The following is a 144179-nucleotide window of genomic DNA, read 5'->3' as shown; positions in this document are numbered from 1 at the left end:
CAATTATACCTGCAAATTATGTAACAAGATTCAGATTATTAGCAGGTTCCATGCCAAACTAGTTCATTGGTTTTTACCTTGTGTCTAAACTTCCTTTTACATGTAAAAAGCTTTTAAGCAGGGCATGAAGCTTGTGCTGATATTGCATATCAAGAAATAGATACTTTGGACCCATTTGGTTGAGAGTCAATATCACTAAGATGGGTTGATATTGAATATGGGAAGAACTCTTCTCATATGAATGTGGAAGAAGTACAATATTCTCAAGACTGTTGTGTCCACTTGGTTTTAGTGCCTTGGGTTGTAATCATAGAACAGAGTTAAAAGTAAAACACCAATTTTTTTACTCTGAAATTCTCATGAGATTCTCAAATAATTAATTTAATTTTTCTCAAGATTTTGTGGAGAGGATCTTGACAAAAAATTTTACATGACAAAATAGAATAAAAGCAAAAAAACATGGTTGAAAGATAATGTAGAAATTCCATAGTATTATTGTGTTTTCATTTAAAAAGGAATGATATTATTTACATGTTCAATATATCATGACATGATAGACATTTTAAACACATGACAAAGTACCATATTTTTATTTTTTTTAAGATTGTGATATTTGTCACTATGTTTTTAAACTTTCCAAACCCTTGGAGAAGGAATGAACAGTTTGCCTTGATGGGTTTGATGGCATTTGTGTATTTTAGATTTTTCTAAAAAAATATAGGAGCATACATGATCAACTTACACCTACCCATGCAAATTCGGTTTACCGTCTACCTCCAAACCTCACCCTAACCAGAGTCATTCAATTGCACGCACAATATGAGAATTTTATCCAACCACCAAACGTTACCCTCTCTCTCCCATAGCGTAACACTAATAATAAACCAGTAGAATGTGGATGGGTGAAGGGTGAAGGGTGAAGTGCATGCCATGAATTGTAGCTAGGAAGTAGAGGAAACAAAAAGGGCAGATATTTCATGCATGAAATTGCACTCTACTTCCTTCCCTATAATCAAAGACTACTGCAAAAGAATCCTCACTTTTGTCTTGGGACTTAGTAGCTCAATTCAGCTTGATCTGGTTGGCTCCATAATGAACTAAGGCAACCTTAGAGGAAAAAGGAATTGAAATTTACACATCACTTTACTGGCTTGGCTAACATGATTGTTCCATGCAACTTCAAACTTGAGACTCTGCTATGGTTTTTCATGACTTGGTCTAGTTTGATGAGGTCAACCTTCAACACATTTTGAAACAGGAACCGTTGAGATCTGGGTACATCAAGTCCATGAAGAGCTAGATTACCCAAATCGTCCCTGTTTTTAACAGTCATTGCAAGCGTGTCATGTTAGCCAATGACTGTTTCAGGAAATCGGTATTTTTGGTTACTTTGAGCAAACCAGAGGGTAAATGCAACGTGAAATTTGGAACATTTACGTACAAATGCAACACATATCTATCTTACAGGAGGACATTTACGTACAACGTGAAATTTGGAACATTTACGTGCAGAAATTTCTAACTAAAACCTATTTTTGTTGTAGGAGAACTTAAAGGGAGGGTGTTGTGTGTTCTCCCCTAAACACAAATTGTGTGCTCTGGTGTGCACGGAGGAATATTTTGGGACCCGCGATAATTCATATGCCAATGTTGCCCACAATGCAATGACTTTATAATAAAATAACATATAAAAAAGGTAGATATGCTTTTGACGGAAATGTCCTCCCGTAAGATAGATATGCGTTGGACGAAAATATCCTCTCACTCCCCGTAAATAGATTTGCATGTTCCGCCTTTGTTTTTAGCTTGTGTTACAACACATGGCTGCATTCTCGTTCCTGCCTTGTGTTAGATAGAAAACTTTTTCGGGTTCGTTCCTACCTCATGGAGATAACTATAAATCAAACGACTGGTTCGATCATTGGTAGGCGTCATAGGAGGATTTGTCGGCCATCTTTTTTTACAGTCTTCTCTTTTTCTTCGTTTTTGTTAGGCAGTATGAAAAAAAGTAATAATGCACAAACATTCCAACAAGTGCCATTAAGGTCACATCGTGAGTATCTTTCCATGTCATCCTGTTATTGTTGAAGAACGTATGTCGTCGTGAGTGTCATTAAGGCGTTGTTTTGTTATTGCAGGTAGATTTTATGGTTTTAACGGTTGAAAACTTGAAGACATTTGTAAGACGCTGGGACCTGTTGACAAGAATGCTTGGTTACAGATGTGAGCAAGGGCCTTTACCCCATCCGGTATTGTCCATTCACTCAGTATATTCAATGTAATGCAAATCACGATTGTAGTAACACGTATATCGATTTGTGAGATATTTTTTTATTTATTAATATTGATTTGTAATATATTATGTTGAAATGTTGTATATCGATTTATAATATATTATGTATTTTCTAGTGTCGATTTGTGAGATATTTTTTTGCTTGATAATATCGATTTGTAATATATTATGCTGAATTGCTGTATATGGATTTGTAAGCTATTATGTATTTTTTAGATTCAATTATGAGATATTGTTTCAGTTGAAAATCTCGATTTGTAATATATTTTATTGAATTTCTGTATATTGATTTGTAAGATGTTATGTATTTTCTAGTGTTGGTTTGTGAAATATTGTTTTGTTTGTTAATGTCGATTTGTAATATATTATGTTGAATTGTCGTATATCGATTTGTAAGATATTATGTGTTTTCTAGTGTCAATTTGTGAGATATTGTTTTTTTTGTTAATCTCGATTTGTAATATATTATGTTGAATTTCTGTAAATCGATTTGTAAGATGTCATTTGTTTTTCAGTGTTGATTTTTGAGATATTTTTTTATTGTTGTTATTAATTTATAATATATTTTGCTGAATTGTTGCTAATGTATGCACTGGCTAACGCAAATTGATGTTTTTCTCATGACAGTGTTGAGCATATCAACTGGTTGCAGTGAAGATGATGTGTCTCAACCATTGAAAAGTCATGGAGCAACGAACATCCATACTATCGTCGCACCTGAAGAAGTGAATATGTGCACTATTGATGCACATGATAATAAGGGTGCCGACATTAGATTTACTCTACACTTGAATATTTCAGCAGACGAAATACAATTCGATAATGATATTTCATCAGACGAAATGCAATTCGATAATGAGGTAGACGATCATGACAATGTACTTGACAAAGGTGCAGGCACCTCAAGTCTACATGATATTACACTTAACTTTGTTCTCGTAGAGGGAATGCAGTTTAATAATGAGGAAGTTGCATACAAATTTTATAATGATTATGCCTTAAAACTCAGATTTAGTGTTAGAAGGTATTTTTGGGCAAAAAATGCACAGGGTGTCGTGGTGAGAAAGACATATGTTTATTCTAAGCAAGGTTGAAAGAAGTCAAGTGGAAATCCAACAAGGAGTAAGCCAGATTCAAGATGTGGTTGTCCAGTGAGAATGGTGTTAAGAAGACTTTTGAATGGAAAATATTTAGTTCATACTTTAATCAATGATCATAACTATGAATTAGCCCCTTCTTTTATGACTCCTATGTTAAGGTCACATCATAAAGTAACCGACGTGCATGCTGCAGTTGCTGAAATAGCTGATAGTGCAGGTATTGCACCAAGAAAGACATACAATTTGTGTGTGCGCATAGATGGTGGTCGGGAGAATGTACTATTCATACCTATGGATCTAAGAAACCATTTGAGAAGGAAGAGGTCAGACAACATAAAGAATGAAGGAATATGTTCTTTGGTTGATTACCTACAGAAGAATTCAAGCAATGACTCTGGTTTTGTTAGTGCAATGCAACTGGATGAAGATGGGTATGTTGTGAATATGTTTTGGGCAGATTCAAAGTCAAGAGTAGATTATGAATGCTTTAATGATGTGCTTGTTTTTTATATGACAGTGAAGATTAACACGGAACAGTAGCCATTTGCACAGTTTATTGGAGTGAACCATCACTCACGGAGTTGCATATTAGGCGGCGCTTTTTTGTATGACCAGACCAAGGAAACCTTTGAGTGGTTGTTCAGAGTATTTACATAGGCAATGAATGAGAAGCACCCTGGAGCTGTACTTACAAATGGTGATCATGCAATTGCAGTTGCAGTGTCTCATGTATGGCCATATGCACATTATCGCTTATGTTTGTGGCATATCTTTCAAAATGTAGCAAAGACCATAAGACACATTTTTAATCAGAAGACAGGATTTGATAAAAAGTTTAGACAATGTGTACTGGAGAGCATAGACAAGATCACCTTTATGTCTGATTGGGAGCAAATGATTCAGATGTACAACCTTGAAGACTGTGTGGTTACAATATTTATATGCAGACAAAGAGAAATGGGCATTGGCATATGAAAGACAATACTTTTGTGTAGGTATGATAAACACACAAAGAGCTGAATCTATTTATGCCACATTGAAAAAAACCTTGTATTCATGTTTAATAAGGTTTCGCTTCATGGAACAATATAACACTACAACAAAGCAGTAGATTAGCGACGACCATATTCCGTCGCTAATCCGTCGCTAATCCGTTGCTAACATGGTTAGCGACGGATTAGCGACAACGAGGAGACAGTATGCTTACGTCGCGAATATTTCGACGCTAACTGGCGACGGAATTATTCCGTCGCCAGGTCCATCGCTAATTGCGACGGAATAACGAGCGCTATATTCCGTCGCCAATCCGCCGGTACTAAACGGCGACCACGGCTTGGCGACGGATTTAATTCCGTCGCTAAGCCGTCGCTAGATTAATATGTATAGCGACGGAATAATCCGTCGCAAACACGAAAAAAAATAAAAAAAAAATTTATTTAAAAATTTATATTTCCTGTACAATTTCTATTTCCTGTACAATTTATATTTCCTGTAAATAAAAAACAAACCACACAAAAAAATTCATATAACAAGTATCTACAATAATTAATCATTCCACCTTAAAATTAAGAAGTTTAATTATTTACAATTCAACAATTACATTTAGGAAAAATAAAAAAAATAGAACTTCTTCAACACAGTCCTCTAATCATCGCCAAGATTTTGTGCGTCTTCTTGTTCATTGTCTTTATCTGTCCCTTCAGCTCCACTATCCTGATTATCGCTAGCAGCCTACACAAGAAAAGAACAGTCAGTATTGATAAACAAAATATAATGAAATAAATTACACATTATATGTGATTCTATCATGTGCTCATGTGTGATCTAAGGCAATAAAAAAACTCTATATGTGATTCTATCATGCTCATATGTGTGCTAAGGCAGTCAAAAAATTGAATATGTGATTATAGCATGTTCATATGTGTTCTAAGGCATCTAAAAAAACTCTATATGTGATTCTACCATGCTCAGATGTGCTTTAAGGCAGGCAAAAAACTATATATGTGATTCGATCATGCTCGTATGTGTGCTAAGGCAGTAAAAAAATTGAATATGTGAATATAGCATGCTCATATGTGCTCTAAGGCAGGCAAAGCCAAAAATTTTATATGTGATTCTATCATAAATGATATATAACATGTTCATATGTGTTCTAAGGCAGTTAAAAAACTCTATATGTTATTATAGCATGCTCATATGTGTGCTAAGGCAGTCAAAAAACAGAATATGTGATTATAATATACTCATATGTGTTCTTAGGCAGTCAAAAACTGAATATGTGATTATAGCATGCTCATATGTGTTCTAATGCAGTCAAAAAAACTTTATATGTAATTCTATCATGCTCATATGTGCTCTAAGGCAGACAAAAAGTTAAATATATATATATGTGATTCTATCATGCTCATATGTGTGCTAAGGCAGTCAAAAAATTGAATATGTGATTATAACATGTTCATATGTGTTCTAAGGCATATAAAAAAACTCTATATGTGATTCTACCATGCTCAGATGTGCTTTAAGGCAGGCAAAAAACTATATATGTGATTCGATCATGCTCGTATGTGTGCTAAGGCAGTAAAAAAATTGAATATGTGAATATAGCATGCTCATATGTGCTCTAAGGCAGGCAAAGCAACTTTATATGTGATTCTATCATGCTCATATGTGTGCTAAGGCAGTAAAAAAATTGAATATGTGATTATAGCATGTTCATATGTGTTTTAAGGCATCTAGAAAAACTCTATATGTAATTCTACCATGCTCAGATGTGCTTTAAGACAGTCAAAAACTATATATGTGATTATACCTGAGAGGGACCTGGAATCGAAGATCCCCTATCCTGAACAGCGGCCTTGATCTCATTTCGAAGAAAGGGGGCGACGGTGTATTGGAAGTAGTTATTCAGTGATTCATTAATGATCTCGCGTACATTATCACCGGAAAGAATAGTCGGCTGCTTGGAGCTTATGTCGGCGCAAGAAGTCGGTGAGTCGTAACTGGAAGAACCAATAACTGGTGAAGTGTTCATATTACTCCCAAACCCGAACACGCGACCTTTTTTGGGTTCACCTGCTGCAGTCACCCATGCTGTAGGATCAAATGATGGATGCTGAGTAGCGTCTTCGCCATATCGCTCTACCATCTATTGCTCATATGCCTCCTACAAAATAATGTTTAAAGTATTCATTAATAATTAATGATAACATTATGATAACTTGCATATATATTGCAATGATTATTAATAGAATTAATACATACCGTTGTCGTTCTCGCCTTCTCTGATACGAAGACTTCCGTGGTCTTCCGTTTATGTGTTTCTACAAACACATCCTTATATGGTACACTGCCTCCTTTTTCTGCTTCCTGCGAAGTTAAATGACAAAAGATTTAGTACACAAGTTTGCAACAATACTTATAAAATTAATATTATATATTGATGAGTTACCATTTTCTTTAGGTGGCTCCCAAATGTCTTAGATCCACCTGTGTGTAGATGGGCTTCGGGCATCTTCGATCGATTTTGTGAAGCCTTCGCAGAGCGATTTTTAAATACATCTCCCGCCCACTTATCGCACATTTCATCCAAGTAATCTCTCCTGATAGTAATAGGACCATGGCCCTTCCACAGTAATGGACCATCTATTACGCCAGATGCTTTTTTTGCCGCAGTCTTCATAGTGTGCAGCATGTCTGCAAATCGATTGGCAGCCACCTTCTGCCACACCTTCCTTGCATCATTTTCTTCCACCGTAGTTGCAAAGCGATTCGAAGCCTACAAATATTTTCAGAAAGTTAGTAGACATTGCTTAAATAAATTAAATATGAAACACATTAACTATGAGGAACAACTGTATACCATGAATGAGGACCACAATCTGTCTAGCACCTCCTTTGGGTACTCTTTCCATTGAGCAACTGGTCCTGGTAGATGTTGAAGAAGTGAATTCCTAATCTCCCGTACTATTTCTTGTGGCTCAAACCTCGTGCTGCACATGAATTGTTACACAGTAAATATCAATATAAAATATTTAAAAGATATGCAATAATTGAAAACAAAATACTTACGGTCGATTATCGATATACACTATTCGAATGAGTCTTCTTGTGCCAGCCTGAGAAGACCCTGTTTCCTGTGTTGGCTGTTGACTTGTGCAATCAACTGGTGTAGGTGGGTCGTGTACAGGCGTAACATCATCTGTAAAAAAATACATTAGAAATTCTCAGAATGTGCATTTGAACTAATCAAGCATCTAATTAGTTATATGATATACCTATCACAGGAGCCCGTGAAGATGAAGGTTGAGCCTGACTACTACTGGATGAGCGACCACTATAACCTCCACGAACCATATTCTAACAAATAACATATGTCATACAATACATTCAAATAATTCACATCAAGTATTACAATGCATTCAAGTCATTCACATCAAGCATTGCAATGCATTCAAATAATTCAAATCATTGACATCAAGTATTGCACTAATTCAAATCATTCGTTAATTGCATAAATTATAATACATTCAGATAATTGAAATCATTCACATCAAGTATTACAATGCATTCGAATCATTCGTATCAAGTATTACAATACATTCAAATAAAATTTTTAATCATTCACACCAAGTATTGCAATACAACTCACATCAAGTATTACAATGCATTTAAATAGAGGTTTGTAGTATAAGATTTTGCTCACTAGCTTGAGAATTCTTCCTCGTCACTAGTTTGACTTTCTTCTTCTTCTTCTTCTTCTTCTTCTTCTTCTTCTTCTTCTTCATTGTTTGCCCATCCACTTGGTACATCATTTGGATCACATTCCTCTATGAATGTTTCATCAGCCAATGGAGATATGACATGCATATCATGCGCAACATCGTGACCATAAGCGAAGTCACAGACATCATCTGATTGATAGTAATCACTGTCTTCAGCTAACTCATCTTCCTGTAACTGATCATACTCGGGATATAGTTTGGATTTCACCTTGCAAACTGCCCACCATTCATTTCTATCTGACTTTTTTATACTCGGATATGAAGTATAATAAACTTGTTGAGCTTGCGAGGCTAATATGAATGGTTCATATGTTCCAAACCTGGATTTATGATTCACCTCCACAATGCTTGAAGCTTTGTCGAGTCTTGTTGCAGTTGGATCAAACCAATGACACTTAAATACCGTAACCCTGTTATTCATGCCTAAGTAAGTCAACTCCATTATTTCCTCTATAACACCGTAGTAATCATGTTCATTTTCACCGTAGCTGCTACCCTTGACACACATGCCACTATTTATCGTTGATTTGTTTATACCATAATCTTTTGTATGGAATCGATAACCATTTACGATATACCCGTTGTAGCATTGCACAACTTTGGTCGGACCATTTTCTAAATCACATATTCCTTGATCTTTAACATCACCATTGCGAACCTACGCACAAACATAAACAATGATTGTGATCACGATCAATTAAGTAACTTAGTGTTGTTTATAAGTACAAAATTTATGTTAGCTTCTTTACCAACTGTTTCAACCACTCCACAAACTTAGTTTCACGTTCTTTTTGTACTTCTGCATCAGTGAGATGTGAAACTTCGTTTCGCAACTTCAGATCAAATCGTCTGCAAACCACAAATACTTATATTACCGAGTCATGTATCCACATATAGAACATAAAAGGATTTATAATTGAGTTGCATATACATATACTTACTCAATGTATGGGTCGATCGCTGAGCAATTAAAAAGAATATAGATGTGTGCTGCATCTTGCTCTCGATCTGTCAATAGCCTTGATCGGCAACTACCAAATGCATGCCCAAGTGGTTGAAATATCGACAGCTTGTCAACTACAGTTACTTGTTCTCCATCATCATTACAGGGCGGGCATGTGTAACGTGTTGGAATATGAGGTTCGAAGTACATAGATGAGAAATTTGAAATCTCTTCTAAAGTGTACGCCTCACAAATAGAGCCTTCTACTCTTGCTTTATTACGAACCTTTTTTTTTAGGTCGAACATGCATCTGACAAGAATATACATTTCAAATTTTAAATATCTGTCATTAAAGAGACAAATATAAAAAAACATATACCTTTCAAATGGGTACATCCATCGATATTGCATAGGGCCACCAACCCTTAGTTCATATGGCAGATGTATGATCAAATGTTCCATAACATCGAAAAATGCTGGCGGAAATATCTTTTCTAACAGACAAACAGTGGTGATGACAGAGTCCTCGAGATTCTTTACATCTGATACAATGACCTCCGATGCGCACAATGTTCTGAAAAATCCGCTCAACTCAGACAATACCCCCCATATAGGTTTGTCTAACATATCATGGAATGCTAAGGGTATCAATCGTTGCATAAATATATGACAATCATGGCTCTTCAACCCATATAACTGTCCATCGTCAATCTTCACAGCCCGAGCAATGTTAGAGACATATCCATCTGGAAATCTCAGTTGTCTCAACCATTGACATACATGTTTTATTTGATCAGGTCCGAGCACGTACTTCGCCTTTGGTTTCAGTACTTTGCCATTATACTCTTTGAGTTCCAATTCTGGTCTTTTACATATTAATTTTAAATCCATACGGGCCTTCGGATTATCCTTCGTTTTTCCTTTAATATTCATTACTGTATTGAACACATTATCAAACACATTTTTCTCTACATGCATCACATCCAAATTATGTCGTATCAATAGGGTCGGCCAATATGGTAGTTCCCAAAAAAAAGATTTTTTCGTCCAATTGTTTTCCTTCCCAAATCCACGGAAGGGTGTAGGACTGCGGGCATCTGTTAATACATCTGGAAAGTATCGCAATCTTCTTAAAATCTCTATGCCAGACAATCTTGAGGATGGACCTTTCGTTTCAGTTGTGCCTGCTGTAAATGCATTCTTTTGACGTCGGAACGAATGATCGCTGGGTAGAAATCGACGATGGCAATCAAACCAGCAAGGCTTCCTTCCATGCCTCAATCTAAAAGCTTTGGAATCCTCCATGCAGTACGGACAAGCCAACCTCCCATGTGTGCTCCAACCAGATAACATACCATATGCAGGGAAGTCACTGATTGTCCATAGAACAGTGGCCTTCATGTTGAAATTTTGTTTTTTGTGGGCATCATACGTGGTAACACCGTCATCCCATAGTACTTTTAATTCATCAATCAATGGCCTTAGATATACATCAAGATTTTGGCCAGGTGAGGTCGGACCAGGGATCAACAGAGACAAGAAAAGATTTGGACGTTTCATACACAAGCTTGGTGGAACGTTGTATGGAGTTACAAATACTGGCCAGCATGAGTATGGAGTTGATCTACCCCCAAATGGATTAAATCCATCTGTACATAGACCGAGTCTAACATTTCGCACTTCCATTGCGAAGTTCTGATGAGTACGATCAAAGTGCTTCCAAGCTTCAGCGTCAACAGGATGCGTGATCTTGTTTTCATCGTGTCGAACTTTATTTACATGCCATCTCATGTGTTTAGCTGTCTTTGAAGACATATACAATCGCTGCAATCTAGGAGTGATAGGAAAGTAGCGGAGCGACTTGTATGAAACTTCCTTTGATCTTGTGCTACCATTGCCTCTTGTCTTTGGCTTGAACCGAGGATGCCCACATGACGGGCATGATATGTCGTTTTCCTGCTCCTTGAAATACAACATGTAGTGATTTGGACAAGCATCAATCTTCTTGTAACCCATACCTAGAGCGTTGACCATAACTTTCGCACGATAGAAATTTTGTGGCAATTTCTCATCATTAGGCAACATACTCTTCACAATCATGCACAAACGGTCAAAACATGATTGACTCAAATTATACTCGGACTTCAAATTCATTAGTTGAAGAACTGCAGACAAGATAGTGTGACTCTCACAACCGTTCCAAAGTGGCTCATTAGCATCTTTAAGTAAATCATAAAATCTACTAGCTGCATCGTTTGGTGATTCTTCATCTACGGCAGTTCTTACATCACTAGAACTCATAGCAGAACCCAGTTCTGTTCCTGCAGCATCAAATATCAAATTCGTATATGGATTATCGTGCACCACATTCACCCGTGCATCAAAATCGTTTCTAAATTCTTCTCCATGAAACGTCCAGTTCTGATAATCACTCACAAAACCCTTCCTGTATAGGTGATGTCTAACTCCATGAGCTTCTACAAATCGATTATTCTTACAAATCTTGCAGGGACACCTAATCCGACCTGTGGGATCTACCGTACTGACACTCGCCGTTGCAAATTCAATAAAACTATCGACACCATCCATATATTCATGCGATAACTCATTGTCCACTATCCTACGGTACATCCATTCACGGTTTGCAGTCATTCTGTCGTATGATGTTACGAATAGTATCCTAACGAATTAAGAAAAAAACAATCAGAATGATACGATGAAGAAAATATCAAATTTATCATGCAATATACTATGTCAAACAATAACAAGAATTTTGATGCATGCATTGATAACTTAATATTTTCATGTGCAAACTATTAATGACACGATACAATCATTTGAAGCATGCTTTTATTATAAAATTTCACATGGAAGTCAAAATCAAATTGAAAGTAACTACATGCAAGCATGGATACAATTACATCAAACATTGCAATACATCATAATCATTCATATCAAATAAATGGCAAACATGTACCTGCAGCAAACACACTTCAATATCTCACTAACTACTACCATGCTTAGCATGGACTCCGTACTCCAAAAATAAGAACACTTCCATATTTCTACATTAAAATCATGCTCAGCATGATCTCCGAACTCCAACAAAGCAGTCCTAGATATCAACAACTAAGTGAGTGTGTGAACAATAAAGTGCTGCATTCAATAAATTAAATAACATGTGATACGTTTGCATCACTTACTCACCACGGGTATTTACCCGATTTGCATTGTTTTTGTCATTTACTTACCACAGGTGACCGAGCACGAGTTGAGTCCGTTGAAAAATCTGCACAAAAACAAAACAAATTAAGTAACAAACTAACTAATCATGAAACAAGATGAAACACTAACTAAAAAAATTAAAATAAATTAAAACAACTCTAACTAATTGAAAGAAGAGAAAAGAAAAATAGTATATATGTTAAGCCAAATCTAACTAGAAGATGCTAATGTTTCAAATAGTCTATTATATTTTAGCAGTGTGGTTCTTCATAACTACAGTGTGGTTCTTCATGTAACATAATTTTGCAGGCAACAGAACTTAATGCAAATGAAGAGATCAATGGAATTAGTCATTTAAGCAGTTACATAACTTACATTCTTTTTTCCCATAAATAGAAGTTAAAAACCAACTGGGCCGTTGTAGCTGAACAGAAAGCACTTCTAAATATATGCCCAATCTGTGGAGTTGATTTTTTGGTAATAGAAGAAAAAAAAAGACTTCCTTACATAAAAAAAGAAGAACACCAATTAGCGAAAGAGAAAACCAATAGAGCTCGGTGAGCCCAGGTGAACCTTCATGTTCCTAAATGCAACTGCTTGTTTGTTACACATCGGTTTCTCCTCATCTGGACAATGTGCTGAAGTGTGATACAATTTACACTTCCAGCATAAACTAAAGAGCAGGCCTCTAAGAAACACAATGGATCATCAAGTTGCTTGGCATACTAGATACTCCATTTATTGAAGAAAGAGGCCAAATACAAGGTGAGAGAAGCTCAACAAACGCTAGGAGTTAGTCAAATTATATGTGCAAAATCTTGTCAACTTTTGTGACTCCGGATGAGTCAAGGAGTCTGATATGGGAAGTAACATAATTCAAGGACAAATTACTCTAAGAGCATTCTGCTAGATCAAGCGAAAAAACCTCACAATTTCAAAACCAAAGGGAAATTTGTGTCTATGTTCAATGGATCGCACCTGTCAAGACAAAATGTTTTGAACAACAAAGACGCAATTTAAAAGCTCACTGCAAATCTAATGTACAACTTTTCCAAGCTAACTAAGATTATCGATTGAAATTAAGTAAAGCATGAACTGTGTTAGAATTCAGAAACCCGCTGACTCTTTACAATGGCTACCATGGGATCAGATTAAGCAATTACTATGCCACAATGTCCTCATTAATAAATAATAAGAAGAAGATACGACCAAAAGATGTTAAATTTTAAGTATTGAAAAAAAAAACTTTTGAATAAAAAGACAATGGGCAACAGAAAAAAAAAACACATTTTCAACCATCTACGTGAATTTCAATACTAACGAATGACGCTTTTGATGTTAAATTTCAACAAAAAAATGAAGGAAAATAAAATGGGAAAACATTGATCCAGAGTATTCTATAGATGAATAAGATACAAAAGAGAACAAAATCCAAATTTGAAAATCAAATCAGTCCCGAAATCGTACGCAAAAAACGATCATCGGTAAAGCGCTAACAAAAGAGCGCCTAGAGCACGAATCGTAGAATTATACACAACAATGAGCGAGAAAAATCAGGAATCTGAGCTCGAAACACAAATCTCATGGACAAGTGAAAACGAAAACAGAGTCCTAAACACGCATTGCCGAATTATACACGATAACGATCTACAACAAGCATAAATCCGAGCACTAAACGCAGATTCCACCAAATCTTCCACAAAAAGCCTGAAATCTAAGCCGAAACCACGAGATCTGAGCAATCTAGATAAAAAAAACATGGGAAAGCCCTGACAGCAGAGAGGGGGAGACCTGGAGCGAAGCTCGGGGGCCACTAGGTCGCCGGAACTCAGAGCGGAGGCGAAGAGGTGGCTGCAGGGAGGATCGTCAGTCGTCGGCGGCTGAGGACGCTGGTTGCGAGTCGCCGGTTGCGAGTCGCCGGCGAAGGGGAGACAACACCTCCCGGCAGCAGCCACAGGGAGGAACAGCAGGGAGGAGGAAGAGGTCGGCGGCGGGTCGCCGGTGCTCGGGGTCCCTGGCGCAGCCGCTAGCCAAGCAGGGAGGTCGGCAGCGAGGATCGTCGGCGAGGCGGCGGCGGCCGGACGGTGGCGAGAGCCGACGGGCGGCGGGAGGGAGAGGGCGGCAGGCAGGAGCAATACAGCGAAACAGGAAAAAGAGAAAGAGGGATGGGATTAGGGATTTACGCGACATTTAGCGACGGAAAAATTCCGTCGCTAAGCCGTCGCTAAATCAAAATACCAAAATACAAAAAACGCGACGGAATATATTTTGTCGCTACGCCGTCGCTAATTAGCGACGGATTAGCGACGACAGAGTTCCCTCTCTAAATCCATCGCTAAAATGGTGTTCTTGTAATAAAAAGTAGCGACAAACAATTTAGTCGCTAATCCGTCGCTAAGTAGCGACAAATTAGCGATAAAATTTGTTTCCTCGCTAATCCGTCGCAAATTAGCGATAGATTCTATCTCTAGCTAATCTGTCGCTAATTAGCGACGGATTTTTTCCGTCGCTAATTTTCGTTGCTAATTAACAATTTTCTTGTAGTGTAAATTATTTATAGACGGTCTTAGACAGAATGAGCTTGAACAAGATGTGAAATGCTTCAACACCCACCCTATAACTTTGGGCATGAAAATATTGACGTTATCTACAAATCTGTATACATTAACTATATTTGAATGGACTAAGAAGGAGGTTATACAGGTCATGAATTGCAACATAGAAGGACGTGTGTATTATGAGAATATGCACAAATACCATGTTGTATGAAAGGGTGAAGAGCATCCAAAAAGGCAAAAAACACATGTTACGTATAATGTTGACAACAGAACAGTTGAATGTATATATAAAATGTTTGAATTTAATGAGATTTTATGTCGTCATCATTAAAGGCACTTAATCAAGAGAAGATACAAGAAATACCTGAGTCATATATAATGCAAAGATGGACGAAACAAGCAAAGATTGAACTGCTGGATAGAAATAATGTCAGTCCATCTGGTGTTGATGAGAAGTGTCACATAGCCTCCCGTTACCAACAACTATGTAGGTCACTTATGCATATTGCAGATTTGGCATCAAAAAATGAATAAGCCTATATATGTATGAGAAAAGTGTCAAGGAAATTGCTTGAAAAAGTGCAGTTAATTCACCATGAGTCTGTTGCAGCTCGTGAAGAGCAATCTAAGATAACGGGATCGAACAACATAGGTGAAAATTACACTTTTCCTAACCCTTGTGAGAAGTTGCGCCGAAGCGTAAACATCATCTTTGACAAGTCAGGAGTAAACCTTATAGATTATAATAAAAATATTCACCTAGCGAAGGGTATTAAAAGGAAATCTGCCTCTAATCGCAGTCGTCGGAGGTCAAAGGATTCATTAGAATTGGTTTGCAAGAAAATGTCTAAGAAACAACCAACCCTTAAGCAACCAAGCCCTTCACATGAACAAGTATGTTATACAATATATTATTTTCCATGTAAATTATATTACGTGCAACCTATCAATATCTAACTTATATAATTCTCAACATGCTGCAATACCCTACAGACGTGCATTACATGTTGGAACCTGCAATCCACCCGACCTGTTTGAGTCGAACGATGGCATGAGTTTGACAAGTCTTTTGGTATATAACAATTTTGGGATGATGTTTGCATTTCTTGTTGAACTTATTGTAGTGCCTGATATTGTTCTGTTTAATGACAGACTCAGTTCAATTCAAAAGTGAGCAACACAACACATGAATCACGTATGGATTCTTCAGCTACAAAATAGTTATAGCATTTAACTTTCATTAGTGTAAATCATTGTAATGTTTAGCATTATGTAATTCTTTATTATAATTCTATAATTCTTTATTGTAAATCGATAATTCGTTCTTGTAATTCTATAATTCTTTGTTGTAAATCTATAATTCTTTGTTATAATGTTATAATTCTTTGTTGTAATTCTATAATAGAAATCATATTATAAATATCATAAAACTCGTCCCTAGAAAACACATAATATCTCACAAATTGATATACAGCAATTGTGTATAATATCTTACAAATCGATATACAACAATTCATCATAATAGCCTACTAATCAATATTAACAAACAAAACAATATCTCAACAATCGATACTAGAAAACACATAACATCCTACAAATTGATATACGGCAATTCAGTATAATATTGCAAATTGATATTAACAAATAGAACAATATCAACAAATCGACACTATATCAGAAAGCTTCATTCTAAAAAAGGCGTATTGTGGATGCGGTTTTGCCTCATTAATTTCCTCGAGAGAAGAGAGGGTGTGCTGACAAAAATAGTAATCAGACCGACATTAAAAAGCCAAATATTGAACCTGCTGATGAACATTTCCCTATTTCATCAATTAATGACCTAAAAGTGACCATTTTTAAGAAAGCTCGTAATTCTCTTTGGCTTGATATCTTACAAATCGATTTACGTCAATTCAGCATAATATCTTCTAAATTGATATACGGTAAATCAGCATAATATATTACAAATCGATATTTACAAGCAAAACAATATCACCAAATCGACATTCAAAAACGCAATATCTTACAAATCGATATACCGAAATTTAGTGTAATAGCTTACAAATCGATATTAACAAACAGAATAATATCTCACAAATCGACACTAGAAAATACATAATAGCTTACAAATCAATATACAATAATTCAACATAATAGCCTACTAATCGATATTAACAAACAAAACAATATCTCAACAATCGACACTAGAAAACACATAACATCTTATAAATCAATATACGGTAATTCAGCATAATATTACAAATTGATATTAGCAAACAAAATAATATCAACAAATCGAGACTATATCCGAAAGCTTCATTTTAAAAAATGCATGTTGTGGATGCAGTTTTGCCTCATTAATTTTCTTGAGAGAAGAGAGGGTGTGCTGACAAAAACAATAATCAGACTGACATTAAGAAGCCAAAGATTGAACCCACTGACGAACCTTTCCCTATTTCATCAATTAATGACCTAAAAGTGATCATTTCTAAGAAAGCTCGTAATTCTCTTTGGCTTGATATCTTACAAATCGATTTACGCCAATTCAGCATAATATCTTTCAAATCAATATACGGCAAATCAACATAATATATTATAAATTGATATTCACAAACATAACAATATCACCAAATCAATATTCAAAAACACATAATATCTTACAAATCGATATACCGCAATTCAGCGTAATAGCTTACAAGTCGATATTAACAAACAGAATAATATCTCACAAATCGATACTAGAAAATACATAATAACTTACAAATCGATATACGACAATTCAGCATAATAGCCAACTAATCGATATTAACAAACAAAACAATATCTCACAAATCGATACTAGAAAACACATAATATCCTACAAATCGATATACGATAATTCAACATAATATTACAAATCGATATTAACAAACAAAACAATATCAACAAATCAACACTATATCGAAAAGCTTCATTCTAAAAAAGGCGTGTTGCGGATGCGGTTTCGCCTCATTAATTTTCTCGAGAGAAGAGAGGGTGTGCTGACAAAAACAGTAATCAGACTAACATTAAGAAGTCAAAGATTGAACCTGTTGATGAACCTTTTTCTATTTCATCAATTAATGACCTAAAAGTGACCATTTCTAAGAAAGCTCGTAATTCTCTTTGGCTTGATATCTTATAAATCAATTTACGGCAATTCAGCATAATATCTTCCAAATCGATATACGGCAAATCAGCATAATATATTACAAATCAATATTCACAAACAAAACAATATCACCAAATGGACATTCAAAAACACATAATATCTTACAAATTGATGAAATAGGGAAAGGTTCATCAGCGTGTTCAAGCAAACCAAGAAAGTGATAGCCTCGGAACATAGGAGTGATGATCTTTATGTTTTGGAACCAAGCAATAAAAGGGTGTTCTTCTCAAATAGGCAGTGCATCGTGAGCGGAGCAGATTGGCATTGACGTTGGGACATCCAAACATGGAGTTAGTTGATTTTCTGAAAAATAAAAAACTGATTTCTTTTTCTAGCAGCAAGAATAAAGATCTTTGTGATAATTTTCTTATGGCTAAGTCCATTCGTCTTCTATTTAATATTTCTGGATCTACATGTAATGAACCATTTGATAAAGTTTATTGCGATCTTTGGGGTCCTGAGATCTCATATCAAGGGTTTAAGCATTATGTTATCATGGTTGATGATTATTCTCGATATGTGATATATTGCTAAAGCTTAAATATGAATTTCTCGAATAATTTTACGAGTTCCACAAGATGGTATCAAATAGATTTAAAAGTAACATCAAAATTTTTAATCAGATGGTTGGGGAGAATTTATGAGTCATGAATTTCAAAAATATTTAAAGAACCATGGCATTCCTTATTGTATTTTGTGCCCTCATACTCCCGATCAAAATGGACAGATGGAAAGAAAGCATCGCAGTATAGTTGAACTTGGACTTGTCATGATTTTTAGACCTAATCTACCAATCAAGTATTGGGTTGAGGCATTTTTCACTGTTGTTTGGCTTCTCAACAAGCTTCCAAGTATGGTTTTAAAAATGAGGTCTCCTTATGGGAAGCTCTTTAAAAAAAAATCGACCTATGACTATCTTTGTATATTTAGAACTCAACACTTTGCTCATTTGAGAGATTATGCCAAGAACAAACTCTCTGATAGGTCGTTACCCTGCATTTTTTTGGGATACAGTAACCATTATAAAGGTTATAAAGGGTACCATTGTTTGCATGTCAATACTGGTCATGTTTATATTAGCCGCCATGTGAGTTTTTATGAGAACTGTTACCCTTTCAAGGACAGGTGTGAAGACAATTCCATTGTTGTTCCCTCTCAGTGGCTTCGAGATGTCGTTCCCATAAACATTCCTCAACCACAGGAAATGTCTCAACATTCAACCACCATTGACCCTCATAATCTCACTGATTATGGCATTCAAACCGAACAACAAAGTGATGAACAAATCAGCCATGTGACAGCTAATATTGCCGCACTTGTGGATCCAGATTCAGTCCACAATCCACTGTAAGCAGAGCCTTCTCATACCTAAGGCAGTCCAATGTATGCTATGGTCCACGACCCAAATGGTCAAGTGAGTAATAGCCATAGCATGGTGACTCATGCCAAACTCAGAATTATTAAGCCTAATCCTGAATACTTTCTAGCCGAACTTGATGTCATATTGAGCCTAACATCATTAAAGTAGTGTTAGTTCACCCTGTTTGGTTACAAGACATGAAAGAAGAAATGGCTGTCCTATCTCAAACTAATACCTGGGAGCTTGTTTCGAAACAACCCAATATGAACATCGTAGGGTGCAAATGAATTTTTAAAACCAAGTTAAAGTTGATGGTACTCTAGACAGGCTTAAGGCCCACTTGATGACAAAAGGTTTTACCCAATTACCCGGCGTTGATTTCATTGAAACCTTCTCCCCAATCATAAATCCCATTACCATCTGGATCATTTTATTGATTGCCCTTGCTTGCAAATGGTCCATACGATAACTTGATATTAAAAGTGTCCTCCTTCATGGATCCCTGGATAAACCTGTTTACATGGACCAACCGCCTGATTTTCGGTACTCATCTACGCCTAATCATGTTTGTAAGCTTCAATGTGCCCTATATGGCCTAAGACAGTCTTCCCAAACTTGGTTTGATTGGTTCAGTACCTTCCTGCTTGCTATGGGTTTTATTGCAGCGTAGCTGATTCCTCTCTCTTCATTAATTTGTTGTAATACGCATGGTTGCATTTTTCTCCTTTACATTGATGATATTATCATCACCGATAGTAACTCTAAATTTTTATTTGATGTCATACATACATCAGCTAAGTAACGAGTTCACCATGAAGGACCATGGTGATCTGCATCATTTTTTAACCGTTTAAGTAAAAAAAATTAATGGTGGCCTATTCTTAGACCAAGCCAGATACACCTTTGACATTTTGGAAAAAGCCCAGATAAAAAAAATACCGGCCCATTTCTACACCTATGGTCGGTTGTCCCCACCCTTCCACAGTTTTTGTTGGAATTATAAGCTAGACTCTTCGTATTTCTCCCTCATTTTGGGAACTCGTTTTACATTAAGGCTATTTGCAGTTTTCTATGCAACTCTTTGGGTTCCTCTCCCATTTATTTCTTTTCCTTGAAAATGTAATAGTCTTTTAGTTTTTCTATGGTAGGAATAGTCTTTTCCTTGAAAATGTAATAGTCTTTTAGTTTTTCTATGGTAGGAATTTATTATGTAATTAAATTCTGGTTGGGCTTGAATGCTATATATATAACAGCCATGTATCCTCATTTTGACAAGTCATTGGAATGTATTGAAGCCTTTTGTAGCCTTCTCCTTCTCTTGCACCATTTCTGTGTGTTTTTCATTCTAGAGAACAATTTTCTTCTCTAGTTTGTTGTTTTATTTCCAACATAGTGGTATCAGAGCTAGGATGGCTTCCAACAATATGGTGCAACCACAAGATCCTTGCTTTGCTGGGAAAAATTACAACAAGTGGAGTATTCAAATGAAGGCGTTCTTTGGCTCTCAAGATCTATGGGACATCGTTGAAAGTGGCTTCGATGAGATGAACAATGTGGAGGGCATCACTCAACGACAACAAACTGAGTTGAAGGAAAACCGGAAGAAGAACAATAAGGCTTTGTTCTATATTTATCAAGCTGTTGATGAAGCTATTTTCGAAAGGATATCCTCGGCGGAGTCGGCAAAGGTAGCATGGGATACTCTCTATACAACATACAAAGGAGAAGACAAGGTAAAAATGGTGAGACTCCAAACTCTAAGAAGTGAATTTGATTCTTTAAGAATAAAAGAATCTGAAACGATTGAAGCTTTTTTCAATCGAGTCTTCTCCATTGTTAATCAAATGCGAGTAAATGGTGAAAAACTTGAAGATCAAAGAGTTGTTGAAAAAATATTGAGGAGCTTAACTCGCAAGTTTGAACATATTGTTGTTGCTATAGAAGAATCCAAAGACTTATCCACCTTGTCCATTGATAGTTTAATGGGATCACTTCAATCTCATGAACTTCGTATAAAGCAATTTGACTCTCCTCCAATCGAACAAGCTTTTCAGACACAATTCTCTATTCGTGGTGGTGCTCGAGGACGAAGAAGAAGAGGAAGAGGATATGGAGGTGGTAGAAATCAAGAAACTAAAGAAGATGCTTGTGATTCATCTTATTCTATGCGAGGAAGAGGTCAAGGTAGAGGTCGAGGTCGTGGTCGCTCTCTTTCACAAGTTCAATGCTTTCATTGTCAAAAGTATGGTCACACCATAAAGTTCTGTAGAAAGAGATTGGCAGAAGAAAACCAAAAGGAGGTAACTTTCATGCATGAGAAAAATGAAATTCTTGATGATGATATTCTCTTTCTTGCTTGTGATACCAAAGAAGAAACACATGATGAAGTATGGTATATTGATAGTGGTTGTAGTAACCACATGACTGAAAACAGAAAATTATTTGTGGACTTAAATGAAATGGTTCAAACTGAAGTTAGAACAGGTGATGATAATAGGCTTGCTGTCAAGGGACGTGGTGATATTCTTGTTAAAACTAACCATGGCAGCAAGCACGTCACCGATGTTTTCTATGTTCCAGGCCTCAAACACAATCTTTTGAGTGTTGGGCAACTTATTCTAAAAGGATATGATCTTCATTTCAAAGGAGAAATATGTGAAATTAAGGACAAAAAGAATGCTCTCATAGCCGAGGTGAAAATGACTCAAAACAAAATGTTTCCATTTATATTTCAAAATGTTGCTCTTCCTTGTTTCAATACTATTATTAAAGATCCATCATGGTTGTGGCATCTTCGATATGGACATTTGAACTTCAGTTTTTTATCTCTTATGTGCAAAAAACATATGGTCAGAGGAATGCCTAACATTCATCAGCAAGACAAAATTTGTGAAGGTTGTGTTCTTGGGAAACATCACAGAGACTCTTTCCCTGGTGGCAAATCTTGGCGAGCATCAAAACCACTTGAGTTGGTTCATTCTGATCTATGCGGCCCTATGCGCACCACATCTATTGGAGGTAATCGTTATTTTTTAACATTCATTGATGACTTCAGTCGGAAGACATGGGTTTATTTTCTAAAAGAAAAATCTGAGGTGTTTAAATATTTTAAGCAATTTATAACATTTGTTGAAAAGCAAAGTGATCTTTCTATTAAAACCTTGCGTACTGATCGTGGGGCTGAATATATGTCCAATGAGTTCGAGGAATTCTTGAAAAAGAAGGGCATCCGTCATCAGTTGACTACTCGGTACACACCTCAACAAAACGGTGTTGCGGAAAGGAAGAATCGCACGATCATGGAGATGGCAAGAAGTATGTTGAAATCCAAAGGTATGCCTAACATATTCTGGGCTGAATCAGTGGCATGTGCTATCTATCTTCTTAATCGTGCCCCCACTAAAAGTGTTCAAGATCTAACTCCTCAAGAAGCTTGGAGTGGGCAAAAACCATGTGTTGCTCACTTGAAAGTATTTGGCAGCATATGTTATTCTCATATTCCTGATGAACGAAGGAGAAAGCTTGAAGATAAATCTGAAAAATGTATCCTCGTTGGGTACAGTGAATGCTCAAAGGCTTATAAGCTTTACAATCCAATCACCAAGAAAATTATCATAAGCAGAGATGTAAAATTCAATGAAGAAGAATCTTGGAATTGGGATGGAGAGAATGAAAATAAAAATTCACATTTCATTAATAAGGAGGAGAGTCATGAACCAAGTGGTGATGGAGATACTTCACTCTCCTCTCCATCTACGCATTTATCATCATCTTCCTCATCTTCAAGGAGTTCTGAATCTCTCCCTATGAAGACAAGAAGTCTTCAAGAAATTTATGAAACAGCAAGAAGAAATCTTGAGGAAGACTTGGTGAATTTTGCTTTATTTGCGGACGCCGATCCAATTACTTATGAAGAAGCATCTCAAGAAGAGAAGTGGAGAATTGCTATGAATCAAGAAATGGACTCCATTGAAAGAAATCATACTTGGGAGTTGACTGAGCTCCCAAATGGACACAAATCTATTGGCGTCAAGTGGGTATATAAAACAAAATTCAACTCAAATAGAGAAGTTGAAAAATGCAAAGCTCGGCTGGTGGTAAAAGGTTACAAGCAAAGGTATGGCATTGATTTTAATGAAGTTTTTGCTCCTGTGGCTCGCCTTGAAACAATTCGCATGGTGTTAGCTTTGGCTGCTCAAAGAAAATGGAAGGTCTTTCAAATGGATGTAAAATCAACATTCTTGAATGGTCTCTTTGAAGAAGAAGTGTATATTGACCAACCTCCGGGTTATGTAAAGAAGGGTGAAGAAAACAAAGTGTGCCGATTAAAGAAGGCTTTATATGGGCTAAAACAAGCGCCAAGGGCTTGGTATAGTCGCATTGATGGATACTTCTTGAGGAATGGATTCAAACGGTGTCCTTTTGAGCATACTTTGTTCATCAAAGAAGGCAATCAAGGGGAGTTCTTAGTCATATGCTTATATGTTGATGATTTAATAATTACCGGCACTAGTGCAAGCATGTGTGAAAATTTCAAGAAGGATATGATGCACGAATTCGAAATGACTGACATGGGGCTTCTCCATTTTTTTCTGGGCATTGAAGTAAAGCAAGCCGAAGATGGAATATTCATATCTCAAAAAAAGTATGCTGAAAATATATTAAAGAAGTTCAGAATGGAGGGTGCTACACCTCTTAATACTCCTATGGAAGTTGGACTGAAACTTAGCAAAAATGATGGTGAGAGAAAGATCGATGCAACTCTCTATAGAAGCCTTGTTGGTAGTCTTATGTACTTGACTGCTACAAGACCTGATCTTATGTTTGCTGTCAGCATGATTAGCAGATTCATGGAATCTCCTTCTAATACTCATTGGGACATAGGCAAAAGAATTTTGAGATATGTGTGTGGCACTATCAATTATGGAATTCATTATAAATGTGTCGAAGATTCAAAATTGGTGGGTTTTTGTGATAGTGATTGGGGTGAAAATAGAGATGATAGTAAAAGCACTTCAGGTTTCGTTTTTCACATTGGCTCAGGTGCAATCTCGTGGGCATCGAAGAAGCAAGCTGTTGTTGCTCTCTCCACAACCGAAGCTGAGTATATTTCATTGGCTCTTTCTAGTTGTCAAGCTCTTTGGCTAAGGTGGATTCTTCATGAGCTGAAGCATCCTCAATATGAAAGCACTCCTTTGTTTTGTGAAAATAGTTCAGCCATAGCACTCACCAAAAATCCAGTTTTTCATGGCAAAAGCAAGCATATTCGAATCAAGTATCATTTCATTAGAGACTTGGTCAAAGATGGAGATGTCAATGTCAAGTTTTGCAAGACCCAAGACCAAGTGGCTGATATCTTTACAAAAGCATTGAAGAATGAAACTTTCAATAAATTGAGAGAGAAATTAGGTGTCGTTATAGTCTAGCTTAAGAGGGGTTGTTGGAATTATAAGTTAGACTCTTCGTATTCCTCTCTTATTTTGGGAACTCGTTTTACATTAAGGCTATTTGCAGTTTTCTATGCAACTCTTTGGGTTCCTCTCCCATTTATTTCTTTTCCTTGAAAATGTAATAGTCTTTTAGTTTTTCTATGGTAGGAATAGTCTTTTCCTTGAAAATGTAATAGTCTTTTAGTTTTTCTATGGTAGGAATTTATTATGCAATTAAATTCTGGTTGGGCTTGAATGCTATATATATAGCAGCCATGTATCCTCATTTTGACAAGTCATTGGAATGTATTGAAGCCTTTTGTAGCCTTCTCCTTCTCTTGCACCATTTCTGTGTGTTTTTCATTCTAGAGAACAATCTTCTTCTCTAGTTTGTTGTTTTATTTCCAACAGTTTTTCTGCCTTTTGCGAATGTTCGATTTTATCAAAGTCTCATTGGTTGCCTACAATATCTCATATTTACTCAGCCTTATTTATCCTACAACATTAATTTTGTCTGTCAGCATATGCATGCTCCATCAGTTTTTCATTTTCAGCATGTCAAGCATATGTTGTGTTATATCAAAGGTACCATTGACTACAGACATTCAGATTCTTGCTTACAATCCTCTCGTTCTCTATGGATTCTTCTATGATTGGGCTGGTTGTCCAAACACAAGGTGTTCTACCTCTGCTATTGTGTTTATCTTGGGGATAACTGTGTTTCTTGGAGCACCAAAAAAGAACCCATTGTGGCCCGCTCCAACACCAAAGCAGAATACAGATCCCCAACCTCTACCACCGGTGAAATCATATGGATCATGTTTATACTTTGTGATCTTGGCTTGTTTATTTCCCAGGCTCTGACCATATCTTGAGACAATCTCTTTGTGCTACACATGACTGTCAGGCCTGTGTTCCACAATAGAAATTGATTACCACTTGGTTCATGAAAAAGTGGCTCAGCGCCAATTGGTTACCGCTTTTGTTCCTTCCCATCTCCAGGTTACAGATATTTTCACAAAGCCGTTAACCAAGCCAACTTTTCAGTCTTTGCAGCCCAAACTCAGCTTATGGATTTCTCTACCGCTTAGTTTGAGGGAGGGTATTATCATATCTAGATCCAGCACATTGTATTCGATTCAGGATAAGTCTAATGTGCCTTATAAGATCAGCAATGACTTGCCCAAGCTAGATTACCAAATGTTGTTATCCTGATCGTGACGTGCCTGATAAAGATCGGTAATGTTTTGCCCAAGCTGGATTGCAAAATGTTGTGTTATCCTGATCGTGAACAAGAAGGAAACCACTAATCGTTTCCTATCTAATTGTAACCTCCAAAGGAGACGTATAAATTATAATGTCCTTGGCCAACGCAGGTAATAACGACTTACAATCTCCTTCGTTGATGTAGGCACTCTTTTGCCAAACCATGTTAACCCTGGGTGCATGTGTCTTCTCCTTTCTCTCACATTTTCTTCTCTCTCCTTTGTTTCACCTCTCATCAATGAGTTGCAAACTCGTTTAACAATGAGGTGGTTTAGGTCTAGGCAGCTTATAAATTGTAGCAGAAATTGAAATAGTAGGTGAGGGAGAACTGGGTCTCCAACTTCCTGTAGATTGAATGATGGGAATTGCAGTTGTCTGAAGTGTCAGAATCTCTATCTCTAAATCTGGAGTCGCATCAAGATGAGGGGACTGTTGAAAGATTAATTCTAAAGGTTGCAAGGCTAATTGAGCAAATCCAAAGTGGAAGATTAGGGAGGAGAAGAAATGGATGCAGCTATCAAGGTTATCGTGGCTAGGATGGGGGTGATTCTAATACACTCTATTTTCACCTCACTACATCATATCAAAATAGGGTTAACACGATCACTCTCATTGGGATTGACGATACCATTCTCTCAAAATTACAAATTTTTTAGGGCATAACCACCTACTTTCAAGTGTACTTCAATAAGCAGTGAGTGGTCAGTGGTTTTATGATTGATGGCCTCTTTCGTCAGATTGCAATGGAGGGGGCCAAAATGCTTCATGTACCATTTTTTTTATGATATTTGAGCGACGATCTTGGCCTTATCTTTATGAAAGGCTCTAGGCCTTGATGGCTTTCAGGTAGATTTTTTCAAATACTTTTGGGAGGTGTAGACATCACAATTTTGACAGATTCATTTCATAATATCAATATTTCATGTTTTCAGCCATTTTCAAAGCTAAGCTAAGCTTCAATCTCAATTTTGGCCTTCAAGATAGCTTCGTCAAGGTTTTTGTCTAAAACATAAATTAAACTAGAATATCTTAGCTTTCAAACGAGCAAAAAATTAAATCAATCTGATACCGAAAATGAAAGTTATGGTAGCCTATAATGACACATGGAGTGTCATTAGCATATCTTCTAAGTGTTGTTACCAAACAGGTATTGTTATTAGTTGTTCACCTGAACCATAATGTGTGTTCCGTCCCTTAAAAACAACACATGGATTGTCATCATCAACTAGCCAAATCCAAGATGTGTCATCAATAATTTTCTAACGATACATGGATTATTGTTAGCAATGTGTGTCATTTGTGACTCATTTGGTTAAAAAATACATGCCATTTGGAGATGTGGTTTTAGGAGTTCTATATATCCCTATCGCACAAACTAGTGAGATATATATGATTCAATATACCTAACCCTTTTCTTAAAAATCTAAAAAGCTTCTTACCTATGTTCTCCCCAAATCTTAGGCCAGGAAACCCCTTAACCAATAAAAAAGACACCTCCTAGATCCCAACCAATCGAATCCCGCTATCTTACTTTCAATCGAATTTGAATCCCTAAATCCCAAATAAGTAGGTTTCATATAGGAATATGATAGAAAATCTATAAATAGGGGTTCAGTCTCTCCAGTTTAACATCTGACATCCAAGATCTAGAAGCACCCTTATCCTACAAAATTCATACTCATCTAGACATAGCATCATAGCCTAGCTAAGCCTGTTTAGCCTAGCCTATGATCCAGATCCCCTATCTCACCTAGTTTTTTGAACTTATGCCTAGTCCGAGTGCTGCTCAAGTTCTACCACACTTGCTATTATCATAAGAAAGGGTTACCTAAGTCCAATATGAGATTCAACTTCATTTTTATGTTTATTTCATAAGCAATTTTTTTTTATATACCTATTTGTGTTTCATGCTTTTTCGAGCCTTAGTAGTGTCTCGCACCACCAAACTTGCTTTATTTATAGGACATGTGTATGAGGTACGATCACTCGCAAGCTAAAGTCTGACGTTAGAGATTTCGAGTCTCTGGTATGGTTGATCCCTGGTCTGTCGAAGAAGAGCACAACTTGAAGAGTGAACCTCACAACTCTTTCTCTAGTGTCTAATTCAGATCTGATTTTCAATCCAAAAACACTTTTTTCAAATAAAACCCATAGTTTTGGTTTTCAAATTTTGAGATCCACATGAGGAAACCAAGCGAGATTTACGTGACCATTTTTAGGGCTTTTTTCTCTCAACTATAAAATGCTATCAGTCCTTAATAAGTCCATTTGTATCCTCATCCCCCAAAAAGCAGGGGTCCTAGGATATCATGGATTTCCAAACCGTGTTGCTTATTGGCTCAATCCATGGGATTGTGTCTAAGGTTCTAACTTCTAGATCATAGAAGGTCATTCACAAGATTGTTGACGAGTCCCAGAAAGCATTCATCATAAGAAGGAATATCCAGCAATACAGGGTGGTGGCGGGGGGAGGTAGTTGGCAGCTTGGCCAACTCGAGTAAGTCTACTTTCATACTGAAGGTGGACTTCTTGAAAGCCTTTGATTCAATTTCTCATGACTATCTAATGCATAACTGTTTTTTCAACCTTGTGATAAAATGGATTTCAGAAAAGAGATCTCAAGCCTAGAGGCACGTTCTTAAGATCGCTATCTTTTAGAACTTCAATTGCCCCACTCTAGAAATTTTGAAGATGCAAAAAAGGGTTTTGTTACGACTGAGTTCCCAGGATACAACTAGGCTTGAACCTTAAGAGAGTCACTGCTTCGCAAGAACAGATGACCTCTCCCACACATGAACTCTGCAAGCCAAACCATGAAGAAAGAAAGGAGAAAATTAGAGAGTCAGAAATTCTGATGATCCAAAAGACGGAAAAAGAAAAGATTTATAGACTAGCCAGGCCAAAACGTTTTGAGATAAATGGGATTAATGGTCATAATTCTGACGGTTTGAAAATAGGATGAAAAAGTCCTTGAACGATCACCCACCTTTGACAGTCAATCAAAGGCCTTCAAAATCGTCCAACAACCACAAAGCGCCATAAACTCAATATAAATGCTATTAAAACCTTTCAAACGGCCAAATATCTCAAAACTGAAAAATCAAAATGGACATTTGCACCTCATATGCACCTCGCACCGCTGCGAGCGTGCGAAGTGCGCCATCAAAATGCCACATTGCGCCTCAAGCGCCCTTGTGCACACACGCGCGTGCGCGCGAACGGCACGTTCGTTGTTGCATGATGCGCAACAACGTCTGCAAACCACCTAAAGACTCAAGGCTTACCAAAGTAAAGAATAGATAACAAACTCTCTATTTAAACCTCTTGAAAAACTTTTCTCTATTAGATATTGGACTAAACTTTTTCAAGGCACTTTTGGTAGTAAACAAAATCACCAAGAATTTAATTTTAAAACTTTTCTAATAATCCTCCACTAGTTTTAAAATATATTTGGCTTGCATAGAAACTTATGCTTCAGTGAGAGTGTCTGCAAGACTTGAACCCCCACATTTTGAAAGAAAACTTAAATTAACCAAGGTGCTAAGTGGACTTACCTTGAACTTAGCTTCTTATATTGTTAATAGAGTTTTTCAATCATACATAGGTTTTCAAAAGTTCAATTGTGTGGATTTCATGTTGGCACATTTAGAGCCTTGTGCTTCCCTGAATTCATGAGTGCTCTAGAGAATTACCAATTCTCATAAGAAACGACTCACACTTCTACACTCATATAGGTGAGTTTATCTAGGTGTATTGTAACACACACTCTAGCCTTAAGGCCTACAAACTCATTAAGAGCTATTAGCTTAACCCTCACATTAGTTACAGCTCATGAAAACACATCAGTAATGGGCTTACATAAATATGCTCAATATCTATCATTCACCAATTCGTTTCCCATTGAACCTATGCATATGGGATCTCCAGCGCTCTAGGTTGGGTATCCTGAGGTGATGACTTAATTGGCTTAATTCTCATTCCCCTTGATGTTTTACTGATGACATCTCTCAAAAGGCCTTTCGTGAATGGGTCTGCCAAATTTTGACATGGCTTCACATATTTCAATGATATAATATTGTCATCAATCATTTATCTTATAAAACTGCGTCTTAGACTAATATGTCTAGACTTCCCATTGTATTTCATATTACCTGCTTTACATATAGCTGATTGGCTATCACAAAACATTGATATAGCAGGTATAGGCTTCTCACCTAGTGAAATATCCACTAGCATATTCTTAAGCCATTCAGATTCTATACAAGCAGATGCCAAAGCAATAAACTCAGATTACATTATAGAATGAGTTATACAGGTCTGTTTCTTAGACCCCCATGCAACTGCTTTTCCACCAAGGGTAAAAACCCAACCACTCGTAGACTTGGAATCTTCAAAGTCGGTATTCCAACTTGCATCACTATACCCTTCAATAATAGCAGAAAACTCGGTATAGTGAATTTCATAGTCTAAAGTATGCTTAAGATATCTAAGAATCATGTTCACTGCATTCCAGTGTTGATGACCAGGATTATTAGTGTATCTACACACTTTACTCATTGCATAGGCAATATCAGGCCTTGTGCAGTTTATTGTATACATAAGGCTACCTACAACACTGGCATATTTTAATTGTTGAACACTTGCACCAACATTAGGAGTCAATTTCATATTTGGATCATATGGGGTGCATGCTGGTGAACTATTAAGATATCCATACTTTGTAAGAATTTTCTCAATATAATGTGATTGACATAATACGATGCCATTATTATTTCTTACAATTTTGATTCCTAAAATAACATCTGCAACACCCAATTCTTTCATACAAAACAAGGAAGATAAAAAACTTTTTTTTATGCATTTACTATTGTTTCCAAAAATAAGCATATCATCAACATATAAACATATAATAATAATTGAGTTGCTATCTACTTTATTGTACACATTTGTCAGCATCATGAATTTTAAAACCATTATGTACCAGAGAACTATCAAATTTTTTATGCCATTGCTTAGGGGCTTGCTTTAAACCATATAAAGATTTCTCAAGTTTGCAAACTTTGCGCTCTTGCCCTAGCACTACAAAACCTTCAAGTTGCTCCATATATATCTCTTCATCTAATTCTCCATTCAAAAAGTTTGTTTTCATGTCCATTTGATGGATTTGAAGCTTATATATGGCAGTCATGGCAATCAGAATTCTAATAGTAGATATTCTGGTTACAGGAACAAAAGTATCAAAATAATCAATACCTTTTTTTGTTTAAAACCTTTTGGAACCAAACGAGCTTTAAATTTATTGATTGTGCCATCAGCTTTTAATTTCTTTTTGAAAATCCATTTGCAGCCAATAGTTTTGCAACCAACAGGTAAATCCACTAATTTACAAACATTATTAGACATAATTGATTCTATTTCATCATTAATAGTTTCTCTCCAAAAGGCAGCATCTTAAGAAGACATCGCCTCTTGAAAAGACACAGGATCATTCTCAATTAGAAATGTATAAAAGTCAGAACCAAAATTGGTTGATTTTCTAATGCATTTATTGTGCCTAACTTCGGTTTCTGGTTCAGCAACACAATCATTAGAATATTCAATCATGTCATTAACAGGATGTTCATCTACTATAATACGACTGCCATCAAGAAGAGAATCAAATGCATTTTTATGTTCTATGAAAGATGCATCTCTATATTCAACAATAACATCATTAATAATGTCTAAAAATCTATATGCTTTACTATGTTCAGCATATCCAACAAATGCACATTTAAATGCTTTAGGTCCAACCTTCTTTTTTTTATTTTCTGAAATTTTAACATATGCTAAACAACCCCAAACACGAAAATAACTAAGATTAGGTTTCTTACCAAAGCACAATTCATAAGGTGATTTTTCATATTTGGAATAAGGAACTCGGTTAAGAATATAGCAAACAGTAAGTATAGCCTCGCCCCACAAGTTGGAATGCAAACCCGTATTAAGAAGCATAGCATTCATCATTTCTACAAGTGTTCTAATTTTCCTTTCTGCTACTCCATTTTGTTTAGGAGTTCTAGGCGCTGAAGTTTGATGGATAATATCATTATCTCCACAGAATTTATCAAATTTTCTTCCTAAGTATTCACCTCCTCTATCTGTTCTTAAATGTACAATCTTTGTTTTAAACCTATTTTGTACTTCAACAAGATAAAGAAGAAATTTGAAAAATGCTTCAAATTTATATTTCATCAAATAAACATAATAGAATTTTGAGTAATCATCTATAAAGGTAATAAAATACCTATTGCCACCACGACTCAAAACATTATCCATCGTACACACATTAGAATGCACTAATTCAAGCAATTTATAATTCTTTTCTAAACTAGGAATCGGGAGTCTAGTTAGCTTTGTTTGAATGCATGTCTCACACTTATGATTATGTCATATTCTAACATGACAAGGAAGAAGACCAAAGTTATTCATATTATGAATGCAACAAGAATTTATATGTCCTAATCGTGAATGCCAAAGAAAATACGAGTCAACCATATATACAGAAGTAGTAACTTCATTTATGCTCATCTTGAACATACCACCAGTGGCAAACCTTTTTCCTACAAAGATTTTTTCTTTGGTCACAGTTACAATCCCTGACTCAATAACAATCTTAAAACCATTTTGTGACAGTAGATCTGCAAATATTACATTTTTTTGAACTTCTAGAGCATAGTGGACATTCTCAAGTGTTAGGACTTTCCCGGAGGTGAACTTAATTTCCACACTCCCTTTTCCCAGCACTTTAGTTGAGGAAGAGTTTTCCATAAAGAGATTGCATCCCTCCCCCACTACTTCATACGACTTGAACAAGTTCCTGTCGTTAGCCACATGAACAGTGCTTCTAGTATCTAGGTATAAGTCCTTATTTGCAGCCATCATGAAGGTTTCATAGATTACAGCAACAAGCCTCTCCTCTGACTCATTTGGCTTAGGATCAGTCATCTTCTTTTCTCTGCATTCTTTAGCAAAATGGCCAAACTTGCCACAAACATAGCAACTAATTTTCTTTTTATCAGTTGACTTTTTCCCTTTCACGAAATTCTTTTTGATTTTCTGGGTTTTCATGATTTTGCCACCCTTGTTACTGACAAAATTCATTTTAGGATAACCCTCTTTAGGACTCGAATTCTTTTTGTCACGAAGACGAGTCTCTATATTAATTTAGATGTCCTTAAGAAGACCATCTAAAGTGATTTTCTTATTTTTATGTTTTAGGTGATTCCTATATTCTTTTCAGGAATCCGGTAGTTTCCCAATGATGACAGCAACTTGAAAGTCATCATCAGGATACATATCTTCTCCTTTGATCTTATAGGCCAGTATTTGCATCTCATGAATTTGAGCAAGTATAGGCTTATCATCAACAATAGAAAAATTAACATACTGATCTATAATAAACCTTTTGTTATCAGCATCTTCTGCATTGTACTTGATCTCGAGAGCATTCCACAACTCTCTAGCCGACTCCAATGGAGAATATAAGTCAAAGAGAGAATCGGCTAAAGTGTTCAGGATATGCCCCTTGCATCGATAGTTGTCAGTATGTCACTTCTCTCGCTCTTTCTTCTGTTCTTCTGTCTCAATTTCTCCAACAATGACAGTGGGACGGGCTTTTTTTAGGACATAGTCGATATGCAACTCAGACAACAAGAAAGAGACCTTTGATTGCCACCGCTTGAAGTTTGATCCATCAAATCGATCTAGTTTTTTAAGGTCACGGCTAAGCAGATTGATGGAGTTGGATGTTGAACCAGAGGCCATATTGAAGTTCTAAAATTGTTTTTTCAACCTTGTGATAAAATGGATTTCAGAAAAGATATCTCAAGCCTAGAGGCATGTTCTTAAGATCACTATCTTTAGAACTTCAATCGCCCCACTCCGGGAATTTCGAAGATACGAAAAAGGGTTTTGTTACGACTGAGTTCCCAGGATACAACTAGGCTTGAACCTTAAGAGAGTCACTGCTTCACAAGAACAGATGACCTCTCCCACACATGAACTCTGCAAGCCAAACCGTGGAAAAAAAAAGGAGAAAACTGGAGAGTCAGAAATTCTGATAATCCAAAAGACGAAAAAGGAAGCGATTTATAGACTAGTCAGGCCAAAACGTTTTGAGATAAATGAGATTAATGGCCATAATCCTGACGGTTTGAAAATAGGATAAAAAAGTCCTTGAACGGTCACTCACCTTTGATTGTCAATCAAAGGCCTTCAAAACGTCCAACAGCCACAAAGCGCCATAAACTCAATATAAATGCAAAGTGCGCCATCAAAATGCCACATTGCGCCTCAAGCGCCCTTGCGCGCACGCGTGCACGCGAACGGTGCGTCCGTTGCTACACGATGTGCAGCAACGTCCGCAAACCACCTAAAAACTCAAGGCTTACCAAACTAAAGAATAGATAACAAACTCTCTATTTAAACCTCTTGAAAAACTTTTCTCTCTTAGAGATGGGACTAAACTTTTTCAAGGCACTTTTGGTAGTAAACAAAATCACCAAGAATTTAATTTTAAAACTTTTATAACAATAACCTCAACCTCAAGCATATGGGTTTGGGAAGAGGTGGATCTGGTCACGGTTTTTAATGCTACACGAACGATCTGTATCTCATGATGCAACCATTGTTTTTGGTTGTCTGAATGGGAACCTCTATTAAACTTACTTGGGTTTACCGATTCACCATACAAAGTAAGGGTGTCAATGGGTGGCATTTGGTTTGGACCCAGGTAAACCCAGACCTGGCCCCAATTTTTGGGTATGGTATTTGATCTGGACCCGAGTCTAATCAGACCCACCATAAGAGAAACCATACCCGGACCCCATAAAAACTATATGAACCAGACCCGCATACCCTGTAAAACAATATTTTTTATCATTTTTACATTAAAAATTTGTGGGTCTTAATCAGAACTTGGGTTGGGCCCTAGTTGGGTATAAAATTTCACAAACTATACTTGGGTCCATGTATTAATCGGACCTTTGGGTCCGGACCCGGGTCTTCTTATTTATCACCATACCCGGACCCTATAGGGTTTGGTTGAGGTCGGGTCCGGGTAAACCCGACCCATTTACACCCTTAATACAAAGTTTGAGGTCCACGGTGTGGAAACCAATCCTGGATCGGGTATCTTCAGCATTGCACGCCTGGCGGGTCCACTATTTATCTATGGCGGGGCGGGTCACCAAAATTGAGATTTGGCATCTCGTAGGGGGAAAAATAGCTTTTTTTTAATGGAGACTTATAGGTCAAGATGTTTTGATCTTTCTTTGGGTTGGATTTTACTTGGCGGTTGCGACTCTTTTAATTGCTTTCCACTAACTGTTTCCTTCTCTACTTCAGTGAAATCCAGTTGGAAATTGGGATCGATTTTATAGGTTTTACGATTTCATCATATATTTTTAGATTGCTTGAGTTAATCTTGCTTTTTTATTCTCGTTTTTCATTCTAGAAAAGTTGGTGATGCATTCCAGTTTAAACCGGCATTGTTTTTCCGATGAACCGGCGGCCATATCGAGCCAGGATCAGGTGCCGGTGCAGAGGCACACTCAAAGTATAGCATGTGATGTCACCTGATCTTGGCTCGGAGATATCGGGTTTAGGGGCTTGTAGTACTGGATACAATGAAAACTTGTGAAACATGTATTTTCACATTCAATAAGTAGGGAATTGACTTCTTCAAGGGTCTATGGTTCATTTTTTATTATCAATCTAAACTTTGTAATGTGAGTAGTTTTTTAAATGTAACAACTTGTACTTGAAATCTGTGACCCGTCAGTTAGGGAGAGAGGGTGCAATATGATTGCATAAAAATTGTGTAATTAAGCACCCGATCGCCATCCATTAGGTCTTGGGCCCCACACCTAGCATGCCCTGTCCCCCAAGATTGAGGGTGATCAGGTGCTTAATGCACAAATATTTGTGCAATCATATTGCACCTGATCTTTTCACTTGGCTCGGTTAGGACGGGCGGTCTTTCTAGTTTGGTTAAATAAAACTAGAACCATGCCCAAGGCTAAAATGTGGCTCAGAGTGCATGTTAGGCATGAGCTGGTATATCCAACCCAAGTCTAGTTTAGGGTTTTCAAGCTGAAAGTAAGGTAATTGATTTCAATTGTAAAATGATGACAAAGTTTCATTAATTTCAAAGAGCCTTATTAAACAAGATTAGGGGTTCAAATGGTGTGGTCAGATTAATTCAATACAAGTTGCATCTAGGATTTCTGGATCAATAGTTTAGTACCTTCATTAGTACCAAATAAAGTCCCCCCTCCCCCCCCCCCCCCACCACCACACACACACACAATATATATATATATATATATATATATATATATATATATATATATATATATATATATATATATATATATATATATCACCTGAAAAACACTAGATTGGAGCTAAATAACATGAATTTGGAAAGACCATAAATTATTGTCTGTCTTGAGGATCTACATAGACCGGTGGCAGCACCATCAGATTAGACTTTCTAACTTGAGGAGTTTGCTGATTGCCTATTTCTTTCACTATCTCAACATTGTTGGATTAATGGAAAGGGAATGGGTTAGTGTAAATGCTCATATCCTGATTTTTCATAGTGCTCCTCTTCTCCTGTGAGTTCTAGTTTTTCTTTATCAAGATAATCTTTAAATGATGTGATGAAGAATGATACATTGCTTAATACCATGACCACTAGTTTGATGGAATTTACAAAACTTAATGGGGTTGTCACCCTTGAGTGAAGGAGGGTTAGGAACCTTAGGGAGCTTAATCATCTTAGCTTGCAACAAAAACTCAAGAACTGAACTTAGCAAACTTTCAATCTCAGGTCGAGTTAGAAATAGGCTGCCTGTGCTTTTGAGTTTATGGCCTTTGGATATCTGGCCTTTGTTGTGCCTAGTTCTTACATGTGTAAGATTACTTTTGGCCTTAGTTGGACCTCACGAGCTCGTGATGTTGACTTGATTCTTATAGTCAGACTTCTTAGATTCCAAGTCCTTGTCTCCTCCAGTTATGAGGACCATCCCTTCATACATTACTCTTTTCAAATTGGATTTCATCTAGGTAATTGTACTAATAAGCTTCACAAAAGTATCATGTTTCTAGGTAGTGAGAAGTCCCTTTAATGACTGGTTGAAATTATTGAGGATGATTGCTAGTGAGAGACTCTTGCATTTGCTCCTTCGTTCAATGGTACACAACTCTGTAGGACTTGCGCAAGAGAAGGGCAAACATCCAATAAGTAAACCTGAATCGACGACTCTGAGATGTTCGTCTCCCCAGCCGATCCCTACCCTCAATGAGTGTAGGACCTTCAGCGACGGTGAGCAGGATCCAATCCTAGCAATGAAAATCATATATGATTTTCCTTTAGTTTTTGCACCGGGGTTTCTCATCAACACTCCCTTTTTTATAGCTTTAATCCTTATTAGGTAACAATTACATAATTGTTTCCTTCCAAAATCGTGGGGCTTATCTGATAGGGACACCTTTATGGGAGTCCTTAATGTGGGTAACGCCCACATTACGTGGGTGACTCCAACATTCTCCCACTTGTCCCAGCGATGAACCCTCGACTGAATACCTTATGAAAATTGCTTGATGAATAGATTGGCCTTTAAAATCTATTCTACAGATCCTTAGTTAAATCTCTAATCCTTATGAGATTTAACAATAAACAACTATAATGAGAATAAAAAATGTATGTGATCACTTTATTCATATGCATATGTCAAAAAGAGTTTAATAAACTCATTTTCAATACATGTTCGGAATACAATCTCGGTGCTAGCCCTTTAGTAAGAAGATCAACAATCATCTCTTTGGTATCAATATTAACAATATGCACTAGATGATTCTTTGTCCTTTCTTTAACAATAAAGTACTTTAATTCCATATGCCTACATGATGTAGTACTTTTATTGTTATTCGAAAAGGACACCGCAGCTTCATTATCACAATAGACCTTCATTCGTTTCTCAATGGAATCAATCACCTTTAACTGTAATATGAAGTTCTTCAACCATATGACCTGCGAAGTAGTCTCATACAATGCTATAAACTCTGCCTCCATGATGTGAGCAGTAGTAGTCGTCTACTTCTTACTCCTCCAAGAAATCGCGCCCCTAGCAAGTAAGAAGACATACCCAGTAGTAGACTTTCTACTATCAAGGCATCCTCCTAAGTTCGCATCTGAGTAGCCAATGATCTCGAGGCGATTAACCTTATGATACATCAACATATAGTCTTTTGTCCCTTGCAAATACCGCAAGACTTTCTTATCAGCCTTCCAATGGGATATGCATGGGTTAGACTGAAATCTACCAAGCACCCTTAATGTAAAAGAGATATCTGGACGTGAACAAGTCTTCATGTAATGCAAGCTGCCAACAACTGGTGCATATGAATAAGCATTCATCTGTGCTTTGTCAATATCGTTATGTGGGCAATCTTTTAGGCTCAATTTGTCACTTTTTGATATGGGTGATGTACTAGGAGAATAATTCTCTATCCTATATCGCTTTAATACATTATTTATATAGGATCTTTGGGAGAGGCCTAGAAAGTCTTTTTCTCTATCTTGACGAATCTCTATGCCAAGTACATAAGCACCCTCACTCATATCTTTCATATCAAAATGTGACGCAAGAAACTATTTTGTCTCTGCAAGTAACTTTATATCATTGGTTGCAAGCAAAATATCATCTACATACAACATCAATATAATGAACTTACTCTCACTTTCCTTAAGGTATATACATTGATCAATAATATTTTTTGTAAACCCGAAAGTCACAATGACTTGGGAAAATTTAATATACCACTGTCGGAAGACCTGTTTAAGTTCATATATTGATTTGTTAAGCTTGCAAACCAAATGATCATATTCAGAGAAACCAAGAGGTTGCTTTATGTATACCTCTTCATCCAGATCCTCATTGAGGAACATTGTTTTCATATCCATCTGATGTAGCTCTAAGTCATAATGAGCTACGAGGGCCAAAATTATCCTCATTGGCTCCTTAGTTGAGACAAGAGAGAATCTCTCATTATAGTCAATACCCTTCATCTGGGTGAATTTTTTAGCAACCAATCTTGCCTTATGTCTCTCTATGCCATCTTTGGAGTCTCTTTTGGTCTTAAAGACCCACTTACACCCTATGGGTTTTACTTCTTTAGGTAACTCGACAAGATCCCACACTTGATTCTTAGCCATAGAGTTTAACTCTTCTTTCATGGCTTTTATCTAGTGTGAAGATTGTTTGCTTTCAATAACTTTCATAAAAGTCAATGGATCATCATCTATATCAATGAAATCATCAGGCTCCTTAAGGTACACTACATAATCAGGATATATGGCAGATTCTTACTCTTGTGGATCTCCAAACAGGTCGTTCTATAGGTTTAGATTGAACATGTTTATCATGTTCGTGTTCTTCTGCATTATCCACAATAGGTTCATTTTGGATTTGTGCATCAACAACCGGGTGATCAACCACATCATTATTAGGGATAACAATATAGTATCTCTCAGTGTTTTTCTTAGCAGGTGGTGAGACTGGATCCTATATTTTCTCAAAACCAAGGTTTTAAAGTACACTTAATCCTACTGCATCATCTTCAAGGAATTTTGCCTTATCCGTTTCAACAATCTGTGGTGAATGAGATGAGCAGTAAAACCTGTATCCTTTTAATCTCTCTGGATAACCAATGAAATATTCACTGGTTGTTCTTGAATTAAAGGCTTTAATGTAGGAGTTATACAACTTAGCCTCTGCAAGACATCCCCATATGTGCATATAAGACAATGATGGTTTCCTACCTGTCCACAACTCGTAGAGAGTTTTAGGCACATATTTTGTAGGCACTTTATTTAAAATATACACAGTTGTCCTTAAGGCTTCACCCTATAACTTAATGGGAAGAGTTGAATAATTCAACATAGCTTTGACCATCTCTTTAAGTATACGATTTCTTCTTTCAGCTACACCATTCTAGTAAGCACTACCAGGCATGGTATACTGAGGCACAATGCCTTCCTCTTTGAGAAATCATGCTAATTGTCCTTTCCTTTGCCTCATCTCAGTAAACATACCATAATATTCGCCACATGTATCAGACCTGACTATTTTAATAACTTTATTGGTTTGTTTTTCTACTTCTTTCTTAAATTACTTAAATATCTAAAAGGCATTAATTTTTTTATAAATCAAGTGGATATATATATACCATGAATAGTCATCAATAAAGGTGACAAAATATTTTTTTGCCTATGTAACAGGGGGTAAAAGGTTCACATATATCCGTATAGACTATCTCCAATATCTCACTAGTACATTTGACACCCTTTTTATATGTGTTTGTATGCTTAACCTTTAGGCAATCAACACACGGGTCATTGTCGATAAAATCTAGATATTTCAAGATCTCTTCATTTACAAGTCTCTTTATTCTCTTTTTAGAGTTATGACTCAACCTTTAATGCTAAAGCATGTAGAATTTATCATTTATCATGCTACGTTTATTCCTAACCAATATGTATTCAGAAGTCAGAGACTTCTGAGTTTGGATATTTACATTTAATTTGTTCAATAGAATTTTTGTAAATGAATAACTTGGAATTTTCAAATTTAAAGCAACATCCAATTTTATCCAATCTTGAAATTGAAATTGAAATTAAGTTTCTACTATATGATGGAACATAAACGACATCATGAGGATCCAAATCTACGCTTGTATCTAAAGTGATCCTACAGGTTCCAACACCTTTTACATGTGAATGCATCTTGTTCCCTGAATAGATGTTCTTCTCATGCATTGTTGGTTTTCTTTTGTTCAAAAATAACTGCAGACAGTTAGAAATATGAATAGTAGCACCAGAGTCAATCCACCAACTATTTTTAGAAATTTGTAATAAAATATATTCATGAGAAACAAATAACAAATTACCTTTTTTTTTTAACCATTTCTTGTACTTTATGCAATCTGTTTTCCAGTCTCTTCTTCTTGCAAAAAAAATACTTTATGGGAGCAGAATCGGGTTACTTGCCTTGAGATGTCCTATCTTCTGCTGACTTCTTCCTAGCATTTTTCTTAAATACACTCTTCTTTAGTCCTACCTTGGATCCATGAGAAGCCATATGTGCACTTTGCACCTTCTCTCCTTTCAATCTCTCTTCTTCTTCAATACACTTAGACATAAGTTTATTGAATGTTCATTCATCATTATGTATGTTGTAATAGATTTTGAAAGGTCCATACTCCAAAGGTAAGGACATCAGAATCAAATGTAGTAGGAATGAGTAAAAAATGGTCAGCTTCATGTCATTCAGCTGAGACGCTATGTTTCTCATTTCCAAAATGTGCTGGCGAATATTATCCCCTCCAGAATATTTCATAGTTATAAGTTTTGACATTAGGGTATTGTCCCTGGTCTTAGTCGAACTGACAAATTGTGCCTCAATAGCACTCAAGAATTCATGCACTATTCTGCATTGCGGGATAGCACTGCGAATATTCTTAACCACCTTAGATTGCAAAAGTAACCAACTAAGTCTATTCGAGAGCCACTTCTCAAAAGCACTCTTTTGTTCAGCAGTATTTTGATCTGTCAGGGCAGTAAGCTCATCCTTTCTTAAGGCCATATCTAAATTCATATACCCTAATGTGAAAAGGACAATTTCTTTCCAATTACTAAAATTAGATCCATAAAAAAAGGATAGAATTTGAGCCATCTAAAATCATAGAACCAGAAACTGCATGGCAAAAGACATGTATAAAAAGGAAGCATATACGAGACAAACCTAATGAAAAAAACAATAAATAAAAGGCCCTTGATATGCTTATTTCTAGGCAAGTGAAGGGGGTCATTGAAGTCTTACTTTGGTAAGAACTCCAACACACGTAACCAATATGCCTACCAACCATAGTTGATAAAACAAAGACTCGTGTGAAGCTAGACCATCAACACATGGTATCTTTGGATACACATGCATGATGTATCTCAACACACTTGCCTTATTTTAACCTACTCATATTCCAGACACGATAAAACTCCCTTTGGGTCGCTTATCGTTTCATGAATCTAAGTAAAATATTAATATTGGATAAAACTATATGATAGAATAAAATTGACAACATGTGTATTCATTTACTTTGGTAACATGAATTCACTAAGTTATCTAACTATCCTTGATTCCAATATCAGACATTCATTTATGCATCCATAATTATAAATAAAATGCATGAACATGACAAAATAAAGCTTTTAACATGTTGTAACTTAATGTTTATGCCCATGGACTGAAGAAAAAACAACAATCCATATCAAAAATATAATGAACCAGTGAAATAAAGGCTTGAACCGATCATTAATTAACTGTATCGGTTCTTAATTCTTATGAACCGGTTATAAAAACCCTTAAACTGGTTCTAAAACCTCACGAACTGGTAATAAAACCCCTTGAACCGGTCCTAAAACTATATGAATTGATTATTAAACATTTGAATCGGTTGTTAAACCTCTGAATCAGTTTAAAAAATCACTGTATCGGATGTGTAACAGTCTGAATCGATCCCTGTAGTATTGAACCGGTCTCAGATGACTGAGAACCGGTTCCAGAGATACCCAAATTGGCTCAGAATCATACTAAACTAGCTTAAACGGTTATCATGCATTGTTACAGTGCAGTGGATCTGGTTCTGTCATATTGCTAGATCCAGAACCATATAACCCGGTTTAACCAAATTTTGGATCTGACACAGACAGAATCGGATCCAGATACCTAGATCCGATCCAGAGACACAAGGGTATTTGGATTCAGGTTCTAAGACCTGCAACTGGATCCAACCTAGTAAGCCTTATGAGTTGGTATGGGTCGACAGATATGGATCCAAAAAAATAACCTGATCCAATGGAACATAGTGAATCGGGTATGGATCCAGAAACCAGATTGGGTTTCACAAACTTGAACCAAATCCAAAAACAAAATGGGTATGGGTCGTAAGAGCCTTGGAACTCCTATCTGAAAACCCGAATCTGATCCAAAAAGATTTATGGATCAGTATTAGATAATTCAGGTTTGGATCTAGATAAGAACCCAATCCGGATCCATAACACATTGGATCGGATTCTGGAATTATTGAATCCTACACCCAAGGCTTAGACCCGATCCGCCATTTCAAACAGGTCTGGTCCGGGTCCAAACATGGACCCAATTTGAAAGTATGAAAACCCTTTTTCGAGTTAGGGTTTCAGAAAACCCCAAATCCCCCTTTTGACTTTCTCTCTCCCCTTTCTCAGAGAGTGTCGTTGCCGTCTTCGACGATCCAGCAACCGGAAGGTTGCCGGCGACTCCATTGGCAAACGATGCGACAGCCTCCTCCACCTTGACTATAGCTGACGGCCATGACCGACGATGGTGGGGAGAAGTCATCTTCGACAGCCCAGCACGCTACAGAGGTGCCAACGACTGCCATGGCCAGCGACACCATTGACAAGATGGTGCGGCAGATCTGCAGTGCCCGCAAGAGAGAAAAAATAGGGAAGGTCTAGCGGATGACGGCTCCGATCAATGCCCAAGACAGGAGGTAAAAGTTTTGGGGGGGGGGGGCATTTTTGGGAAATAACCAACTTTTCTGAAAAATGGCAGAGGATCGCCCGTCTGATCCGAATATAGCGTATGTGCCTCCCTTCTTTAAGAAACTAAACCAATTGAGGTCGGTAAGGGGGGCATCGCCATTCAAACGGCGTTTCCACCAGAAAACCGCAATCGAAAAAGGCATAAACACAACGTACAACAGATAAGCGTGGGCCCATAACCCATTGTAGGACCTGCACAAGAGAAGGGTGATGGCATACCTAGAGCGGCAGTGTCGGTCTGCAAACAGCCAATAAGTGAACCTGAATTGGCGACTCTGAGATGTTCGTGTCTTCAGTCGATCGCTACCCTCAATGAGTGCAGACCCTTCAGCAATGGTGAGCAGGATCCAATCCCAGCAATGGAAATCACGTATGATTTCTCTTTAGTTTTTTGCATCGGGGTTTCTCATCAATACCCCCTTTTTATAGCTTTAATCCTTATTAGATAACAGTTACGTAACTGTTTCCTTCCAAAATCATGGGGCTTATTCGATAGGGACACCTTTATGGGAGTCCTTAATGTGGGTAACACCCACATTACGTGGGTGACTTTAACAAACTCTCCATTGATTGATGAATATTTGAGCATCCTCATCCTTTTTCTGTGTAAGGTTATACAACTAACTAATTATTGGCAGTGCATCCACATTATATTTGAATCTTTTCATAAATAAAGCAATCACCGTATCAAATTTCTTAATATAGTGAATGTTCAAGGTAAAAAACCCAGGCTAGAGCTTCTTCCTCTGATCTCCTGAGAAACCACTTGATGAAATCTTGATCACTATTTTGGCAATTGATATAGTCATTAAAGAACAAGGTGAAGTGAGTCTCAGGATTCTCAACTCCACTATACTTGATAAATTTTTTTAGGAAACTCCTTTGGACTTCCATCTGCATCCAATATGAAGTCTCGGATTGTGTAGGACCTTTCACCTTTGACTTGACAAATATGATGATACACATCAGAGAGCTCATTCTCCAAACTCCATACCAGATCTTTATATTCATCACCTCTAACATCTTGGATATGGAATTAAGGGGTTGACTGATCCAGACGGATCGGGTAGGAACTAACTCCCTGAATTGTCCTTGTTATTGATATTGGAGAGATTTGAGTTGAAGCTAAGTATATGCCATTTTTTATTGGATCTCTTTTAAGATCATCTTTAAAGTAGATTTTCATTCTGTAGGTTAGGATGACACTACATGTCCTTGTATTTATAGACTTTTCTGAAAGTCTCTATTGTGAACTGCCACCTGATAATGAGCGACTGATCTGTTTCTTTCAATATGCAAATGCATAAACTAACTAAAGTTTGTCTTTTTTTACTTTTACAACTAACTGGACCTCTTCTTCTATATCATTAGCTTCTTCACATTCAGTATCATGGTCAATCTTTTACTCTCGGTGCTCTAACCCTGATGGTAGTCTAAAAATCTCATGTGCATTCAAGTCCTCTCCTATTTCATGGTGCACACAAGAGTCCATACAAAAGCACCTTACACACAAATCCAATTTTCTAAAGCGATTGTATTTTCTAGATCTCCTTAAATGCTCAATGGATATGTGAGGTCACTTCACTAGGTTCTAAATGGGTAAGGCTTACTTCTTGCCAAACCTTTCACTATATTATAATAACCATCAATTTTTAATACAAATTTTGAACATTTTTACATAAGATTATGTAAGTTTAGATCTAGAAGCGACCCAAACCTGTCAATTTTGAGTTACATGTGGGTTAGAACAAACTAGATTCAATATTCCGTCTGAACTAGAGACAGATCAATACAGACTCTAGAGGATCAATCCGTATGAGATTCAGATCAACCGAGAAACTAGAAAGCCTGTTTAACATAAGTGAGTCAGGTACGTAAGCGGGGTTTGGATTAAGATCCAAATGACCCGAGCCCAGAGGGGCATTTATGAAGGAAAGGATCGGGTCAGGGGTAGTTTGAAAAAAAAATTAAAAAAGAAGAAAAAGAAGAAAGGAGGGGCATGGGGGTAATTCTTCATGGAGGGGACCCCCACCCAATGCGGAGATGCCACGTGGTAGCCCCCTCCTTCTTTCTCTTCTCCTCCCCTTCCATGTAATCCCCTTATATTTTCTCTCTTCTCTTGCTAACCCTCTTCACCCTCATCTCTCTCCCTTATCTCATTCTCTTTCCTCCTCTCATTCTTACTCTCACAAAACCCCCCACACTCTCTCTCCTTTATCACTCATCACCCACTCACATGACGCCATCACCATGCCAGTTGTCGTCGGGGAGCTCACAATCACGAGCCACCGTACGCCACTCCATCACTGGCTACACACTGTCACCCCCTACCGTCACTGTTCTCCTCCCTCTCGCCCTTAGTTTTCCCTTCACTCGATACCACCACCACTGCTTGGAATTGCATGACATTTCCACCAGACCCCCTGTCTTTGTGCCACCGTTGACAACCGCCCATCTCCTCCTGCCACCACCACCTTCTCTCTCTCGTGTTCATGAGACCCCACCAAAATCGCTCTTTCTCATTTTTTTTTTCCAGTTGCATGGGACCCAACCGGGCCACCTTTGGCCAATGTTCTTTGGTCATGGCACATGCCTCCGTCAACAATATATCGCTCCTATTCTGTCTCTACTCTTTCCCCCTTCTTCAGTTGTTTGTCATGAGGAAGAGAGGAAGAAGAAGAAAAGAAGAAAGAAAGAGGGAAAAAGGAGGAATAAAAAGAAAGAAGGAAAAGAGGAAGAAGAATAAAAAAGGGAGTCGCATGACTGCACCTCTCCCCTCTCGTCTCATCCTCTCTCTACGTCTGAGCACACCACCGCCATCTCCACCAACAAGTCGAGTGGGTCGTGCTAATGCTGGATAGAAACTCGCTGTCGTTGTTGTCATCATCGTTGTTGTAGTACCACAGTTATGTCATGCGCAGTTTCGTAAACTATGCCACATGTTGCCTCAAGAATCATGCCATTACCACTCTATGCACATGCTACCACATAGTCTATGCTACAATCACTTTCGTGGTCGCATGCCCTCTCGCATAGTCAATCCTACACTAAAGTATGTACCATATTCAAGACGTTAAGGAAATCTCAGAATGAAGAATACATCTTTAGAGGTAGACTGCATGATGCATATACGCTAGTTTAGCGTATGCGTCATTGGTTGGGGTTATGTCGTTGAACAACCTATAGCTTTTGATTCGTACATATGATAAATGTGTTACATGTTTGATATACATGACTTGTGTTGGGTATTAACCCAAATGTGTGTTTCGTTTGTTGAAACTTGGTTAATTATGCTTTCAAAATCTTGCAAGTGTGGCAAGTATGCATTATACATGAGATGCATAAGCATGAATTGATATGTATTAACCCAAATAATTTCTTTGAATGCGAGATTTCATAATTCGTAATTGATATTTTCAAGTATGGAAAATATGATGTGATGATGGGATACATGGTTAAATACCATGAAATTTATGGGTATTGACCTAAGTGCAACTAATAGTGATAAAACACTTAGCACGTGCATTTACTTGTGAAGTGATATGCACCGAGAAAAAAATCTTAAAAGATAAGAAAAGTGACACTAAATTACACTAAGGTTAAAGTCTCATTATAGTGACACTAAATGCACGTTAAAGTTTTATCGTAGTGACACTAAATGCACGTTAAAGTTTTATCGTAGTGACACTAAATGCCATCAGGTTAAAGTTTTATCGTAAATTTTTTTAATGCATGCATAACTCAAATCATGCAATATTATTGAATATATATATGCATACTTTATATACTTTTTACGTAAATATATATATATATATTAATATTATATAATTGTCGATAATTGGCATAAAACTCCCTACCTTGAAGTTCGTGAAGTTTCAAAGGAAGCAAAACTCCCAGAAGTACCAATGTGTGATGTGGATCACACTTACCGTTGGGTCCTAATGCGAGAGAGTGCTTGCACGTCCTTCAGTTTTCACATCGCTGGCACAGAAAGAGGACGGACGTGCAGTCGTGACTCATGCCACCAACCGGTTCGAGTTCATGGTGTAGGGGTGCATGCGCTTTCACCACTATGCTGGTTCGACAGTCAGTAGGTAGACAAAAACCACGATGAAGGGTGGTGGTGGTGGGGCGACTGTGGTTAAGGAAGCTACAGGTGTGTCAACCACTGCTCACGACAGTGGGTGGCACTCGTGTTGTCAGAGTCTACAAAAGAACAGAAGGAGGAATCGAAGGTGGTTGAGGGTGTCAATCGTTCAACTGGACCAAGGCACCAGGAGGTGGAGCCTCTGGCGGCCTTCCAAACAGAGAGGAAAAGAGGTGATGGTGGTAGTTCTTACCACCACCTGAAAAAGAGAAAGGAGGAGAGAGAAATGGGTAAGTGAGAGAGAGAGCCTTGCGTATAAGCATGGAGAGAGAGATGCATGGCGAGAGGGAATTAAGGAAGAAAAGGAGAAAAACAAGGTGAGAAATAAGGAGGAAAATATGGAGAAAATAAGGGGGGTTTGATAGGGAGTAGATGAAGGAAATTCTGAAAAATGATGGGGTTTGGAGGGATTTAGGAGATTAGAAATGAGTGAAGTAATGGGTGAGGATGTGATGGCTTTGGGTTTTGGGTCGTTGGATCCAAACCCAAATCCATTGCTCATTTTATCCCTTAATCCAAATAAGGATCCAAATATGCTACACTCACACTGGGTCCACACTGTACTTGTGTGGATCTGTTAAGACCCACTAAAAGATCCAACCAAAAAAAACAATTTAAGGACCCAAAATACTCAAATCGGGTCCAAATCCATTTTGGGTAGGTTGACTCATGTGGATCCATTAAGATCCAAACCCAAACAAAGGTCTAAAAGAAAAAAATGGATTAAGGATTCAAATGGTGGATCCATTCAATCATAGTCTAAACTAACTCCCTTGTGGTTGACTCGCTTGGATATCTATCAAGATCCAAACCAAAAGACTTCAAGATCCACTAGGTCTTAGTGGATCCAGGTCCAATCCATACTCATGTTCAAATCCCTATATCAAATTCGATCCTAATCCATTTGAGTTGGCCCAAATTTATACAAAGGTTCGTATATTGTGGATCCCAATCTCCACAAACCAATCCGGATCTGCTTGAGTTCAGATCTTCTGCTAGGTCCAAACTTAATTAGATCTAATTCAGATTGGGTCCACCAACTGGATCCGATTTTAGTCATATGGGTTGATAAATTCGAATCTCCCTCAAGATCCAAACTGAAACTAAATTCTAATTTAGATTGGATCCACCAATTAGATCCAAACCTCAATCATATAGGTTTGATTAATTTGGATATCCCCCATGATCCAAACTGAATAGTTTTAAGATCGTAGATCATGTATGTTTCAAGTGGATATTTCAAACTTAAGTTTGTGTGGTTTGATCCTCTTGGATCCCTTATTGAGATTCAAACCAAATAATGACTTTAAAACTTCATAAATCTAAATAATAATCAATAATTAATTATTTAAATAAGCATGAATAGGCATAAATCACTAAATACTTGAAATTCACCCTTATAGTCCAATTTCAAACATGTAAATTTCATTAAAATATTCTTAAAAATTCATGAATATTGCAAACATCTTTTAATTTAACTAATACTTTAAGTGCAAAACCAAATTCTATAGTTTTGAAGATAAAAAATGCACTCAAAATAGGACCTTGAAAAACATGTCTTTCACTAAACAAGTTGCCTTGTTTTGGTTATAACTATATACTTCAATGTCATATTGACCTGGATTTTATCTTATTTGAAAGTTGAAATCCGCTAGTTTATTTCATCTGTTGGAAGAAAACTTTGATGATGTTAGTTTGGAGGTCAAAATAAAGGTGAAGTTATAATAACCCAAAAACACTGAATTTTTAGCATATAACGCTTGAGGTAAAATTACATGATCAAAATTGAGGTGTCTACAATGATATAGATTGATCTTGGTAGCACCATAGAAACATGCAAGAGAGATGTGGGTTGATAGGTAATCCCAAAGAGTTTTCATTTTAGTATAATAGGTTTATATTGATTGATCTCCTTGTCGGTGAGTCATGAAAGAACATTAAATTTGGAAGGTATGCAGGCCATTCTTTTGAGAGAACCTCTATCTGAGGTCACTCCATAGATCTACCATTGATTCTCCGTATATCGTGCTCGCAAAGAGTCCATAAATCTGTGACAACACCATGTTGTTGTGGTGTACCCATGCTAACGCAGACCCATCCATTAAGCTCATCTTGTTCTTTGCAGACAAGGCCACAATGATGACTCTAGTTATCTTTGGCCAATGAAGTCAACGTCAAGAGCCACCTTGGATGAGTTCATTAATTTAGGATGAAAAGAAAAAGTTGGAATGAATCATGATTTTTAGAGAGAGAGAGAGAGGTGAATTTTGGTTCAATCTATCGTCGTGATTTGATCTCTTGGAGAAATGATCGTCATGGATTCATATGTCGTCTGTCATTGTCCCTAGGAGTTTTTTGCCTTCCATGGACGCTCTTGCCCTGTCGAGAGGGAATTTTCTGTGTCTCAGTGGTGGGTTCAGTAGTAGTGGTGGTGGTGGTGGTGGTGGTTTCAGTAGTGATGGGGATCTAGGGTTTTATGCAGCGCGAATAAGAATGAATCAGAATTGCTCCGATACCATCATAAGAAAGATTAATTTGGAATAAAGATTTGATGATATTTCTTACGTTAAATGAGACTATATATATAGTGACAACAATAAAGAATAAAATCCCACAATTTATGAGATTGAAAATAGAGAAAAAATGTAATAAAATATACAAATAGTACACATATTGCAACTGCATATGTAACAAAGGCAATATTAGCCTAAACTGATTTGCTTTTATCAATTTGGGATATTGGGAGGATAAGATAACATTGGATGGATAAAGTAAAATTGATGATTGATACGTTATCTCAATACAGGAAAACAAATGGGATAGAAAAAATAGAAGCTAAATGTCAAATAATAAATTTTCATAAGCCTTTGGTGAAGCACCAAACAGATGACACTAATAGGAAAAAATTGACAATTTTGATGTGTAGCTTGGTAGAAAGAGGGATAGAAAGACACAAGACTAGCTAATGTATGAAGCATGGTTTAAAAACTCGCTGGGTTGACTCGGTTGATTCGGCCAGGAGATTTCAGATAGGGCTGTGATTTAGAATCTCATGATTAGAAATCGCACCTGTTTATCATGAGGCTGTAAAAAAAAAAACTACAAAGGTGAACCTTGGGGTTTGAGACCCAACCTTCATCTCCTTTCCTCTTTCCTCTTTCCTCTCTTGTTGTATGAAGAAGAACACGGAAGAGGGGGGAAGCAACGTTTTGCTGATGCCCCTCTTTTAGTATAGCTATGTACCAACAAAATGTGGTAACACCGAGACATGTTAAGTTTAGTGGCGGAAACTTCCGCTGGTAAAATATTGCAATACTGACGGAGGTAGATGCCACTAAAACACTTTATTGGCAGACACGGTTCTTAACATTGATCTTATTAACATTGGCTAATATAATTCAACTACGCTAATTAAACCTTTCATACAACCCACCACGGGTGGTCTATGTGGTTAGTTATGACTGCGATCGTCCATTTATACCCGGATGTCCCTTATTTAGCCTTTTGAGTATGCCTTTGTGGGCAAAGCTGCTACATGAGGTTCATGGTGCTCCTGGTTCGATCCATTGAGATTCGAGTTCTCATGAGATTTAGAAAGTGAATCTCATTTGCACAGCACCTTAAAAGCAATCAGCGGCACGTTTGGGATGGATCATTGTGATTTACTTTTTCATGGATCTGATTTGTATAAGCAGAACATAAAAAGTTAAGCATTTGCAAAAATGAGAGTCACTTTCTAATTTGCTTAAGATTCAAACAAATTAGAAAGTGATTAGGAGTCGTTTTTTTTTTTGAAGGATCAGCCGAAAGTACCCCAAATGTAAAAAAGTGAGTTGTGCACGGCACCCCCAAAAGCCAGCCTTTGCAAATGAGATCTCTTGACATTCAAGTTCTCATGATATATATATATATATATATATATATATATATATATATATATATATATATATATATATATATATATATATATATATATATAGAGAGAGAGAGAGAGAGAGAGAGTGATTCTCCTTTGGACAGCACCCCCACAAGCTACCAAACGTACCCTTTAATTAGGGATGGCAGTGGGGCGGGGCGGGGTGGGGGACAAGGTTTCCACCCCCGCCCCGCCTCAAAATTTTATCCTCTACCCCCGCCCCGCCTCCGCGGCGGGGATGGATTTTATCCTCCACCCCGCCTCCATCCCCGTTTCATACCCTTCATCCCCGGTCCAAACGGGGATGAGGTGGGGCGGGGCGGGGATATTGCGGGGAAAAGTGGTTGGGGCGGGGATTAGGCGGGGATCGTGGCGGGGACGGGGCGGGGCGGGGAAAAGTGCACGTCCACCCCCGCCCCGCCTCCGCGGCGGGGATGGATTTTATCCTCCACCCCCGCCTCCATCCCCGTTTCATACCCTTCATCCCCGGTCCAAACGGGGCAAGGCGGGGCGGGCCCCCGCTTTCCCCCGGTCCACTGCCATCCCTACCTTTAATGTCTTTTTTTTGAGAGGGGAGGGGGCTAGAGTCCAACCTACCTAATAATGCATCAACCGGCCCCACAGGCTACCAAACGTACCCTTTAGTGTCTTTGTTTGAGAGGGGAGGGGGCTAGAGTCCAACCTACCTAATAATAATGCATCAACCGGCCCCACAGGCTACCAAACGTACCCTTTAGTGTCTTTTTTTGAGAGGGGGGAGGTGCCTAGATTCCAACCTAACAATAATGCATCAACCGGTGAGATTCCCCTCATTGGTGAACATGTAGTAACTGTTTCCTAGCACAGATGGCAGTTTAGACAAATAAATCAGATGTCTGTTTGTTGTCAACACAGTATTTTGTGTCTGGCCAGGGTCAGGTATAAAATTTCATAAACTATACCTAGATCCATGTATTAATCGGACTGGGTCTTCTTATTTGTCACCATACCCGAACCCTATAGGGTTTGGTCCGTGTCAGGTTCTGGTAAAATTGGCCCATTGACACCCTTAGTTTTAACCCGGGTTTGAAATAGAACATTACCTATATTTTCAGTTTTTAATCGCACATATAAATTTGGGGTAGGATCCAAGATCAATGTATTTAATTAAAGTATATAAACATATTTAAATCAAAGTTTATTAGTTGAGGATAAAGTAGAAAGGTATTTTTGATATTTGAAAATATTAACTCAAGTTAGCTGAATCATGGTAAAGTAGGTCCTTTATTTGACCATTGTCCCAAAAACCCAAGGCTGTTTCAAGAATTTCAAAAAAAATGTCCATCTACATGAAATTTCGAAAAAAAAAGTGGCTTTATTTGGCAATATAAAATGGTAGAAATAATGTTAGTTTTGTTTGGGTGTACACGTATCACTCATAACAATCACATGTTTTAACTGACAAACTATAATTGTGCAGAGGTTGCCACGTAAGGCAGGATGCCCGTGGGACCCACCTGGGGATTTTTTTTCTCCCTTGGGCCAAGTTCTTCGTATGTTCGCTTCTCTCATCAATTGGTAGAAAGAATATTCGATTAGGTTTTATTGCTTTCAATGAGAGGTAGATGGTATTGGCTTTTGGGCATAATATCAAGATTGGCCGTGAATTAAAAGTTATAACAAAGCTGGATAAATTGATTTTTTTTTTATGGTTTTGCTTTTTTGCCGTATGAAAAATTAGTTGTCTTTGTTAAAAACCACTCGTCTAAGTTTTTGCTTAAAAAAAAAATCGCACCATTTAAATTATCACCTAAAAAAATCAAGCTAAGTAGAAGCCCCAAATTTTTAAAGTGGGGCTTGTGTAACAGGTCATTCAGCATTACTAGCCAAGCAAAGGTCTTGGATTGTGGTGAAGGACTAAAACCCCACAAAGACTTGTTAGAAAGAATTGTCATTCCAGAGGGCAAGAGAGAATGATAGAATGAGTATACCATAAACAACCGCTCTTTAGAACAAGACCATCATACAGATCGATCCATGGAAACTATCAATCTAGATAAAAAAAAAAATCTTTCAAATTCGGCACCATTATTTCCATAATGATGATGCCAATTTAGGATTTGAACTCTAACATCACTCAAAGTAATTGGACGGTAATAGATATTTTTGCTTAAGAAAGTTCAAAAAATCTAAAAAAAATTATTACGATCATTTACACATCTTGATCTTGAATTTAGAATCTTGTTTCATTCATTTTGGATTCGTATTGATGCAGATATTTTTATTTTAACATAACTCTAATTTTTGGCTTTGTTTACAAGATGATTTTGACTCATCTTTGATAAACGTAATAAACACTTATAAAAAATAACTTTAAATATTTTATAAAATATTTGGATGAATCTTAATACCTAATAACAGATTGTGTAAAAAGAGTTTTGTCAAAAATGTTCTTCGTAAATTTCAAAAAATACCTTAATCTGATTAAAATCCTGCTTGATAGCATCATGCATGAAAATGATAACAGACAATGATTTATTGAGCAATGCGATATTGTGCTCACGAAGGGAGCGAATGTGAAGACCACCATGATTAAGTGGGAGTGTGACTTGTTCTCAAGAAATTAGTGCATGTTTTCTCACTTCCGCAGTACTACACCAAAGATAATCCCTTAGCAGTTTAACCAAGGTTGTTAAATGCGATGAGGCGAAGCGAGGCGTTGAGCCTGCGCTTCGCCTCTGAGGCATACGCCTAAGGTACGGAGGCGTACGCCTCTCACAACATGAGACTCTCAAGTATCCGTGGTATTATCTAAAATATCGTAAAAATATGTGGCATCACACTCAACGCCTCGCACTAGTGAAACATTTCATCATTATTATGGTGAACATGGCTGCTTCTAACCCAAAAATTCCAGATTTTGGGTTAGAAACTTTTTATATTTACTTTAAAAGCATCACAGCAACGCCTTAGTACCTTGAGCGTGCGCTTCGCCTCTGAGGCGTACGCTTCAGGTACTGAGGCGTACGCCTCTCACAACACTGAGTTTAACAATCTGCCTCTCAACTTTTCGAAACATTAAAAAAATAGACATGAAAAATGAAAGAACTTGAGAGAGGGCATGCTTAATTACAACAACCCTACCGGCTAAAAAAAAAATTGGCCTTGTACGAGCTAAGCCTTGAAGTAATGTGATTAATCATGGGCTTGAATGAAACTGACCTAATGGAAGATAATGGTAGACCAAGTTAAACAGTAGGAAAGGGTGTCAACTTACTATCAAAGAATAAGCAAGCATTAGCTGCCACGTCCAAGTTAAAAAGATTGTCCATGCATTTAGCTTTGTTAATAGTCAAATTAAAAACCATAGAGAAACCCCCTCAGGATGGTGGCGATTATGCACATCTGTGGGGGCAAAGCAACCCCAAACAGGAGGATGCCATCCGCATATTGAATCAGGTAGACTTGTGTACCGTGCTGAACAATAGGATAAATAAAGTTTGAGCCCACTGCAGATTTGAAAATTGTTGTCAAACCTTCAATCACTATATTAAATAAGAGAGGAGACAAGGGGCCGCTTTGTCGCAGACCTCTCTTAAGGTTAAAAGACTCTCCCACCTTGCCATTGAAATTCATCACCTTTTGAGCATTGGAGACCAGATATTCACGAGTCTCTGAATTCAAAACTTCTAAGCAAGTCAAACAAATAAATCAATAAACATAATCGAAGGCTTTCGAGAGGTCGAGCTTTAACATGAATATTGTGGCCTGACCAGAGCGTGAAAGATCATGAAGAACCTCATGAGCCAACATAAAATATTCTATAAGCGATGACCTGGAGTGAATGCACGTTGAGCCAGATCAATGGTATGTCCAATGACACACTTCAATACCTTAGAAATTATTTTGTAAACAACAGCCAAGAGTGAGATGGGGTGATATATAGTCATTCAGATCAGAGGGTGTCGCCCTCTTAGGAAGAAGCACGACATTGACCCTATTAAAAGTTTTAAGAGGGTTTTATTGTGATGAAAATCAGAAAACAAATGAAGCAAACCCACTTTAGTTGTGTCCTAGAACCACTTGAATAGATCAATCAGGAAACTGTCAGGGCCAGGTGATTTCAGCTTGGATAATGATTTCAGTTCAACTTACCGCAGAGGCAAAACCCAACCCAATGTCCATCAATGTCTGCACACCAAGATTGATTGACAAGATCTAGGAAACCCGACTCGCGGAGCCACCACTATTCAAATCGAAAACTCTGACATTGGCCAAAGCCAACACCCCAACAAATAGGGATGGCAGTGGACTGAGGAAAAACGGGCCCTGCCCTGCCTCGCCCCGTTTGGACCGGGGATGAAGGGCATGAAATGGGGATGGATGCAGGGACGAAGGTTAAAATCCATCCCCCGTGCAGGGATGGACTTACACTTAATTTCCTCCACCCTGCCCCATCTCCGTCCCTGTCTCGATCCCCTGCCTTGCCCTGCCCACCCCCAATCCTTTTAGCCATCCCTACCAACAAAGAGTAACTACATCATGATCAGAAATGGTGTGGGGAAATATGTCCAAATAGATTTGACAACAGTTGTAGACATGTAGTAGAGGCGATAACATGGTCAGTTCTCCTCGGAGTAAGGGAAGCACATTTATTGAACCACGAGAAATAATCCCTGCCGAGCAAGACATCAACCAACTCACAAGAGTTGAGGAGATATACAAAACCCTTAGCATACGATAAATTAGTGAAGCAGGTTATATGTTCACCCTCCGAAACATGCAGGTGTGTGTTCTCGGGTCTGAATGAGCGCCATGTATGTAAGCACGTCTGGTGTATTTGCAAAGACTTAAGTACCCTTTCCCGCCATTAGCCTCATAAAATGATGTTTCAAGTAAAGGACAAAAATGTCCTCCCGCCAAAAAGGGTAAAAATGATCATCATTTTTGCCCTAAGGAGTAAACTTCTCTGCTTTAACAGGAGCTCCTCGCAATATATATGTCATCCTAAACATTCTGGATCACCCTTTGGCGATGCACCATATGTTGTAACAGGAGCTTTGATTGACGACGCACCATTTGTTGTCGGTTGCTGCAGTTGGAGCACCCTTTGTTGTCGTCTGCTGTCGTCGAAGCACCATTTGCCATCGTCTACTGCCGTCAGAGCACCCTTTGCCATCGTCGTCATCTATTATCGCTGGAGCACCCTTTATCGTTGATTGTTCGTGAAAAATAGTTAAACTACCAACTATTTTGTGTTTCGGGAAGAACACACACCACCCTCCCATAAATTAGAGACTGGCCTATTGTTTTCCATTGCATTCAGTGTATAACTAAAATCATCGACAAAAAATTGTGGGGTCGGTCACCTAGGGAAATTTTGCTTCCTAGTAGAAGTTATCGACCTGTAAACCACAAACAACACAATGGGGACTGTTGTATAGATAAGTTCAGCATCATATAGATGTGGAGAAGAGTCCCGAACCAAACACAGAAATGTTATGACAGAGCTTCCACATCACCAATGTATCTCCCGAGCCTATATAATTAAGTGAAGTCCAATTGCACTCACGTCAAACCCGCCGCTAAATCTACCAACTCAATCTTTGCCTTAATAAGGCCAATGATATCATATTTGTGCTAACGAATCCAATTACTAACAAACACTTGTTTTTTAGGAAAATTTAGCCCTCTGATGTTCCAAAACATAGTCTTCATTTGGACATATTTCTGGAAGAACCAACCCTGCAAAGAGTCTCGCAACAGGGTGGAACTGGCCGATGAATATTGAACAACTCTCGCAAGGCGTTTGATTTTTCTGAGACTATTAAAGAGTGTCGAAGCCAAGCCAACCCTCTCTGACATATCCTCATCCAGTAATCGAAGTTGTTCAGAGGTGAGATGCAAGCCAACATTCTCGAGAGCAACCTTCAAAGGAGCACCTCAGCAGTTGGGATGGATGGCACCGCTGAGATTGATAGAGGGTCTGCCGATGATGCAGGGGATAAGCAAGAGGGGGTGAGGTCCCCATTCAAAAGAGACAAAAGAGGGGTCGGGAACGAAAAGGGAAGTACAGTCGGCTGGGGTCGGGTTCAAGAGGGAAGGTGGGCAAAAAGAGAACACAGAGGCAGCAAGGAAGTTGAGACCCACTGAAAGAGAAATGGATGATTGGAAGGGGAACGCAGCAGGCAGAGACTTACTGCAGTAGGAATAAGTCGAAGTGGACTTGTGAACATCAGGTTCAGGTTTAGGTGTCTGAAGCAGGTTATATGTTACCCCCCCGAACATGGCATCTCATGCTCGGGGGTCCCAAAAATACCATGTATTTAAGCATGTGTGTCTCGTATCCCCATGTTTGTCAGCATTAATTAGCGTTGGAGTTTGATGCAATTGCAAAGACTTAAGTACCCTCTCCTCCATTGGTGCCAAAAAAAATGACGATTCTAGAAAAGGAGTAGTTGTAAAGACTTAAGTGCCCCGAAGATGATTATTTAAGACCCAGTCTTTGCACTGTAGGATTATCCGATAAAGAAATCTTCCCTGGAGGAGGCCATGAACATCAACCCTCTCACTCTTTCTCTCCCTTCTCTTTCTGCTTCTGTGCACATCTAGCAGAAGATCCTACATTACTCCATCAAGCACCGACTGACCTGCACATTGACTCTTGTGGAGCCTGATTTAGACTTTTTACCCTTTCAAGAGGAGGGTTTGGGGGCTCCTCTCAACGTGGGTAGCATCATTCAACTAAATGAGTTGTGGATCCTGATTCAGAGTTTTTACCCTTACAAGAGAGGGGTCTGGGGGCTCCTCCCAGCGTGAGTAGCATCATTCAACTTGAAGAGTTGTGGAGTCTGATTCAGAGTTTTTACCCTTACAGAAAGGGGGGTCTGAGGGCTCCTCTTAACGCGGGTAGCATCATTCAACTTGATGAGTTGTAGAGCTTGATTTAGAGTTTTCGCTCTTATAGGAGGAGGGTTTGGGGGCTCCTCCCAGCGTGGATAGCATCATTCAACTTGATGAGTTATGGAGCCTGATTCAGAGTTTTTGCCTTTACATGAGGGGGGTTTGGGGGCTCTTCCCAGCATGGGTAGCATCGTTTAACTTGATGAGTTGTGGAGCCTGATTTTGAGTTTTTGCCCTTACAGAAGGGGGTCCGGGGGCTCCCTCTTTTAACTATCGAAAAAGAGCAATAAAGAATTTTGTTTAATCGTGGGGCTCATGTTTTCTTCGGTTGTTTCTTGCTCGAGGTTTTCGTAACACCGCTTTCCATGATTTTTATATTTTTCTTTTTTTGTTTCTTCCCCACGATTTTTTCAATGACTCCTCTATAGCGATTTTTAGTGTTGTCGGGTCTCCAACGAGCCTCACAGCCATTTATAGTGTTATTCGGTCTTTCAACAACAATTTGTAGTATTGTCGAGTCTTCCTACAACAATTTATAGTGTTTTCGGGTCTTCAACGAGCCCCACAATGATTTATAGTGTTATTCGACATTCCAACAATGATTTGTAGTATTGTCGGGCCTTCCTACAGTGATTTGTAGTGTTTTCGGGTCTCCAACAAGCCCCACAGCGATTTATAGTGTTATCTGGTTCTCCAACAATGATTTGTAGTATTGACGGGCCTTCCTACAACTATTTGTAGTGTTTTTGGGTCTCCAACGAACTCCACAGCAATTTATACTGTTATCCGGTCTTCCAACAATGATTTGTAGTGTCTTCCGTAAATCACTATAGCGAATTATAGTGTTTTTGGGTTGCACAATATAGAATAATAGGGGTCTGGTTTTTTGTTAAAATGGAGAATGAAATGACCATAGAAATTGCTGAAAATTTATAAGAATAAACTATACTCAATAACAAAGACACCACTATTTACGAATTTGGAATATGACCTACGGTTAGGGAGATATGACCCTGACAAGTTGGTCCTAATTCGGGTAGTGATTTACAACGATTTGCTTACTCAATAACACTATAAATCGCTATAGTGATTTGCAGAAGATACTACAAATCGCTATAGTGAGATCCAACAACACTATAAATCACTGTGGGGCTCGATGGAGACCCCAAAACACTACAAATCGCTATAGTGATTTGCGGAAGACACTACAAATCATTGTTGAAAGACCGAATAACACTATAAATCACTGTGGGGCTTGTTGGAGACCCAAAAACACTACAAATCACTGTAGGAAGGCTCGACAATACAATAAATCGCTGTTGGAAGGCCGGATAACACTATAAATCATTGTTGGGCTCGTTAGAGACCCGAAAATACTATAAATCGTTGTAGGAAGGCCCGACAATACTACAAATCGCTATTGAAAAACTGGTCAACACTATAAATCGCTGTGGGGCTCGTTGGAGACCCGACAACACTAAAAATTGTTGTAAGGGAGTCATTGAAAAAATCATGGGAAAAAAATAGAAAAATCGTTGGAAGGGGTGTTACAAAAACCTCGAGCAAGAAACAACCGAAGGAAACATGAGCCTCACGATTAAACAAAACACTTTATTGCTCTTTTTCGATAGTTAAAAGAGGGAAAGAAAATAAAAAAAATTATACAAGGCCTCAAAAAAAAATTAGTTCGGGGGGCACTGTCCCCCGAGCCCCGCCAGGGACGCCCCCCCTGGACCCCCCGCCCACTGACCACGCAGTGGGACCCGCGCCGGGGGGGAGCCCCCGGACCCCCCTCCTGTAATGGCAAAAACTCTAAATCAGGCTCCACAACTCATCAAGTTGAATGATGCTACCCACACTGGGAGGAGCCCCCAAACCCCCTCCTGTAAGGGCAAAAACTATGAATCAGGCTCCACAACTCATCAAGTTGAACGATGCTACAGTCAGTGTGCAGGTCAGTCGGTGTTTGATGGAGCAATGTAGGATTGTCTGCTGGATGTGCACAGAAGTAGAGAGAGAAGTGAGAGAGAGTGAGAGGGTTGATGTTCATGGCCTTCTCCAGGGGGAACTCTTTGCCTCCCTTGATTTCTTCTCTAGAGAGAGAGAGAGGGTTTTACAGTGTTTTACGGAGAAGGAAGAAGAAGAAGATGACGATGAAAAGTTCAAACAAACATTTTTTATGGCTCAGGTTCGTTTCGTCGGATGACCATCGGATCGTCGGCTCACCATCGGATCGTTGGCTCACCATCGGATCGCCGGATCACCATCGACGAAACGATTAAGGTTCATTTCGCTGTGTAGACTTTGAAGAGTCAACATCATCCTCGACTTTCTGGATGGAGGACATGTTTGTCCTTTTTTTGAACCATTTGTTTTTCCTTTTTTGATTGAAGGGCATTTTTGTTATTTTCTCAAACTATTGTTTTATGAGAAGAATAGCAAGAAAGGGTACTTAAGTCTTTGCAACCACACCAGACTCCAATGCTAAGTGATGTCAACATACACGGGAATACGAGCCCCATGTGCTTGTATACGTGGTGCTCATTCAGACCCCCGAACACAGACGTGGGATTCAGTGAATCATCGGGGGAGAACATACACCACCTTCCCCATTAGAGAGGAGGGGAGACAAAAGTGGGGATGGCAGAGTTAAAAGAATGGTTAGGGAGCTAGGGGCAGTCCAGAAAAAACCCAAAGTGGGTCCCCCAACATCAAGAAACGAACAAGCATACCACTCATGTAGCCTACGACTTGATGGGAAGCCAATGAAACACGTCGCTTCGAACGGCCTTGCAGCTTTCGGCCAAACACCTGTGAGTAGGGGTGGGCATGGGGCAGCGTCGGGCCAGCCCGTTTACTAAAAAGCCGGGGTTCTTAATGGACTCGAGTTTGAAGAGCAGTGGATTGGCCCAACGGGCTAATGTGAAGGTGGTTGGTCTGTCTCGGCCTAGACTAAATCTATTTGTAAATAGTAAAATTAACAAATTTTTAACTTTTCATGCGCCCGATTAATTATCTTTTTAGTTTTCATAAAATTAATGTGACTAAACTAAATAGGTAAATGGTAATAGTTATCAAGTTACTATGTAATAGTTAATTTTTATATTTTTATATTATTAAAAATTTAATAAATAACTCATTCCCATCAGGCCGGGCGAGCTTCGCCCATCTAGTTGCCCGGCTCGTTGCTCACTACCCCTACCTGTGAACAATGTTTCTTGTGGTTATATTATGATGTTTACGAGGATATGTTTTTGTTTCTTGTTGAAATGCCGCATGATCTAAAATTACGAACTAATGCGATAAATGTTTTAAGTTTAATATTAAACTATGATTCTTGAAAAGGATTGGTAAGAAAAGATGCATGAGTAGCCGACTTAGACCACAAACGGGAAGATTATCAGCAATTATCTAAGCTAGTATCCACGTACCACTATGATTGGCGCCTCGATGTATAGATTATTACTATTATTATTATTTACATAAGATTGCAACATAAAAAAAAGGAAGCAGAACAAATATAGCCTGGACATAAGGGAATGAATCTATCTTATTTTCTCAAGTAGTGCTGATTTGAGGCTCTCTTCCTCAGTCTCCAAACTGCTAGGCAGGGTAACAACCACATCTTGTATCATCAGGTTCTTCACATTCAACAGGCTCATATGGTTAACCTTCAAACTCAAATCGTCCAGTGCACTCATCACTCTTATGGCATAGAGTGCATGGTTTTCACACCTAACTGTTATGATGGCTTCTGACCCCACAATCTGCACATCCAATTCTACCTCAACATTCAAGCTGTGGTCTTCCTTCTCTTCATTATTGACTTCACTGCTTCTAGCACTAGAGCTTAATTTTCGGGGACTCCTTGCTTTTGCCTTCTCCAACTCCAACTCCAATGCTTCCACCTTGCTCTTGAGCTCATTGATGTAGGAGACTGCGTCCGCAAGCAAAGAGGCCTTGTCCATCTTCGACACATTCGGCACCACGGCTCGCAGTGCGTAGAACCTACTGTTCAGTTTCTCTCTCCGATGGCGCTCAGCCTCAACATGGTTGAAGAGTGATCTCTGATCATTTGTAGGCTTCCTCCCTCTCTTCTTAGGCCTCTTCTCTATCATGGCAGGCAATTTGTTCTCAGCGTCTGAGTGCATGGCATCAATGCTCCGCGGTGATAACATGGCGTGGCTATTGGGTGGTGACAGTTGAGCAGCTGAGATATCATCTCCCATCACAGTTGGGCATTGCAGTTGATCAAGAGTCGGGTCAAGTCCCAAGTTTGTGCACAGCAGGAACGATGACTTGATGGCATGGATAAGGCTTTGATTCTCTGGGATGACATCTACAGATCCCAATTCTATGACCCCTTCCCCTGTTGGGATACAAACAAGGGTCTTTATCCCATAGAGCTGGGCTTCTCTAGCCCTACTACAGTTGTACCTTTGGAGCTCATGTGCCCCTGCCAGCCAGATGGGTGATCCAAAAGCAAAGGAGTACCTTGGGATGCCATCCCCATTACTCAGAGAGCAAGAAACGGAAACAGAGTAGAACCACTCTACATGTGACACCTCATTCATATCGCTCAATAGGAACATATCATCGAAATTCGCACCTCGAATTTTACCTTGCATTATTTCTCCTTCTTGTTGTTGCTGCTGCTGCCGTTTCATCTGGTTGGTGTCACCTTCCCTAAGGCCTCTGTAGTACCCAGTCTCACAGGTCAGGACCAACCTGCCGGTGGCGTCATGCGCGGCACTCCAGAATAATGCATAGGCCCACCACTCCGTGCAGCTTAAGACCAGAAACCGCAACCGATCCTCAACCGGAGGATGAGTTTTTGGCATCACCATGGGAAAAACTTGTGGGACTGAATGTGCAACCTCCACTAAAATGACTAGAGGGGTATACAGAAAACTAGTGCTAGTGCAGATGCTACTGTAGCCTCCCTCCTACCACTCAATAAATTTCTGAACTTACAACTTATGGCTTTTCTTATGGGATGTGCATTTTGAGGTTGTCATTACTGACCCCAATACCAAAAATAAGAGAAAGGGAAAGGTTAGCTTTTGTTGCTCGCTAGCATGGGATGCATTTGAGCCTCTTTAAATAAACCAGTTGGTTCGTTCGTCCATACATCCACTGAATTACTGTCATTTTCTCTCTTTAATAATTAATAGAATAAAAAAAAAAGTGCAGACGTCATGCCATCAATAACAAAACAACAAGGAACTGTTGGGATCACGATAAATTAAAAATAACTTGCAACGGTGATTTCCAATATCCAACCCCACATCCTGTCCGTCCGTACCACCAAAATAACAAAAATGGGCGAGGGACAGCTGAGGGGTTTTAACCGCGTGGGAGTGGGCCATTAGTGTGCTCATTGGTGCAAGTAAAAATTGGAATAGTAAAAAAACTATCAGTCTTTAAAGCAGCTCAACGTGCCCTGAGGCCATTGGTGCAAGCATCTAAAAGTGTCCCAAGGCCATTAGTGCAAAGTCAAGCTCCTTTAGGTGGGGGTGCAATGCAACGCTTTTCTTCATACCAATACAATCATGCAGATTTTCACAAGATTTTGTTGCTTGTTTCTTAAGCCATGTCGAGGGTGTTTTGAATTTTGGGAAATGCTTCAATCCTTGACACAATTCAAACATGACCATACTTAATTTGATACATTTTCTTAAAAATCTTATAATTTTCTATATTATATATTTTTTATATCATTAAAATCATAATAGCCAGTATTGAAATATCTCTTTTACCTAATTCATAAAGTTCGTGTGATATATATAGCTTTGCTTCTCGGGTGCCCCATACACTAACTTAAAATTAGGTTTACACATTTTTTTTTTTTGCAGACTTTACTAAGTTCACATAAAATTACATGAAAACTTGTTAAACTTGAACAAAATGAAGAAGCTCGCATATATTTTATACAGACTTCCTCAAGTCCTTGTATATAAGAAAGAAAAAGTTTCTATTAGGCTCGGTTTGGGAGCCTTGAATTTAAATGAAAATATCCTCTTATAAATCAAAGCAAATCCAGTGATCGGGGCAACCCCATTTCCAAAGTCTTCTGACAATATGACTACTCTCAAATAACATAGTCAAATTGCAACACTCCTCCCAAACAATAGAGAGAATTGGGGAAGTTGTCGAAGCTCCTCCAATTCAAGGCTCCCAAACAGAGCAATTTTATAGAATTAATAGTGCAATTAAAAAACAGTCATTTGCTTGAGCATGCTAGCTTAATAGCAATCTGAGCACTTTACAATAGTGTTTGCAATATAAGCATTTCAGTTAGGGTTGTCAATGGGTCTGGTTTACCTAGACCCCACCCAGACCAAGCCCTATACAATCCCGGTATGGTGATAAATAATAAGATCCGAGTCCGGACCCAAAGGTCCGATTAATGCATGAATCTGGGTATAGTTTGTGAAACTTTATACCAGACCAGGGATCGATCCAAGTTCCGATTGAGACTCAAAATGCTTCAATGTAAAAATGATAAAAAAATATAATTTTACCAGGTCCGGTTCATGTAGTTCTTATCGGATCTGGGTATGGTTTCTTATAATAGACCCAATTAGACCGGGATCCTGACTCGATACGGCCATACCTGAAAATCGAGTCCAAGTCTGGTTCTACCTGGGCCCGAATCAAACCTGACCTGTTGACACCCCTAATTTTTAGACCTCCACTGCTTCTGAGAACAGTCAAGTAGGCTTCCTAAAAAAAAGAAAATGAAAAACTAAAACATAAGAAACCTTGCAAATTTGTAACGCCGGTGGCATATGTCCCGGAGCAAAGGGCACAACCCTATTTTTCATGAAACGACGATCAAATTTAAAGCATCTTTTTGACAAAAAAAGATCCTTCACGTGACCATGCTGCAGGTGAAAATGAAGTCTTTGGTTGGTCATAGAGGTGATCTTGACCCGTCTCCGTTAGGTCCCAATTGGCTCGATCCATATTCGAGACCACCAAAAGCCCGATCAGATTCTTGTCGGTTTCATGCAGGGGCCCATGCTTTCCGTGGCTTGTTTGTAACCACCAAGGGGTTCCATGTTAGGTCACAAAGATACGTGTCACTTGCTAGTTTAAAAAATAGGACACACACACATGGAATTTTTATTTTTTATTTTTTAATCAATAAAAATTGTTTTTTTATTTTATTAATAGAATTAATTTGTATTAAAACAATACTTAAAATCATTCAAAATATTAAGATATTGGTCATATGTGTCCTTACAGGCGTGTCTGCTTGTGTCATGATGACACGCCACTTTGACACAGGTTCCATGGAAAAAGCATGTACAATTAGAAACACTGTATCACCATAACTTATGTTGTTGTACACTTGATTTACATAAATCTAAGTGCCAAAAGCAAAATCTAACTGTTGGATCATGTTTTATTTATTATTTTCATGTATTAAAATTGACTTTTTTTTGTAATGAAGCAGGGTTAGGCAGACCCACCAGTTATACAACCCATACCATTGGGTTTTGAAGGTGACGTGCACTAACTGCAAAAAAGTGGAGCCCCAGTACTTTCAAAATGGAATCTTATAGCTTATTAGATATTAGATATGATGAAACCTTCTAATATAATAAATAAACTATGGTAAACATACAGTTAGATTTACGATTTGCTGGCTGGATCTATGCAAACAAGAATATGTACCATGTATCATGCATGGTACAGAATATATATATATATATATATATATATATATATATATATATATAGAGAGAGAGAGAGAGAGAGAGAGAGAGAGAGAGAGAGTAACTGCATCCCCCCTTGACAAGCTCATGAGCCAACGAGCGCGCTGTAAAGTCGTGAAAACAACTTTTAGCGGCTGGCACGCCAATGGCCGATAATGGGTCTTTAGTGGCGGATAGCGTCTGCCCCCTCTAAAGCGTTTAACGGGTCTGTGCTTGCATTTTGGGCCATCCATCATTGTGATGATAGGCCTTGGGTCGTTGGCGGATATAGGCAGCTACCACCCCTCTTTTATCTCTCTCTCTCTCTCTCTATATATATATATATATATATTATAAAGGGTTTTTCTTGCTTGTGTGTGTATATGCCCATTCTTAGTACTAGTATTAACCCAAACTTTCAGTTGAAGGCATTATTTAGAATCAAACCTTATAGATCTATTTTTCATTCTTTGTTTTACTAAGGAGTGTGCTTTAAACCATTTAGACCATATTGGCAAATATCAGTGTTTGAAAAGGATGATAGAATACCAAATTTAACCTAATAAAAACACTTATCTGTTATATTAGTTATATCTACTCTTTTATTTTTATATAATTTAAAATATTTCCTCTCAAAAATATATTTTAAAATATTAGATATACATATTTTCCTGAAATTCCTTGGAGAAAACTGTCTTTGATTAAAATATCATGAGGTTTTTTCTCATCAATGTTTTTCTACGAGATTTGTGATTATGCTTTCATCTTGTTTATTTGATGTAAATCATTACTTTTTTTTATCATAAAACTTTGGAGCATCATAGACTATTGTTTTTTAGATTCTATGAAAACTTGTATAAATCATAGACACAAATATCGTTGAGATTTTGCAATCTCAAGATATTATCGGTATTTGTTCACAAACTGTGGTAATCCTAATATTTTCAAAATCCCAATTATTTCAATATAACACAATATTACCTGGATATTATCATGATTTTATCATGACTCTTAAATGTTAGATAATAACTAGATAAAGTATAGTGGCTTGAAGCAGGGGCACGTTTGTATATTAGCCCAACCATGAACCTCATTCAAAAGAAAAAGGCACAAGAGGCCTCTAAACTTAGTGATTTTAACAATATTAACATATTTGTTTGTCTAAATATGAGAAGAATTGTATAAAGATGCCTCATTGATTTTTAACCATAATCCAAAGGTTTGTACAAATATGTTATGAATCTCCTGAGTGATTTTAGGTTCACAACATATTTATGCAAACATGAGCAAGTTCACATAAATATGCAAACATGAGCAAGTTCACAACATATTTAATGATGAAAACTATTATACAATTATAAATAAAAAGGAAAACTTTATATATATTACACATTGACATGCATAGAATATGTTCAAAACTCAGCCAGTGTGACCTGGAGGCCATCATCTCTGAAAATCAACCCAATCTTCATCCTTGCACATTATACAATCAAGATGAGGATCATGTTTTCATGTATCTACAGAATTTGTAAGATCAGTCATCAAACTGCTTTAACAAAGTTATGTAGGTCTCAGATATTCTATTGAGAGACAGGAGCATTGCCCAAAACTTATGACATGTAGCATAACATGGAAACGACTCTTTAAAAAAAGAAAGATGCGAGCATAAAACACAAATTGCCCCACTAAAAACCCAACAAAGAAAAGCACCAATATTTAAAATTTTTTACAAAAGGTTTCACATTTCCTCAAAAGCATTACCCATCTCACAAAAATACAATTAAACACAAGTTCAAGTGGGTAAGAACAATACAACTGTAACATGCATACCTCATAAGAGAGGCAGAAATATTTTATGAGAAGAGTGAGAGGAAGACGTGGAGATGGTTGGAGTAAGGAGAGAGATATTTATGGAGAGAAAAAGAGAAAGAGAAGGGAAGGGGGAGTAGACATTTGGTTAGGGATGCAGTAGAGACGGATTTGAGTCGAGCTTGGGCTGTCTTGGCTCGGCTTGAGAAGGAATTTTGGCTGTTCAAGCTTGGTTCGAGCTCGAGCTGAGCTTGAACACCTTTGCCTGGAATCGGCTCGGATCGAGCTAAATGCTTATAATTTATTTATTTTTAAGTTTTTGAAAATCTTATCAAAAGTCTTTTTGAAAGACAATGATAAGCTATACAGAGTGGGAATCCCTACGTTTGAAAATGGTATCAAAAGTAGGGATGGCAGCGGGGCGGGGGACAAGGTCTCCACCCCTGCCCCGCCTCAAGATTTTATCCTCCATCCCCGGCGGGGAATGGATTTTATCCTCCATCCCCGCCTTCATCCCCGTTTCATGTCCTCCATCCCCGGTTCAAACGGGGATGAGGCGGGGCGGGGCGGGGAAAAGTGGTCGGGGGGGATGAGGCAGGGATCGTGGGGGGGGACGGGGCGGGGACGGGGCGGGGCGGGGAAAAGTGCACGTCCATCCCCGGACAGGGATGGATTTTAACCTTCATCCCCGTTTCATACCCTTCATCCCCGGTCCAAACGGGGCGAGGCGGGGCCCCGCTTTCCCCCGGTCCATTGCCATCCCTAATCAAAAGTCTTTTGAAAAATCATGTCAAAAGCAATATAACTAGCTCGGCTAATTGTGCATTCCTACTTTTGGAATATCGGAAACCATAGAGATGTTTTAAAAAAGAGAGACAGAGGAAGAGATATTTTAAGAGAGAGAGAAAAGAAGTGAAACTTTCCAGATTTATGGTTATTAAAAAGGCGAGAGAGAAAGAGAGAAACTCATTCAATTTTGAAAATTTTACAAGTCGTAATGTAACAAATATTTTTTCTTTTCTTTAATAAAAACTTTACACAAATGCCCATACAAATTTTTAATGACATTCTTGATTAGTATGACAAAATTTTGAACCTACTCCTAGGGGGTGTCAATGGGTCAGGTTTGACGCGAACTCAACCCATACCAAACCCTATAGGGTCAGGGTTTGGTGATAAAAAAGAGGTCTAATTAGAATCCAGGTCACACCCAAAGCTGATTAGTATATGGAGTCGGGTATGGTTTGTAAAATTTTATACTAGACCCGGGTCTAACCCGATTTTGATTAAGACCCATGATTTTTTAATATAAAAAGATTAAAAGATATTATTTTACCGGGTATGAACTAGGTCCAATTCATGTAATCATCATAGGGTTCATGTATGGTTTTGCTTACAGCAGATTCGATAGAAACCAGGTCCGGACCTAGTACCCGCACCTCAAAACAGATCTGGGTTTGGTTCGAGCAGGGTGCAGGTGTCACCTCCTTGCGCAAGTCGATGCTCAACATAGGATCTGGAGGTGAGAGTCCTAGTCTCGCGGTTTTATGCCTCTGAAATGAGGACCGTAGGTATGACAGACTAAGCCAGTGCAACCAGGTCTTCGATCCCAGATGTGGTTTCTTCTAGTAGCAAATCAAAAGAAAAAAAAAACTTTTTCAATCAGTTTCAGTATTATCATATCAAAATCTGTTTCAATTATTCATAAAAAAAAGGTTCAGTTTCAGCTCTACTTCATTGGATCAAATATGGATCCAAAAACTGATACAAACATTCTTTTCAAAATTCGGATCCGGTTCGAATCTACCATGACCCAGCCCTATCCGACCTGCTTGAACTCCAAAGGGAGAGGGGCCAATAAAACGTGACCTTGTCTGGTCCGTATCGCCTCCGTTTATGTACTACTCTCATTCTCAATTAGAAACTGTATAGAAGATAGAGCGTCTCGTGTCCTAAGATAGTATCCTTGTGACAATTCTGCCATGCGCAATGCATCACAAAAGCGCGGGAAGATGAGGTTGAGGGAGAGATGAATAATTGTGGACGCCATTTCTCTCTCTCTCTCTCTCTCTCTCTCTCTCTCTCTCTCTCTAAAGAGAGAGAGAGCGCTCTCTCTTTGTTAGAGAGAGAGAGAGAGAGTCGTCAATTCAGGTTCGATCTGTCGTCGTGATTTGATCTCTTGGAGAGACGATGGTCGTGGATTCTCACGTCTGCCATTGTCTCTACGGGAGTTTCTCACCTTCCGTGGGCACTCTTGCCCTGTCGAAAGGGAAATTCCGATGTCTCAGTGGTGGCTTCAGTAGTAGCAGCGTTGGTGGTTTCGGTACTAATTGGGATCTAGGGTTTTACGCGGCGCGAATCGGATGCCGCCAGTTGAAATTGAGCAGCTCATTCACGGATTCGTGGCGCGAATGGAGGTTGACAGCCAAGGTTCTCTCGGGGCTCCTGCGGACGCGCTCGAGGAGGCAGAGGAGGCGTCGGGATCTCGTTGTCGTCGACGAATTGGGCGGGCAGTACGAAGACAATTTCGACGATGTTAAGAAAGTAAAATCATTCTTCCTCATTCGATTCCATTTCCCCCCTTTCTTTGCGATTCCTAATTTGTTTTTTTCCCGATTGTTACCACGGATGTTCAAATTGGTCGGTTCTTGTTGTGTTGATCGTAGAATGGTTTATCGATTCAATTACTTGCTTAAATAAGTTATAATTTGGATTTGCTATAAATTTTGATTATACTATTGCCAAGATCATGATAGGAGCTTCACAAGCTTAGTGTATACGATTCTCCTGTATACTTTCCCTCTGGTTCATCATGTTTACCAATGTTCATGTGTTCAATTTTCGATTCAATTTTATATGGGTTGCATCTAAATCAGAACAAATCATGATAAACTGGACTTTGTAAACAGAAAGCTATCAAAAAGTAAACAGAAAGTAAATGCATTCAAGCAACCTATTGCTTACACACAATTGTGTGAACCGCCTCTGCCCAAATTCACAAGGACCGATGCAGAAAGAAGCAGAGCTCACACAATCTAAATAATATGCCTATTATTTTGTTCTCAACACCTTTCTGCTCTACTGCATATGAGCAAGATCTCTGAGTTGATTTAAACAAGTCCTGAAAACGACTATTCATGTTCTCTCCACTAGGATCAAAGCAAATTATTCTAATTTTTGTACTAAATTATGTCTCCATATAATTATAGAAGTGAGCAAAGATATCATACAGCTCGCTCCTCTAAGTCATGAAACAAATCCAAGTGTACCTAGAATATTCATCTATAAAAATCTCAAATTATTGAGATCCTTTCTTTGAGGTAATAGGTTCAAGTTTCCACATATCTATGTGCAGTTCCACATTATTTAAAAAGGCATGTAAATAGGTCTCTACTAAATAGGAGTGCACGGCTGTTTGCAAGTTTAAAATCCTCACAAAAAACAATCTTTTTGCAAGTTTAAAACTATCACAAAACAGAATCCTATCAGACACTTCAAATTTGGCTTTAAAGAACTGGAAGATATCATATACTTGAGTCTAGATGATGATACATGACCTAATTAATAATGCCACAACCCGGGTAAATCACTAATAGTTGTTGCACAAGAATGGAAAGAGAGTGATGGTAAATGCAAATAATCTTGATAACAAAGGCCACCTTTTTATGGTCAAATCCAACCAGTTTTCCAGAAGACAAATCCCACACAACCAATACATTTGAAGAGAATCTTGCAATTAGACTAAGATAAGTTAACTAATACCGATAGGAGGTTTACAGCAAAACCAGGAATAATACGAACATTGGAATGACCAGTACGATCAAAGTAAGGGTGTACCAAATTTTGTTACTTGCAATATATTACCGTCTGTTAGCATCAAGGGGTTTGGCGTAGTTGGGAAGGGGCCTCGGCTGCTAGGTGGGTGGTCAGGGTTCCATTCTCATGGATGTCAGCCCCTTGCACATAAGAAGGCACACGAGCATTATGTCCCTTGCTCCTGCCGAAGCAAAGGCAACTCCCTGTTAAAATATGCTATATATATTTATATATATAGATTATGACACATACACATATATACTTTACGTATATATGTCTATGTGTCTATCTACATATATAAATATATGTATCCCCTTTGTAATACCCACTAGGGGTAAAACAATCATTTTTCTATTTCACGCCACATGTATATTTTTACACTTTCTTTTTCTTTTCCTTTTTCCTTTTTCCTTTTTTTCTTTTTCTTTTTTCCTTTTTCCTTTTTTTTTTACCTTGGAAAAGCCCCCCTTAAGGGATGTTGGAGCCTCCAACTGTCACATTTGTGATCGTTGGAAGGGTTCCAACGTCCCTTAGGAGCCCTTTCAAGGGTCCTCTCCTTGTGCCTATAAATAAAGGGGTTTTCCCCATTGTATTGTAAGCTTCTTTGAAGCCTTCTCAAGTGGAATATATTTTTTCCTCTTCTTTTGGGTGTTTTGCCACTTTTGTGGTTTTGTTGTAATCTTGCTCATTAGTGGTTATTTGTGTATGTGCGTGCTCTCTTGCTTGCTCTTGAAGATATCACTCCTCTTATTCGACACTTTATTGCATGGTATCAGAGCCTTGGTTGTGAAAGCTTCATCGGATCCTCTCTTGTCAAGTAATATCTCTCCTCTCTCTTGCTTTCAAACTCTTTTTTTATAAATGGTCAACAAGGATGCCAAAATCGACCTCTCATTTAAATTAAATGGGACCAATTATCGTATGTGGGCCCTTCCGGAACCACAAAGGTAAAAAACCTTGGGGTTATGTGTGTGAAACCATTCCGGAACCACAATTGAAATTAACCAAGTTTGAAGGCAATGAGGAAAAAACATTGAATGAAGAAGAAAAAGAGAGTCATTCTTGACTTCTCTTTAAAAATGGAAGATTGGGAAAGTGAGCATGCTAAAATTTTAGCATGGTTCATGAATAATGTTGAATTAAAAATTTGTGCAAATCTAGCAAAGTTCAAAAAAGGCTAATGAGGCTTGGTTCTTTATGAAAGGCATGTACACTCAAAGAGACCTTGCTAGACATTTCTTCCTACAAGAAAAAGTAAGAGAAACCAAGCAAGGTGATATGAGTATTAGGGACTATTATAGTGCCCTATCTTTTTTATGGGATGAACTTGTTCTTCTCGAACCACAATGGGAAGGTAGTGCTTGCCATGAGGCAAGAGCAAATGGAAAAAGAAAGATTTTTCCAATTTATTCATGGGCTTCGTCTCGAATTTGAGCAACTAAGAGGATCCCTCCTTCATAGGGCTTCTACTTCTTTAAGTGACATTTTGGTCGATTTATGTCAAGAAGAGACTCGTTTGACCTTGAAAAGAGATGTTGATGAAGTTCATGCCGTGTCTAGACCCGGCAACAATGTAAGACCATATAAACCACCTCATTTTTCAAAATACAATGGTGGTGGAGGAAGAAAAATTTTGTCGTAATTGTAATGAACCGTGCCATATTCGTCCGGATTGCTTCAAGTTCAAGAAGAAGGTGGCTTCCGTTGGGAAAATTCCTCCAAACACTAATGAAGATTCAAAGAAAGATGGAGACATAAAGGAGTCCATCACTCAACTTACCAAAACTCTACAACAATTCATAAAGATGAACTCCTCTGCATCGTTCTCTACACCTTCCACTTTCGGTGCCGCCATCTCGTCCTTTCCAGGTATGACCTCTTGGATCCTTGATTCGGGTGCCTCCTTTCATATGACCCTGAATGCATCACTTTTGTCAAAACCAAGTCTCAATAAATTCAAATCATATGTTTCCACCGCCGATGGAACATCTTTAGATGTTGAAGGCATTGGAAATCTTGAGAAAACTTATGATCAAAACAAAGATTTTTTTGTTTCCAAAATACGAATTATTCCAAAACTTAACTTAAATCTTTTTTCCGTTTATCAAATTACCGATTTTGAATGTAATGTCTCTTTTTCACCTACCCATTGCTATGTGCAGGATCTCCGGTCCGGAAAGCGGATTGGGCAAGGTCATAGAAGAGGGGATCTTTATTATATGGATTTTTTGTTTTTGCCATCCAAATCTTTTTGTAGTCATGTTCAATCTAAAGATATTGAGACTTGGCACAAGATGCTTGGACATCCTAGTATCTCCAAGTTGTATCTCTTTCCTTTCTTGGAAAAATTTTGTAATACAAATACATTTACATGCAATGATTGTATTCTTAGAAAAATTCATTTGCTTCCGTATTTCGCATAGTAATTTTGTGTCAAAAAGACCTTTTGAACTTATGCATTCTGATGTATGGGGACCAACACCCGTTATGTCCAAAGGAGGCTACTCTTACTACGTTGTTTTTATTGATGACTTTACTAGATATACATGGGTATATATCATTAAAAATAAATCCGATGTCTTCACTAATTTTAAAGAATTTCATGTTCTCATTCAAAATCAATTTCAAAATACTATAGCCATACTTAGATCCAATTCGGGAGGTGAGTACATGTCTAAAGAATTTCAAAATTACCTCAAATTAAATGAAATCCTACATCAATGATATTGTTCTAAGACTCGACAACAAAATGGTCTTGTGGAAAGAAAACATAGACATTTAATTGAAACCAGAAGAACACTTCTTATCTCTAAAAATATTCCTAAGAATTTTTGGGACGAAGCTCTTCTTACCACAACATATCTTATAAATCGTATGCCATCCTCTTCTTTAAAAAATGTATCACCATTTGAAAAATTATTCAAAATTACTCCATATTTTAATAGACTAAGGATCTTTGGATGTAAATGCTTTGTGCTTGTTCAAGGACAAGACAAATTATCACCAAAAGCTCTTGAATGCGTGTTCATTTGCTATGGTGAAAATTAAAAAGGCTATAGGTGCTATGATATACAAAACAATAAACTCTATATGTCAAGAAATGTAAATTTTCTTGAAGAACAAAATGGTTTTGATATTCACATATCTAAAGAAGACATTGATTATTCCTTCTTATTTGACTCAGCTCCTAGAACTAAGTCCCAAGATACAATTATTTGCGATAATTCTTGTGATGGCATTTGCATTTTACATCATAATGATATGCCATAATATGATGATGATTCTCAAAATGAGAACCTTAATGATATTAATGTATACACCCGGCGGTTAGGAAATAAACATTAATCTGCCCTTGAAAGATATTCCCAAGATTTCTCTTTAGAAGAACCAGTTGAAGACAATCAACTTAGGAGATCCTCTCGTAATAGTAGGCCACCACAAAAATTTGTGTCTTTTGAATCGTTTTTACCTAACTATAGGACTTGTCTCATGTTAATACACTCCTATCATGAGCCTGCCTCATTTAAAGAAGCTAAGTATCATCCTCATTGGATTGAAGCTATGAAAATTGAATTAAAGGCTCTTAACAAAACCCAAATTTGAAGCATTATTCGCCAACCCTTTGGAAAAAAGGCAATTGGGTGTAGATGGGTTTATAAAGTTAAAACCAAATGCGATGAATCTCTAGAAAGATACAAAACTCGGTTGATTGCAAAAGGCTACGCCCAAGAATATTGGATTGATTATTAAGAAACATTTGCCCTAGTAGCTAGAATGACTAGTGTGCGAACTTTAATTGCCTTAGCTTCTATTAAACAATGGCCGATATATCAACTCGATATTAAAAATGTCTTTTTAAATGTTACTCTATGTGAATAAGTCTTTATGGATCCTCCGCCAGGTCTTGAAATTGGACAAGAATGTTAAAATATGTATATATATATATATACAGTTTCCTTTTTAGTGAAATACCCGATATGGGTATTCTTGTAAAACCACAATGTATTTTTTCTTTTTTACTTTTTTACTTTTTCTTTTTACTTTTTTTCTTTTTCTTTTTTCCCCTTTTGTAAGACCACAAGGACCCCACACTTGTAGTCGTTGGGAGCCCCAACGGTCAGAAATCTGACCGTTGGGGCTCCCAACGACTACAAGGGAGCCCCTTGTGGTCCCTTATTTGAGCCTCCCTCCTCTATAAATAGAGGAGGTATTCTCCTCTTGTAAGCATTGGGTTTTCACCCTTCTCTTCCTTTCTTCAATCAATCCAACTTATGACTTTAAGTCATTTTCTACTTTTGAGAGTTTTGTGTGTGCACTTTTAGTGTTTGTATTCTTGGCTCTTGAGGTCACTCTTAAAGAGTGCTTTTTACTCCATTGGAGCTTCCGCCTCTTTTCATTACATGGTATCAGAGCTCGGTTGGTGATTGGGCTTCTCTTTATTATCTTGGAACGTGTGTCTCTTAAATTTTAAGAAGAAAGGAAGGATTTGGTGCCGATGGAACGTGATTCTAAAGTGGAGTTTTCTTTTAAGCTAAATGGGTCCAACTATCTCATGTGGGCCTCCGCGATGGAAAATCATCTAAGAGGTAAGAAACTTTGGGGTTTTGTTATGGGAACTACTCCCGAATCCTCTCTTGTTCTCACTAAAATCGAAAATGAAATTGAAAAAACTTTAGATGGCGATGAGCGCATCAAAGCTATCAATGACCATCAATCCAAAGTTGAGGATTGGGAAAGTAACCATGCCAAAATTTTGGCATGGTTTATGAACAATGTTTACCTTAAAAATTATGCTAATATTGCCAAATTTAGAAGGGCCAATGAGGCATGGGTTTTTCTTAAGGGTATGTATACCCAAAAGGATCTTGCTCGACAATTTTTTTGTTAAGAAAAAATCCGTTCCACCAAACAAATGGATATGAGTGTCCGGGACTATTTTAGCTCTCTAACCCCTCTTTGGGATGAACTTGCTCTTCTTGAGCCTAAATGGGTGGCTCCGGAAGATATTGAATTAAGAAGGGAACAAATTGAAAAGGAGCACTTCTTTCAATTTCTTCATGGTCTTCGCCCGGAATTTGAACAAGTTAGGGCATCTCTTCTCCATAGAAGCAAAGCCCTACCTATTGAAGATGCCCTTGCCGAAATATGCCAAGAGGAAACTCGACTTGGCTTAAGCATTAAGAATGATGAAGTTTTGGCCGTTACTAGGCCCGGATCAAATGTTAAAGTCTATAGACCTCCTCACTTTAACAAAAATAGTAATGGGCCTAGAAAGGGAATAATATGCCATTATTGTAATGAACCGGGACACATTAGACCGGTTTGTCCCAAACTTAAAGGAAAAGTAGTCGCGGTTGGAGAAAATTCTCCAAAGAAGGAAGAAGAAAATGTCAAAAAGGGAGATATCAAAGAGACTCTTAATCATATCTCCGAAGTTCTCCAACATCTTCTCAAGACTTCTTCCTCAACATCCGGAGCCGCCATCGCCTATTCTTCATCACCTCCAGGTATGTGGATACTAGACTCCGGTGCTTCTTTTCATATGACATCTCATAAAAACTCTCTTTCAAATATTTTTTCCGAACCCATATCCTCTTATGTTTCAACGGCCGATGGAACATCATTGAAAATTAAAAGTATTGGAACGCTTGATTTTAAAAATTCTCAAAAAAATTTCGTTCCCAAAGTAAGAATCGTTCCAAAAATTAATTTAAATCTTTTTTCCGTTTCTCAAATCACCGATCATGGATGTCAAGTCTCTTTCTCACCTAAAGATTGCACCGTGCAGGATCTCCAGTCAGGGAAGCTGATTGGGCAAGGCCATAGAAGGGGTGATCTCTATTTTATGGACTTTTTGACTCTTCCATCTAAATCATCTTGCAATCTTGTAAAAGACAAAAGTATTGGAATTTGGCATGAGAGACTTGGTCATCTAAATTTTGTAAAAATGTCTCTTTTTCCGTTTTTGAACAATACTTGTAAAGACAATCACATGACTTGTAAAGATTGCATTTTTGGGAAATCTAAAGCTACTCCATTTCCTTAAAGAAGTTACTTTACCACTCGACCATTTGAACTTGTTTATTCCGATGTGTGGGGACCTTCCCCTATTTTGTCTAAAGGAGGATTTTCGTATTATGTGGTCTTTATTGATGACTTCACTCGATTCACGTGGATTTACTTCCTAAGTCGCAAATCCGAAGTTATCTCCTTCTTTAAAGAATTCCATGCAATGGTTAAAAATCAATTTTTGGGAAATCTATCTATTCTTAGGTCCGATTCGGGAGGCGAATATATGTCCAATGATTTTCAAAGCTATTTAAAAGAAAATGGAATTTGTCATCAACGTTCTTGTCCCAACACTCCGCAACAAAATGGTCTTGCGGAAAGAAAACATAGACACATAATAGAAACGACAAGAACGCTATTAATTTCAAAAAATATCCCAAAATCCTTTTGGGCCGAAGCAGTTCTAACCTCAACGTATCTTATCAATAGAACCCCTTCATCCTCTTTGAAAAATCTTTCTCCATTTGAAAAACTTTACAATATGTCTCCCGATTATAAAAGACTAAGGATTTTTGGATGTAAATGCTTTGTTCTAACTCACAAAAATGATAAACTTTCTCCTAGGGCTATTGAATGTATTTTCTTGGGATATAGCGAAAAACAAAAAGGTTATAGATGTTTTGACATACTCAAAAACAAACTTTATATCTCAAAAGATGTCACATTCCTAGAAGAAGAAAATGGTTTTTCGCACCAACCAAATGAAAATATTGATTATTCTTTTTTATTTGACTTATTGCCTCAAGAAAACATCATAGATGATCATATTGATCCTAGTGAACCCCTTGGTGAAAATCATTTTTAACATCCAAATGATAATCAAAACTTAGAAGAAAATGTTTCAAGACAAATACAAGTCTACTCTAGAAGGAATGAAAGAAATCCTCCTTGTGCCCTTGAAAAATTTTCTCAAAGTGAGTCAATCGAAGAGACCTCTCAAAGAAAATCAAATCGGATTTCCAAAATACCCAATAGATTTGTTTCTTATGATTCTTTTTCTCCTAACTTTCGAGCATGCCTACTTGCTTTTCACTCTTTTCATGAACCATCTCATTACAATGATGCTAAACAATATGCTCATTGGAATGAAGCTATGAAACTAGAACTTAATGCTCTTGGAAGGGCGCAAACTTGGGAAATCGTTGATCCTCCCAATGACAAGAAACCCATTGGATGTAGATGGGTTTTTAAAGTTAAAAATAAGAGTGATGGTTCATTGGAAAGATATAAGGCTAGGTTGGTAGCCAAAGGATATGCCCAAGAGTATGGGGTAGATTATGATGAAACTTTTGCCCCAGTTGCTCGAATGACTAGTGTTCGAGCTCTTATTGCTATAGCCTCTGTTAAAAAATGGCCAATCTTTCAACTTGATGTCAAAAATGTCTTTTTGAATGGTAATTTAAATGAAGAAGTTTATATGGAACCACCTCCAGGTATGAATTTAAATGGAAAAATTTTGAAATTAAAAAAGGCTTTATATGGACTTAAGCAAGCTTCTAAAGCTTGGTATGATAGGTTTAGTAATGTATTAATCAATTTAGGATTTTCTTCTTGCTATACTGACACTGCACTTTTTGTTAAAAGGACAGATGACTCCATTATTATGCTTCTACTGTATGTTGATGATATGATCATCACTGGGAATAACAAAAAGGGAGTAAATGATGTAAAGTCTATGCTAAAAGAAACTTTTGATATGTCTGATCTTGGATATTTGAGATATTTTTTAGGGATTGAAGTGGCTTATTCCCCGCGAGGATACATCCTATCTCAAATGAAATTAGCTGCAGAAATTTGTACCAAATCAAGAATATCTGATGAAAAGAAAGTTGAGACTCCCGAAGTTATTAATGCGAAACTGAGACTTGGAGATGGTGTTCTTCTTGAGGATCCACCCCCCTACCATCAATTAATCGGATCTCTCACCTATCTATCCATCACACGTCCAGATATAGCTCATGCGGTTCATGCAGCAAGCCAGTTTCAGCATCCACCTACTTCGGTTCATATGGCAGCCGTAATGAGAATTGTGCGATATATCAAAAATACTATATCTAAGGGACTCTTCTTATCCTCTTCCTCATCTCTTGACTTAACTGCTTTTACTGATGCTGACTGGGGAGGAAATCTCAATGATCGTATCTCAATAACGGGTCTTTATATTTTTTTAGGTGAATCCCTCATTTCGTGGAGATGCAAGAAGCAACAGAAGGTTTCACTGTTATCCACTGAAGCTGAATATCGGGCCATGGCAATGACAACTATGGAAATCGTATGGCTCAGGAGTCTCCTTAGTGACATGGGCGTCCACATTTCCACTCCCACCAAGCTCTGCTGTGATAACAAAAGTGCGATATACATTGCCAGCAATCACACCTTTCATGAGCGAACCAAGCATATCGAAATGGATTGCCATTATGTTCGAGACGAATATCTCAGAGGGACTATCTCATTACCATATGTTACTTCAAAGTATCAACTAGCTGACTTCTTCACCAAGGCGCTCCCAACTCCACGATTTATGTTTCTTCTTAGCAAACTTTCGGTCTTCTCCCCGTAAAGTTTGAGGGGGCGTGTTAAAATATGTATATATATATATACATATACTTATATATATACATTCGTATATATATATAAGTATATATATACATATATGTATATATATACAGTTTCCTTTTTAGTGAAATACCCGATAGGGGTATTCTTGTAAAACCACAATATATTTTTTCTTTTTTACTTTTTTACTTTTTCTCTTTTTCTTTTTACTTTTTTTCTTTTTCTTTTTTCCCCTTTTGTAAGACCATAAGGGCCCACACTTGTAGTCGTTGGGTCCCCAACGGTCAGATTTCTGACCGTTGGGGCTCCCAACGACTACAAGCTAGCCCCTTGTGGTCCCTTCTTTGAGCCTCCCTCCTCTATAAATAGAGGAGGTATTCTCCTCTTGTAAGCATTGAGTTTTTACCCTTCTCTTCCTTTCTTCAATCAATCCAACTTATGACTTTAAGTCATTTTCTACTTTTGAGAGTTTTGTGTATGCACTTTTAGTGTTTGTGTTCTTGGCTCTTGAGGTCACTCTTAAAGAGTGTTTTTTACTCCATTGGAGCTTCCGCCTCTTTTCATTACAAAGAAAATATCCTAAAGTTAAACAAAGCTCTCTATGGTCTTAAACAAGCACCAAAATCTTGGTATGATCTCTTTAGCAAAGTAGTTCTCGATAATGGTTTTTCTTCTTATTATACTGATATTGCCGTGTTTGTTAAAAAATCTGATAAATACATAACAATTTTGCTACTCTATGTGGATGACATGATCATCACAGGTAATGATTAAAAGGTATTGAATTTATTAAAAATGTTTTAAAAGAAAATTTTAATATGTCTGACCTTGGTTTTCTAAGGTATTTTTTAGGAATTGAAGTTGCATACTCCCCCAAGGGGTATGTCCGCTCTCAAATGAAGCTTGGCTCCGACATCATTACTCGGTTTGAGCTAACAGATGACAAGAAGGTGGAGACTCCAGAAGTGATCAACGCCAAGATGAGAGCCAGTGATGACACTCCTTTAGCAGATCCCACTTCTTATCGTCAGTTAATTAGGTCACTAACATATTTATCTATCACCAGACCCGATATTTCGCATGCGGTTCATAGTGCAAGCCAATTTCAGACTGCCCCTTCTACCATTCACATGACCGCAATTATGAGGATTATCAGATATTTGAAAAACACCATAACTAAAGGATTATTCTTACCCTTCTCTTCATCTCTTTTTTTACTTGCTTATACTGACTCTGATTGGGGGGGGTAACCCTAATGATCGTATTTTCACAACAGGTTATTGTGTGTTTTTTGGTGAGTCACTTATTTCATGGAGGTGTAAGAAGCAACAAAAAATATCTCTCTCTTCTACCGAAGCGGGGTATCGTGCGATGACCACTACCAACACTGAGATTGTATGGTTGAGAAGTTTGCTTAAATATATGGGCGTCTCATTCTCAACTCATTCGAAGTTGTGTTGTGACAACAAGAGTTCTATTTATATTGCCAACAACCACACCTTCCATGAACAAACAAAGCACGTAGAGATGGACTGCCATTATGTTCGTGATGAGTTCCTACGGGGCACATTCAACTTCCATATGTTCCTACTGAACACCAATTGATGGACTTCTTCACCAAAGCATTGTCATCGCCTCGTTTTTACTTTCTTCTTAGCAAACTCTCGGTGATCTCCCCATGTGTTTGAGGGAGGGGGGTGTTAAAATATGCTATATATATATATATTTATATATATATAGATTATGACACATACACATATATACTTTACGTATATATGTCTATGTGTCTATCTACATATATAAATATATGTATTCCCTTTGTAATACTCACTAGGGGTAAAAAAGTAATTTTTCTATATCATGCCACATGTATATTTTTACACTTTCTTTTTCTTTTCCTTTTTCCTTTTTTTTTTCTTTTTCCTTTTTCTTTTTACCTTGGAAAAACCACCCTTAAGGGATGTTGGAGCCTTCAACGGTCATATTTGTGACCGTTGGAAGAGCTCCAACGTCCCTTAGGAGCCCTTCCAAGGGTCCTCTCCTTGTGCCTATAAATAAATGGGTTTTCCCCATTGTATTGTAAGCTTCTTTGAAGCCTTCTTGAGTGGAATATATTTTTTCCTCTTCTTTTGGGTGTTTTGCCACTTTTGTGGTTTTGTTGTAATCTTGCCCATTAATGGCTATTTGTGTATGTGCGTGCTCTCTTGCTTGCTCTTGAAGATATCACTCCTCTTATTCGGCACTTCATTACACTCCCTAGGGGCAATGGGTGCACCACGGGTTTACACCATCGGGAAAGCAACCATAAGTACAACAGGCTTAGCTAGCACGATTATGTCTCTGATCCCGAGAGTGGTTTCCCCATTCCTCATGGAAAAAAATATATTACTGTCGGTTGTCTGAATAGAATCTGAAACAGAAAAACAAGAACCGGATCTATTAACCAAATAAATGGATCAAGAGCATTAGGAGTGAACTTTGAATAGGGTGAAAAGGTCAAATTGGTAGGCAAGTCAGGTAGGTAGGTAAGTCAAATTGGTAGGCAATGCAGGTAGGTGTGACTGCAGTCACTACACCCTCTAGAATGCCTCTAAATGCAAGGATGTCCTCACTTTGTAGCATGCATTTTATTTTCTCCGTTAACCTTATGAAGTGAAAGAATTCAACTTGCAGCCAAACAACAAGTATTCAAATATGAAGGTCTTATAAGTGATCTTCTGTCAATCAAGCAATTCACCAAGCACTGGGCACGCACACAAAAGAACTACTTCCTTACATTTCAATGAGTATCAGCCAATCCAACCATACAATCTTAGAAAAAAGTCAGACACACCAACACAGTCTTCAACATGCTGCTAACACCACAAACCTCAGAATACATAGCATACTCAAAAATGAGTTGTGCTCCTCTCTTTTTTTCATTCATATAAATCAATAATACTTCCGTGACAGCACTCAAAATCACAAGACATGTAGTTCTTCATGTTTTTCCTTAAAAAATAACATAAAAGGAACCAAGTCCCAGCAACAAATGGCTCAAATCAGGCCAGAAATGATACAAATATTGAATATGAAAATAGGCCTTTAAACTTCTTGAAAATCTTACAAAATTTGAAACTCACTCAGTACTAGGTGCTGATTCAAATGACCTGCAGTAATCTTGTCTTTCATGTTATCTTTCAACAGCAAAAGAACTCAAACCAATCAGTCACTCTCCAAAATAGTCATTCTTAGGGTGTATGGGGAAGCACCGAAAGTGATCATGATAATCCAACTTCTATTTCACTTTCAAGTTTGAGAGAAACCTTTCTTCTCTCCTTTGGATTTGATATCATCTCACCAATTATGAGGATCTAAGAGAGAGAGAGTCTCTTTACACACACACACACACACACACACACACACACACACACACATATATATATATATATAAATATAAAATACACGATTTTCACACATCGTTTCTCTCTCTCTCTCCCCTTTATCCTCAGTAAGATTGCCATTATGATGTGCATGTTGCATGTGTTCTTTAATCTATGAAGGTATGAATACTTTGTGTATGCACACTGTGGTATTCTCTTACATGTATCCCGTGCATTATTTTGCTTGCTTGAATCGGTACAGCCATGTGTTCACACAATGGATATATTTACAATAAGTCCAGCTGTTTGGTTTGTGTTGCTGCTAATGTTTGTTTGGGTGAGCATCCTGCTGTGGAGCAGAGTTCTTAGTGATGTTCTTCCATGTGACTCTCTGTACCAAGCAAGAGTGTACATTGCTCGACCATTGGTGGCTCAGATTCAGATTTTGGTTTCCCTCATCTTCCAACTTTCCAGCATTGCATGGTTCAACATGATGAGAATCCTTCCTGTTGTCTGCTGCTACTATTTTTTCTTCTCTCTTTTTTACTTTGCCCTGAACCTTTATGTCTTCCTGTTTTTGTATGATCACTGCTGATCACCCTGCAAACTGTTAATGCTGTGCTAAATTTTCTTTTCTGAAATCAAATTTCCTTTTTCTTCGAAAAAAGGGTATATCTTTTGGCTGGGATGCTTTCATGTAAAGAATTGCTGAAAATAAAGCTCTTGCCTAATGCCAAGACATGCTCTGTAAGCATGAGTTTGTTTCTTGGGAAGGGTCCTGTCTTGTGTGGTTAATATGTGGTTTAGCTTCTAGATATCCCTATGACTGTTGACATTTAATCCAGCTAAAAGTTTCAGTATTTAACTAAAAAAAAAGATTACTATATTAAAATTAGGCCCGTTATGGTCATTAGTTTTTACTTATTGGAATGATTGTGTCTCGGAAAGGATCTTGATCTAAAAACCTAAGTCTGCATTCATTGGTTATTATGAACTTTAGCTACATATTCCTGACTCTTGATATTTTAAATCCAGGGAAAAGTTTCAGTATTCAATTCAAAATGAAAGATTGCTACAATAAATGTAGCCCTGTTATGATATCATCATTTTTTCACCTACTGTAATCATCCATCTGAATTTTCAGCAATTGCTCAACTATTTCACATACAAAGCAGTGAGGACCGTCCTCAACCAGCTGTATGAGATGAATCCAACACAGTACAGGTGGTTTTATAAGTAAGTTGATCTCTAAATTTGGCAGGTCTCCAGTTGAAGTTGGTTTAAATATTCGAAGAAAGATCAAGGCTAATGGTTTCCCAATTTCCATTTGTTGTTCCAATGATGGAAGCTTTTTACTTAAAATTTAATCTGGTTTCAACTGGAAAAAGAAAAACAGTGCATCATGATTCTGTTCTATTATTGATCATTGTTTTCTGCATGTTGCTTATGGTGATGAAAGAAGATAAGGAATGATGACATCTCTTACCCAAACTGTTGTTTCATCTTAAATGCAGCTTTATAGTGACAAATAAGCCTGCTGATGGAAGGCTTTTCATACGAAGCCTTGTTAAGGTAGTGCTTTTGAAGCTGTACGAATCTCTTGTTTATCCTCCTTAAAATGTTGCCTTAACTTCTCATCCTAAACTAGAAAACAAACTCACAGGAAAAGCAAGATCTGGCTGAGCGAGTGATGGTAACTCGTCTTCATCTTTATAGTAAATGGTTCAAGGTCTCTCTCTCTCTCTCTTTGTGTGCATGTGCTTCAATAAAGTTATGCAAGGAAATCTGGTTTGCTACAAAATAGAATGTCATGCAGAAAACTATCCCTTTTGCAAAATGGATCATTGAGCAGATCCTCTAAATTGTAATGCCTGCCAATAGAGGGCATTCCAGTTGGTTCCTTTGGATCTCAGAAATATGTTATTCTTCTCTGACATCTTTCTTGCTCAAGTCAAGCCATTTGATGGTCATAGCTCACAAGTGTATATATATAGGGGATGGTCCACCCACCTGCCTTCCCCTTCAAAATTCTTATATAGATATGTTTCTTCGCTCCAAGGGGGGTTGGCATAGTGGGGTGGGGCCTTTGGCTGCTAGACGGGCAGTCAAGGTTCGATTCTCATGGGTGTTGCTCCTCTGCGCAAGCCAATGCGTAGCATAGGTCTTGGGGGAAGGGGTCCTAGCCTCGGAGTTTTACGCTGCCGGCATGACGACCGTAGGTATGGCAGGTTGAGCCAGCGCAACTAGGTCTTCGTGCCGGGTGCGGTTTCTTCGGGTTATAAATTCAAAAAAATACGTTTCTTCTAAAATCTGACCATATGGATGTGATCTTCATGGCCGAAAACCTACAAATAGACCCTTCGATCTATAGGTAGGATTTTGTAGCATAAAAATTTTCAGAAACTTTAGAACTATTGATTTTTAGATCCTTGTAAAATCCTACCTACACCGAAAAAATTTGATCCAAGAGTCTATTTGTAGGTTTTCAGCCATGGAGACCACATCCATATGGTCAGATTTGCCAAAAAGCCACATCTACATATGAATTTTGAAGGGGAGGAGAGGTGGATGGAACATCTCCCTCTCCCTCTCTCTCTCTCTATATATATGTGTGTGTGTGTGTGTGGTCGAAAAAAGAGCTTCAATGATGAAGAGGAACAAGAATGTTTACCTAAGTTTTATAATCCTTTCTTTGAACGAACCCTATTGTGAAACAATAAAAAAGGGTATTTCATTTGTCTGGAGAAAATTAATAAAGTCATTTGAAGAGAATTCACCCCTCCATCACATTGGAAACAAAGGATATTATCAGAGAATTTATTTTGAATAAAAGAATGAAAATTCTGAAATAACTTGAAGGTCTCAAATTTATATTTCATAAAGAAGATCCATGTATACCGAGAATAACTATCAACAAAAATGAGATAATATTTGATTCCAGACATAGAAGGAATTGGAGTCGGACTCCAAACATCAGAATAAATAATTTCAAACGGTCTTGAAGCTCTTTTATTAATAGAATGAAATGGAAGAACAAGACTCTTACACTGAAGACAACTAGAACATTTTTTATCATTGACACTTAAACTTAGACTTGACTTGGGAATAAGACTGCTTGAAACAAGATTTTCAATAAAATAACTACTACAATGAGATTCAGCTCAAATCATTCAAAAAGAATAAAAACACTCTCAGGAGGAATCGAAGAAGATGATGATGTGAGTTTCAAGGTGGAATCAACAGGTTGAACACGAGTGAAAGGATTCTCTTGGAACACGTATATATTCCCTTGTCGTTTTCCTTCAGCGAACGTTTCTGTCGTGTGAAGGTCCTTGACACGAACAAAAAAATGAGTAAACTCAATTGAAGTATTTGTTAAAATGTAAAACTGTACATATATGTATATATAATAATATTATATTATTATATATATATATATATAAATACATTTTTAATTTCTTTCTTTTTTGTATTTTTTTTTCTTTATTTTTATTTTTTGTCTTTATGTCATCTAGTTCAGTTTGAACTAGAATGACTGTTGCTAGTCAAGTCCTGTCCAGACTTGACTAGCAATAGAGCTGTTGGACTGACACAGTCCAACAGCTCTTAATAGAGCTGTTGGACTGACACATTCCAACAGCTCTAAATAGAGCTGTTGGACTGTGCCCAACAGCTCTATTGAGTCCTCTTTCAGCTGTGTATATAAAGGGGTGCAGCCCCTCTTGTATTTCACTCCAATGCTTCTTAAGCAATTGGTTTTTCATATCAATAAAGAATACATTTTTATTTTTATTTTGTTTCCAGTTATACCCTTTTTAAGGGTTATGCTTTAGTGTCATTCTTGACACTTGCTCTTGTTAATCAAAGCTCGTGTTTCGAAGATCCCCATTTCATTTCATGGTATCAGAGCCGCGGAAGTACTAAATCTTGAGGAAAAGCTGCCTCGGTTTCTGTGCCCGTTTGCAAAAGTGTTCGCCACTTGAAGAGAAGTGTTTTATCACTTCATTGGAGAAGATTTCACATCTTGTTGTATTGTTTTTTTCTTTCTTTCTTTCTCATTTTCCTTCTTGTTTCTCTTCTATCCCTATTATTTCTCTCCTTGTAATCGATGGATGACAATGATAAAGTCACCATCATGCCTATGAAACTAAGCGATACGAACTATGTAACATGGGCTTCAATCATGAAGCACCATATATGGGGAAAAGGCTTATGGGGGATTGTGGATGGTTCCGATTCGGAACCTAAGCTATCTCTTACTAAAAAGGAGGGAGATAAAGACGTCCCTCTATCGGAAGAAGAGAAAATCACGGCTATTGCCTCATACGAGAAGAAATGGAAAGAATGGAGAATATCTCATGCGAAGATAATGTCATGGCTTATCAATAGCGTTGACATTAAAAAATGCTCAAGTCTTGCCAAATTTGATCATGCCGATAAGGCATGGGAATACCTTAAGAATATGTATTCCCTTAAAGATATTGCACACGTGTGCAACCTCCAAGAAAAAGTTCGAATGATGACACAAGGAGACAAAACTATTCGTGAATATTACAATGGGTTGTCCGAACTTTGGGAAGAACTTTCCCTTTTAGAACCAAAGTGGCATTGTGCCGAAGACATCGAGCTTCGTCAGAAACAACTCGATGTTGAACATTTTTACCAGTTTATCACTGGATTAAGGCCGGAATTTGAAACCACTAAATCGGCCCTACTTCACCGGGGAAAAATTCCTTCTATTGTTGAAACTATTGAAGAGTTAACAATGGAAGAAAATCGTCTCCGGAAAGGTTCTTTAAAAATTGAAGATGATTCCGTTTTAGCCGTGTCTAGACCAGGGAATCATGTTCGATCATATAGGCCTCCTCACTTTAACCGACAAAATGGTGACTATGATAAGAAGAAAGTTATTTGTCATCACTGTCATGAACCGGGACACTACAGGCCACAATGTCCCAAACTTAAGGAGCTGAGAGAAAAAAGAGCTGCAATTGCTGGATCGGAGCCTAAAGATCAGGATGCACCAGTTTCCCTGGCCCAACTAATGGAGAGCCTTCAACCTCTCATCAAAGGTGCCTCTTCCTCATCTGAAGCTTCAACCGGCGCAGCAGCTTCATCTTTTTCTGATTTAGGTAAAATTTCTTGGCTTCTTGACTCTGGTGCATCTTTTCATATGACCCCAAATAATCAAAGTCTATCCAAATGTGTTAAAAATAAAACAAGTGTGTCAAAGGTCTTTACTGCTGATGGGACTTCTCTTGAAATAGAAGGAATAGGAGATTTTGAAAAAATTTATAAAACAAAAATTTTTTTTATTCCAGAAATTAGACATGTTCCCAAATTAAATTTAAATCTTTTATCTGTATCTCAAATTTCTGATTATGGGTGTAATATTTCTTTTTCTTCTCATGGTTGTTGGGTACAGGATCGCCAGTCAGGCAAGCTGATTGGGGAAGGCCATAGAGAAGGAGGACTCTATTACATGGATTTTTTGGAAATGCCGAAGAAAGCTTTTTGTTATAATATTCAAAAAATAGAGTTGGAACTGTGGCATAAGAGACTTGGTCACCCACATATAGCCAAAATCCAACATTTTCCAAATCTAGGGAAATTTTGTAACTCTGAATCATTTGATTGTAAAGATTGTATTCTCGGCAAAATGAAAAGATTACCATTTCAGAACAGAACCTTTTTCTCTTCAAGACCACTTGAATTAATACACTCGGATGTTTGGGGTCCTGCACCAGTAATTTCTAAAGGAGGATTTGTTTACTATGTTATTTTTGTCGATGATTTCTCCCGACATACGTGGATGTACTTTCTCAAACATAAGTCTGAAGTATTTTCATACTTTCAAACTTTTCATAATATGGTTAAAAACAAATTTCAAAATGATATTACTATTTTTCGCACAGATTCAGGGGGAGAGTTTTTATCCACAGATTTTCAAAATTATCTTAAATTGCATGGCATCACACATCAAAGATCTTGTCCTTATACACCTCAACAAAATGGAATGGCAGAACGAAAACATCGCCATATTATAGAAACCACTAGAACTTTATTAATAGCAAATCAAGTCCCTAAAGACTTTTGGGTAGAAGCTGCCTTAACTGCCACCTATCTCATTAATAGGATGCCATCTTCTTCGTTACAAAATATCACTCCCATTGAAAAACTTATGAACATTTCTCCAGACTACTCTAGATTAAGAATATTTGGGTGCAAATGTTTCATATTTACTGACAAAAATGATAAACTTTCCCCTCGTGCGATTCCCTGTGCCTTTTTAGGATATGCTGAAAACCAGAAAGGTTATAGATGTTTTGACTTCAAAAATAATAAACTATATGTGTCTAGAAATGTTTCCTTTCTTGAAAAGGAGAGCTTCTTTGATTTTAGAAAATTAAAAGACGTCACTGAGTACTCCTTTTTGCTAGATCTAACATCAACATCTGATGAATATGACCTTGATTGTAACTTTGATGATGATCCAAGAATTATTGATCTTAATGTTGAAAATGAAGAAGTTCATAGAGATACTAGTATTCAATATTCCAGGCGACAAGAGTCTAATACTCCATGTGCACTTGAGAAATATTCTAACATTCCAACTAGACAATCATCCCGGATCTCGAGGCCTCCAGAAAAGTTTGTATCATACGAGTCTTTCTCACCCACATATAGGGCAGTTATTGCATTAATTCACTTATATGAAGAACCATCCACATATTTTCAAGCAAAAAATGATATCAAATAGATAGAAGCCATGAAAGTTGAATTAGATGCACTTGAAAAGGCTTCTACATGGAATATTCAAGATCTTCCTCCAGGGAAGAAAACTATAGGATGTCGATGGGTTTATAAAATTAAAACAAAGAGTGATGGTACTCTTGAAAGATATAAAGCCCGTTTAGTAGCCAAAGGTTATGCCCAAGAATATGGGATTGATTATGAAGAAACCTTTGCTCCGGTGGCTCGTATGACTACTGTCCGAACCTTAATTGCCTTAGCTTCTATCAAAAAATGGTCTATTTTTCAAATGGATGTCAAAAATGCTTTTTTAAATGGAAAGCTAGTTGAAGAAGTATATATGGAACCCCCTCCTGGTCTAAGTATTCCTAAGGGTAAAGTCCTTCGCTTAGAAAAAGCTCTTTATGGACTTAAACAAGCACCAAAAGCTTGGTATGATAGGTTTAGTCGTGTTATGATTGATATTGGTTTTCAATTCTGTTTAACTGACACTGCTTTGTTTATTAAGAATTCTGATGCAGGGATCATTGTGCTTTTCTCTATGTGGATGATATGATCATCACCGGAAGCGATAAACAGGGAGTTGAAACAATCAAAACACTTCTTAAATCTCATTTTGAAATGACTGATTTGGGCTTGTTGAGATATTTTTTAGGCATTGAAGTTGCTTATTCTCCTAGAGGATATTTATTATCTCAGACTAAATTTGCTTTTGATATTGTTTTCAGGTCTGGTATTACTGATGATAAGAAAGTTGACACTCCAGAAGTTGTTAATGTTAAAATGAAGATTGATGATGGAGAACTTCTTGCAGACCCTACTCCTTACAGACAGCTTGTCGGGGCACTTTCCTATCTATCCATTACCAGACCAGATATAACACATGTTGTTCATACAGCAAGTCAATTTCAACATGCTCCTACTTCTGTTCATATGGGAGCAGTCATGCGTATTATCAGATACATCAAGTCCTCTCTTTCACGAGGACTTTTCTTATCTTCCTCCTCTTCTCTTGATTTAATTGCATATACTGATGCTGATTGGGGAGATGATCCCAATAACAGACACTCAACCACTGGCTTTTGTGTCTTTTTAGGGGAATCATTAATCTCGTGGAGGTGTAAAAAGCAGCAGAAGGTATCTCTCTCATCCACCGAAGCTGAATACAGAGCCATGGCAACCACGACCATGGAAGTAGTTTGGCTCCGACGACTGCTTGCTGACATGGGAGTTGAAGCAACAAAGGCTTCACAAATGTGTTGTGACAACAAAAGTGCGATCTACATTGCCAGTAACAGAACATTCCACGAACGCACCAAACACATCGAAATGGATTGTCACTACGTCAGAGAGGAATATCTACACGGGATAATTGATCTGCCATATGTCACTTCAGAATATCAGTTAGCAGACCTCTTTACAAAGCCTCTCGCTGCTCCCCGATTTCACTTTCTCTTAGACAAACTTTCGCTCATTGTACCGTAAGTTTGAGGGGGAGTGTTAAAATGTAAAACTGTACATATATGTATATATAATAATATTATATTATTATTATATATATATATATATATATATATAAATACATTTTTAATTTCTTTCTTTTCTGTATTTTTTTTTCTTTATTTTTATTTTTTGTCTTTATGTCATCTAGTTCAGTTTGAACTAGAATGACTGTTGCTAGTCAAGTCCTGTCCAGACTTGACTAGCAATAGAGCTGTTGGACTGACACAGTCCAACAGCTCTTAATAGAGCTGTTGGACTGACACATTCCAACAGCTCTAAATAGAGCTGTTGGACTGTGCCCAACAGCTCTATTGAGTCCTCTTTCAGCTGTGTATATAAAGGGGTGCAGCCCCTCTTGTATTTCACTCCAATGCTTCTTAAGCAATTGGTTTTTCATATCAATAAAGAATACATTTTTATTTTTAATTTGTTTCCAGTTATACCCTTTTTAAGGGTTATGCTTTAGTGTCATTCTTGACACTTGCTCTTGTTAATCAAAGTTCGTGTTTCGAAGATCCCCATTTCATTTCAGTATTAATGTCATCTACAAGCTTAGAGACATAAACAATATTTTTTTTTTATGTTAGGAGCATGAATGACATTTGAAAGAGCAAGAGAAAAGTTGAGCATAGGGATGACAGAGTTTCTAATGTGAGAAATATGGTGATGAGACCCATCTCCAGTGACTATATTATTTCTGCCAACATAAGGAACAAGATTTATAAGCTTACCAGCATCACCAGTAACATGAGTAGCTACTTCAGAATCAACATACCAAGTGCATTGATCATTCTGTTTCAGATTCAATTCAGCTAAGGCAGATAATAACTCTTTGACTTCTCCACTATTATTCAATTTATTTGTTTCCTTTCTTGTCTCTGATTGCTTTCCTCTATTTTGAGGATTAAACCAACAATTAGCTTTGATGTGCCCCTTTTTGTTGCAAAGAAAGCAAGTGGGTATTGTGTTAAAATAGAGCATGCATATGGATCTGGATCCAGATCCATATGCGCGTCAATAAAACACGCACAATGCTGAGCATGCGTATGGATCTGGATCCAGATTGATACGCACGTCAATAAAACACGCAAAATGTTGTTTCATTAATGGCATTTTTGTAATATCGTCCCATTGTAAAATTGCTTTTACTTTATAACGATTAGGGCTTGGAGGTTATGTGTGCTTGAGCCGCCCTAGCCATTGTGCATCTCTCCCTCTCTCTCTCTCTATTTTTCTGTTTTCTGTGCAGATTGGATTGCGGTAGAGACTTCTCAAGGCATCTCATATGGTATCAGAGCAAGGTTGCAGAACCCTACCAGAGAATCGTTTAACAAGATCTTCGTTTCCTGTCATACTGTCTTTTAAATCCCTGACGGTAAAATTTTTGGTCCTCTTCTCCTTCGCTTATTCTTCATACTGTTCATCATCTTTATATTCGTCCAGACTTCTATCACTATATCTATCGGGACCCCTCATTGCTTTATAACTCTCTGAACCTAATGATCTCAAATCATGTATAGTGCAGACCCCAATACCTGCAGACCTCAAAGCACCACACGCAGCCCTCAATACTCTTTTCCTTAAACCTCTGTCGTAAATCCCCCTCAATTCTTTTTCTTTTGTTGTACGTCATTATTGTTCTATTCTGATTTCTTTAACTTAATGCTATTTGTCTTTTGTCCCTAAGTCAATAAGTTATATCAGATAATCCTCACCCAATCTAAGTTGTGATTTTTCTTTTTAATATACAACTTGCACTAGTCTGAATCGTTTCCTTTGTATTCCATATTTTTTTTATATTGTTGGACGTTCATATTCATTTTTTTATATTGTTGTTAGTAGTCCAACATTCACTATTATATCATTCTTGAACTTGTATTTGTGTGCTTTTCAATCAGCAGTAAAATCAGTTTTGTACTTATCTGCGCAACATCTATAGGCAGACTATAATTGTTTACATTCTCAACCCTAAAAAAAAAAGGTTTCCTTTCAAGTATTGGTTGCGCAAGTACATGTTTTATTGAAGCTCTGCTGATTGATTAAGTGATCTCAAATCAGTTTGTTTCTTTCCTCCCGCCTTGTTTGCTTATTCATTATTTCATCGATATGGATTCCTTTTCGTCTTTCGGTCCCTCTGCAAATTTCTTAAATCAGCTTGTTACAGAAAAACTTACTCATTCTAATTTCTTGACATGGAAGAGACAAATACTTCCGTTTATACGGAGTCAAGATCTCGATGAACATCTGGATGGTTTTATTCCTGTACCATCACGACTTATTTTGCAGGAAACCAAGGATGAGAAGGGTGACACAATTACCAAATCTGTTAAAAATCCAGAGTATACAGCTTGGAGAAAGCGGGATCAGTCTTTGGTTGCTTATATTACGTCAACACTCTCTCAAGAAGTGTTGGCGACTCTTTCAGATGATTGCATTGCAACAGAACTATGGAGTAAGCTCTCTCAGACATACTCTTAGATATCAGAAGCTCGAGTTATGTACTTGAAAAATGAGTTTTAGAGTTTGAACAAAGGCTCAATGACAGTTATGGAATACATAGGCCACATGAAGAGTATCACTAACCAATTGGCTGTTATTAGAAGTGCTATTTCAGATAAAGATAAAGTACAACAACTTTTTAATGGACTGGGCCCTGATTTTGACATGTTTACCACAACTTTGTCATGTCTTCCCCACTTGCCCAACTTTGACGATCTTCAGGCGAAACTTCTCCAGCATGAGATGATTATGAAACAAAAGGCGGAAGGAAATGAATCAGCCCGTTCTCACTCAGTTTTGGCCATGGACACTTCTGTAGGTTTTGGATGAGGGTATAGAGGCAATCAAGGAGGCAGGGGCCGAGGATGTTTTGGGCAGGGAGGACGTGGTATTTTGCCTATACCTAATAATTCGGGTGTTTTTAATGCAGGGAATCAGAGGAGAGTGCACACTTGCTTCTTATGTAACAAACGAGGACATGTGAAAGCTGATTGTTGGTTTAATTTGCAAAACAAAGGAAAAATAAACAAAATTGAGAATAAGCCAGCTACTACTGTGGACTCGAAAGCACCATCTGCAGATGTGCAACAACTTTTGCTATCAGCATTGTCACAAATGATGATCAAGCAAAATGAACAAGGAGAATGATATATTGATTCTGGTGCTGCCACACATGTCATGGGTAATACGGGTAAGTTATCTCACTTATTGCCTTATCTTGAAAAAGGTAGTATAGTTATGGAAGATAGAACTTATCACTCCATTAGTCATATTGGCAGTGCACATATTCCTCTGTCAAAGTCCTCACTTCACTTGTCCAATGTCCTTCTTGTTCCTAATATTAAAAAGAACATTGTCTCTGTGGCTAAACTTGTTGATGATATGAATTCTTCAATCGAATTTACTCCCTCCCCTGTTTATGTTAAGGATCTTCAAACAAAGGAGACGTTCGCTAAGGGGGAGCGACGATGAAACATGTACGTCTTCAAGGAGATTCCCTCAGTTCCAATTCTCCAGTTGAAGCCGTCCAAGCATTCTTCAGTATCTTCGTCTTCAGAGTCTGTCTTCCAGTCCATTGGAAATTTTTGATTCATCTCATTGTAATAAGCCAGATATCTGGCACAGTCGCTTGGGACATTGTAGTCGGGGTTTCATTGAAAAACTTGTATCTGATGGTCTTCTTCCAAAGTCTGGTTTATGTTCCTTTTTAGAGAATAAAAAATGTTCATCTTGTGCACTCTGCAAAAGCGATGTTCTTCCTTTTCATATTATTAATAAAAGAGCTTCAAAGCCATTTGAGATTATTTCTTCCGATGTTTGGGGACCTGCCCCTATTCCTTCTCTCTCTGACAGTCGTTACTATGTTATATTTATTGATTCTTATTCTCGCTATACTTGGATATATTTCTTGAAACATAAGCATGAAGTTTTCCAAATATTTCAGGAATTCCATTCGATGATCAAAACAAAGTTTTCCTATAATATTGTGCATTTACAATGTGATGGTGGAGGAGAGTATTCATCGAACGAGTTTATTGCTTTTCTTCGGGATAAAGGAATAAGTCGATAGGTTTTTTGCCCCCATACCCCTCAACAAAATGGGGTTGCAGAGAGGAAACCCCAGCATATTATCGAAAGTGCGATGAGCATGTTACATGACAGCAATGTGCCATTAGTCTCTGGACAGAAGTTTTTTCATACATCTGTTCATGTCATAAATCGTCTTCCTATGGCAATTCTGAATAAAAAATCCCCTTATTATACTTTATTTGGGCAACATCCCTCTTATGACGGGTTGTGTGTTTTTTGGTTGTGTATGTTATGTACATATTGATTCATCCTTGCGAAATAAGTTCTAGGACAAGGCCGCTAAGTGCAGATTTGTTGGGTATGTGGATGAATACAAAGGCTATCGATGCTATGACTCTGCTACAAAACGTATTAGGATCTCTCGGAATGTTGTTTTTTATGAACAAAATTTTCAGATCAATGACTCCGAACCGTTGCCATCTCGAGCAGTAGAGGTATATGATCCATGGATAAGCACAGACCTTTTTGCCAATATAGGAGAGACATGTCAGGCGACTTATCCTTCCTTCGACTTGAATAGGGAGTTGAGTGACACACAGATGCATGTCGAGCCATCTTTCGTTGAGCCACCTCCAATTGAACGTTTTTTTGGATAGATCTACACTAGAAGGGACATAAATATAGGGCCGAGGGATGTGGAAATCATCTCTAGTCATCCGGCTCAAAGGCCGTCACGCATCAGGCACCATATTCAGCGATAGGTGAGTTATGAGACCTTTTCTCTTGTTTTTCAGTTGTTTATGTCTCAACTCACAAAGCAGAATGAACCCACTTGTTTTAATCAAGCTCTTCAATCCCATCATTGTATTGAGGCTATGAATGAAGAAATGAAAGCTCTTCATGAGTGTCAGACTTGGGAAATAGTACCTCGGCCAGAAGAAAAGAATGTAGTTGACTCAAAATGGGTTTATAAGACAAAATATAAGCCCGAAGGAAGTATTAACAGATATAAGGCACAACTTGTTGCTCGGGGATTCACGCAACAATATGGTGAAGATTCCATGAAACCTTTAGTCCGGTAGTCAAAATGGGCACAATTCGTGTCATCATATCCTTAGCAGTCGACCGAGGATGGAAGCTTAGTCAGATGGATGTTAAAAATGCATTCTTGCATGGGGTTTTAAAGGAAGAAGTATATATGGAGCAACCTCTTGGGTATGCCGAGAAGGATCCTACTGCCTGGGTGTGCAAGCTAAGAAAATCTCTATATGGGTTAAAACATGCATCTCGCTCTTGGTTTGAAAGTTTCTCCATGCAAATTCAAGGCTATGGTTTTAGAAGATGCTCTCTGGACCACTCGCTCTCTAAAAACAAGAAAGAGTAAAAGACCAGAAGGTTCACTTTAGATCCAACAAATAAAATTCAGAACAAATATTTTTATTTTGAGAACTCGGCTGTCTTTTTTTTTTTTTTACGATCTGCAAACCCGAGACAGAAAACTAGACTATGCAATAAACTGCTCTGAATGAAGGTCAACCAATAAGAGACACGTTATTTGAAAGTAACGTGGTTTTCTTTTTGAAAATGCAAAGGAGAAGAGAAGAGAAGAGAAGAGAAGAAATTCAAGAAGAAAGAGAATAATTCAGAGATAATATTAACTAATCAAAAAACAAATCTGATATTTTATTCAGATCTGAATCTAATCTGACGTTAATCTGAAAATAGCGAAAGAACAAGATTGACGTGATATCAACTTATGAAATCACGCAAAAGATCAAATTTGATCTTGCGTAATTATTAAAATTGTTGTTGGGTGAGATCACGTCCAACAATATGAAAAGAGGAACAAGAAAGATAAAGAGAGAGGAAAAGTTGACGTGAACAAATCCAAGATTCAGATTTTAGAAAGAAAACACATTGGCTTGAATAGATTCAAAAGGAATAAAGAAAATGAAAGAATAGATGAGATCTAATAGGGAGATACTTTTAGAAGAAAACAAACTTGAGGCTCATAAGAAGGATACAATATTCAGGATTGGATCTTCTACCATGATACCATGTTAGAAAATGGTGTTTTATCATTCAATCACAAGAAAAAGCATAGAATAGAGAGAGAGATGCTGGTGGCTGCAGAAAACCTCAATTAGGGTCTGTGGTATATGGCTTATCATTAAGTATAGGCTGGTACAAATATTAGGGTACGAAAATACCCATTACACAACAAGCTAAATTATAATGGGCCATTAATGAACATGTGACTAAATAAACTCGAGTTGGGTCTGGATCCGAGATCCAAACCCAGTCGTGAATGACGACTTCTTTTCAATTGTGACATGTAACTAGGTTTTTTTAGGTCTTCAAAATCAACGGTTCACAATGCACTAAAGTTTCACTACCCAAAAAATCATATTTTTAGATCGATGTGGTCAAATTGAGTCGATAAAGCTTCAACCTATGATTTTGAACTTAATATTTCTGTGCCTTCAATATATATGGATTTATATTTGCTCGATTTAGTAGGAATAAACTCTTGGATCATGTTTTTTCGACGAAAAAATGTTTTTATGAGCTGGAAAAAATTGATACATTCATAGCCATGGATTTTTGAATCGCTGGAAATTCCTGTATACAAGTTGGATTCCGGCAATCCAAAAGTCGGTTCCTACTAAATAAAACATGTAGATCACATCTATGGTGTTAGATGTGAGAAAAAAAACCAAAAAAAGGGTTCCACCACTTTGCTAGGTCGATTGTATTTACAATTGACCGTAGCAAATATGATCCCTATATATATAATCTATGTTCAAAGTTCTGTGAAAAGGGAGGGTTAGCTTTGGAGTATACAACCATTTCATGGTACCTTATAGGCAGCCTTGGAGTGTTTATGTTAGGCAGGATACTGTCATTCAGGGTGCCATCCATCTCTGTTCAAGGCAGAAGCTTACTATCTTCTACTTGGCCCTGTGTTGTATTGCTGCTGTACATAAAAAGGTTGGGTGGTTGTGATATTTTGCAGTTCTTGACAGGGTATATAAAATTGCATGTCTATTTCATCTGCTCTGTAACCTTTTCTAGAGTTTTTGTTTTTGTTTCTGTTGAACTGTTTGGAAGTTGGAATATGGTGAGGTTTTATCTACATTTCTCGTAGTAGATTTGCTCTATAAAAGTTGAAAGAATGCAGTTGAAATCCTGCTGGGCCTTCCTTCATAATTTGTATAAAGTATGACATATCCTTATCTTTTCGTTTTTCAGAAGTACGATCATGCCGAAATGTACCAAGAGATATCGGATCAAAACTTGGAATTGATGCGAGAGCGCCTTATGGAAACAGTGAAATGGCCATCTGATGATACAAACACTGAAAAGATTGGATGATGGAGCAAGATATGGAGGCCCTAGCCTATCAATTTAGGTTATACTGGACACAATTATATGCAGATTCACCTCAGCAATATTCTTCAACATACTTGAGGTGAACTTGTCTGCATTGAACGGAACAACAGATGGATCCGCATAATGTATATACATGTTTGGAGAACATCCATATATTGACATATATTCATTTTCTGCATCAGAAATGGCGTGGAGTACATTTACCATTTGGTCAATCTTTCTTCCATTCATAATACTTTTGCCTGCTTTTCTTTGATGCAGTTTTGTAGTGCCATATTGCTTTGGTTAACAGTTTGTAAACCAAGTATTAGATGCTTGACCACCAACAGTTTTATATGTTGGTCCCACATCCCATCAAGGGTTAAAAGTAGGACTAAAGTGAAATGTAGCAAGACTGAATCAAAGAAATATAATTTCAGATTTTACAGGATCAGTGGCTCAGTTCGTAAGGGTGTTGCGTCTTCATAAAGGCCGTGTTAATTTCAGATGCAGTCACCAAACTTTAGGAGTGGTGGTAGTTGAATTGAATGATGTGGTCAAGATCTGGGCAGCCACTCAATGCCAAAAAACCAAGATATTGCTTCTGATGATCAATAGATTCTTTCTGGAAAATTTTCTAAGAGACTGTACATGAATCTTGAATCCTTTGATCTTTTGTTAGTGTTTGTGTGTTGGCTGAACAATGCTTAACAGGGAATGAACATTTTTATCTGTCATGTGAGTACGAGTTGGTGACTAAAAATTAGTTTAGATCCAAACTTAATCACGTCCTGTAGGCCATGCTTCTGCAATGAGGTATAGGGCTATTGGTTTATAAAGTTGATTTGGGGACCATGATGGCAAAAGCAGTGGGTATTTGCGTCACTGCTGATCCTGAGTTTACATGATGGAGTGAAATGTCCATATAGGATACAGTCTATACAAGTATTGGGGTAAACTAAAGGTGTCCTTTCTCTGAATGCAGTTCAACTATCACTAATGTTGGAAATTGACTATGACCTAGATTTTGCATGTGTTTATATGGGTGTGTTAGGTGTGGAGTGGGGGACAAGAAACCATTGACTTGGAACTGGAGAAATTGTGACACATCAAGGTGCTGGTTTTGCTTGTATGTCATTGATCTGGACAGAGCTTCCACCTAATGATCAGGGCTGCTTTCTGACTCTTGACTGATCAACCTCAGTGGCATACACCTGGTGGCAGTTTGTCTTCTATTTCTTGATCTGGTTGACCAGGAACAACTACAGCTAGCAACATTAGCTAGAGGCACAATAATGTTCCCTCCCACAGACACTTCATGAGATTTATTACCTGCAATATCCTATAGATTTTCAAAACACAGGGCTAGTCAAAGAGAGATGGGGTCTTTAACATCCAAACGGGCAGGATTGAATCTTACATCTATTTGATTATTTGACACTCAACCCAGTGGGTTGAATCCTAGATCAATTTCATTAGGTCTGCCTCTTTCTTGGATCATTGATACATTTTCATGATTTAAAGTGCATGTTGCTTTCATATATTCCAGACCAAGCTGTCTATTAAACCTGAGAAACTTTTCTCTTCCTTCCACACATAAATTCCATATGGTGCACTGGAATAACAATCCATGCCTCTATCCTCCAAGTGGAATGACTTTGAGAGAGCATTCTAAGAGATGAGTGTGAACAAAGTTTGTTATGCAGTTGCATGCATTTGTACTTTTCATAGTCAACATTTTGAAGGCAAACGAAGGAATTGAATTCAAGGTGGATGCATTCAAAGTGACACAATTTGTACAGGATGAAGCTCTTTAGCTGCCGTTCACATGTGATTTGAAAAAACAAATGAAAGAGATTAACACCAGCCACCAATTTGAATTAAAATATGAGAAACCATATTTAATTATTTGCATAAACAAATCCATTGAATAACAAATTTCTGTAGTCTTCATCCTTGTATTGGTAATTCAGAGACAGTTTCCTCTTAGGCTTTTCAACAATGTTAAGTATCCTTGCTGCTCCGGTTCTATGTTCCTGCAAAATTTATTTGAAACTGTTTATGCTAAAGCAGACAATGTAATTCAAGAAACCAAGCCAATGTAATTAAGAAACTGTCACATATGCTTCCACGAATCCGCATACATGCTTACAAACATCCATGCATGCATGCAAAATGTGCGCTGTCAATGCATTCGCTCAAAAAGAACTAATCTTACCCATGACGTATAAGGAAATCAATGGTCACCATAGCACAGCTTGGCTTGAAAATTGTTGAAGTTTCAAGAACTGTCTTAATGTTGGGAATTGACAGAAGATTGAAGCTCTCTACTTCCCCATCTGTTTAATATGTCAAATTAATTAAACCAAGTTAGATAAAAGATTCAAGAAGCAATTAAACTTTACACACACACACACATAAAGAAAGAAGAGGAGCAACCTTTGCATTGAGGTTTAAAATTGTGAGGAAGGCACAAGTCATAGCAGAAGAGTATGTATCTCTCCAACTTGCATCCATCAATCTGTTCATACTTCAAAATGCTCACTGGCATGGCTCTGCATCCATCCAAGGATTCATTCTTAAGATAAACAAAAGAAATACATAATCCAGACTTTCTTTTGATGCTAAACCTACCTTTCAGCAATTGAACGAGGAATTCCTGCTTCTTCCCAGCACTCCTTGATTACATTTTCTTTACAGGTGAGTCCCTCAGGCTGCATATATACTTATTGATCAGGTCTTATAACAAGTAATAGAACCCACAAAGCTGCATATATCTATTGAGAAGGACCCGTACAAAGTGATGGAAAAAAGACAAAAAAGTGAAACTTGAGTATGGAAAATGGGAGCCTTGACATGGATTGGTGAGTTGGCTATAACTAGGATGACTAGGCCTTGGTCAAGTAAGCAGGATAGGTATTTGACCAAGTTCACCTAGCTCACCAAAGTAGCCAGTTCAGATGAATTAGCTCTGAATCAGCCTGCTTGCATGAGGGCTTTAACGACTCATGCCAGCATGAGTCCTCATTTTTCAGAGACTTAACTATGATCCTGGACTCATTACAGAGTAAAAATAATGCAGATCCCAGAAAACATCAACACATGCATCACTTACTAAGCCTCCAGCTACAAGCTGGTCAAAGAATCCAGGGTATGTCCTTTTGGTTAAGCTCCTCTTCCCAACCCACAGCTTCTTCTCTCCCATGATCTTCACATAGCCATTAACATGCACTGCATATCCCTACAAAGACAACATATCACCATGGCTTTGATGAAATCGTAGAAGGCTTGATGATATCAATCATACACACATACAAGAAAGAAGAAAGGAAATTTATTATCATATTTTGATATAAAAAATGCATGATTGGAAGGATAAAATAATTACCTGGACCCCAAAATATGGTGCATAGTTTCTGTCAAGTGAGAAGACGGTTTCCCCATCAAAATGAGTTGATACTGCATAAAGCTGTTCAAAGAATAAAAGATGAAAGTCAGATAAAAACAGGTAAACAACAGACTGATCCAAGAGCCAATCAGACTCAGGAACTAACCTCCCCATGGGGCTTTGGGAGTAATCCATTTGCATGAAGGTTTTTGACTACATAGTCTATTGCTGCTGTTTTCTCTTCTTTGGAATGTAGGGCAGGATCTAGTGATATACCAATACCATTCGTGTGCACCTTGCTGCAAACGTCACCTTCCATATCCCTCACTTGGCTGAACACATCTGAAAATCTTCCAAGATGCTTCATAAACCTGCATATTGTATAACAGTGTCATAAGACTCAACCAATCAACTTGAGGCATCAATTAGAACTTAAGCTAATTCATGACTGCGAATTCCCAGTTTTTATCAACCTGATCAACTGCATCTACAGTTAGAAGCCAAGAGGAGTGCCTGAGCGGAAGTATCCTCTAAATGTAGCCTGTTTTCTTTTGTTACTGAATTGCTCAAGTGCATCCAAGATTAACCAAATTTATAGCAATGTACATACAAATGCACATGGAGGTCACTTAAATATATGCTGGCTTCAAATGTACACAGGATTAAGATTTGGTCAGGTTGACATGAAGTGCAAACAAGGTTTTATTTATTTATTATGAAATTCTTTTAATTTTTTGTGTCATTTTTTTTCATGAAACTAATCTTATATATGTGATTGACATGTTTTGTTAGTGGGACAAGTAGGCACCATTTTATGAACCTTGAACAATCAACGGCCTACAATGTGCAATATTTTCTCGCCTCATAAAATCATGTTTTTTTCATTGAAAAACCAAGATCCTAGAGCTGATTCCTAGCATTTGAACCATGTTGGATCCATCTATGAGGTCCTGATTTGGTCAACACGACCCTCACTATATATATCAAATCTTGGAACCCTTGATAAAAATAAGAATAGTTACACATAAAAGTACTATGCAATGAATTACTTACATTGGGTTTATGTATCCAATCACGTGTCCATAGAAAAACGGTATCAAGACAGCCTTCTTTTCCTGCAGGAATTCCTACATTATAATCTCATTTTGACATATGCAGAATACAAAAGATGCAACCACCAATGATTTTTTTTCCTGCATAAGCATATTTGAAACATGCTGCTGAAGTACATCATGTGGCCATTAGCATATCAGAGACTTGCCAGTATTGAGAATCCTGGCAGCTGTGATACAAAAATGACCACCGATTAAAATGTATGCCTTTGAACGGAACAAACAACCTGAATTGAACTAAGAAGCAGAAGTGCAGAGAATTCAATTATGGTTTCTTACCAATCCAAAGTTGCAGAGCTTAGAGTGTTTCAAGTAAGGCTCCAATGATGGTGCTGCTACCTTCTTCGCTTCTACCTCCAAAAGTTTCAGGCTTGCCACCGGAACAGTTCTCCACCGACAGGCTGTGAGACTTGACCGGAACCTGTCATGCTGCCTGAGACATGACAATGATGATGATGATGATGAGAAGAGAGTGGGGGATGTGTTACTTAGGGAGGCCATTGTTTCAAGGCTTGAAGGTGGTGGTAGCGTTGGTTCACTTCATTGCATAATGCTGCTTCGTATTTATAGGCAAACTACCACCTTTTGCTCTTGAGAATGTTTGTATGATTAGAAATCATGCAAAGTCAGAAAGACCAGCAGTGGCGTCTTACAAGGGTCAGTGCTTTGAATTATTATGTAAAAAATATGTTGGTGATTAATGGATACATTTTGTAGTTGATTGACAGAAGGAAAAGGGGTACTTTTCAAAAAAAAAAAAAACTCAAGGAAACGTGGTAACAACGAGATTCCGGCTGCTGAATGTGTTGGTGGAAAATTCAAAGTCTTCATGCAAGGAAGTTGGTCAATGGGAAAAAGGAAAAGCGATCGAGGTTCGGTTTTGAACGTCATTCACTTTATAAAGAATATCGTCTCTCTTTCTCACTATATATATATATATATATATATATATATATATATATATATATATATATATATATATATATATATATATATATATATATATATATATATATTTGTGTGGAATGCTTTGCGTATCTGATTGGGTAGATATGTCTGCACATTTTCAAGCGAGCTACGTGTATTGCTTAAAAAAGAGCAAATATTTGTGTCACAAATGTCATTCTTAGCAATTCCTCGGCAATAAACTATATTGGGAGATTTTAAAAAATTTATTTTATCATAGAAATCTTGAAAAGAATATCAGTTTGTTAAGACATATTGTAAATAAATATGCAATAAAAAAAAGGTGGGTAATTTTTTTTAAACAAATAGATAACAAGTGGTATCAAGCAAGCCCCAAAGAGGTTTGGCATAGTGGAGGGGGCCTTGGCCACTAGATTGGAGTGTCATACCCTTGCATTAATGAGGGCAAGGGATAAGCCCTTACAGGTCTCTAATCTTGAGGGTGGTTTTTCCGTCTTAATTTTATGAAAAAAAAGTGGTATCAAGTAAGATTTCTTCTTATTAAGTTATTATGAACTTTCACTCAAAGAATATTATCTTATTATTATAAACTTTACAGAAGGAAAAATCTCATATGTTGACTAAGAGGACTCTCGCCCACACCTGTTTGACTTGAGATAAGGTGTAATTTTAAGTGTGCTGCTGCACTTGATCACCCACCCACCAATGTTGTCAGTATCGGTATTGGCCCTGAATCGTTGGGCCACCGAATTCAGCTGTATCGGCATACTCAAGTGAAACGTTGTATCGGGCAGAAAATAATAAAAAATATTATGTGTCAATCATATTCGTGATACGTGTTACAAATATTAAAATAAAAATAATAATTTTTAGTATTTTTTATATTTATCTTAAAAATAGCCTATTCAAGATGAACCTTATCGATTTTCTACCGATGCATATAAGCCGATACTGATAACATTGCCACCCACTGATGTTGAACCCTACAACTGACAGGTTGTACCCTAAAAGTGATCAGTACCACACTAGAAGTGTGTAATCACATTGCATAGACCTCCTCGTATTAGCACAAATATGTTTCAAACATCCAAATATGCTTAAAAATTATCAAGAAGATTCACAACACAGTCATAAAATTAACACAAGTATTTATATTAATGTTGTCAGTATCGGTATCAAATCTGAATAGTTTTGCCATCGATTCAGCTATATCGGCTGATACTGATACTCAAGTGAATCATTCTGTATCGGTCATAAAATACTAATAAAATATTATGTGTTAACCATAATGTGACACATGTTAATTTTATATTTTTTATATTTTTTTAAAAAATAGCCGATTCAGGGTTGAAACAAATTGTTTTTCTACCATTCTCTAAGGCTCCTAATGTGCTTTTTCATTCTCTAAGGCTAACGCAGGTCCTTAAGCCAAAGCTTTCACACTTCCGCAAGGGCGAGTTGTGTGCCATCACACTACAAAGAGTCAGCCAAACTCCCTCTCCCTGCGACTAAAGGAAGGGTGACTTTTTGCCCATGACAACTTGTATCAGAGCAACTGGTATCATAATGGTGGTGAAGTTTATCACTTGCAAGTTTAGTTTCTATATGTCGAGGGCACTTGCAACATTGTTGGAGGCAAATTTTTGCTCGATTGAGTTTCAAGATCCGCAAGTGACTTCTTTTGCTCCTCCACTCTCTATTGCCTAGAGTCACAACAGAGTGACTTGTGCTTGCTACATTGCCCCTTCTTCTATTGACAGATGTTACTACTTGGTTCAATGAGGTGGTATGGGATGTTTTACATCACTTTGTGGTGATATTTATTACTGTAGCTGCTATCTTTCGCATAAGATATTTGCTTATCGGCAGAGCACTTTGGTGTGGTGACGCTTCCCTCTTTAAGCACATTAAGGGGATGCGTTTTGCTTCAACTCGATGTTGAGGTGGTCTCACAGGTGGAGCTAGCTCGTACAACAATGTGGTAAGGGGGCTGCGTAGCGCAACCGACTGAAAACATAACATTGTCTCTTGTTCAAGCACAAAATGTAAATATAGAGCAGTTCCAAACGCTGTTGCTGAGCTTATCTGGATGAAACTTTTACTGCACGAGTTAGTATTCCTCAAAATCAAACACCAATGATTTGGTGTGACAATGTTGGAGCTTCGTATCTCACTACTCACCCATTTTTTCATAATCATAGCAAGCACGTCGAGCTGGACATTCTTTTTTTTTTTTGACAAAATAGATAAGGAATTGGTCATCAAATATGTTTCCACCGAAAAACAAATTGTTGGTGCCATAGCAATTCTTTATACTATCTCAATTCAACAAGTTTGTCACTACTATTTTTTTATCATCTATCAAGGACATCCTCACACAATCATTTGCCATTTGAACCTCCACGAGTTGGTTCATACACATTTTGATGTTATCTTGGACATATCCAAAGTTGGCCTTGTTCCATTCTATGAGCCTCGCCTTAATGAGATTCATTTTAGATGCAACTTTGAACATTGGACAACCAAAGACCCTCTCTTTCATGCATCTATTATAATATCTCTACATTTAATAAATGAAGTCCACATATTGAAAAATCTAAAGGGAGTTTTGTACTTACTTTTCTTAGATTCACAATGCAGCACAAAGCCATTATAATCTGAATAACTTTTAGGGACCACCTCAATCCATGATTCAGAGAATTGGATCTTCCATTGGATATTCACCATGGCACGATCTAATTTGGAGGCTATGAATCTTTGACCCTATTGTCGATTATGCCAAGTAAATTTAGACGGGGCAAGAATCACTGATAGGCCACAGTAAAAAATCATGGCATTAAATTCATCTCTCACTATTTGAAGGTTTGGACATCCCCACCTTTCTGCTTGACCTTGGACAATATTCCCGTCTCCCACAATCACCCATGGTAAGTGAGACACTTGCTATCATGGATCATGTCATAGAGTTCTACGTTCCACGTAATGGTTATGCCCATAAACACCTGAATCGACAGAGAGGCGGTCTCTGCCCTCTTTATTGATGATCTCAATAGTTACACGTTTTTTGGGAACCCAACTACGTTTAAACTCTTTATGTTTACAAATATTTTCATAGACATTCTTATTTGGCATTTGCCTTTTGATGAAAGAGTCCTTGTTCAGTGTAGTTCACCCTTAATGTTGGAGTCCTAATTGGGATTTGTATTTTTAGCATGTGAATTCATCTCAATGTGTGGTTCAAAGCTGATACGCACCGATACTGATAACATTGATTTACATGAATATGAAATTGTGCGACTATAAGATATCAAGATATTTCGTGTGAATATTGAATGGTTCATATAAATATCCTTAGTTTGATTTTAAGCTTTCAAAAGTTCGCAAGATATTTGTGTGAATGTTGGTAGGTCTGTGAAAATATCATGCAAAACTCATTTGATTGATTTTAATCGTTCATAGGTATGCAAGGTATTTGTGCAAAGTCGGTAGACCTGCATAAATATCAGGAGAATCTTTTTAATTTGATTTTAACCATATTTTGTGGTTTGCAACATATTTGTGTGAATGTGAAGAAGCTCGCACAAATATGTTGTGAATCTCCTCAGTGATTTTAACTATAGTTGGAGGTTTGCAACATATTTGCACGAATCTAAGGAGGTTCACACAAATATATTTTAATATTCTTAGTTTGATTTTAAACAAATTTGGAGGTTCTTCTTGTAACTGCATAAAGCACACACGAAAAAAGAACAAACCACATAAAATATGCACAATTTAGAGTGGTTCGGTAAAAAATGTGACCTACATCCACTATGGTTCTTTCTCTTTCTCACTCACATGTTTTTTCCTTAGAGAGAGGTTCTATTTGTAACCTCCTTTAGAGTTACCTAGGTACAATATGGAATATGAAGTTTAGTTTATTTAAAACTTCCCTATTCCAAGGTTTCCTAATTTCATTATATTTTCCATTACAATTAAGAACCTTCAAACCTATGTTACAAGAATTATTTTTCAATGTGAGAACTTGCCAACTTTTGACTTCTTTCTATAGTAATCTTGATTGGAGTTGTTCTTCACAATAGGTGGATTCATCTAAACATGTGTACCAGCTTGGTGAGGATCCAAAGCAACATCAACTGAATCTGGATCTATCTTCATAGGGCTGGTCTAGGTCTTTATCGCCAGAGAAGGGGGTTTGGGCATCTCCAATCTTGTCGCCATCACTTGAGAAGATTGAAGGGAGGAGATAGAGGGGAGTGGGAGAGAAGGAGAGAGAGGGGAGATCATGTTTAGGGGTCAACTCACCAGAGTGCTCGATGATCATCACCGTTGGTGGGTGTCATTCGATCTAGGTCGTTGTTCTAGGAGAGGAGAGTTGAATGGTGTAGGTCATCATTGTCGAAGAAGGGAGAACAGAGAGAAAGGAATTCATGTTTAGGGCAAAAAAGAGTGTGGTTTGCATCTTTTCTTTCTGTTCTATGATATTTTTTGACACTTGTTTCAGAAATCTGAAAAAATAGCAAAAAGAAAAGATATATCAGGACATTAGCTTTTCAACACGATCAAGATCACCTTGATCTGATGAGCGGTTGGAGAGAAAAGTCCTCTTAAAGATAGATTGTTCAATATAGGCAAGGATGAGGAGGTCTGCTTTAAAATAAGGAAGACTACATAGAATATATGTGAGGATGAGAAAGTTTTCATAAATTATATATGTGGATAAGGAAGACCACACAAAATGAGGAAGTCCACACAAAATATACACATAAATAAATTTTATTTAAGGGTTTAACTAAAGACTTTGGTTGATTTAGCTGGTTTAGTAGAGAAAACCCATTTGTAGGTTCCCTTCTCTCTCTCTCTCTCTCTCTCTCTCTCTATATATATATATATATATATATATATATATATATATATATATATATCCCTTAATGGACAAACAAATCATCCACTATTAGAGTCAGATGCACACCCGACACTGATCACGAGCATGATCAGCGATGGGTGCATGTTAAGCCAAAAAACAAGTTTTAATGGTAGTCATGACTAACACATGTTTTTTTGCTTAGAGCATTAGTGGCAGTCAAGGACCACCTAATTACTTGTTTTTGCTCAAAATCAACGAATGAGCATCATTCAACAAAATTCTATCCACTATCATAAGTTTTCGTGTGTGTACATATATATATATATATATATATATATATATATATATATATATATATATATATAATATTGAATTTAGTTGGTTTTCATATATGTTTCTTGCCACTATGACACATGCGTACTGTGCCAAATTTTATTCATCAACAATGTACTACATCGTACGTGTTGTGATGGTGCCTTGGCGACATGCACATTGCTATATAGTAAATACATGCCGATGGCTATGACATGTGGTGGTGGCATGAGGCAACGCAACATGCTCCTTAGTGGCTCAACATGTAAGCATTAGTGTGCATTTTACATCTCAAGTGCATTTGTTCAACTCTATGCTCCATGACACAAGGGTCTCTCCGGCCACCCGTGACCATGTGTCATGCTTCGAGGGCGTCATGTGTGACACATGGTTGGTCTCAACTTTATGTCCATAACCAGATATGTTCTATGGAGGAATTCGTTAGATAGTGTTGAGTATTCTCCCGCACAATCATCTGTAAAGTCAAAACAAGAAAACGAGTAACTTCACCTAGGGGTGCTACATTGGTGCCCACACGAGCCTGCCCAAACTTCAGACCCTATTATCTCCATACTCGTTGAGAATTTTTGAGCCAATATCGAAATCTCACCAATGTATTCATATATGATGAAGACTCTGGTGTGGTCATTTCTGTGAAATATGACACTTCATTTTAGAGAACTATTGGGAACATAAATTTATGGTTTCCCAAGTATTTTTTGGGTTCCTCCTTGTGGCAAGGGGTCAACACCCATAACAGTTATATAGGCAAACCCTATGTCTCATGGATAGCGCATTGGAGTGCAAGGGGATGCCCATGAGCATGCAATTTCCTCACTTGGGCGTCTCTATCATGTGTGAGGTCTGAATTAACGTCCACCATGTCGCCCAACCTCTCACCCTTGTGAGGGGCTTGACAAGTGCATGTCGAGTGATAGTGATTTTTCTTATCTAGAAAGCTTCACTACGTCAAACTAGTAACTTTCTTTGACTAGGGGTCGAAAGACCTTCTCTACCTTGAAGACCCAAACTTTGCGCTGTTCGGTGCCACTTTGGAACTCACTCTGCTATTAAGTCCATGATGCTCATTTGAACACATTGTTGGTTTTACGACCTTTGACTGCTTATGCACTTGTCACAAGAACACAACACACCAATCTCTTGTTGGCTTGGTTGCCTACACACAAAGGCTTTGGCATCGTCCTGCTATCGACCCGCTTAGCTTGGCTTCGAATAACTCTGATGTGCTATGTGTGCATGATATATTCATGGCTCTTAATATGCTTCCACATTCTCCAAGGCTTACGCAGCTCATCAACCCAAAGCTTTCACACTTCTGCAAGGCCTAGTTGTGTGCATTCACGACACAAATAGTCTGCCAAACTCCCTGTCTGTGCAAGAAAAGGAAGGGTGACTTTTTGCCCATGACAATTGGTATGATAATGGTGAAGTTTATCACATGAAAGTCAAGTTTCTATGTCGAGGGAATTTGCAACATTGTTGAAGGTAGATTATTGCTCGATTGAGTTCCAAGATCCGCAAGTGAGTTCTTCTCATCCTCCACTCCCCATTGCCTAGAGTCACAATGAAGTGACTTGTGCTTGCTACTTTCCCCCTTCTTCCATCGACAAATGTTGCTACTTGGTTCTATGAGGTAGTGTGAGATGTTTTGTAGCGCTTTGTGGTGATATTCGTTACTATAGCTGCTCCCTTTCGCATAAGATATTTTTTTATCGGTTGGGCACCTTGGTGTGGTGACCCTTCACTACAAGAAAAATGTTAATTAGCGACGGAAATTTGCGACGGATTTTTTCCGTCGCAAATTAGCGACAGATTAGCTAGAGAAAACTTTCTTAATGAATCTGTCGCTAAGTAGCGACGGATTAGCGATGAAAGTTGTTTCATCGCTAATCCGTCGCTAATTAGCGACGAATTAACGACAACAAGTATTTCGTCGCTAATTCTCAATACAAGAAAAACATTTTAGCGAGGGATTTAGCGAGGGAAATTTTCCGTCGCTAATCCGTCGCTAATTTTCGATTTAAACCAAGCGCGAAATTTTCCCTCTCTCCCTGTTTGAAATTTAAATCGACCGCGCTCGATTTAAATCGACCGTGCTCGATTTAAATCGACCGCGCTCGATTTAAACCGAGCGACGTCGGAGAGCTTATTGGAGAGCATGTACATGAGAGTGGAGGACGGTGACGCCTGAGGACAGTCGGCGATCGCTGGAGGACGTCGGCGCCGGTTGACGGAGGACGACAATGCCGATTCACGGAGGACGGCGACGCCGGAGGACGGTCGGCAATCGCTGGATGATGTCGGCGCCGGTTCACGGAGGACAACAACGTTGATTCACGGAGGACGGTCGGCGATCGCTGGAGGACGTTGGCGCCGGTTCATGGAGGACGATGACGCCGGTCCACAGAGGATGACGGCGACGCCGGTTCACGGAAGATGACGGTGCCAGTTCATGGAGGACGGCGACGCCGGAGAGCACCGGTTCATGGAGGACGGCGACGCCGGTTCGCGATGAGGCAGAGCGATCGTTATGTGCATGCAATGCCTGTCGGGTGCGGTATAAGTCCGGCTTAGTGCTGCCGGAATACCGCCCGACAAGGATCAATTTTTTTTTATTTTTTTTTAAAAATTTAGCGACAGATTAGCGACGGATAATGTCCGTCGCTAATCTGTCGCAAATTAGCGACGGAATTAACGACAGATAATTTTTTTCGCTAATTAGCGAGCAAAAAATCGCGATGGCCTCTATCCATCGCTAATCCGTCGCTAAGCCGTCGCTAAACAGTTTAGCGACGGCTTAGTGACGGATTAGCGATGGATAGAGGCCGTCGCTAATCCACGGTTTTCTTGTAGTGCTTCTCTCCTTAAACACGTTAAGGGGATGCGTTTTGCTTCAGCTCTATGTTCTCTTGGGCAAGTCTTGCAAGTGGAGCTTACTCACACAACAATGCACTAAGGGTACCGCGTAGTACAATCGGCTGAAAGCATGACGTCTTTTGTTTAAGCACAAAATATGAATATAGAGCAATTCCAAACGTTGCTGCTGAGCTTATCTGGATAAAATTTTTACTGCGTGAGTTAGTATTCCTCAAAATCACCAATGATTTTGTGCGACAATGTTGGTGCCTCTTATCTCACTACTCACCCTTTTTTTCATAATCATAGCAAGCACATCGAGGTGGATAACCATTTTGTTTAGACAAAATAGATAAAAAGAAATTGGTCATCAAATATGTTTCCACCAAATAAATTATTGGTGCCACTGTGATTCTTTATACTTCCACAATTCATTGAGTTTGTCCCTACTATATTTTCTCATCTATCAAGGATATCCTCACACAATCAATTGTCGTTTGAACCTCCACGAGTTGGTTCATACACTTCTTGATGTTATCTTGGACATATCTAAAGTTGCCCTTGTTCCATTCTTTGAGCCTTGTTTTAATGATATTCATTTTAGATGTAGCTTTGAACATTGGACAACCAAGGACCCTATGCTTTCATGCATCTATTATATTATCTCTACATTCAATAGATAAAGTCCAGATATTGAAAAATCTAAAGGGAGTTTTGTACTTACTTTTCTTAGATTCATTGTGCAGCATAAAGCCATTATAATTTGAGAACTTTTAGGCACCACATCAATCCATGATTCAGGGAATTGGATCTTCCATTGGATATTCACCATGGCACGATCTAATTTGGAGGCTCTAAACCTTTGACTCTATTGTCGATTATGCCAAGTAAATTCAGACAGGGTAGGAATCACCGATAGGCCACAGTAAAAAATCATGGCATTAAATTAATCTCTCACTGTTTGAAGGTTTGGACATCCCCACCTTTCTTCCTGACTTTGAACAATAGTCTCATCTACCACAATCACCCATGGTAAGTGAGATACTTGCTATCATGGATCATGTCAAAGAGTTCTATGTTCCACGTAATAGTTATACCCATAAACACCTGAAATCAGCAGAGAGGAGGTCTCTACCCTCTTTATTGATGATCTCAAGAGTTACATGTTTTTGTGGTTTTTTCAAGCACAGGAAAACCCAACTATATTTAGACTCCTTATGTTTACAAATGTTTTTGCTTTCTTATTTGGTGTCTTCTTCTTGGATGAGTTCTTATTTCCTTTAATTCCCTTGTGATGAAGGAGTCCTTGTTCAATATAGTCACCCTTAACGTAGGAATCCTAATTAGGACTTGTATTTTTAGCATGTGAATCCATCTCAATGTATGGACCAAAGTCAATCACAACATGTGGATCTGTTTGGTGAGGATTCATTTCAATGTCTTATGGATCCAAATCTTCCTTCACATCAAGGTAGGCACTGATGCTTAACAGCTTTGACCCTTTTGGCTCCCCCCTATACCCTCTCTCTATCTCTCTGCCTGATTGGCCATCTGATTGTTCGACAGTAATAGTAGCGGTGCATACACCTCTTGAGGTCTCTCTCCCTCACTCTCTCTCTTCCCCAAAACTATGTAGGATTGCATCCGACCATCTTCTTTTTAACAGCCTCGCCAATGGACACCCTTGAGTGGCTGGGTCTTCTTTTTTCCCCTCCTCTTATTTTTTTCTTAGATAGGGCCCCCAAAAACACTTGTTAGGTTACCTATTAATTTTTTTGCTTGATAGAGTTTTTATTTTAATTAGCATAATGGATGATGTTTGTTAGTGTTTAGGTTATTTATTTATTTTTTAATAGTATCAATTTTTAATTAAGGGTTTTGTTTAGGTTCTTAAAAAACATGAATGTCTTTTATTTTGGGTTTTCAAATGATATGGGTATTTAATTTGGCATATCTCTATTTTTTCAATCAATGTTACATGATTCCATGAATGCATTCTTGATTTTTGTTGGAATTTTATAGAGATTTTGCTTTTTTTAATAGCATATCTATAAATGATGTTTGTTAATATTTAAGGTTTTAATTTGGATTTTTTAGAATGACATAAATGTTTAGTTATGGTTTTAGACTTTTAGGGTTTTCTGTGTTTTATTTTCTAATTACCGTTAGGCATGAATCCATTAATAACAAATGCTTTATTTTGGTTAAAATATTTAAAAAAATGTATCAAATCAAATAAGTATGTAATCTAGGCTGTTTTTAGGAATTAGGGTTTTGATTTGATTTTTTTAAATGGCATGCATGTAATTATAGGTTAAGATTTTTAAGTGTTTTCGTTTTTTTAATTAGTATTAAGTATGAACCCATGAATAATGAATGCTTGATTTTGGTTAGAATACTAGTATTTTTTATCAGTTAGCATAGCTGAAAGATCTAAGTTTTTTGTTATGATTTAGGTTTTTTATTTGCATTATTTCAAGTGATATAAATGTCTAATTAGGGTTTTGATCATTTTCTCTATTTTTTTCTTTTCAATTAGCAATAATAACCATTCTATGTTTGATTTCTATTAGGATTTTAGGGATTTCTTTGTTTGTTTTTTATTAGCATTAATCGTGATTTCTTGTTTATTTTTTTATAATTTTAAGATGTGTAATTTTTGCATGTTTTTTTTTTAATGTGCATTTATGTCCACCCTAATTTAAATTCTTGGCTCTGCCCTTGGTCTAGACAACAGGCTGGGGAACCCACGGGTGGCATGTGGCCCGAGGCCCGACCTGAATGGGTCGAGCTTGGGCCTAGTTTTCAGAAGAAGGCCTGACTCGAATCGGTCTTAAACCCGACCCAACAAAATCACAGGTCGGGTCAGGTCAGGCCAGTCAACGAGCTTTATATATATATATATATATATATATATATATATATATATATATATATATATATATATAGAGAGAGAGAGAGAGAGAGAATCAAATATGTCATTCAAAATATGGATCCATCTTAGATCCCATCTATTCTTTTGCATTTTCAAAATTTTCTTTAGAAGAACTTATGAATTCAAGAACATAAAAAAGGTATGTTGTGAATATATGATGGTTGTGGGTTTTGTATTAGACCTGGGATCCACCCCAATCGAGCCTAGGCCCAACCCGGTTGATCAATGGGTCAGACTTGACCATGCCTGTCAATAATTTCATCAAGCACGTCCACTAAACAGCCCAAACCACCCATTGTCTTGCCGTAATCATAATCCAAGATTATCTGAGTGGTAAAGTTGCTACGATTGAATGGGATGGCTGGATGGTAAGGTTGCACTATCATGACCTAAGAGCAGGAACATACGTCATCGGATTATCTCCTAGGTAGGGATGTAAATGGGCTAGAGTTAGGTCGACCCTAGGAATTACGGAGTGGGATTTGGATTCAGATTGAACCAGTCAAAACTGAATCTAAAATTAGGCTAGCTTTAAATCTGACATTTACATATATTTGAATTTGTATGTAAGGCAGGGTGGTCGTGGGGCCCCACACGGGGTTTCCTCGCTTTGGCAAGGGTTGCTCTTCATAAAGACAAAAAGTTTTTTAGTCAAATATGAATCTTAGTCAAATTCAAACTTGGACTCAGATAAAAAACTCAATATTGGATGGAGATTCATTTATTAATCGGATCTGACTTTGTCTACAAAAAACTAGCACAATGGGTTTGGATACCAGTCAGATGGCAGATTACATCTAACATGTTGACATCTCTACCCAGGCCTCGTGGTTACATTCATGAAATTTGATGGTTAACAGGAAAATAAAGGTTCGTTTGACAACAGAAAATTGCCCTTGACATTTTTTTTCTTCCTACTAATTTTTAAGTCCCACCAAACTTTTTTTTCATACCTCAGGGTTTTACGCTGCCAGCACAATGACCATAGGTATGATAGACTAAGCCAACGTGACCGGGTCTTAGTGTCGAGTGTGGTTTCTTCGAGTTATAAATTCAAAAAAATGAAATTGGTTCCAAGGAGGACCATCAATCTTTTTAAGATAGGCATTGCAACAACTCCAAACTCACCCTAAAAAAAAATGTGAAATTTGATTTTTTGAAATGAATAAATGTTTTTAAATCATTGCGAAAAGATAACCCATGGATTTGAGGCACATTACAGATTTTATATTCACCAAATCAACCTCCATTATAAAACATAAATTTATTCAATCCACAAATTTAAATTGAATATAATTAACTTAGTAAACCCAATTCAAAGTTCAATAAGTTAAAAAAATAGTCAACTCCTATAGTCGTTAGAATTCGGCACACCAATTCATAAACCATCGCACCCTCCAACAAGCTGGACTCGCCATCACTTTGCTCAACTAAGACTAAGCATCAGTACCTGAAAAAAGTTTTTAAAAATAGAGTAGAACCAAAGTTCACGTATGAAACTTTTTCAAAAACTAACATTAAAGAAAGAAATATACATCAAATCAAACATAAGTATAAAAGAACTTTAACACATAATTCACACTTTTTACATGCTTGTAATATAGATCAATTTAATTTCAGGCAATCACAATTTGCATGTTACATAAACGAAAGTAGATGCATAGACCAAAGCTTAATCAATGCAGATTTTATAGGTGCCCTTTTGTCTAAGTGTTAATCATTGCTTTTGAATACATGTGCATACCTAATGCAACACATTTAAGTTTCATCATGCATAAACCCCATGGATACTAAAAATAGGTCAAATCCCAAAGTTCAAAGCAGTTCACAGTTTATATTTTAATCACATAATTGTATTTTATTAACTGGGTCCCACACAGGTCTCTTGACCGACATCGAGAAGCATCATTCTAAATCAGAATGCTAGGAATCATCATCCAATCTTGGGACAACAAGGGTATCATCACTGCAGCTAAGTTAGACAACACTACCCTCAGGCAAAGTGGTGAACATTACTTACAACCATGCCTAGAAACATGAACCACTCATCAGGTTCTTGTGTTAAACAATGCACACAATGTTCAGTATCCTCACAGTATCCTTTGACCGTCATCCAAGGATCCCATCATTTCATATGGCAACCAAGGAAGAAAATGTTCAAATGGCAACCAAGGATCCCATCATTTCAGACCCATCATTTATGAGGAAGCTACTTTTGAAGTGAGAGTTTATGGTTTTTTGTTCTAATGATATCAACTCTGTAACGGCCCTAAATTGACCCATGAAAAATGCAATTTTTTAAAATGAATAAATATTTTTAAATCATTGCGAAAAGATAACCCACACTTAGCTGAACACATCTGAAAATCTTCCAAGATGCTTCACAAACCTGCATATTGTATAACAGTGTCATAAGACTCAACTAATCAACTTGAGGCATCAATTAGAACTTAAGCTAATTCATGACTGCGAATTCCCAATTTTTATCAACCTGATCAGCTGCAACTACAGTTAGAAGCCTAGAGGAGTGCCTGAGCGGAAGTATCCTCTAAATGTAGCCTGTTTTCTTTTGTTACTGAATTGCTCAAGTGCATCCAAGATTAACCAAACTTATAGCAATGTACATGCAAATGCACATGGAGGTTACTTAAATATATGCTGGCTTCAAAAAGACACAGGATTAAGATTTGGTCAGGTTGCCATGAAGTGCAAACAAGGTTTTATTTATTTATTATGAAATTCTTGTAATTTTTTTTGTCATTTTTTTTCATGAAACTAATCTTATATATGTGATTGACATGTTTTGTTAGTGGGAATCGGCTCTTGAATCATCCGATTATGACGAGTACGCACCATGTTATGGACCTTGAAAAATAGACCGCCTACAATGTGCAATATTTTCTCATGTTTTTTCATTGAAAAACCAAGATCCTAGAGCTGATTCCTAGCATTTGAACCTTGTTGGATCCATCTTTGAGGTCCTGATTTGGTCAACACGACCCGCACTATATATATCAAATCTTGGAACCCTTGATAAAAATAAGAATAGTTACACATAAAAGTACTATGCAATGAATTACTGACATTGGGTTTATGTATCCAATCACGTGTCCTTCATAGAAAAAAGGTATCAAGACAGCCTTCTTTTCCTGCAGGAATTCCTACATTATAATCTCATTTTGACATAGTTAGAACACAAAAGATGCAACCACCAATGATTTTTTTACGGCATAGGCATATTTGAAACATGCTGATGAAGTAAATCATGTGGCCATTAGCATATCAGAGACTTGCCAGTATTGAGAATCCTGGCAGCTGTGATACAAGAATGGCCACCGATTAAAATGTATGCCTTTGAACGGAACAAACAACCTGAATTGAACTAAGAAGCAGAAGTGCAGAGAATTCAATTATGGTTTCTTACCAATCCAAAGTTGCAGAGCTTAGAGTGTGTCAAGTAAGGCTCCAATGATGGTGCTGCTACCTTCTTCGCTTCTACCTCCAAAAGTTTCAGGCTCGCCACCGGAACAGTTCTCCACCGACAGGCTGTGAGACTTGACCGGAACCTGTCATGCTGCCTGAGACATGACAATGATGATGATGATGATGATGAGAAGAGAGTGGGGGATGTGTTACGTAGGGAGGCCATTGTTTCAAGGCTTGAAGGTGGCGGTAGCGTTGGTTCACTTCATTGCATAATGCTGCTTCGTATTTATAGGCAAACTACCACCTTTTGCTCTTGAGAATGTTTGTATGATTAGAAATCATGCAAAGTCAGAAAGACCAGCAGTGGCGTCTTAGAAGGGTCAGTGCTTTGAATTATTATGTAAAAAATATGTTGGTGATTAATGGATACATTTTGTAGTTGATTGACAGAAGGAAAGGGGGTACTTTTCAAAAAAAAAAAAAACTCAAGGAAACGTGGTAACAACGAGATTCCGGCTGCTGAATGTGTTGGTGGAAAATTCAGGAAGTTGGTCAAAGGGAAAAAGGAAAAGCGATCGAGGTTCGGTTTTAAACGTCATTCACTTTATAAAGAATATCGTCTCTCTCTCTCTCACTATATATATATATATATATATATATATATATATATATATATATATATATATATATATATTTGTGTGGAATGCTTTGCGTATCTGATTGGGTAGATATGTCTGCACATTTTTCAAGCGAGCTACGTGTATTGCTTAAAAAAGAGCAGATATTTGTATCACAAATGTCATTCTTAGCAATTCCTCGGCAATAAACTATATTGGGAGATTTTAAAATTTTTATTTTATCATAGAAATCTTGAAAAGAATATCATCTTGTTAAGACATATTGTAAATAAATATACAATAAAAAAAGGTGGTTAAATTAAGCAAGCCACAAAGAGGTTTGGCATAGTGGTGGGGCCTTGGCCACTAGATTGGAGTGCCATACCCTTGCATTAATGAGGGCAAGGGATAAGCCCATACAGGCTGATCTGTCAACTAGGTCCCTGATCTTGAGGGTGGTTTTCTAGTCTAAATTTTATGAAAAAAAAAAGTGGTATCAAGTAAGATATTTTCGTATTGAGTTATTATGAACTTTCACTCAAGGAATATTATCTTATTATTATAAACTTTACAATGGGAGTAATCTCATATGTTGACTAAGAGGAATTTGGCCCACACCTGTTTGACTTGAGATAAGGTGTAATTTTAAGTGTGCTGCTGCACTTGATCACCAACCCACCGACCAATGTTGTCAGTATCGGTATTGGCCCTGAATCCTTGGGCCACCCATTCAGCTGTATCGGCATACTCAAGTGAATCGTTTTGTATCAGCAATAAAATAATAATAAAATATTATGTGTCAACCATAACGTGACATGTTAATTTTATATTTTAAAAAAAATAGCCGAATCAGGGTGGAAACAAATTGTTTTTCTACCATTCTCTAAGGCTCCCAATGTGCTTTTTCATTCTCTAAGGCTTACGCAGCTCCTTAACCCAAAGCTTTCACACTTCTACAAGGGCGAGTTGTGTGCCATAACGCCACAAAGAGTATGTCAAACTCCCTCTCCGTGCGATGAAAGGAAGGGGGACTTTTTGCCCATGACAACTGTCATCAAAGCAACTGGTTTCATAATGGTGGTGAAGTTTATCACTTGAAAGTTCAGTTTCTATGTTGAGGGCACTTACAACATTGTTGGAGGCAAATTATTGCTCGATTGAATTTCAAGATCCGCAAGTGACTTATTTTGTTCCTCCACTCTCTATTGCCTAGAGTCACAAAAGAGTGACTTGTGCTTGCTACATTGCCCTTCTTCTATTGACAGATGTTACTACTTGGTTCAATGAGGTGGTATGGGATGTTTTGCATCACTTTGTTGTGAAATTTATTACTGTACCTGCTATCTTTCGCGAAAAATATTCGCTTATCGGCAGGGCACCTTGGTGTGGGGATGCTTCTCTCTTTAAGCGCATTAAGGGGATTTGTTTTGCTTCAACTCAATGTTTTGGTGGTCTAACAGGTGGAGCTAGCTTGCACAACGATGTGGTAAGGGGATTGCGTAGCACAATCGGCCAAAAGCATAACATTGTCTCTTGTTCAAGCACAAAATGTAAATATAGAGCAGTTCCAAACGTTGTTGCTGAGCTTATCTGGATGTAATTTTTACTGCACGAGTTAGTATTCATCAAAATCAAACACCAATGATTTGGTGTGACAATGTTGGCTACTCAACCATTTTTTTATAATCATAGCAAGCACATTGAGGTGGACATTCATTTTGTTTAGACAAAATAGATAAGAATGAATTGGTCATCAAATATGTTCCCACCAAAAAACAAATTTTTGGTGCCAAAACAATTCTTTATACTTCCTCAATTCATCAAGTTCGTCCCTACTATTTGTTTTCTCATCTATCAAGGATATCCTCACACAATCATTTGCCATTTGAGCCTCCACGAGTTGGTTCATACACATCTTGATGTTATCTTGGACATATCCAAAGTTGGCCTTGTTCCATTCTTTGAGCCTCCCCTTAATGAGATTCATTTTAGATGCAACTTTGAACATTGGATAACCAAGGACCCTCTGCTTTCATGCATCCATTATAATATCTCTACATTCAATAAATGAAGTCCACATATTGAAAAATCTAACGGGAGTTTTGTACTTACTTTTCTTGGATTCACATTGCAAGACAAAGCCATTATAATCTGAATAACTTTTAGGCACTACATCAATCCATGATTCAGAGAATTGGATATTCACCATGGCACGATCTAATTTGGAGGCTCTGAACCTATGACCCTATTGTCAATTATGCCAAGTAAATTTAGACGGGGCAGGAATCACTGATAGGCCACAGTAAAAAATAATGGCATTAAATTTATCTCTCACTATTTGAAGGTTTGGGCATCCCCACCTTTCTTCCTAACTTTGAACAATATTCTCGTCTCCCACAATAACCCATGGTAAGTGAGACACTTGCTATCATGGATCATGCCAAAGAGTTCTACGTTCCACATAATAGTTATGCCTATAAACACCTAAAATCGGCAGAGAGGAGGTCTCTGCCCTTTTTATTGATGATCTCAAGAGTTACACGTTTTTAGGGTTTTTTCAAGCACAAGAAAAACCAACTACATTAAACTCCTTATGTTTACAAATATTTTCATAGACATTCTTATTTGGCATTTGCCTTTTGATGAAAGAGTCATTGTTCAGTGTTGTCACCCTTAATATAGGAGTCCTAATTAGGATTTGTATTTCCAGCATGTGAATCCATCTTAATGTGTGGTTCAAAGCCGATACACACCGATACTGATAACATTGATTTACATGAATATGAAATTGTGCGACTATAAGATGTCAAGATATTTCATCTGAATATTGAATGGTTTATATAAATATCCTTAGTTTGATTTTAAGCTTTAAAAGTTTGCAAGATATTTGTCTGAATGTTGGCAGATCTGTGAAAATATCATGCAAAACTCATTTGATTGATTTTAATCATTCACAGGTTTGTAAGATATTTGTGCGAAGTGGGTAGACCTGCATAAATATCAGGAGAATCTCCTGAATTTGATTTTAACCATATTTTGTGGTTCACAACATATTTGTGTGAATGTGAAGAAACTCATACAAATATGTTGTGAATCTCCTCAATGATTTTAACCATTGTTGGAGGTTTGCAACATATTTGCACGAATTTAAGGAGGTTCACACAAATATATTGTGAATATTCTTAGTTTAATTTTAAACAAATTTGGAGGTTCTGCTTGTAAATGCATAAACCACACAAGGAAAAAAAACAAACCACACAAAAGATGCACAATTTAGAGTTGTTCGGTAAAACATGTGACCTACATCCACTATGGTTCTCTCTTTCTCACTCACATGTTTTTTCCTGAGAGAAAGGTTCTATATATTTGTAACGTCCTTTAGAGTTACCTAGGTACAATAGGGAATATGAAGTTTACTTTATTTAAAACATCCTTATTCCAAGGTTTCCTAATTTCATTAGATTTTCCATTACAAATAGGAACCTTCAAACCTATGTTACAAGAAATTTTTTTTCAATGTGAGAACTTGCCAACTTTTGACTTCTTTCAATATGCAGACTCTCTAAAACATCACTCAAGTAGTAATCTTGATTGGAGTTGTTCTTCACAATAGGTGGATTCAACTAAACGTGTGAACCAGCTTGGTGAGGATCCAAAGCAACATCAACTGGATCTGGATCTATCTTCATAGGACTGGTCTAGGTCTTTGTCGCCAAAGAAGGGGGTTCAGGCATCTCCAATCTAGTCGCCATCACCTGAGAAGGGAGAAGGGAGGAGATAGAGGGGAGTGGGAGAGAAGGAGAGAGAGGGGGGATCATGTTTAGGGGTCAACTCGCCAGAGTGCTCTGTGATCATCATCGTTGGTGGGTGTCATCCGATCTAGGTCGTTGTTCTAGGAGAGAGAGTTGGAGATAAGGGGGTCGATGGGTGTAGGTCATCATTGTTGAATAAGGGAGAACAAAGAGAGAGGAATTCATGTTTAGGGCAAGAAAGAGGGGTAAATGAATTTTATTTAAGGGTTTAACTAGAAACTTTGGTTGATTTAGCTGGTTTAGTAGAAAAACCCATTTGTAGGTTCCCATCTCTCTCTCTCTCTCTCTCTCTCTCTCTCTCTCTCTCTCTCTCTATATATATATATATATATATATATATATATATATATATATATATATATATATATATATATAGTAACCCTTAAAGATGGACAAATCATCCACTATTAGGGTCAGACGCACACCCGACATTGATCACGAGCATGATCACCGATGGGTGCATGTTAAGAGAAAAAAACAAGTTTTAATGGTAGTCGTGACTACGCATGTTTTTTTGCTTAGGGCATTAGTGGCAGTCAAGGACCACTGCTAATTCCTTGTGTTTGTTCAAAATCAATGAATGAGCATCATTCAACAAAATTCTATCCACTATCATAAGTTTTCGTGTGTGTATATATATCATATTGAATATAGTTGGTTCTCATATATGTTTCTTGCCACTATGACCCATCCGTACTGTGCCAAATTTTATTCATCATCAATGTACTACATCGCACGTGTTGTGATGGTGCCTTGGCAACATGCATGTTGCTATATAGTAAATACATGCCAATGGCTATGACATGCGGTGGTGGCACGAGGCAACGCAACATGCTCCTTAGTGGCTCAACATGCAAGCATTAGTGTGCATTTTACATCTCAAGTGCATTTGTTCAAGTCTATGTTCCATGACACAAGGGTCACTTCGGCCACCCACGGCCATGTATCATGCTTCAAGGGCATCATGTGCCACACATGGTTGGTCTCAACTTTATGTCCACAACCAGATATGTTCTATGGGAAATGTGTTAGATGGCATCGAGTATTATAGTGCACAATCATCTGTAAAGTCAAAACAAGAAAATGAGTAACTTCACCTAGGGGTGCCACATTGGTGCCCACACGAGCCTACCCAAACTTCAGGCTGGCATATCTCCATGCATGTTGAGAATTTCTGAGCCAATATCGAAATCTCACCAACGTATTCATATATGACGAAGACTCTCATGTGGTCATTTCGGCAAAATATGACACTTCATTTTGGATAACTATTGGGAACATAAATTTATGGTTCCCCAAGTATTTTTTGGATTCCTCCTTGTGGTGAGGGGTCAACACACATAACACTTATATAGGCAAACCCTATGTCTCATGGATAGCACATTGAAGTGCAAGGGGATGCCCATGAGCATGTAATTTCCTCACTTGGGTGTTTTTATCATGTGTGGGGTCTGAATTAACATCCACCATGCTGTCCAACCTCTCACCCTTGTGAGGGGCTCAACAAGTTCGTGTCGACTGATAGTGATTTTTCTTATCTAGGAAGCTTCACTACGTCAAACTAGCAACTTTCTTTGACTGGGGGTCGAAATACCTTCCCTACCTTGAAGACCCAAACTTTGCTCTATTCGGTGCCACTCTGGAACTCAATCTGCTATTAAGTTCATGATGCTCATTTGAACACATTGTTCATTTTACGACCCTTGACTGCTTATGTGCTTGTTACAAGAAGGCAACACACCAGTCTCTGGTTGGCTTGGTTGCCTACATGCAAAGGCTTTGGCATCGTCCCACTATCGATCCGCTTAGCTTGAATTCGAATAACTCTGATGTGCTATGTGTGCATGGGATATTCATGGCTTCTAATATGCTTCCACATTCTCCAAGGCTTATGCAGCTCGTCAACCCAATGCTTTCACACTTCTGCAAGGGCGAGTTGTGTGCATTCACGACACAAAGAGTCTGCCAAACTCCCTCCTCGTGCAAGAAAAGGAAGGGTGCCTTTTTACCCATGACAACTGGTATCATAATGGTGGTGAAGTTTATCACTTGAAAGTCCAGTTTCTATGTCGAGGGCATTTTCAACATTATTGAATGTAGATTATTGCTCGAATGAGTTCCAAGATCCGTAAGTGACTTCTCCTCCTCCACTCCCCATTGCCTAGAGTCACAATGAAGTGACTTGTGCTTGCTACTTTCCCCCTTCTTCTATCAATGAATGTTGCTACTTGGTTCTATGAGGTAGTGTGGGATGTTTTGCAGTGCTTTGTGGTGATATTCGTTACTGTAGCGACTCTCTTTCGCATGAGATATTTTTTTATCGGTTGGGCACCTTGGTGTGGTGACCCTTCCCTCTTTAAGTGCATTAAGGGGATGTGTTTTGCTTCAACTTGATGTTCTCTTGAGCAAGTCTCGCAAGTGGACCTTACTCACGTAACGATGCACTAATGGGACCATGTAGTGCAATCGGCTAAAAGGATGACGTCTTTTGTTTAAACACAAAATATGAATATAGAGCAATTCCAAACGGTGATGTTGAGCTTATCTGGATAATATTTTTACTGTGTGAGTTAGTATTTTTCAAAATCACCAATGATTTGGTGTGACAATGTTGGTACCTCTTATCTCGCTACTCACCCTTTTTTCATAATCACAGCGAGCACATCGAGATGGATATCCATTTTGTTTAGACAAAACAGCTAAAAAGGAATTGGTTGTCAAATATGTTTCCACCAAAAAATAAATTATTAGTAACATTGTGATTCTTTATACTTCCTCAATTCATTGAGTTCATCCCTACTATTTTTTTCTCATCTATCAAGGATATCCTCCCACAATCATTTGGTGTTTGAACCTCCACGAGTTCTTTGACATATCTAAAGTTGGTCGTGTTCCATTCTTTAAGCCTTGCTTTGATGATATTTATTTTAGATGCAACTTTGAACATTGGACAACCAAGTACCCTCTACTTTCATGCATCTATTATAATATCTCTGCATTCAATAGATGAAGTCCACATATTGAAAAATCTAAAGGGAGTTTTGTACTTACTTTTCTTAGATTCATTATGCAGCACAAAGCCATTATAATCTGAACTACTTTAGGCACCACATCAATCCATGACTCACGAAATTGGATATTCACCATGGCACGGTCTAATTTGGTGGCTCTGAACCTTTGACCTTATTGTCGATTACGCCAAGTAAATTTAGATGGGGCAGGAATCACTAATAGGCCACAGTAAAAAAACATAGCATTAACTTCTTCTCTCACTATTTAAAGGTTTGGACATCCCCACCTTTCTTCCTGACTTTGAACAATATTTCAATCTCCAACAGTCACCCATGGTAAGTGAGACACTTGCTATCATAGATCATGTCAAAGAGTTCTATGTTCCACGTAATAGTTATGCCCATAAACACTTGCAATCGGCAGAGAAGAGGTTTCTCCCCTCTTTATTGATGATCTCAAGAGTTACACGTTTTTTGGGTTTTTTCAAGCACAAAAAAACCCAACTACATTTAGACTCCTTATGTTTACAAATATTTTCACATTCTTATTTGGTGTCTTCTTCTTGGATGAGTTCTCATTTCCTTTAATTCCCTTGTGATGAAGGAGTCCTTGTTCAATATAGTCACCCTTAACATAGGAGTCCTAATTTGGACTTGTACTTTTAGCATGTGAATCCATCTCAATGTATGGACCAAAGTCAATCACAACATGTGGATCTGTTTGGTGAGGATCCATTTCAATGTCTTTTGGATCCAAATCTTCCTTCACATCAAGGTGGGCACTGATGCTTAACAACTCTGACCCTTTTGGCTCCCCCCTATACCCTCTCTCTATCTCTCTGCCTCTGACTGTCCGACAGTAATAGTAGCAGTGCATACACCTCTTGAGGTCTCTCTCTCTCACTCGCTCTCTCTTCCCCAAAACTATGAAGGATTGCATCCAGACATCTTCCCTTTAACATCCTCGCCAATGGACACCCTTGAGTGGCTGAGTGTTCCTTTTCCAACTCTTATTTTTTTCTTAGATAGGCCCCCAAAAACACTTGTTGGGTTATCTATTAATTTTTTTGCTTGATAGAGTTTTTATTTTGATTAGCATAATGGATGAAGTTTGTTAGTGTTTAGGTTATTTATTTATTTTTTAATAGTATGAATTTTTAATTAAGGGTTTTGTTTAGGTTCTTAAAAAACATTAATGTCTTTTATTTTGGGTTTTCAAATGACATGGGTATTTAATTAGGCATATATCTGTTTTTTCAATCAATGTTACATGATTCCATGAATGCATTTCTGATTTTTATTGGAATTTCATAGGAATTTTGCTTTTTTTTAATAGCATATCTATAAGTGATGTTTGTTATTTAAGGTTTTAATTTGGATTTTTTAAAATGACATAAATGTTTAGTTATGGTCTTAGACTTTTAGATTTTTCTGTGTTTTATTTTCTAATTACCATTAGGCATGAATCCATTAATAACGAATGCTTTATTTTGGTTAAAATATTTAAAAAAAAGTTATCAAATCAAATAAGTTCATAATCTAGGATGTTTTTAGGAATTAGGGTTTTGATTTGATTTTTTTAAAATGGCATGCATGTAATTATAGGTTAAGATTTTTCAGTGTTTTCATTTTTTTAATTAGTATTAAGCATGCACCCATGAATAATGAATGTTTGATTTTGGTTAGAAAGCTAGTATTTTTTTATCAGTTAGCATAGTTGAAAGATCTATGATTTTTGTTAGGATTTAGGTTTTTGATTTGCATTATTTCAAATGATATAAATGTCTAATTGGGGTTTTGATCATTTTCTCTATTTTTTCCTTTTTAATTAGCAATAATAACCATTCTATATTTGATTTCTGTTAGGATTTTAGGGATGTCTTTGTCTATTTTTTTATTAGCATTAATCATGATTTGTTGTTTATTTTTATTATAATTTTAAGTTTTTTGTGTTTTTTGTGTGTTTTTTTCTTTTTACTATGCATTTGTGCCCACCCTAATTTAAATTCTTGGCTCTGCCCTTGGTCTAGAGAATGGGCCAGAGGACCCACGGGTGGCCTGTGGCCAGAGGCCCAGCCCGAATGGGTTGAGCTTGGGCCTAGTTTTCAGAAGGCCTGACCTGAGTTGGTCTTAAACCCGACCCAACAAAATCATGGGTCGGGTTGGGCCAGTCAACGAGCTTTATATATATATATATATATATATATATATATATATATATATATATATATATATATATATATATATATATTGAGTCAAATATGTCATTCAAAATATGGATTCATCTTAGATCCCATCTATTCTTTTGCATTTTCAAAATTTTCTGTAGAAGAACTTATGAATTCAAGAACATAAAAAAGATATGTTGTGAATATATGATGGCTTACAACCCAGCCCAATTATGTTTATGGGCCTAACGAGCGGGTTGTGGGTTTTGTATTATACTTGGGATCCACTCCAACCGAGCTCCAACCGGGCTTAGGCCCGACCCGGTTTGACCCCAACTGGGCCTAGGCCCAACCTGGTTGATCAATGGGTCGGGCTTGACCATGCCCGTCAATAATTCCTTCAAGCCCATCCACTAAACAGCCTGGACCACCCATTGTCTTGCCGTAATCATAATCCAAGAGTATCTGAGTGGTAAAGTTGCTACGATTGAATGGGATGGCTGGATGGTAAGGTTGCACAATCACGGCTTAAGAGCTGGAACGTACGTCATCGAATTATCTCCTAGGTAGGGATGTAAATGGGATAAAGTTAGGTCGACCCTAGGAATTACTGAGAAGGATTTGGATTCAGATTGGACCAATAAAAACTGAATCTAAAATTAGGCTAGCTTTAAAACTGACATTTACACATATTTGAATTTGTATGTAAGGTACGGTGGTAGTGGGGCCCCACCCAGGGTTTCCGTGCTTCAGCAAGGGTTGCTTTTCATAAAAAAAATGTCTTTTAGTCAAATATGAATCTTAGTCAAATTCAAACTTGGACTCAGATTAAAAACTCAATATTGGATGAAGATTCATTTATTAATCGGATTTGACTTTGTCTACAAAAACCTAGCGCAATGTGTTTGGATTCCAGCCAGATGGCGGATTACATCTAACCTGTTGACATCTCTACCCAAGCCTTGTGGTTATATTCATGAAATTTGATGGTTAACAGGAAAATAAAGGTTCATTTGACAACAGAAAATTGCCCTTGACATTTTTTTTCTTCCTACTAATTTTTAAGTTCCACCAAACTTTTTTTTTCATACCTCAGAGTTTTATGCTGTCAGCAAAATGACCATAGGTATGATAGGCAAAGCCAACGCGACCGGTTCTTAGTGTCAGGTGCAGTTTCTTCGAGTTATAATATCAGAAAAATGAAATTGGTTCCAAGGAGAACCATCAATCTTTTAAGATAAGCATTGTAAAGACTCCAAATTGATGCTAAAAAAAGTGAAATTTGAATTTTTGAAATGAATAAATGATTTTAAATCATTGTGAAATGATAACCCATGGATCTGAGGCACATTACAGATTTTATATTCACCAAATCAATATCCATTCCAAAACATAAATGTATTCAATCCACAAATTTAAATTGAATATAATTAACTTAGTAAACCCAATTCAAAGTTCAATAAGTTCAAAAAATAGTCAACTCCTATAGTCGTTAGAATTTGGCCCAACAATTCATAAACATCGCACCCTCCAGCAAGCCGGACTCGCCATCACTTTGCTCAGCTAAGACTAAGCATCAATATCTGAAAAAAGATTTTAAAAATAGAGTAAGAACCAAAGTTCTCATATGAAACTCTTTCAAAATCTAACAATAAAAAAAGAAACATACATCAAATTAAAAATAAGTTTAAGGGTGCTTTAACACATAATTCACACTTTTTACAAGCTTGTAATATAGATCAATTTAATTTCAGGCAATCACAATTTGCATGTTACATAAACCAAAGTGGATGCATAGACCAAAGCTTAATCAATGCAGATTTCATAGATGCCCTTTTGTCTAAGTGTTAATCATTGCTTTTGAATGCATGTGCATACCTAATGCAACTCATTTAAGTTTCATCCTGCTAAAACCCATGGATACTAAAAATAGGCCAAATCTCAAGGTTCAAAGCAGTTCACAGTTTATATTTTAATCACATAATTGTATTTTATTAACTGGGTCCCACACATGTCCCTTGACCGACATCGGGAATCATCACTCTAAATCAGAATACTAGGAATCATCATCCAATGTCAGGACAACAAGGGCATTATCACTGCAGCTAAGTCAGACAACACTACCCTCAGGCAAAGTGGTGAACATTACTTACAACCATGCCTAGGAACACAAACCACTCATCAGGTTCTTGTGTTAAACAATGCACACGATGTTCAGTATCCTCACAGTCTGCTTTGACCGTCATCCAAGGATCCCATCATTTCATATGGCAACCAAGGATCCCATCATTTCATACCCATCATTTATGAGGAAGCTACTTTTGAAGTGTGAGTTTATGGTTCATGGTGTTGAATCTAACTTTGCTCTGATACCAACTCTTTAACGGCCCCAAATTGACCCTTGAAAAAATATAGTTTTTTTAAATGAATAAATATTTTTAAATCATTGTTAAAAGATAACCCATGGATCTCAGGCACATTACAAATTTTGTATTCACCAAATCAACGTCTATTCCAAAATATAAATTTATTCAATCCACAAATTTAAATTGAATATAATTAACTTAGTAAACCCAATTCAAAGTTCAATAAGTTCCAAAAACAATCAACTCCTATAGTCGTTAGAATCTAGGACACCAATTCATAAACCATCACATCCTCCAGTAAGTCGGTCCTGCCATCACTTTGCTCAGCAAAGATTGAGACTCAGTACCTGAAAAAGAGTTTTAAACATGGAGCAATAACCAAAGTTCTTGTACGAAACCCTTTCAAAATTCAACAGTAAGGAAAGAAGCATACATCTAATCAAACATAAGTTTAAGAGGGCTTTAACACACAATTCACACTTTTTATAGGCTTACAATATAGATCAATTAAATTTCAGGCAATCACAATTTGCATGTTACTTAAACCAAAGTGGATGCATGGACCAAAGCTTAATTGATGCATGAATCAATGCAGATTTTATGAGTGGCCTTTTGTCTAAGTGTTAATCATTGTTTTTGAATGTATGTACATACTTAATGCAACATATTTAAGTTTCATCTTGCATAAAACTTGCAGGTACTAAAAATAGGTCAAATCATGAGGTCCAAAGCAGTTCCCATTTTGTATTTTAATCGCACAATTGTATTTTATTAACTGAGTCACACACATGTCCCTTGATCGGTGTCAGGAATTATTACCCTAAATCGAAATATTAGGAATCACCACCTAATGTCGGGATAACAAGTGCATCATCACTCTTCGATGCCACCTTTCTTGATATACCAATAACTGCAGTTAAGTCAGACAATACCACTCTCAGGTAAAGTGGTGAAAGTTTTCTACAACCATCGCTAGGAACACGAATCACTCATCAGGTTCTTGGGGTAAACAATGCACATGGCGTTCAGTATCCACATGGTCTCCCATGACCGTCATCCAAGGATCCCACATTTCATATGGAAACCAAGGAAGAAAAAATTATTACATCGTTTGGGTCTCTTAAACCATTCTTAAATTATTAAGGGTACTTCACACAAGAATAACATGCAATATTCGACTGGGTCTTCACCACACTCGATCATAACAATGTAATATTATGCCACATGTGAAATTAAATCATCGGCATTGTAAAATCAACATATCAATGCATTTCGCAATTAATGTCTTAATAATAATGCACAAACAGGTAGCCTCAAAAGGCCCTCAAATGGCCCAACCATAACCATTAGATAACATGTGTCACCTTTATATAACACAGTCCCATAAAAACATTTGGCTCACGTGACTCAAAAATATGCCAGCAAACATTCACTTTCGATCACATTAAATAAAACACAAAATTTTGTTCATAGCTGAACCCAGGCCCATAACATGGCCAGAAGAAACCAGATTCTAAACCTATTTAAAAAATTTAGGTTTAAAGAACAACTGAACTCAATGCGTCATTTGAACTTCATCAAAAATCGCATTTATGGGTTTTGCTAAAAAAAATCAGATTTAAATTAATCACCCAAACTTGGGTTTTAATAGTTCCAATGCTAGATTTAGTAATAAAATCCCAGATTTTATTTAACTATAAACCAGATTTACCTAGTTTCAATAAAAACTTGGATGTTATTTAAATAGCACCAATATTTGGTTCTTAAACATGAACTGTGATAAAATCAATATAGTATGCACAACTGAATCAGTCGTTCCTCTTTTTTTTCTGGATCGATCCAAGCACAGCGTGAAGAGGTTTTGACTGGTTGTAGAGTATAACCCATACCCAACAATTTCAGTCAGAACCGATTTCAAGTCAGGACCATGAACCCATAAAACCAAATCTGAATCCCTGTTCAATCCAGGAATTTTGAACTTGCTCCATCAAATAAGCAGAATGGATCAGAAATAAATAAAAAATTATCAATACATGAACATAATTGAGCTAGGACATGTAATAAATACAAGCACAATTTGTACACCGCTTCTAATAATAATCGATATGTGCAATAAAAGATATAATTTGTGCGTGCATAAAGAAAGCATTGATATATGATAACCCTAATCTATACAGAAAATTGAATTCAAAAGCATATGTAGGCAAAACAAAATATTCAGGTTTATACCCAAGGTTTGAGAATCAAATTTGTATCTCAATCTCATGATTTCTGATAGCCCATGACAAGCATATACAGATTTAATAAACCAACATGCATGTTTTTTTATAAAATGGCAAACCATGCTTAGCACCCAAAAACAAGCAAAACATTAGATAAAAATCAAAGCATAAATTCAAATTGAACCTAGACAGCAGCGGAATAGAAGTCAGATTTTAGCAGGAACTAAGCATAGATTTTTCATAACTAAAATAGAGATTTTTACATGATTAATAAAAAACCGCATATACCCACAACAACTTTCTTTTTGTTTTCTAAATATCCCAGCAAGAACGCACATTTTAAAACAGATTTTCTTTTATAATTAATCTAAGTTCAAAAGAAATGCAAATACGATCCTTAGTGGCTTAACAAGCAAGCATTAGTGTGCATTTTACGTCTCAAGTACATCTGTTCAACTTCATGCACCATGCCACAAGGGTCTTTCCGACCACCCGCAACCATGTGTCATGCTTCAGGGGCGTCATGTGCTACACATGACTGGTCTCAACTTCATGTCGACAACCATATGTGTTCTATGCAAAATTGGTTAGACAACGTCGAGTATCCTCCCACACAATCATATGTGGGGAACTCGTCCATGAAGTTAAAACAAAAAAATGAGCAACTTTACCTAGGGGTGTTGCATTAGTGCCACGTGAGGCCGCCCAAACTTCAGGCCTGCATATTTTTATGCACGTTGAGAATTTCTGCGCCAATATTGAAATCTCACCAACGTATTCATATATGACAAAAACATTGGTGTGGTTATTTCGGCGAAATACGACACTACATTTTGGAGCACTATCGCGAACATAAATTTATGATTCCCCAAGTATTTTTCGGGTTCCTCCTTGTGGCGGGGGATCGACACCCATAACACTTATATGGCAGACCTTCCATTTGGCCTGCATGTGTTACACCAACCATGAGGTTTTGGCTAGGCAACCCTTATGTCACATGGATAGCACATCGGAGTGCAAGGAGGTCCCCATGAGCATGCAAATTCCTCACTTGGGTGTCTCTAGCATGTGTGGGGTTTGAATCAACGTCCACCATGCCGCCCAACCTTGCACCCTTGTGAGGGGCTCGACAAGTGCATGTCGAGTGACATGATTTCTCTTATATATGAAGCTTCAATGCGTCAAACTAGCAACTTTCTTTGACTGAGGGTCAAAAGACCTTCTCCATCTTGATGGGAGGTTGCTTGTGGGGCCTGCTATACATCCCACAAGGCCCACAAGTTTGAAGACCCAATCTTTACCTTGTTCGGTGCCACTCTAAGACTCAATCCGCTATTAAGTCCATGATGCTTATTCAAACACATTGTTGGTTCTACGACCCTTGACTGCTTTCACACTTGTCACAAGAAGGCAACACACCGGTCTCTCGTTGGCTTGGTTGCCTATATGCAAAGGCTTTGGCATCACCCCGGTATCGACCCGCTTGGCTTGGCTTTGAATAACTCTGATGTGCTATGTGTGCATGGGATATTCATGACTCCAAATGCGCTTTTTCAATCTCCAAGGCTTACGTAGCTCGTCAACCCAAAGCTTTCACATTTCCGCAAGGGTGAGTTGTGTGCCATCACACCATAAAGAGTCCACCAAGCTCCCTCTCTGTGCGACAAAAGGAATGGTGACTTTTTGCCCATGACAACTGGTATCATAATTGTGGTGAAGTTTATTACTTGAAAGTTTAGCTTCTATGTTGAGGGTACTTGCAACATTGTTGGAGGCAGATTATTGTTCGATTGAGTTCCAAGATCTGCAAGTGGCCTCTCCTCCTCCGCTCTTTGTTGCCTAGAGTCACAATGGAGTGACTTATGCCTGCTACTTTGCTACTTCTTCTATCAACGAATGTTACTACTTGGTTCTATGAAGTGGTATGGGATGTTTTGCAGCGCTTTGTGGTGATCTTCTTTATTATAGTTGCTTTCTTTCACATAAGATATTTGCTTATCGACTGAGCACCTTGGTTTAGTGACCCTTTCCTCTTTAAGTGCATTAAGGGGATGTGTTTTTCTTCAGGTCGATGTTCTCTTGGGCAAGTCTCGCAGGTAGAGCTTGCTCGCACAACGATCCGGTAAGGAGATCGTGTAGCATACTCAGCTGAAAGCATAACATTGTCTCTTGTTCAAGCACCAAATCTAAATATAGAGCAGTTTTGCACGAGCTAGTATTCCTCAAAATCAAACACCAATGATTTGGTGTGACAATGTTGGAGCCTCTTATCTCACTACTCACCTATTTTTTCATAATCATAGCAAGCACATCGTGGTGGATATTCATTTTGTTTAGACAAAATAGATAAGAAGGAATTGGTCAACAAATATATTTCCACCGAAAAAGAAATTGTTGGTGCCATAGTGATTCTTTATACTTCCTCAATTCATCGAGTTCATCCCTACTATTTTTTCTCATCTATCAAGGATATCCTCCCACAGTCATTTGCCATTTGAACCTCCATGAGTTGGTTCATACACATCTTGATGTTGTCTTGGCCTTGTTCCATTCTTCGAGCCTTGCTTTAGTGAGATTCATTTTCGATGCAACTTTGAACATTGGACAACCAAGGACCCTCCGCTTTCATGCATCTATTATAATATGTCTATATTCAATAAATGAAGTCCATATATTGAAAAATCTAAAGGGAGTTTTGTACTTACTTTTCTTAGATTCATAGTGCAGCATAAAGCCATTATAATTTGAATAACTTTTAGGCACCACATCAATCCATGATTTAGGGAATTGGATCTTCCATTGGATATTCACCATGGCATGATCTAATTTGGAGGCTCTGAACCTTTGACCTTATTGTCGATTATGACAAGTAAATTTAGACTAGGTAGGAATCACCAATTGCCCACAGTAAAAAATCATGCATTAAATTCATCACTCACTATTTGAAGGTTTGGACATCCCCACCTTTCTTCCTAATATTAACAATATTCCTGTCTCCAACAATCACCCATGGTAAGTGAGACACTTGCTATCATAGAGTTACATGTTTTAGGGGTTTTTTCAACACAAGAAAACCCAACTATATTTAAACTTCTTATGTTTACAAATATTTTCATAGACATTCTTATTTGGCGTCTTCTTCTTGAATGAAGAGTTCACATTTCTTTTAATTTCCTTATGATGAAGGAGTCCTTGTTCAGTGTAGTCACCCATAAGGTAGGAATCCTAATTAGGATTTGTATTTCCAGCATGTGAATCCATCTCAATGTGTGGTCCAAAGTCTATCCTAATGTGTGGATCTGTTTGGTGAGGATCCATTTCAATGTGTTCTGGATCCAAATCTTCCTTCACATCAGGGTGGCACTCATGCCTAACAACTTTGACCCTTTCGGCTCCCCCTTGATGTCCCACTCTCTCTTTCTCAATTTGGCCCTCCCTATGACCCCATAACGCCATAGGGGCCCTCTCTCTTTCTCTCCAGTCCTCCCAGTGACCCAATAGCCACCACAAGCCCAAGTCGGAGGGAATGACCATCTGATTGTCCGACAATAATAGTAGTGGTGCATACACCCCTTGAGGTCTCTCTCTCTCTCTCTCTCTCTCTCTCTCTCTCTCTCTCTCTCTCTCTCTCTCTCTCTCTCTCTCTCACCCCCAAAACTAAGTAGGATTGCACCCGACCATCTTCCCTTCGATGGCCTCACCGATGGACACCCTTGAGTGGGTGGGTCTTCCTTTTCCCACTCCTCTTATTTTTTTCTTAGACATGCCCCCAAAAAACTTGTTGGGTTATCTATTAGTTTTTTTGCCTGATAGAGTTTTTATTTTAATTAGCATAATGGATGATGTTTGATAGTGTTTTGGTTATTTATTTTTTAATAGGATGGATTTTTAATTAGGGGTTCTGTTTAGGTTCTTAAAAAACATGAATGTTTTTTATTTTGGGTTTTCGAATGACATGGGTATTTAATTAGATATATCTCTGTTTTTTTCAATCAATGTTACATGATTCCATGAATGCATTCCTGATTTTTGTTGGAATTTTATAGGGCTTTGGTTTTTTTTAATAGCATATTTGTGAATGATGTTTGTTAATATTTAGGGTTTTAATTTTGATTTTTTAGAATGACATAAATGTTTAGTTATGATTTTAGACATTTGGGGTTTTTTGTGTTTTGTTTTTTAATTACCATTAGGCATGAATCCATTAATAATGAAAGCTTTATTTTGGTTAAAATATTATTTGTTTTTATCAAATCCAATAAGTGCATAATCTAGGATGTTTTTAGGAATTAGGGTTTTGATTTGATTTTTTCAAATGGCATGCATGTAATTATAGATTAAGATTTTTAAGTTTTTTTTAATTAGTATTAAGCATGCACCCATAAATAATGAATGTTTGATTTTGCTTTGAAAGCTAGTATTTTTTTATCAGTTAGCATAGTTGAAAGATCTATGATTTTTGTTAGGATTTAGGTTTTTGATTTGCATTATTTCAAATGATGTAAATGCCTAATTGGGGTTTAGATCATTTTCTCTGTTTTTTTTCTTTTCAATTAGCAATAATAACCATTCAATATTTGATGTCTATTAGGATTTTAGGGATTTCTTTGTCTGTTTTTTTCATTAGCATTAATCATGATTTGTTTCTTATTTTTATTAAAATTTTAAGATTTTTGTGTTTTTGCATGTTTTTTTCTTTTTACTACACATTTGTGCCCACCCTAATGTAAATTCTTGGCTTTGGCCTTGGTTTAGAGAACAGGCCAGGGGACCCATGGGTGGCCTGTGGCCCGCGGCCCAACCCGAATGGGTTGAGCTTGGGCCTAGTTTTCAGAAGAAGGCTTGACCCGAACTGGTCTTAAACCCAACCCATCAAAATCAAGGGTCGGGTCGAGCCAGTCAATGAGCTTTATATATATATATATATATATATATATATATATATATATATATATATATATATATATATATATATATATATAGTCAATTATGTCATTCAAAAAATGGATCCATCTTAGATCCCATCTGTTCTTTTGCATTTTAAAAATTTTCTTTAAAAGAACTTATGAATTCAAGAACATAAAAAAGATATGTTGTGAATATACGATGGCTTACAACCCGGCCCCAATTATGTTCATGGGCCTAACGAGCGGGCTGTGTGTTTTGTATTAGACTTGGGATCCACCCCAATCGGGCTTAGGCCTGACCTGGTTTGACCCCAATTGAGCCTAGGCCCAACCCGGTTGATCAATGGGTCAGGCTTGACCATGCCCGTCAATAGTATCGTCAAGCTTGTCCACTAATCCTGAGTCCATTGTCCTGTTGTAATCATAATCCTGAGTGGTCAAGTTGCTAGGGTTGAATGGGATGGTTGGATGGTAAGGTTGCACTATCATGACCTAAGAGTTGGAACGTACGACATGGGGTTATCTCCTAGGTAGGGATGTAAACGGGCCAGAGTTAGGTCGACCCTAGGAATTACCGAGTCAGATTTGAATTCGGATTGAACTAGTCAAAACTGAATCTAGATTCGGCTAGCTTTAAATCCAACATTTACACATATTTGAATTTCTATGTAAGGCAGAGTGGTCATGGGGCCCCACCTGGGGTTTTCCTCACTTCGAAGAGGGTAGCTTTTCATAAAAAAAAAAATTAGTCGGATTTGAATCTTAGTCTAATTCAAACTTAGACTCAGATGAAAAACTCAATATTGAATCAAGATCTATTTATTAATCGGATCTGACTTTGTCTACAGAAACCCAACAAAATGGGTTTGGATTCCAGCCATATGGCCGAGTACATCTGACATGTTGACATCCCTACTCAGGCCTCATGGTTACATTCATGAAACTTGATGGTTAACAGGAAAATAAAGGTTCATTTGACAACAAAAATTTCTCCTTGACTTTATTTTTCTTCCTATTAATTTTTTAGTCCCACCAAACTTTTTTTTTCATACCTCAGAGTTTTATGTTGCCGACACAACAACCATAGGTATGACAGGTCGAGCCAGCACGGCCAGGTCTTAATGCCAAGTGTAGTTTCTTCGAGTTATAAATTCAACAAAATGAAATTGTTTCCAAGGAGCCTTGAACTGTCAATCTTTTTAAGATGAGCATTGTAACAACCCCAAACTGACCCTCAAAAAAAGTGCAAAAATTTCTTTTGAAATGAATAAATGTTTTTAAATCATTGTGGAAAGATAACCCATGAATGTGAGGCACATTACAAATTTTATATTCTCCAAATCAATATTCATTCCAAAACATAAATTTATTCAATCCACAAATTTAAATTGAATGTAATTAACTTAGTAAACCTAATTCAAATTTAAATAAGTTCCAAAAACAGTCAACTCTTATAGTCAGATAGAATCCAGACCACAAATTCATAAACCCTTGTACCCTCTAGCAAGTTGGTCCCGCCATCACTTTGCTCAGTACCTTAAAAAGGCTTTTTTAAATGGGGTAAGAACCAAAGTTCTCTTATAAGACCCTTTCAAAATTTGCATTAAAGAAAGAAGCATATATCAAATCAAACATAAGTTTAAGAGAGCTTTAACAAACTATTCACACTTTTTACATGCTTGCAATATAGATGAGTTTAATTTCAGACAATCACAATTTGCATGTTACATAAACCAAAGTGAATGCATAGACCAAAGCTTAATTGATGCATGAATCAATGCAAATTTCGTGCATGACTTTTTATCAAAATGTTAATCATTGCTTTTGAATGCATGTCCATACTTAATGCAATATATTTAAGTTTCATTTTACGTAAAATGGGTCAAATTTTGAGGTCCAAAGCAGTTTCAAGATTGTATTTTAATCGCACAATTATATTTTATTAATTAGGTCTCACACATGTCTCTCGACTGACGTCGAAAATCATCACCTTAAATCAAAAAAATATGAATCATCATTTAATGTTGGGATGACAAGGGCAGTATCACCTTTCGACGATGCCACTTTTCTAAGTATACCAATAACAGCAACTGAGTCAGACAACACTATCCCCAGGCAAAGTGGTGAAAATTCTCTACAACTATGGCTAGGAACATGAATCAATCATCGAGTTTTTTGAGTAAATAATGTACATGTCATTCAGTATCCTCATGGTCTCCCATGACCGCCATCCAAAAATCCCACCATTTCAGAGGGCAAGCAAGAAAGAAAAATCTATTACACTGTTTGGGTCTCTTAAATTATTAAGAGTTTTTCACACAAGAACAATATGCAAATCAACATGCAATATCCGACTGACCCCACTCAATTATAACAGTGTAATATTGTGCCATATGTGAAATTAAATCATTAGCATTATAAAATCAACATATAAATGCATTTCACAATTAATGTCTCAATAATAGGGCACAAACACATAGCCTCAAATGGCCCAACCATAACCAATACACAACATGTGTCACCTTTATATAACACAATCTCGTATAAACATTTGGCTCACGTGACAAAAAGATACAAACATACATTCACTTTCGATCACATTAAATAAAATACATAATTTTGTTCATGGCTAAACCCATGCCCATAACTTGGTCAGAAGAAACCAGAAACCAGATTCTAAACCTATTTAAAATTTTAGGTTTAAAGAACCACTGAACTCAATGAGTCGTTTGAACTTCATCGAATATCACATTTACGGGCTTTGCTACAAAAAAAAAAAACAGATTTAAATTAATCACCCAAACTCAGGTTTTAATAGTTTCAACTCTAGAATTAGTAATAAAAACTCAAATTTTATTTAACTCTAAACCAGATTTACCTAGTTTCAATAAAAACTTGGATGTTATTTAAATAGCACCAATATCTGATTCTTAAACATGAGCTGCCATAAAATCAATATAGTATGTACAGGTGAATCAGTCGGTCCATATGCTTTTAAATTCAATTTTCTGTATAGATTTGGGTTATCATATATCAATGTTTTCTGTATAGATTTGGGTTATCATATATCACCTGTCAAAACATGAGAGGGACCCATACCTTTTTGCTATGGATTGATATGCGAAGAAGAAGAACAAGAAGATGAAGATGAATAAGAGGCGCAGGTCAGCTTGCTCTTGTACTGCCCTCTTCTTTGACTCTTGATCACGCTGCCCTCTCTCTCTCTCTCTCTCTCTCTCTCTCTCTCTCTCTCTCTCTCTCTCATAATACGATGTGTTTTGAGAGAGGGGCACACGTCTTTTATAACCAGAAAGAGGGGAGTCCTTTTTGGAGGAAAGGACTTCTCAAGAAAAGACGTCCTACCAAGAAAAAATATTTATTTAATTCTTTATTGTTTTATCCATTAGTAACTTTCCTAATAATTTTTCTTTGAGTTTTTAAACTAAGCCTATGTCCTGATTAGAATCTAATTGCTTAATTTAAATACCCTTTCATACCTGTGGGCCTTGGATTTTATCCTGGGTCCACGATCCATTAAGGGTTCATGTCTAAACTAACTCTGTTGTTTCATTTAAATAATAATATAATATTATTTAACACATAAAATGCATAAAATATTATTAATTAAAAAATTTAAAACCTACAAATTTTATGAGGTCTTACAAGCATTACCAATAACCCACCCAGCTAACCAACAGGTCCTTGACTTGTGTGATAGGAGGGGTTAGTGCATGTCACCATGTGTTGGGATGTCGCAAATTAATTTGAATCCTACAAATATATTAGGTGGTTCAATAAGGATGTGTTTGTGTGTCACCAAAAACTGAAGCTTTCCACGGAACTCCCCCCATGTGGATGGCAAACAAGGTTTCGCAATGCCATTCACTTTTTAGATAAGCAACATCGATGGCTGAGACATGGATGGCCACAATTTATATAATATTTTAAAATTTTGTATAGATTTGATCTTGAGGATGGGTGGTATTGAGGGAGCCTTGGACAGTTTTGACTTGATCTGCCTGGCGTTTGACTCACTATACAAATGCCACTTGGACACACCAGGTGGCCTTTGTCCAGGGCCTATGTGTCACATTGTTCCCTCCGGTCAATGTTAAATACAAATGGACGGGAACCAACTGGTCCCCGTCGGACCAATTGGTTCCTGTGTATCAAACACGGGATGGCACCCGGGTGGGGAACGGTCAGTCCCTGATAAGTGCCTTTTTTGGGGGAAGTAACTGGTCATCAAACACACCTTAAATAGAGGGTAATGTTTGCTACCCTTGCAGGTAAGGAACCCCCTAATGAAAACCTGTAATATATATATATATATATATATTGCACATCTGGCCCTTCTTCAGGCATGTCCTATATGTTCCGTTTAGTAAAAAATAACTTTTCGATCATTTATTTGCAACGTGTATGTCGGGGGTTGAAAAATCAACAGCCTACAACATACTAGATTTTCAACTATTTTGACCATGCTGAACACATCCATAGGGTTAAATTTGCTCAAACTTTGAGTTTCAGTTTCCTTACGTACCCACGACTCGCTAAATAGGTGACTCAATTTAGATATTACATTAGACCTTTAATTTAAATTCAACATATTATTCTAAGATATATGAAATGTGATCCAAATGTATATTTAAATTAGAGTGCTTCTATGGTGGTCACACTTAATCTACATAAATCTAAGCTCCAAATGCAAAATCTAACCTTTGGAACATGTTTAACAAGTTCTATTTACTATTGTCGTGTTAAAGTTGACAGAAATATGATATTATACACCATTTCTAAACTACCCTTATATTCATGAATTGTGAGAGGCAGATTTTCGCTATATCAAAATTATAATCTGATGATATATTAGGTATGATAAAACTTTCTAACATAGTAAATAAATTTTGCTAAGCACATTTATACGGTTAAATCTATCATTTAATGGCTAGATCAATACAAACAATAGTGTGTACCACGTGTGGTACCATGGCACAACCACCTTATATTTTGCCTTGTCTCTTAAGTCTTAAATGGTCATAATGTTATGGATTCAGATTCATATTGATATTTTTTTATTGCCATATTACAGCCCCAAAAAAACGCATATAATTTTTTATTGACATAAATTCATTTCGGATACGACAAATTTGACATGTTTTCCCAAATGCCCCATAAATTTTGAAATTCACCCGATGACCAATTTACTTTTAGGACCTTTTTACTCTTAGCATGAGCTGATCTCCCAATTTTCATAAGTTATGTCACAATGCTCTCCTAATCTTGCTAAATCTCACTAAAAATGAAATTTGTGATATTTCTACCGAAATCATGAATTTTGCATAAATAGTACAAATATCACATTACTGCTTGCAAAAATCCCTTGTGAATTTTGTCAAGAGTTTCACATTGGTGGTTACGAAAGTCTGTCTTTCCATGCAAAATTCATAAAAGTTTGTGGAATTCATAGACTTTCACATG

General features: G+C 37.5%; 3 protein-coding genes across 4 annotated transcripts; 1 reads left to right on the top strand and 2 right to left on the bottom strand.

Annotated features, from left to right (window-relative positions):
* Positions 1 to 62275: 62275 nt before the first annotated feature.
* On the bottom strand, positions 62276 to 63773 carry LOC149830304 (transcription factor MYC3-like). The gene has a single exon (XM_090015779.1). The coding sequence runs from the start codon at positions 63624 to 63626 to the stop codon at positions 62325 to 62327; it is 1302 nt and encodes a 433-aa protein (XP_089871905.1). The 5' UTR covers positions 63627 to 63773; the 3' UTR covers positions 62276 to 62324.
* Positions 63774 to 70298: 6525 nt separating this feature from the next.
* LOC149830303 (chaperonin-like RbcX protein 2, chloroplastic) lies at positions 70299 to 99987 on the top strand. 2 transcript variants are annotated; one of them, XM_090016426.1, is made up of 5 exons: positions 70299 to 70835; positions 85239 to 85330; positions 85609 to 85666; positions 85758 to 85823; positions 99632 to 99987. In XM_090016426.1, the coding sequence occupies exons 1-5, from the start codon at positions 70482 to 70484 to the stop codon at positions 99752 to 99754; spliced, it is 693 nt and encodes a 230-aa protein (XP_089872552.1). In that variant the 5' UTR covers positions 70299 to 70481; the 3' UTR covers positions 99755 to 99987. The 2 variants fall into 2 exon arrangements, with proteins under 2 accessions (XP_089872552.1, XP_089872553.1); XM_090016427.1 differs by lacking the exon at positions 85758 to 85823 and having other exon boundaries at positions 70307 to 70835.
* Positions 99988 to 101514: 1527 nt separating this feature from the next.
* LOC149830302 (nudix hydrolase 20, chloroplastic-like) lies at positions 101515 to 119848 on the bottom strand. The gene is made up of 9 exons (XM_090015778.1): positions 119594 to 119848; positions 119254 to 119318; positions 103306 to 103510; positions 103140 to 103220; positions 102867 to 102992; positions 102386 to 102465; positions 102191 to 102306; positions 101970 to 102090; positions 101515 to 101787 (listed from the first exon to the last, which is right to left on the bottom strand). Exons 1-9 carry the CDS (start codon positions 119816 to 119818, stop codon positions 101721 to 101723), a joined length of 1086 nt encoding a protein of 361 aa, XP_089871904.1. The 5' UTR covers positions 119819 to 119848; the 3' UTR covers positions 101515 to 101720.
* Between the last annotated feature and the right edge of the window lie 24331 nt (positions 119849 to 144179).

The sequence above is a fragment of the Nuphar pumila genome, chromosome 8 (assembly GCF_984573655.1).
Source record: "Nuphar pumila chromosome 8, dmNupPumi1.hap1.1, whole genome shotgun sequence".
Classification (NCBI taxonomy): domain Eukaryota; kingdom Viridiplantae; phylum Streptophyta; class Magnoliopsida; order Nymphaeales; family Nymphaeaceae; genus Nuphar; species Nuphar pumila.
The sequence above is the reverse complement of the archived record's forward strand: the minus strand, read 5'-3'. Positions and strand labels throughout refer to the sequence as shown.

Excerpts from the sequence above, each read along its gene's own strand:
- LOC149830304 (XM_090015779.1), bottom strand. The coding sequence starts at position 63,626 with ATGGTGATGCCAAAAACTCATCCTCCGGTTGAGGATCGGTTGCGGTTT.
- LOC149830303 (XM_090016426.1), top strand. The coding sequence starts at position 70,482 with ATGGTCGTGGATTCTCACGTCTGCCATTGTCTCTACGGGAGTTTCTCA. Across the intron at positions 85,667-85,757 it reads TCATACGAAGCCTTGTTAAG|GAAAAGCAAGATCTGGCTGA; the intron begins GTAGTGCTTTTG and ends ACAAACTCACAG. Across the intron at positions 85,824-99,631 it reads TTTATAGTAAATGGTTCAAG|AAGTACGATCATGCCGAAAT; the intron begins GTCTCTCTCTCT and ends TTCGTTTTTCAG.
- LOC149830302 (XM_090015778.1), bottom strand. The coding sequence starts at position 119,818 with ATGGCCTCCCTACGTAACACATCCCCCACTCTCTTCTCATCATCATCA. Across the intron at positions 102,466-102,866 it reads AGCTTGTAGCTGGAGGCTTA|CCTGAGGGACTCACCTGTAA; the intron begins GTAAGTGATGCA and ends GTATATATGCAG. Across the intron at positions 102,307-102,385 it reads CCTCGTTCAATTGCTGAAAG|AGCCATGCCAGTGAGCATTT; the intron begins GTAGGTTTAGCA and ends GGATGGATGCAG.